This window comes from Ixodes scapularis, unplaced genomic scaffold (genome assembly GCF_016920785.2).
Source record: "Ixodes scapularis isolate PalLabHiFi unplaced genomic scaffold, ASM1692078v2 ptg000323l_1__unscaffolded, whole genome shotgun sequence".
In the NCBI taxonomy this organism is placed as follows: domain Eukaryota; kingdom Metazoa; phylum Arthropoda; class Arachnida; order Ixodida; family Ixodidae; genus Ixodes; species Ixodes scapularis.
Genome location: NW_024609965.1, coordinates 1,201,484 through 1,345,662, shown reverse-complemented (window position 1 = coordinate 1,345,662; position 144,179 = coordinate 1,201,484). Strand labels below are relative to the sequence as shown.

The 144,179-nt window shown below is 46.1% G+C and overlaps 1 protein-coding gene across 1 annotated transcript; it reads right to left on the bottom strand.

Annotated features, from left to right (window-relative positions):
* Positions 1-48,829: 48,829 nt before the first annotated feature.
* LOC120841744 (flavin-containing monooxygenase 5-like) lies at positions 48,830-118,510 on the bottom strand. The gene is made up of 7 exons (XM_040212711.1): positions 118,278-118,510; positions 100,779-101,196; positions 94,029-94,048; positions 92,995-92,999; positions 73,636-73,937; positions 72,026-72,226; positions 48,830-49,273 (listed from the first exon to the last, which is right to left on the bottom strand). Exons 1-7 carry the CDS (start codon positions 118,508-118,510, stop codon positions 48,830-48,832), a joined length of 1,623 nt encoding a protein of 540 aa, XP_040068645.1.
* Positions 118,511-144,179: the final 25,669 nt, after the last annotated feature.

Genomic DNA, 144,179 nt, shown 5'->3' with positions numbered 1-144,179 from the left:
AAAGAAGGAAGGATTTAATAATAAAGCACACTGCAGCTTGCAGTCTGACAGCGTTGTACTCCCATACGTACAGTCGTACAGCCTTGTGCCCCCATACACACAGTAAGACTCTGAAAAAAGTTAAGTTTTACCCCCGCGCACCCCCCCCCCCCCCCCCCCCGCGGCTCTTAGAAGTTCTGTGGTTTTGTTTGCGGCTCTTAAGCCAGGCCAGCCTGGCCACCCCTGTGTTAAATCATTCTTCAAAAACTATCTAGAAAGGCCGTAAAATAAAAAAAAAACAGGGATAGTTTGAAGCTTTAATCCCATATTCTGTGGGACAAAAACCAGCAGTCGGATGGCACGCACAATATGCTTTTCGTGTAAAGGCCCGTTCGCACTCTTGCGACCGAGTACGACTGAGAGAAACGAGATCTCTTAAAGGAATACTACAACGAAATTTCGGCGCTCACTTTTTGGTCTATATGTGTTCAAAAGAGCAGTATCACATGGAACATACCAATGTCTTGCCAAAAAAGTCTCGAAAAGGAATTTTAAAACGAATTAAACGATTAGCAAAGAGCACCTGGTGGATGTCGCCAGCGCCTCGTTTGTAATGCTCGTCTAGGAACCTTGACAGCTAGTGACGGAGGTTGTCCCGTCTCCGGCCACGACGAAAGAAGGGGGGAAGGAGGAACTCCCCTCTTCCCGATAATCCCTTTTGTGTGTCGCAGAAGTCGCTATTGTCCCCCAAGAAGATTATAGAAGATTAGCCCGTCACTCAAAATTCGTACAAAAGCAGCCGCTTCGGTGGCTGGAACGATTAGGCCATCCTATCGACGTCAGCCTCGCCGTAGCTTTGCTCGTCTTGAGACGACCTACGTCACGATTGCGTTGGATGTCACGTGCTCTAAGCTGGGCCTTCTCCGAGCGCTTGCCAGAGTGGGCCGTTTATAACGAAAAAAACGGCCACCAGGATCAAAATACAAACGTGCGATTGTCACTTACGGATATTTTGGATCATATTCAACCTATTTTGAACACGACGGGAATATTTCAAATTTCGTTAAAACTTCTTAAAGGGCTAAAACTTCTTAAAGGGCAACTCCGGTCCATACTTTGGATTTTGGGATTATGACTGTTTTTAGTGCAGTCAGCGTCCAGGAATTGCAAGGTGTAATTTTTTTTCTCGTTATTGTGCGTAGTTTTAAAGATATCGACGCCTCAAAGTTTTGTTTGGGGCGCGGCCAACAAAACCGAAACGAGCCGCTCGAGGCCCCGGCAACATCGGAAATCAGCCGCTATGTGAACGTGACGTCAAGATCGTTCTCGTTCAACGAGTACGCAGGCCGAGTGGCACCTATACCTCTGTTGCGCTAGCCGTCTAAAGATAGGAGCTAAGCTGATTTTGTTTCAATTCTGTATACGTGGTAGTTATCCAGCATATGTAGCAAGAGTTAGTGCGCATACCGAAAAGCTAGCGACTGGAAAACCCGTGAACTCGTTCGATGCCGTACTCGACGGCCGACGCCGTGCCTGCGCTATGCCGTACTCGCCGCTTGTATGCCCAAAAGCTGTAGCGAGTGGCAAACGAGAGAACTCGTTCGGTGCCGTACTCGGCGACTGTCGCCGTGCCTGCGGTCTTCCGTACTCGTCGCTAGGCCTAAATTGTCATCTGGGCTCTAAGGATGGAGCGGCGATGATTTACGCCGCGCTGCCAGTGCGTACAGTACTGGGGGCCCTCTCGCTTTCGCGCTGCGGGTCAATCCCAGACACGAAGGTTTCAGGCTCTCTGGCGCGGGCCGCGGCGCCCGAACACACGTGTGCTGGGTTGTACACGTCTGTTTTTTTGTTCTTTTTTGCTCGGGCGCGTAAAAGCCGAAGTCCAAAGTCCACTCGTCGAACAGCGTTCACCCACACCTTCTCCAATTTTCGGTCCGTCGGAAACTTGTGAAAAAGCACCTCCATGTTGCACAGCGGGTTGCTTGAGCAACCCACAGCGCTAAAAGTTACACTCGGCATCCTTCGAGAAACAGCTGGGCAGTCTTGGGCGCACCGAGTTGCTCTCTAAAACGAGTCTTAAAGTCCTCACAATCAAATAAACAAAAGGCTATAACGAAGCTACACGGGCTACAGATAAAAGCAACGGCTAAACACGCCAATCACAAGCCGAAGTAGCGGTGGTAGCGGCTCAAAGAAGCGCACTCCGCGCAACGCCCGGGCCGGAGGAAAAAAAGAGAACGATACTGACGTCACGGCCCAATGTTGCTTTAGCGATCGGCAACCCACTGGCCGCCCGCTAAGGAGCAGCGGCTCGCGGCGGGTCGCATTTTTGTTATCGGCATTAGTTGAGAATGCGGCGTCCTACGGATGCAATATTTTGGCTGGGGTCGTATTTTGTGTCACTACAGCGATACCAGTAATTTATTTCATTTCGAGTTTTGGCCGGAGTTGCCCTTTAAATGTTTTTAGAATGAGGGAACACCCTGGCATTGTGGCGCCATCTATGCGGTGACCTTGGTACTGCGTTTCACAAGAGCGAAGGTTCTGCGGGATTTCCGAGGTGAAATGTGCGTAATACCCATAGAAAGGCTCGTTTATAACATTGACAAAAGTTTTTCGAGCCAAGAAAGAAAGGATAATGCGCGAGAAATAAAAAAAAATATACCGGACAGCCGAGTTTACGCTGCTTTCCAATAGATTGCGCCAGTGTGTTCTCTAGTTTAAGAAGTTTTAAAGGCTTGAGGTTTAATAGGTCGCAAGACTGTGAACGGGCCTTAAGGCTCGTCACACTATAAGGTGCGGGAAAAAAATCAGGCGTGTACGTAACGTCCGAAAAAAAATATATTAGGCAAATAGACCGATCCCACCAGCCAGTTTGACTATACGCCACCGCTGCCGCAATGCATCGAGGGAACTTTAGTCCTTCTGCACGTGCGAAAACCTCGATGGAGCTCTGCGCGTGTAGAGCGTGAGACCGCACGAGCCCTCGCATGCACGGCCGTCTGCCTCCGGTGAACTAAAGTTATGGCGGCGTCACGCATGCGCCGAACGCTTATTGAGATCGGTCTATCGAACACCGCAAGAAAATAAGAACATGCTATATGCACTAACCTGGGGCTTAACTCCAACGCTCCCTGTTGGGAGGGCTAATGAGTAAAGCGCTTGAATGACTTACCGAAAATGGACAAAAACACCTGCGCCCTTCCGGCCCTTGCTGTACACTACACTGTGTTCTAATCGGTCGTTGGAGGGTACATGTAAAAATTGTCTCTAACATTTGAATAAAGATAAAATGCGGGGAGCATATCCGTCCGCAAATGCCTGCTTGTTGATTTCATGCTTTTGATGTTGGAAACGAGACTCCTCTACCGTAGTGCCTTTCGGGCGCTGTAAGTAAAAAAATAAATAAAAAATAAATGCAAAACTCTATTTTAAACTAGTACCACATGTGAAACATATTTTCACGAATGACGAATAATGAAGCAGATAATAACTACACAAACTAAACGTTTAATACAGGCGAACATGTGCCCGAAACAAAGTAATGGAAGGTTAGCGTCGATGTCGGCGAAACAGTAGGATCGCCCGCCTGGGCAAGACTGACTCCGGCTCTCCAAGGGGAACTTTATGTATACGCGTGGGTTTCTGGAACAATCGGCGTAGAATCAAGGACCGGCGCATAGAACATTCGTACCTCGAATAAGCACCAGGGTTCTAATATTTGCCAGAACGCGACCTCTCTGCGTGGGAGCCAAGCGCAATAACCGCTCGGCTGCGGGCGCGCTGCCTGCATGGCCAACTGCGCCCACGGCAACACCCCTATTTAAAAAGTGTATCGCCCCGATGCAACACAAGAAGAATTTAAAAGAACGGTAAACTAAAGGGTCATTTTGAACCCCTAAATTCCACAGTCCTATCGAGCGTATAATCGAATGTGTTGAACGACGTGAACCATATCGGGTCTCGGGCCGCGTCGCGATGATGAGTTCGTTCCGTCGGGCATCACTTCGTAGTTGAGATCTCCCAGGTGTTGAAGACCCTGCAAAGTCCATAGTAGCACTTTGAAAGCTTCTCCCTAAGGCCATGGTGTTGCATCGGTGTACACAGCCAGACTCGGTCTCCGGGCTGGAAGTGAACGTCGAGACGACGAAGGTTGTAGCGGTCAGCGTCGACACGTTGCTGGGCTTTTTTTTTTATTCAGGGGATACTACAGTCCATTGAAGGCCCATGTAGTAGTGGGGTACAACATATGCATTCACACATACAACAAAAAACAAATAACACGACATTAAAAGGTGTACAACAACCAACTAGCAAATATACAGTAAATATATGTTTAAAAAATCCGGACCGGATCTGGATCCGGACTCGCGCGAGCTCACGGACTTCTCGCTGCGGAACCACGTGGGCGTCGTCGCTTCGTCACGAGCTGGCTCATGAGGTAGCATGGCGTCAAGCATCGTGGTCCCTTTGCGATCATGCAGCAGCTGGAATGGTGTACCACCAGTGGTTTCATGAACCGCTCTGTTCTAGGCGAACGCGCAGGGACCACGATGCTTGCGAGGTGCGTCAGCGCTGCGGACCGCCCAGCGAAGTTCCGACCAAACCGCCTATAATACGCAAAAAAGACGCAAAATATACTCAAGGCCTTCATTTCAGACGGCGGTGTGTGTGCAGGTGTGGCGCGGGTGATTAGATGATCTTCCGCAAATCGAGAAACTCGATGATTAGATTATTATCACGTTCTGCCATTGCTGACTTTGCGCCTGCTGCACTAGTATTAAATTTTATGTGCCCCCGAGTTTCCCACGAGCTTTAAGTTGTTCTAAAATTGCCTGATATAGCGTTTTTCTGTTATACTCTATATGTTTCTTTATTCATTATTCAGAGAACTTCTGCAGCGCCTAGAAGGAATTATTGCAGGGGGCGAATAATAACGAAAGCAACATATCAGAATTTGCAGAAGAAATTATGCATTCCTGTAAAGCGTTCCAGCCCTTGACCGTCCTCACATAAAAAAAAAAGTGCAGTGCTCCGTCCTAGTACAGTATTCGCGTATCTTGTGCACAGGATCATTACGTTTGGAAAAAGAATTTGGTTTTAAGAGATATGATGAGCTATTAATACCGGTAGCTTCGTGATAGATGTATAAACATTTCAACTGTAAATGTTTCTGCCGAAGATCCAATGACGCCCATCCTGGAGATTGTTTTAGATTAGTTACACTAGAAAAACGGTCGTACTGACCCAGGACGAAGCGAGCGGCACGATTTTGTACTTTTTCCAAGCCTACATGGTGATTTTTTTTAAGGGTCCCACACAGCGCATGTTTTCTCTAGAAGTGGCCTTAGATAGGCAAGATATGCTAGGTCTTTTATTCTTTGTGTGGCGTTTTTTTAGGTTTCTTTGGACAAAGCCGAGTGCGCAAGCCGCCCTCATAATGACATCATCAATCTGCGAATCCCACGTGCAGTCGGATGACAAAATGACTCGGAGGTATTTTACTTTATTCTCCTTCGTTACTAGCTCATTGCTTAAATACTACTGTGTGTCAATATTTTTTTACGCGTAAAGCTAACACGAGCACTTTTCTTTACCTTAAGTTGCATCCCCCATTCACCGCATCAATGTTAAATTCGATCTAGGTCAGCCTCCAGTTGTCCAGAACCATCCTCGTTTTTATACGCGTATACACAGCGCAGTCATCTGCAAAGAATCTAATCTAGGAGCTTACATTGACATGAATATTGTTGATAAATATTAAGAATAACAATGGCCCCAGAACCGGCCCCTGTGGTGCACCAGACGTAACTTCAACAAAATGAGACGCCTCGCCGTTTAAAACTACACACTGCTGACGCGAACTCAAGTATGACTGAACCCATTTTAGTTTGGTAATATCTATGCTCAAAGAATTCAATTTGTGAAGAATGAACGAGTGCGACACTGTGTCAAACGCTTTCCTATAATCACGAAAAACACAATCATTGTGTTCACCCTCATCCACGGACATGACAAGATCATGATACAGCTCGGTTAGCTGCGTGACACAAGAATAACCTCTCCTAAATCCATGTTGTGAATCCATTAAAAAATTGCGGTAACTAAAATGCTGCATTATCTGGCTATAAAAAATGTGCTGAAGTAGTTTGCAACAAATTGGTGTTAAAGAAATTGGCGTGTAATACGTAACATATTTTTGGGTCCCCTGTGCATTGGTATTACATGAGCAACTTTCCAATAATTCCGTAATGACCCCTCAAGCAAAGACTGGTTGAAGATTATAAAAAAATATACGGGGCAATGACGTGAGCACAGCGCTTCAGAGCCCTAGGCGAAATTTGATCAGGGCCAATCGCTTTAGTTTCGACAAAATTTTTAGTAGCGTTAGGACTCCCTCGACACCAACCTCAACTGGAAGCATATCATCGTATCTGTCTGTAAGCGTTACTGGCGTTATATTGTCAGCAGACAAAACTACCCATTGAAAATATTCACCAAAATGCAAGCTTTATGACGGGCATCTGTAATTAGTTCGGTATTTACTAATAGGTCACGCATTCTGAACTGGTCATTTCCGCAACGTTTCATAAACTTCCAGAACTGTTTATTGTTATTTTTCATTCCGTCTCCGAGCCGCTGTAGGCAATCGTTTTTTGCTTTCCTCACGGTGACTTCGTACTTCCTCGTCAGTTCTTTCAGTTTCCCATTGTTTACTGCCGAATTTTTCTTCTTGTAGAGTGCGTAAACACGCTTCCGTTCTTTTTTCTTTGTTAATCGTAGAACCCTTCCGTTGATCCATGGTTTCGCTTTATTTTTTTAATTTGGATGCATCAATAAATGGTATGTATTTCTCTGTTAGCTTTATCGCTCTCTGCCTAAACAGTAACCACGTGTTGCGCACATCTGCTTCTTCAGCAATGCATTCAAACGAGAGAAAGCCACTTGAAACCTCGGAGCTAAAGCCCTTTCTAATTTCCCTTTTCATACAAAAACACCTTTTTATCTGTAGTCAACTTTAAAAGTGCAGATTGAAAACTAAGCGCCGCGTCTACAGCGTCATGGTCGCTTGTGCTCGGTATGACATCGATTCGTTTAACAATGTCGGGATGATTACAGAACAACAAGTCGAGTAGGTTGTGTCCCCGCGTAGAACAAGCACATGCTCCGTAAAACCTAGACTATCAACGATACACTTCATATCAAGAATAAGTCGAGTCATTGTTTTGCAGGCACACCCGTCATCACTCCATGTCGAGTCTGGCAGATTAAACTCCCCACCAAGTACCACACATTCATTGGTAACACCAAAAACTATTTTGTTTAGGGTGTCTATACAAGTAGGGTCAGAATTTGGGGGCGTGTAGAAAACTCCTACGGTAAAACAAAGGTTATTCGGCAGCCTCACCCGACACCATCTTGATTCTACGTTGTCAGCTATATCGAGTTGGTGACTGCAAATTTTTGTTATCTAACAGAAATACCTCTCCCCCGTGTAACGACCTATCCTTTCTGTAGACGTTAAAGCATCTAGGGAATACTTCAGGATCTAAGATATAGTTGTCAAGCCATGATTCAGTGACGAGAATAATATCGGCTTGGACAGATAGAATTATGCCTCGTTCACACTTGCGAACCGGCGACCTGATCCGCGAGAATTCTGACGCCCGGCGACGAAAGCAGGCAGATTTTCCGGCGGAGAGCAAGATCGCTCTGGGACCAAATTTCAGCGCCGGAAAAAAGTTTTCGCTCGCCGCAAGCCAATCAGAACGCAGGGGGGAAGTAGCGCTTGCTGGCGTCAGATGCCCGCTGACGAGCTGGCGACGATGGCGACGAGACGCGCGCGGGCAAGGAGGAGGTTTGGGAGCTCTCGTCAGCTCTCCTCTGTTCGGGAAACTGAGAGACGCTGGCGCCGCGCCATCCGCAGGCGGCAACAAATGTGAACGACCCGATCTTTTTTTCGGCGAGCGAATCCAGTCGGTGGTGAGTGCGTATTTCGCAAATCTGAACCAGCCATTAAACTCGATAATTCTTCTTTTTTTATTTTTTATGCTTCTACAATTCACGACCATCACAGCAATATCCTCTTCCACCGCTTTCTTTCAATTTATTTGACGTCAGTTACGTTGCACAGGCACCACCTCTTATCTTTCACTATTCCAAGCAAACATTTTCCCATTAATTACAAGTGTATCGTTCATTAATTTACTTTGGTGATACCTTCTTCCCTTCTAGCTTTTGCGTATGCCCAAAGATGGCGGCGATTTTCTCTTACTTCTATTCAGTAGTCGTTCAACAGAGATACTGTTGTACCCTTTAATTTAAAAGCGTCTTTCAAAAGCGGAGCTTTTTCGTCTGGGTAAGAAAATCGTATTATTATAGGTCGTGTTTTATTGTCCAGATGTCTTCCCAGCCTGTGTATTTTTCTATCGTTGGTACCTTCACGGCCTAGCTTCTTGTAAAAAATTTCGGTAACCACTTTCTGGTTCAAGGAAACGGGTGATTCAGTAGTGTCTTCTGCCACATCCTAAACAATGAGGTTGTTATGCCGGATCCGTTTTTTAGAGGCCGTCAACCCTTGCAGCTATTGAAGTGACGTTTCTTCTTAAATGCTGGACATAATTCTCGCATCTCTTAAGTTCAGTCTCTAATTTTGAGAGACACGCAACGTTAGTTTCAATTGTGGATAGCCTTGCTTCTGTTTGCCTGATGTGTTTGTCAAATTTATTTTTAATTTCTGATATGCTGTCGTTTAGCGTGTTCCGGTCATGAAGAATTGCTGCCAACTGAACTTCCCTGAGCAGGCCAGGGTTGAGTTTCACATCTCCGCTCGAAAGAAGAACGATGAAGCAGAGTGAATAAATAACTTGTGTGTTATTACGTTGTTAACTTGCGTTGGTTACCACACATCGCGTGAACGTTGTTGGAAACTCCGCGATGCTCCGCATCACCCCATGGTTCCCCTCGGGAAGATGGTGTAATTTTTTTAATTGCGTAGACAAAGGTGAAACGGTTAACAAAGGTCTTTATTGAGCAGCGTCTAGTACTTGAGGTGTGCACCTCGCTTTGATGAGGATGGCTTTGTGGTCGCTGAAGTGAACCGTGAGGGGATCTTGGTGCAGAGGGTGGATCTTGAAATTGGTGAAGACGTGATCAATGCATGTGCCGTGAATGGTAGTTGGCTGTTGTTTGCGGTCGTCGTATGATACGTGTTGCAGCGAGTGGTGTGATGACATGTAACCAACGCAACTCAACAGCGATGAACTGAACGCGCGCAGCGCGCTACTGCTACTTATATTCACACTTAAAGGAGAGGAGACTAGAGGAGGAGAGTTGCGCATGCGCGCGCGTTGTGACTAGAAGCGAACGCACACGAAGTGCACGCAGCTGGTAGAGTGAGAGAGAGAGCGGAGAGAGTAACGCGCAGCCGTTGGAGAGAGGGAAGGAGGAGAGTTGCGCATGCATTGTGTGAGCGCGGACTACGACGCCGACGCCGCGGGACATAGACCCGGGCAAGAGATGCTCCGCATCGAAAACAGGCGGCAACACACTTCAATAAAGTTCCCGGACGAGACAGCACTACAAGACAGACAGAATTGCTTTTCATTGAAGGAAGGAGTTTTACCCACCTGGATAGCAAACAAGAGCTGGTTTAGCCGTGGCCGGCCTCATCGTTGCCAGGCTGTCTCGCCCACTGAGTACGACGACGAAAGGGGCGGTGCAGGAAAACTTTGCCCCAGTGAGATGAGGATGGTGCTTTATACAGAGGTGTAGATAACACCGGCGGAAATGTTCCAGCGGCCGCCAAAGCACACGGGTGCTCGCTATCATCGGCGTAGTTCTTGAAGGACGTTGCGTTGAAAATGTGATGACTGTCACACGATGATTCCCCACATTCGTTGACGGGCCACACAGTCCAGGAAGCAAGGGCCTAGATAGCAAACAAGAGCTGGTTTAGCCGTGGCCGCATCTTTGCAGTGCTGTCTCGCCCACTATTAGAACCATATAAATAGTTTTACTAATTAAAAGTAATTAGGAAAGTTTAGATTATTATCCGACTTATCGCAAGACTAGCCGCCCGCATAATGTTCCCCTGGCCATATAGCTCACCTTCACAAACTGTATTAGTGCATCTTCTACGAATGTTTTATAATAAATCTGTGCGAGTTAAAGGGGAACTTATAAAATTAAAAGCGCTAAAGCGCTAACAAAGATAAGGACAAGAAGGATGGCAAGTAGGACGAGCGAACAACTGGTATATGCCTGGGCCGTTTTGTTCATCTCTTGGCCGCGGCCGCGGCTGTGGCCAAGAGAGATATTTATGTCCCGTGAACAGCTCCATGGGGAGATGAAAGTACTTAGCATCCTTTCCTAATGTCAGATAAATCTAAGTCACTTTGAAAGCAAAAGTTCAATTTTGCTCACAGAAACTAACCGCCGAGGCTTTCAAGTTGATTTCAATTAACCACCCTTTTACTTTGGGAGCGGCCGGTAAAATGACGGCCAATGAAGGTGAATATAAACAAAAAAATATAAATGAAGAGAGATAAAAGCGGTGGCATTATTGGGCAGGAGACCGAACTATACGGGGAGCCTTATCGAGCTTGTTGCCCCCACAGCCCGGTGTTTACTAACACAGAATAAAAAAGAAATTTAACTTCGCCATGCAAGGCCTGGACACGAGCGCTTCACTCTTACCAGTGCTTTGGTTGCACCAGGAGCTGCCATTCGAATCGTCACCATCGATATCGCTGATCAAAAACAAACAAGAAAATTCGGTTCGTTGTCCTTAAAGCTGAAGCGTAACGCCAGAGGCGTGACTGTTCGACCTCCTCCCCAATATTTATATATCTGCCCCAGCGATGCGACTTACGCAATCTGCTGTAGTGGATGTATTAAAGAAAGAAAAAAATATTCTGCTGTAGTCCAGACTTTCGTCAGAATGTCTTATCGTCCTATAAGTTTGACTAACGTAGACTATAAGGTGTTCATCAAAGTTGAAGCAGGAATATTGCAAAGCGTAGTAACAGAAATTGTCGGGCCCCACCAAACGCGTGGCATCAAGGGCCAAACAATTGTTACAAATATTCACGTGGCACGAAGCATTTTATAGTGTTGCGATGCATTTGGAGGGCACGTGGCGATAATGCAGCTTGATTTAGAAAAGGCGTTTGATCGCGTTGCGCATGACATTCTGTTCCGCATTTGAGACCATTTGAACGACGGATCAGTACTTTTAGATGAGCATAAATTGTCCTGCGCGGAGTGTTTTCCAAGCATTATATTTAATAAAGAAGTTAGCGAAAAGTTTTAGGTCAGTTTGTCTGTGAGGCAGGGGTGCCCTTTATCACCTCTGCTGTTCGCTATTTACTTGGAAACTTTTTGTTTAACGCTTTTGTATAATAATGAAATACGGGTTTTAAGCTCTCGTGAGGTGAAGTTGAGTTGCTTCCTTACGCAGATGACGTAGCTGTTTTCTGCGAGAACACAACAAGTGTGAGAGAAGTTGTGAGAGCGGCTGTTTCTTTCTGTAAGTTTTCGGCAAGTGTCACCAATTGAAGCAAATGTGTAGGTTTTTGGCATGGCAGCTGGGAAAGCACGCCTGTTGTTTTCGAGAACATGCAGTGGACTTGCTCAACAAAAACGTATCTCGGGGTGCCTCTCGATCTCTACTGTGACACCACGGGGTATTGGAAAGAGAAAACCGAACAAGTCCGAGAGAAAGCAGTAAAGTGAAGGGGGGGGGGGGGGGGGGGGTGTCGGGATCTGTCAATGTTTGCTCATTCCACAGTGTGTAACTTGTTTATTCAGGCTAAAATTTGGTATGTACTGCAGACGTTTTGGATGTCAAGAAACAACGTTCATAAAACTTCACAGAGTATTTCCAGTTTTTATAAGGGCTTCGGAAATGGAACCAACCAGCCGTACTAATTTGTTTTGTTTTGTGCAAAGTGGCGGGTTGGGTTTAGGCCATTTGTTTTGCGACATGTTGTGTCGAGATTTATTTTCCTGCGTGATCAGAGGCATTTTCTTTTTGAAGACTGTATTACAGGTAAGACGCTTGAGGAGTTTACCCGATTGTGTTGTTTCGTCATGTACTGTTGAATGTCCAAGGGTGCGAGGTTTTCTGTATGAAGTGGTACTATCTTTTCAGTTTCTCAGGGTGCGTTTCTCGTTAGAGTACCTAAGTGACGTCTCGCGCAAGAGGTTGTACAAAGACTTAATCAGTGTGGTGTTACCGGAACCAATGTATAGATTTTTATATTGTGTTGGCCCCGGAAAAGATATTCTTAAAAAAACTTAAAATAATGCCAGTTTGACCTTCTGGTGTTTTTCTTTTTTCAAATGCATAGCGGCACACTACCCATTAAACCCTGGCCTTAGGGAAAAGTACTTTCCGCTCCCTGGTCAGTAAATTGTCTTTTATGCCGCAAGCCTGAAACCGTAAACGGCGTATTCTTGGACTGCTGGGACGATGTATTTCCCTGGGAAATTTTACAGTGCACCCGAAAAATGGACATTTCCATAACAACCTGGCATCCGTTTCCTTCCTCTACACAACGTAGGGATCGTGCCCTATGAACATTTTATGGAGATTAGTCTACATAATATATGGCGGACAAGGATGGCTCGGCATGCGGCACGCCAATGTAGATGCGCGTTCTGTCAGAGATTATATAATTTAGAGTATTGTTTACCTCAAAGCAGCATACAAAACGCAATGTGAGCCACCTGTTCTGGGCAAACTGGTAAAACTAAGGACATTTTAAACCAATTGGGACCGCCAAGGTATGGCAGGCCTTTTTAACATTTAAGTGTTGTGTATATGATATCTTGTTTGTTGTGCCATGCAGGCAATAAAGGAACGAAAAAGTCGCTTGTAGTCTAGAGGTAATACAGCCGCGATTCGACATCGCGGCGCGAAAGTTCCGGGTCCCAATCGCGCCACAATCTTTTTGTTTTTTTTAATATAAATTGTTTTGCGCGGGTGTTACTGTGATCCTTTTTACAAATCGTTTTTGCTATGCGCGATTTGCTTTTTCTTGCTCAAAATATATTGTATGTTTCGCTAAATGCAGCGAATGTACTTTTTTGCGACGCTATTCGTTGCTTGTTTTTGCCATTGTCGCTTCTGCAGCGCCTGCATTTCTTTCAACCGTTTCTTGACCGATTGCTAAACTGTTCCACCGACATACCCACAGATCGACGGACTGACTACGACTGATTTGCGCACTTACCAAAACTCTTCATTTGTGTGTGCAAACCTAGAGACATGTCATGTATCTCGAGACGCCTTGCTCGGCAAGAGCGCACGTATGGGTAGTATGGCGTTCTGATGCTAGTCAGGAAACGCGTGTTCTGAGACCGCCTTAATCCTCTCGACGTGGTTGACGAGTCCGAACTGTAGCGCGGGTTCCGCTCCGGGTAGGGCTGCATCATGCATCTGGTCAAGCTACTTTGGCCAGTCCTGGAACCACGGACGGACCGCAGCCAGGGCATTTCTATGGAGCTGCAAATGATTGTCACGCTTTAGTTCTTCGCCACCGGCAACTTTCTCGTAACGACTGGCGACTACGTGCACATCCACGTACCCACGGCATCGCGGATCGTGATGAAAGTGACTGCAGCGCTAGCCCGTCACGTGCAAAGAGGTTTATATGGTAAGTGGCAAGATATTTATACCTTTTGTACCTCTTAAGGCTGCGGTCCCACGGCAGCCATCTTGAAGAAGGCGTTAGTTCAACCAATAGATGGCGACACGCACCCGTGGGGTGGCCGAAACATTGGTTCACAGTGGGATGGCTCGAGCACCATCACGTTCCCCTCGTGGCCTTGCTCGCGCCGCTGCCAGCTGTGCTCAGCTAGCTCAAGTAGCGTGGCCCAGCAAACGGATGTGTGCGAGAATGTCAGGCTGGGTATAAAGTTTCGCGGTTGTAACGGGCTTTCGCAATAAATCTTGCCAAGAAGGAATCAAATGTTGATTGACGTGTCAATATTCTATCAATAAATATTTCTTCTGCAGGAATGCACGCTCAGTAGACTCAATCTTTCAAGACACAAGTGGAAGCGGACGTCAAGTAAAGTGCTTCGCGCTTTACGGTAGTTACCTCACCATTTTATTGACGACTAAAATAACGTCACGAAATATTGTGTTTCACGCGGTCCGGAAGATGTTTAAAGGTTGTTACATTGTAGTTCCCAGAAAACAAACGCCGTTGGAATATTTTCGGAAGTACCGACACACATAATGTTGTAAGTACAGCTTAGGAGGAATATGATGAAAACCATCAGAAGAAATAGAAAGACGTTTATTTGCAATGAAGACGCTATGAATGAACGGCGTTTAGCGACGGCAAGTTATGAGCGTTCGGAAATTTATAAATTCATGTGATTGCTAACTATGGACATGCGGACAATGAAGACCAGTTCTGTCGGGAGATGGTGTTGCGGTGATGACCTGATATCGGACGACTCGTGGCAGACGAACAAGCAAGTTTCTTCACAGCGAACGGTAAGTGTCCACTGTCAAGCGCAACACGTGGCTACCGACGTTGTCGACGTTTCGAACGCTTACCGCTTTCGACAAAAGTCCTGGCACCTGGGCTAACTTTCTGGAAAAACTCGAAGACTTCCTTGAGCCCAACGCCATCATGAACAGTAACTGAAAACAATTCACTATTCAGTCGGTGGGTAGCGAAACGTATCCATATCTGCGGAGTCAAGCGGGTTTCACATGCAGCGATTTTGGCCCTAAAGCGGCGCGATTTCTGCCGTCGCGGCTCTCGTGCCGCTCAACCGCTGGTGCTGGCCAGAGCCCGCAACGGCAGAAATCGCGCCGCTTTAGGGCCAAAACCGCTGCATGTGAACCAGGCTTCATGGTCGATGCGTACTCTAAGCGGCTGGAAGTTTTCACGATGCCTGCAACGACGTCCAAACACGTCATTGACGTTCTACGGTCCCTTTTACCTACTTTTGCCTTACCAAAAATACTTTTCTTTGAAAACGCGCCAGATCTTGCTTCAAATAAAATAAACAAGTTTCTGAAGAAAAAAAAAAAAACCGGCATCAGGCATCACAATAGTGCACCTGCAACTAACGGGCAAGAAGAACGGATGGTGTGCGACACGAAAAAAGGCCCTTTTAAAGCTTACGGAAGGAGCAGTTCAGTGAAGAATCGCCAGATTCTTGTTCCAGCCGCACGCCGACGGTCTCATCTTACACAGTAAAAACACACGCCGAAGCAATATTCGGCGGACGAAGAGCCACGCCACTCGATCTCATGATACTATGGCCCACGAACGAAGATCGAGAGATTCCCAGATCGGGAGTAATGGCAGTTTATTCGGTCGGACAACTCGTCTACGTGAGGAATTTCAGCGGAAGTCGGGCCTTCCATGTAAAACTTGAGGAGAAAAGGCTTTATGTTGATTGACCAGAAGGTGTCATCTCTCTGAATACGTTGGATATCAATGCCTTTGAGTGTAAATATAACTAAATCACAAAACTCTCTTTGTGTATTGTGTAACTGCCCTTGTATTTGATAGTAGAAGCTATGGTGGTAATTTGGACCTTTCACACCAGGCTCCTTTTTCTTATTTTTCGCCTCATGCCCCCTTTGCGGTTTCAGTATGCTTCAAAAATCTTTTGGAACGGGGACACTTTACGTCAACGAGGCCATTTGTTCCAAGTAGTCAATCAGGGAATGCTGCTAGAAATCCGTCCTTCCTATTACCGAATAAGCCGCACTTATGCACAGTGAAGTTTTACTGTTCCACGTACAGTTATAAAGCAGTGTCCTCATTGATTCTACCATATTCGGTTGCGGGGGAAGAAAGTCTTTGGGTACACGATACTTGAAGCAAGTCTGGCACTGTACGTTGTGGTTCGACACCCACTAATGTCGTCGTCCTTATAGAGCCTCATCATTTATTTATTACCTCGTCACCTCATATTGCTCTTCATCAACAGCAAGTACAATAGGCTACCGCCATATTACAATCCAAGAATTGAAAAATTGAGTCGTTCAGTCCTTCAACAAGTTTATTATTTATATAATGTTATTACGTTACATAACCTCGAGACGAATGACGTCCATCGTCGATCTTCAAATACTTATACCTGTATATAGACGCTTTACATACGCGCCAAATTACAGCCGCCATTGCTGACCTTCTCTTGTAATACCGAGATGCCGAGCAACTGAAACGGTAGTTGACGATCCTCTACAAAGGCCGATGCTTTAGAAAAGGACACAGTTGAGTCTAATGTGGCAATAACCTGGCCTGCTCTGGTAATGATGAAGTGAAATAAACTAAATAACAGGAAACAAAAACTGAAGGTCAGTTATGGCGGCGTCCATGCACAACTGCTGCAAAGCCTCTATAAATTAGGCGCACAACGGGGGGGGGGGGGGGGTGGGGTGGAGCGGGGGGTCGGTGGCCGAGTGCATGGTTTAGCGCACACCAGCTTGGAGCACGTGGAGCGAAAGCTCGCGCTGCAGAACCCACCCCGCCCCTGCCCGTTTCGATCTGGAAGAGCATCGTACCGGCGTGCGGTCGTGTATCACTACCGCGTGGTGCACGTTAAAGACCCCAGGTTTGCGGTTGTACCGCACTGGCTAAATTGCTCATCTACAGCTGAGACACCAGACGATCACCAAGGCAGACTAACTTCCGGCTGCATAAGCATGGACACAACAATTTGCAATTAGACGCATAATAGCAAAGAACACAGCGTGCCGCCTCTTTTCTTTGGATGCCTTTTTTTTAAACCAGCGCAAGCTCGCGCGTTTTCTCTTTTGAGACGGTTAGAACGGTCGCACATAAAACCCGCGTTGCTCCTACCCGGCCGCTTCCTCCTTTCATTATGTGTAGTTGGTTATAACTAAATAGGCTATAATAATGGTGTATTATTCATATTTACTTTCAGTTTCAGTCAGGGAAAAGGAGTTTCGCGGGAACTAGAGCGTATAAATGAGCTGCGCTTAGAGTATCGGCATTCTCTTCCCCGTCGGTTTGGTGCTTGTGCAGAGCAGGCGCAACTGCCGATCGTAATGTTTCAAAAGTGCGGCATCCTCAGCCTTAGATTCGGTGTTAGGAAGCTCATGTAATGTTGCTTCGCTTTGTGAAAACTGTTTAAAGTGGAGGACGGAAAAGCGTTTCTTGTGATTTCAGATAAAGCTTCAAATAACTGGCAACCATGATTTTAAGCCACAATATGGCCAAGTGTCGCTACTCTGAAGCGTAGCTTATTTAATGACTCTATTCATGTTCTTGTTCAAGAGGCTTGTAATACCTGTAGGGGCCATGAGGTAAGTGCCGTGGGTTCCACAAGCCACTACCTTTTGACACCTGCCTCTTCCTCATTGTTCCCGCTTGTGCCAGTAAATTAGCTACGGTTCAGAGTAACGACACTTGGCCATATTGTGGTTAAAAATCATGGTTGCCAGTTATCTGAAGCATTATCTTAAATCACAGGAAACGCTTTTCCGTCCCCCACAAATGTTTAAACAACCCGCGACAGAGCATTGCAATAGTGCATCAGCTTCCTAGCACCGCATCTAATGCTGAGGAATTCGTACTTCTGGATCATGACAATCGCTAGTTGCGTTTACTCTAAACAAGACCCAAAATGGCGGCGCCCAAAACAATTTTGGGGAACGGAGTGCCGATACTTTAAAGCTCATTTATTGACTCTAGGCATGAAGTGAACTCGGATGTATTCTCTTCCTCTTCGCCTTTATTGTTTATTGATTTCAACCATATCGAATAATGAACACATTATATCACGCTACGCCTGTGTATTTATTTATTTTAGATATAATAACCTGACCCAGTACTTAACCCATTCAATTATCGATAGTAAATCTTTCAATATATTTTTTAAATGTGAAGGTAAAAAGACACGGAGATTGATGATGATGCAGACGCCAACGCCGCCCTCGGAATTTTTTCGAACATTAGAAATCAGCAGTTTGTCTGCCATCCGCCAGGTAGCGCAACAAAACACCCAAACCGTTATTAATTGTTTTTAAAATTAGCTAAGCTCTACACCTATTAAGAAACCAAAGCAAGATCATTGTGAAAATGTAATACATCGCATTGTATATCTATTCCAACCAATAAATGTTATTAGATGCCAGTAAATCTGTTTGATGTCCAAAAAAGATATGCGTCAAAAACCGGTAAGTTTGAAGGGCTCCTGGAGCGTTATGACTTCGAAAATGAAAAAAAGCCATCGTCCACCTCTTTTGCAACTATTGCAGCTCTAAATGTTATAAAAGATTTTATCATAGCTTAATTATTTCCTCAGCGGCATTTGAAGTACCATGACTCGAAGCACAAAAAAGTGCTACGTTTGATATAAAATATCTAAACAAAACAATTTTACGCAACATTAAATTTTTTTTTGCATATTACCAATTATAAGCACTACATCTGTAGCTAATTTTATTACCCTAGCGCTGGTCATTAAAAACATATTTGAGCTGCAAAATGTCAATTTTAGGGCACTATTTGGAGGGATGAAAAAAACAAAGTAGTGCAAATACCAAAAAAGTGTATCGTTAGATTCTGCTCCGACATCATCTTAACAAAACTGCTATATTGGAACCGTGTTACCTTTGATGGATCGTTCATAAAACATGAACTAGCGGAGCAAGTGAGGGTCCGCGCCATCATATTCCCAACGCTACAAATGCGCATGTACAGTAAAAACCAACACATACATAATACCAGATGAAAAAGGATTGCATTGCCTTTCGAATGACATCAATCCCACAAAACAGTACCTAAAAGGAGATGAGTAATGACCTGCCAAAAAGTACCTAAACTGCCACATGCAGTGGGACCGTGGCCTTAAGCGGGGTATATTAAGGTCGTTGAATTCCTAGTTTATCTGATGCCATGCCAGGCATCTTGATAGAGGACTATGTGTTCAGTGGTCTTAAGATTGCCGAAAAACACGTAGTGTAAGTGCATAAGTGATGATAGCCATATTAACCGAAGTGGAAAGCGTTATACCTTTCATACTTGCAAACCCTGCAATATTTCCGCAATAATTCTTAATTCCTGGAAAATAATCATACATTTGATGATCGCACAGTTCTAGAAACAAATAGTAATATTTTTGCCCTTAAGCACCAATACGAATGTGTAATATTTCTCATTAAAAAGAAGAAAAAAAGTGGACAATAGACAGTTTCTAAGTTGTACTTTATTATGCGTAAAATCTAGCGCATCACGTATCTGGGCGGCGAGCTCGTGATATGAGCCGCCCATTATGTGCACGGGATACGAGATAAAAAGAAAGACAAGGCAGTTTTGCTCTGAGCCCGACTGAGAATGACGTCGTTCCCTTCACCCGCGGGTTCCAGCTTTGGACTACGCAATGACCCACGCGAGGTAGCCCAAGCACGTAAATCCTCATCATGAACGAGGCGGCCACGACCGACCCAGGTCTCCTAGATACAACATTTTGTTGACGAGGATAGGATTGAGGTTTGATCGTCGGGAAGAAAAGACTCCCCACCGTGGTTGGGTGGTGGCCCACACCGGCCCGTATCGGCAACAGTACCTTCAACCTCAGTTTTCAAGCTATAGCTTTGCATCGCTGTTTTGTTTTCAACCTTTAGTCGCAAGGTCTACTAGTCATTTGTTGCGCCTTGCTTCCGATGTTCGAACTTTCAGGCAAAATGGCGGCAGCTTGGTCTATGGCTTCACCGCCATTTATCTCGCCGCTGGAAACCTCAGTTAAAACTTGGCTGACTTGAAAAGCATCATTTTTGAATTATCTCGACGTGATCGAGGCTGACGAGTTCACTACAAAAAGAAAACGCGCAATTCTTTTGCGTAGGCTCGGCCAAGAAAGTCAGCGTGTAGTTTCCGCTGTCAACAAGGCAGGTCCCGCCCTGAGTGCGACTGTTACAGACTTTGATCTTCTTTTAACATATTTAGATTGACACTTCGGTGCATCTACGAATGTTTTTGTCGAGATAATGAAGTATATGAGAAGACACCAAGCTTCGGGTGAGAGCGTTTTGTCGTTCTGGGTGCATTAAGGCACCTTGTATCTTTTTGCGATTTTGGGGAGTTGCTGAATAACGGCATAGCGGAAATGTTTTTGGCCTGAATTCAGTCGACGGAGGTGCATGAGGCTGCAGGAGCTAACGCACCTAGCCTCGACCGTGCAGTTTTCATAGCGAGTCAATTAGAAAATACCTCTCATGATTGTGACCTATACTGTCGTCTTTACTTTGACATGCGCACCGAACGCCTCACTGGCCGCTACAGCCTTTGAGAAAATTTCTGCTTCCCCAAGACAAGGTGGTGAGAGGCGGCATTTTTCCTCCTCGTCTGCCTCTGATGGTTCCTTGCTTCGTGGACATGAGTCACGAGTGCTCACCCGTACGTATGAGCGGCGATCACTGCGTGAGGTCCCTCTGGGTGCACGCGCCTTTCTGCACTAGGTTGGACTATGTTCCTTCTGCGTTCCCCGGCCCCATCCTCGAGAGCAGTGCTTGCTTCTACGATGGCATGTTTTTCATGTGGAAAACTTGGAGATTTCGCCAATTTGTATTGGAGTTGTCCGCCGTCTTCCGGCAGTGATCGTCGTCAGCTGTTCGTCCCATCGCGTCGAGGCATGTTCACGGCATCGTGCTCTACTCGGACGAAGACAATTTTGATGAACTACGACCGAGTGTCTACACCGTACGTGGAGTCACCCGATACACTTCTGGAACAACAGTTCACCTGCAGACGTCGAAACTTCATCGCCAACGTTCAGGTGAATGGCCTCCCGATCGCATTGCTTATTGATACCGGATCAGTGGTGTCCATTTTTTCTGACGCCCATTTTAACCGCATCAACGGAGATGAACAAATTCAACTGATGAAGCTAACGCGCACTTTGGTGCACTACATTCAAGGGTCAATTTCGGTTTTGGGCTGGTTACCCTCACAAGGGTGACGAGGGTTACCCTCACGAGGGTTGCAAGTGTTGCAAGTGTTGCCTTCACGAGGGTCACATGGGTTACCCACATGAGGGTCATGAGGGTTACCCTCGCGAGGGCTACCAGGGTTATCCTCAGATGGTCACGAGGGTTACCTTTGCGAGGGTCACCCCCGTGACGTTACACGTGACGTGACGTGTGAAGTCATCATAGGAAGCAAGTGACGTATGACGTCTTATAGGAAACACGTGAAGTATGACGTATAAAGTGCCGTAAACTCACGCGCATCTAATTTTGCCAATATTTCTTCTAAATTAAGCCGGAAAAAGTTTCCGCGAAATTTTACGAAAAAAAAAAAAAATCCCGCTAGTGTGGTCATACTGACGTCACGAAGGTAGAAATTTCCCGCTAAATGTAGCGGAGAAGGAAGAGGGGCATACTCTCCCTTCTGAACCATATTCTCCTCCTCCTCAAGAGCTGCGCTCTAATTGGACGTTACAGAAAGTTGTAAACGTCTTAAATTTATTTTCGTTTTTTTTTGTTTTTGTCGTTATGTATTCACATGACATGATTTTTGCTCAGGATGCATGGAACTGTTTTGGCAATGGACAATGAACTATGGCAGTGCTGGGTGAACGGAATTTTTTTTATTATTCACGTGAAAAGAGATCTTTTGGTCCGCCAATCTTGTGGTTGTGATCGGTATCTTGTTCTTTCCTCTTTCAAAGGGGTTTGTGATTTTTTTGCATTTCCTCTGTGTAGACTTATTAAGGAGGGAAAAGATTGCGTATTTGCATTTTTTCGCCTTTTCGATTTAATACCGTGAGTAAGGAGGGAGACGGGATGTCTGTGTATGTTTTTTATTATTATTTATTCGTTCTTATGTTCTAAGGAAGGAAGAATGTTGTGATTAAAATTTAGTGTATCGCGTATGTGGGAGGCGAGCTCGTGATATGAGGCGCCCATTATGTGCATGGGGTACGAGATAAAGAGAAAGACGAGGCAGTCTTGTTCTGGGACCTACTGAGAACGAGGTCGTTTTCTTCACTGGCGGGTCCCAGCTTTGGACTACGCAATGACCCACGCCAGGTAGCTCAAGCACGTAAGTCCTCATCATCAGACAAGGTGGCCACGAGGCCCAGGTGTCTTAAATACAACATACTTCCCTCAGTACTATGTTAGCAAATAAATTCCTTTACAAGTACACTCGGTATTACAAGCTAACTTTTACAGACATGTACAAGTTTCCCAAAAGAAGTAATTAAGTTAAGTTACTGAGTATTAACGTCAAAAGTAATTTGGGTAGAGTAGAAATTATTTAAACAGAAGGTATTTCAGAGAATTACTAATTACCGTAAAAAAGTAGCGAATTACTTTTGAAGTTACTTTTATGTTTTTTATGGTAAAAAAGTACAGAGGTTTTGATCTGTTAACGAAATTGTGTTAGCCAAATATGAATCGGCCTTTTCTTTTCACAGAAATGCTTTAAACTGCCCAAGAAACGAATTTCGGGCTGGGATAAATCAATTTAAATTGGGACTTTACTAATTGCACGTCGTTCAGTGGGCCAAAAGAAAAAGGTAGAAAGTCAAAAGCCTGACTTTTGAAAGAAAAATTTTGAAAACACAGCGGACAGCGCTGATTGGCCTGGCAAGAGCTACGGGCTTGACGGGCCAATCAGCCGTCTCCCTTTCATCACCTTACCTCATTCTCTGCACTTGGGTATGCGCAAGAGAGCGTCGCCTCGTGTCAAACGTGTGCCTGACCCAAGGAGCACGTAGCTTGCACAGCATTGTCAGCTTCGGGGTGAACGGGGTGCCGAAAGCAACTTTTGTCTAAATTTTGAGCGACGGGCTAATGGTCTATGGGAAGAATGGCTGCGTCCGCGTACGCAAACGAGAGTCCAAGCAAGAGTGGACTCCCCCCTTTCCGTCCTCTTGAACTGTTTCGTACATTGCGCGATTTACGAGTTGAAGTGGTAAGCTAAACAGGAAAAAGTTGAAAAATTGTTTCATTACCCTATTAATAGCCGGTTTTGCTTCAGCATGCCTAATTGTTTTGTAATTTCTTGTTTGTTTGGTCAATCATGCACTGCGAATGTGTCATTTGTGCTTTGAGGTTTAGCACTGTCTGAGCTTGATTTTTACACAGTGTTTGGGTGTTTAGAGTGTTGCGTAAAGTACATCTAAAAAGTACTTGAAGCAAAGTACAAAGTAAATAAGAGGTTATGTCCTTCAAGTAAAATGGTGAGTACACCGGGTGCAATGTACTTGAAGTAACGTCTATAAATACAATATATTTCAAGGTAAAGCACAAGCACTTTTAACATAATTTTTCATGACGCCCTTTCATTCTTTATAGAGTTTTTTTTGGTACGCATTGCTTCAGAGGTAATCGGAGGTGCATTAGTTTTTTTACTGAAAGGGCAGCAAATATTGTATATGGTCAAGCCATTGCAGGGTAGTTGTTTTACTCTCGCTGACGAGCTATCTGACGCAATCAACTTAAAAGCACGTATTTCCATAGGTCTTAGAGCTGCCGTTAGTTCACTCAGAGAAATGACCAGATGACGTCTCGAAAGAGCGCGTTTTTACACGACGATAACGCCACTTTTTGTTTTCAAATTCGGGGAATGTACATTGAAGTCGGGAGTTTTACTTTCTTCGGAAAATACCAGTGGATGTTCAGACAATTTACTTTAAGTAAAGTAAATATTTTCTAAACTATTGTACTTTATCTACCATGTACATGGAATACTTCCCAACACCTGCTCGTTTATTATTTTTTTTATATAAAAAGGTTGCGGGAGCTACTACAGGATTCGCGAACGATCTATGGATCTTTGAAGATCTGCATATTCTGAGTTTTGTGAGGAAAGGCAACGCAAAAAGGTAATCTGCGTTGCCCTTTAGCGCGCGATTCTTCGAGTACAGTACGAACTACGGGAGCACAAGATCAGTTTCAGAGCAGGCCCTGCATTTTGTCGCCTCCCTTGAGTGAGGATGCAGTGTATGCACCTCTTGTAGTGGGCAAGAGTTTCTACATTGCGGAGAAGCGGGGACCAGCCCTTTCTTCAAAAGGGTCAAGTCTCCTTGAGCTTCGGGACACAGAGAAACTCCAGTCTTTGGCGCAAATCCCGCAGTTACTGGTCCTCTCTTGCGTCGTGTCTGTTCGCTCCCCGCGCCTCGTAGCAGTGTTGTCGCAGTGGGAGGGGGGAGAGCTTGTAAGTGAAAATCAAGAGGGGGATTCTTACTCTGCAAAGCATTTTCTCCCCCCCCCCTTTTCCTACGCCACATGCTTGCCCCTTTTTGCAAATATCAGCTGGTCTTCGAACATCTTGTCTCCTATGTGCAGTAATCTTTGTTGATAGCAAAGCAACCAGTAAAATTCGAAAGTAATTTGTAAGTCTAGTAGAAGTTACTCAAAAAAGTAATTAAAGTAAACTACTAATTACGCAAATAAGAATGGAACTGAAAGTCACTAAACTACTCAGAAAAGTTGTTAAACTACAGTAACTTGAGCACAGTAGTTGAACTACGTACAAGTCTGCCTTTTTTCCATGATTTGCAGAACGACGAAAGAAGCATGTTGTGATCTAGCACAACACTAATTAATTTAAAAAAAAGTCCAGAGAATGCATATTAATATTATTATTACTATTATTATTATCATTATGCCGAGACGTGGGCGTATCCCAGGGCGAATTTTCTTTTCCAGGTCTTGAGGGTGTTTTGTTTACACGTAACACGGAAGAGGAATTGCCTTTTGTGTTAAAAAAGCTTGGAGAACAGTTAAGTTGCACATACTTTTTACATACGTTGAATGTATCGTGATATAACTCTGTAAAAACAATTTTGCGATATAGGTATTGACATTTTACAGGCCACCATTTGAAAATGCGGGTAATTTCTTAAACGAGTTAAGCGCAAGTTTAGAGAAGGCAATGTGTCTTTATAAACTTTGCATGCTAGGTGACATTAACATTGACCTTTTAAAGTCTTCAAAAACTATCGCTTGTGATTATTTAAATATATTCGCGAATTATGGCATTGAAAGTGCAATAGAAACAACTGCTTGAGATGAATAATTATCTAAAAAGTTGGTCATATCTTGTATTGACTATATAAACGTTAGAAACCGGGAGATTTTCACATTATCGGTGGTAATTAAACAAAAATTGGCAGACCATTTTTGTGTGTCATCTGGAATCAACTTTATATTATATCAGATGCAATAGAATCAGAATCAGAATCAGAATCAGAATCAGTTTATTTCGTCTATATGTACAGACGACAGGGGCATGGGCAAAAAGCCAACACATGTTGGCTTGACTGGGCCCCACCCCCATTTTCTTGGCAGAGGCGGATAAGCAAATTGTAGGAAAATGAAAACAAAATCGTTAATTATATAACAGGAAGATGAGTAAAAAAACATAACAAAAAACATGTAGACACTTGTAACTAGGAAGTAGAACACTGATAGCATGAGGCACAATGCAAAAATAAGTGAGCTACAGAAAGATATTTTTGATGGCACGAGGTGTTAGTGTTTCTATGGTGAAGTTGTTGCTCCTCAGATTGTTCAATAATGATGGGATGTTGTGTTTCAACATCTGCGTTCCATAGTTTGTTCTGCTGTATGGTACCCTTCCAGACATCCTCATTACGAGTAGAATGAAAATTGATACTTCGTGATAAACCAGCGATCTCTTGAAATAAAGGATTGTTCAGTTTAATGCCCGCTGTGTATCTTAAAAGTATTGTGTAGTCATAAAGGTTGGTAACTGGAATGATATGCAAAGTCTTAAAAGGGGCTGTGTATGAGAATCATATGGGGCATTGGCGATACTCCGTATGGCCTTTTTCTGAGAGACATGAAGATTGTTTATATTGGTTAAGGTTGTGGTTCCCCAAACCAGATGACAATAATTTAGATGTGAAGAAAACAGAGTTGTATAAAAGGCGTTTAATTTTTACTGGGAGGTCGAAGCGAAACCTGTTAAAAATGCCAACGGCTTTTGAAAGCTTGCGAATGAGACCTTCAATGTGAATATCCCATGTAAGATTTTCCTGAAAAATTACGCCTAGGGTTTTAGTACTAGGTACTAGTTCAATGATGGAGGGCCCAAGAACAAGGTTGTAGTCGAAAACCACAGACTTATTCTTCGGTTTAAAGAGCACTGCCTTAGTTTTGGAAGTGTTAATAGGAAGTGAATTTACAGAGCTCCATTTGTGAAGAGAGTTAAGAGTATGATTTGCTACTTGCGCGAGCTTTTCCTTATCTTGAGCAGAAAAAAAAATGAACTAGTGTCATCGGCATATATAACATAAGTTGCCTCCGTACTAATTTTGATAATATCATTGATGTATATATTAAAAAAGTAGAGACCCAGTATACTTCCCCGAGGAACACCGGAAACTGCACTCTAAAAAAAAGGGGGTGGAGGCGTCACACCCCTTGTCACATATACGACACCCCGAAACTTTAGTTTGATGTACAGCGCACTGACGATGTACTGACGCTACCAAATTTCACGAGCGGCTTGATAGCCGCGGTTGGACAACTCGTTAAAATAGTTAATGTAAGTGTGACTGATTGCAAAAAAAGTTATCGGTGTTTTCTAGGCTCAACTGCAAAACCTGTGTGTTTTCTCCCTGTAGACTTTAATATGTACTTTAGCTGTTTAATATGTTAGATTGCCCCGTCATCAACCCTCTTGCAAAAGTTGGGGCAGCCAGTTCGACGTCAGCGCGCTGTACGTCCAACTGAGTTTCGGGGTGTCGTATATGTGACAAGGTGTGTAACGTCTACACCCCCTTTTTTTTAGAGTGTAATGACTGTAAACCTGAACGCTGATTGTCGATGACAACACACTGTTGGCAAAATTCTAAATATGAAGCCACAACGTCAAAAGTAACCCCACGAAAGCCGTAAAACTCAAGCTTTTTAAGTAGAGTGATATGATTAATGCGGTCAAATGCCTTAGAAAAGTCCACAAATATATCAAGAGTGGTACACTTTTCTTCAAATGATTTCAAGATTATTTTTTTCTTTGTTAGCAAGGCAAGTTCAGTCGAACGCCCCTTTCGGAAGCCACGCTGCGTGGGGTTAGAATAGAGGATTGGTGTCAAAAACGAAGAAATTCTGGTGTGGATGAGTTTTTCTAGGCACTTAGAGAAGACGGGTAAAATGGAGATAGGCCTGTAATTGGATTGATCATTCTTGTCGCCACCTTTAAAATTAGCCACCACCTTGGCAATTTGCATTTGACGCGGAAAAGTACCCAAAGAATTTGCAACATTGCAAATGTGGGATAGTACCGATGCTAATAAGTTCAGAACGTATTTGACAGGCCTAATTTGAATATCGTCAATGTCTCTTGATTTACTATTTTGGATGGAATCGAATGTACGGAAAGCTTCGTATTCGTCAGTAGGGTGAAAAAAGGCACTGCTTTCATTGCGAGTTTCTAGGTAGCTTGCCGACAGAGGCATATGACTGCTATGAACACTGTTAGCGAGATAGTTGTTAAACGATTTCGCGAGTTCTTGTCCGCGCAATATTCTACCGCCAATTTTAATTTCTAGAATGCTATTGTTTTCAAAAAATCGATTTAGGAGTTGATCTACTATTGTCCATGTTTTGTCTACTCTTGACATTCTGGCTTCATTAAATAAAGAGTGCAAATAATTTTTCTTTGCCTGCCTAAGCATTTTAGACAGTCTATTTCTATGTATCCTGAACTTTTTTAAATCACCAGGCTTCCTAGTATTTATGAATTTATGGTATAATTTATTTTTCATACGAATCATCTTGAGACATTCTTGGGTTACCCATGGCTTATGAGTGTTTTTCTTTAGTTGGATTGGTTTATAGTGAAAACTACTGCTATATGCTTCCAAAAAAAGAGCTAGGAAATTGATATACGCGTCATCAGCGGAACTTGAGTTGTATACTGGGTTCCTGTTTACGTCACCAATCAAGGACCTAAAGGTTTCGGATGTGTGAGAATTTATATATCGAAATACACGAATGCCTGCAGGTGTATTACAATGAATAACATTGACGTTACTTGCGATCATGAATATTGGCAAATGATCACTTATCTGCACACCAATGACACCGCCATATGCGCTACCTAAATCGGTATTAGTTATGAATAGGTCGATAAGCGTTGATTTGACACTTGTAACATGTGTTGGCGATGTAATGACGTTGACACAGTCGTTTGAATCAAGGACACTTTTAAATGAACATTGCACGCTTGAAGCAGTAAGCATGTTGACATTAAAATCCCCACCCAGAAAAAGATTATACTTGTTTGCACTTGAAAAATCTAGAAACTTATCAAAATAACACAAAAACGTATTGTAGTTTCCACTTGGGGGCCTATACACCAAACTAAAACTATTTTGCGCACACTTCAGCGTTAGATTCTCAAAATCAGCACATATGCTTGAAAACTCAGTAACAATTTCACAGTCGAAAGTAGCTTTTACACAGATAAATATTCCTCCACCCCTTTTGCAATCATGATTTAAGAAAAACGTTTTGTATTTATTCAGTTTCAGTATACCTCCTCCTCACTTTAGTACCAGGTTTCCGTGAGCATAATTACGTCGAACGAGAATTCAAAGTCTTGGAACAATGCTCACAGTTCGTCCTCTTTATTACGCGCAGAACGCAGATTCGAATGAAAGAAAGATGTCGATTTTTCTTTAGTGGGTGTAAAAAGAGCGGTTATTTCACTTTGCGTAATATGTGCGTGAGCAGCCATGATGAAGAAACGAGACTACAAGAAAAGATATGCCAAAGTAGCTACATCATCTTGGCAAGATCGCTAGTGCTACTGATATGAACAACCCGTGACTCATGTGTTTTTTGTGCGTAGATTTTTCCTCCCCTCGTCCACGCAGATTTCCACTTGAGTTCGTTCTTTTTGGCGATTGTCATGCCAAGCAGTTTTTTTAGCTCCGGACACAAGTGTTCATTGACGTAGACAGGGGCACCCATGACCTAGATCGGCCGTTGATACCCGTTTCCTCTGCGCTTTCTCAGTTACAGCGGCCCGTCTCGAACGATACTTAAACTGTTCAATGATGAGCGGGCATGACGATGAATTGCCCGCAGGAACGCGATGACATCCGTCGATATCACACGGAAGGATTTGTTCATCAATCAAACTGCCGACTCTTTGTAGGATTGCTGCGAGACCTTCATTTTGGACCGAGGGAACACCCTTAATCTCTATGTTGCTATTTCTACAGTACTGTTCACAGGCCGTGAGCCGACGTTCACTCTGTTCGGCTTGGCTTTTCAGGGCTTTACATAGAACCACAAACACAATAGAACCACAAACACAAGTCGAAATTACAGATATACGGCACTTTTATAGATTATTTTCCGCGTACAATTTTGACAATGTAATTGAAAATTGTATCTAGCAAGATGCCTAATTAAAGCTAGTTAAACTTCTCTCCAAAGCTTCAGAACCATGAGCTCAAAAACCATTACATTAAGCCATGGCTGATGGCAGACGCGCTTCCTGCCATCAAAGGGAAAGATATGTTACGGGGCACGATGTCGTCGCTTCCAGAAAACGAAGAGCTCAGATTGCAATTCGAAATAAAAAAAAAATAGAAATAATCTCGTAAGCCCATGTATTCGTTTCAGAAAACGTCAGCATTTCCTTGTAAATTTTTCTCGTTCACACTTCAATGCTTCAATGCCTTGGGCCCTTGTAAACGAGGTTAAAGGATGCTCTATCGATGATGAGGTTCAGGGAGGCGGTCCATCGATGACAATATAGACAAAACTATTTCGGACCTGATATATTATCTACTGCTGACGGCTTCAATTGTTTCTTTGCCACGTTTTCGGGTGCGTCCCATGAAGGGATTGTCGCACCTACGAATCTCGAGCGTTTTTGCTCAGCCTCCGCCTCTTTTCCGGACATGACTAGAGATTTACGTACACCTTTATGTAGTTTTAATCCCAACAAGGTACTGGGAGCAGTTAAAATTTGTCTCAGAGACTTACGTCGAAATTTTGTAGTTCTGGAAAATGTCTGACTACATATATGTAACGGAATGTGAGCTTCGGAATAATTCCGGCAGGCTTGGAAAGGGCAATAGTTAAATCAATTTACAAAGGCGAAGTTCGTGATAATTTTGAAGGTTACAGAGTAATATGCATTCTACCGTGTTTAGCCTTATTAGTTGAAAAACATACATTGAAAACAATACCCACGTTTCTTGACAAGTTTGATTTATTGCCACCGACACAACACGGTTTTACTGGAGGCGTAATACCGATTCGGAGGAAGGGGGGGGGGGGGGGGGGGGCTGCGTGAGGTACCACGTTACACTCAACAATTGATAACAATGCATTTACCTGCGCACTTTTTTATGTTTTCAAGACATCCGACACCACCAGTCGCAAGGTACTGTTAAAAAAAAAAGATATGACTACGGTTGCAGGGGGCCTTCTTATCGTATCCTTTAAGATTTTTCGACCAGCCGGACATAGCACGTTTTGATTTGTAACACCAGCAGTGTCAATGTACCTTTGAAGACCGGAGTAAGTAAGGGCTTGATTTTGTCAACACTTTTGTTTATCCTATACGTGAAAGATCAGGCTAAGACTCTTTCAGGGTGCGATATCTATCAATACGCTGACGACACGCTGTTAGTTTCTCGGCATATAAATTTGCGAGTTGTGATCTCGTTATTGCAAACCAATGCTTCACGAGTCATCGGCTGGTTTGAAGCATAATATATTACAATTAACATCCAGAAATTTCAAGGGAATCAGTGGCTCAGCAGCCTCGCGCCCACGAGCTCGGAGCGCGTGGAGCGGAAGCTCGCGCTGCAGAACCCAGGATCCTGGGTTCAATCTCCACCCCTGCCCGTTTCGATCTGGATGAGCATCGTACCGGCGTGCGGTTGTAGCGGTTGTACCGCACTCGCTAAATTGCTCATCTACAGCTGAGATACCAGACGCTCACCGAGGCGGACTAATTTCCGGCTGTATAAACATTCACACCAAATTTGCTTTTTGCTGAAGTTTGCTTCTATTGTTTAGGATTGTATCAACCACACTACGTCATGCCTTATTGAGCGTTTTTAAAGACGCTTGATAGGCTTAATATATGGCAGGCATTTCGGGCGCAAGTGTTACTACAACTATAATGTACTATATGAAAAATTAAGGTTGGGCACTTTGCTTGATAGCAGACGTTTACATGATTTTATGTTTTTACGTGAGGTTGTGAGCGGAAGTATTAATTCATCACTTTCGTAAAGTACTGTTTTGTGTCTATGTTCCCATGCGGTCTAGTCGGTTTCAGAACCCGTGCTACCCTCTGACTTTATATGATACGTTACCCTTAACAATAACGCAACTATAAATTAACAAGCTGGATCAATCTGCTATGGAAATTTTTTAATATGAAAACTTTTTGACATACACTGGGAGTCGATATTCGGGAATAATTCTGGGTCTATCTCGGTGTCCAATGACGAACTGTGTACCACTCCCCACGTGCTGTTTGTGGGCACGACAAAATAAAGAGGATGATGATGATTTTGATGATGATGAATATGCTTAATATTATTATTATGATTATTATTGAACTCAAACTCTTTCCCTAAGGTTAATGGCCGAATACACTTGCCTCCGTTTTTCCTTCTAAGCAATGGCAGTCACCAATATATTCAAGAAATATAGACATCGTACACCCCCTCAACTTGGAGTCAGAACATGCGGCCGCGTGGCCTGGTGCCCCTCCTATGACGCTAACGTTAAAGGGGCCATAAAACAATATCGGGTTGGAATGCCATGAGACGATATCGCGTTGGAATGTTCACAACTTTACAGAGGCGTATTGCTCCTAGTTTGGAACAAGTATACTCACAGTGACCACCACTGATTGGGAAGCGTCTTGGTCATGGCAAAATTGCGAGAATGAAAGGGGACTATTTCTTTTAGTCCTGCCTTCGCCAAGCTTGGTAAAGTAACCGCGGGATCGAAACCACCCGTCTGACGACAGTCGAGCACGGCTAATGAATTGGAACTAAAACTGCATGAGCACTCCACTTTGCTTCCTAACAATCAATGCCTTAACGGACAGTCGGGTAATGGCTCGTCTCCAACCACTGCGGTGATGAGAATAGCCTGACTCTAACAGTGCCTGGAGCTCAGCACGCGTTTTCTTTTTTGTCGACTCCAGTGCGTAGCTATGATTAACATTGGCGGAATTGGATAGGTATCAGGCTACGTGGACGCTTGCTCTGGATCCGAGTTGAGAGGATGAAGGATGCTAATATTTCTTGAATTTATTTGCCGATTGCTATTGCCTATAAGGAAACACTAAAGCACGTTTGTTGAGTCATGAAAGTTAAAGAATAATTTCGGGTAGTATTTAGCGAAACTCAAAAAATCGTTTTATGGCCCCTTTAACCATAGCCACGAGCTGGAAGTCGGCAAAACAGAAAACGCGTGCTGCGCTCCAGGCATTGTTAGAGTTTGGCTATTCTCTCATAACCTCCTGTATACTCACAAAGCCTAGCAGTTTGACGGCAATGCCATAGAGTGCTCGGTCACAGATTTGGAGTGCGAGAATCTGGTAGCAGAGAGCATTTATGGTATTTGGTGCACAGCTCTTGCAGCGGCGAGGACCCAGAACATGGTTTTCAAACCCGATAATAAAAGAAGCGGTCGCGCGATGAATGCGAGGAGCACAAACGGACATTTCATCGCTCGAGAGAAGTGTGTTTCGGCGTCTCGCCGCAGCGGGGCGCTTGTTACATGCCTCTCCTCTCATCCTTTGTCCGCCGCACTACCTTTTTACTTTCGGCGGCTGCGTTTCGTTGCGATCTGCCAGGCTTTGTCAGAATAGCGGAGGCTATGATTCTCATCACCAAAGTGGTTGGTCACGAGCCACTACCCGATTTTTCGCCGGAGCATTTATGAGCCGAAGCCGATTTCTCACGCAATTCTCATGTGCTGTTCATGAGCCGCGCTCGACTGTCGTCAGGTAGGTAATTTCGATCCCAGAATTACGTCAACAAGCATTGCAAAGGCAAGTCTGAATGAAATAGTTACCTTTAAGCCTCGAAAATTTACAGCTGCCAAGAAGCTTCTGAATCAGCGGCGGTTTGTGCGAGTATACTTGTGCCAAAGTAGGACCAATGTGCCTCTGTAAAGTCATAAACGTTCCAACCCGATATCGTTTCATAACGTTTTCAAAAGGTTGAGCCCCACCGTGAATGCCGTTTCAGTTCTTTTGACGGCTCATACCTTTCTTTCTATGTATTCTATAGTCATGAAGTTAATGCCAAATAAAATAACTATTTTTCCAAATATATAATGTCTCACTATCACGAATATTTTGAGCTGTTAGTATATTATTTAGCTTTTATTAGGGCAGAGTCTCTAATATTAAAAAATTTTTTCGAGTTATAACGTCCCAACGTCCACGGTCGGTGAGATACAGCGAATGAAATAAAGTATGAAAGAAAGTGTACCGAGACCCTATTAAAAAAGACACTAAAAATTAAAATTGTATTATTTCATCGTCCTATGAAAACGAATCACGTTAACTAATAAAAATTACAGGACATTAAATTACAAAGCGTTTGTTTATATTCCAAGTTCCAGAAGTTTCATATTGATGTGTAAGAAGTGAAGTTTAGTATTAAACCTCAAAGATTTCCCAATCAGTTACGGCAAGTTGCGATTTTTATTATGAAATATCGATAACAAGACGTGTTCAAGAATAGCTTGATGTGCATTTTCCGTCCTGTGCCGCTTGGAATGCCACGTGAAAGACAGATAAAGCAACAGATTAGAGCCACTAAATGGTCTACGCTTAGAGTATCGGCACCCTGTTCCCCGATTTCCGAATTAGCGCTGCTATCTTGATGTTAGTGCAGGTCAGACGCAACTGTCGATCGTCACAATTCTAAAGCGCGTTTCACATGCAGCGATTTTGGCCCTAGAGCGGCGCGATTTCTGCCGTCGCGCCGCTCTGGCCAGCACCAGCAGTTGAGCTGCACGGGCGCCGCGGCGGCAGAAATCGCGCCACTCTAGGGCCAAATTCGCTGCAAGTGAAACACGCTTAACTTGCGACTTCCTCAGCTTTCGAGCTGTTGGCCGTGTAAATGAGGCGTTAAGCCCCATTTACACGGTCAGCATAAAGGTACATTTATTATATGTCCCTTTGCAATCGGCGAATAACCCATCGCTCTTGGGTCGCGACCACATGCGCCGCGTGGAGGATTGCGAACTGATTCGCCGCTGATTATAAAGGTCCTTCAGCTAAAGGGACCTTTATGATCTTATCAATAGAGTATTAGAGTATTTCTTTTCTTCTAAAGTCAGTTTTCGCACTGCAGGTTCTTTGAAATGTTATAACGCGCTAAAAGTGGAGGCTTCATCAGCATTAAAAGCCCCTGTCTAACTGAAGTTTCACTTCGAAGTTATGCGTAAAAGTTCATGTCCAACTCCGTCACATCTTTCTGCACATGTGACAGCGGTTATCCCCTGGGCCGGTTTGCTCATCTTGCGGCCACGGACGCGGATGCGGCCAAGAGGGGTTTTTCTGTCACGTGACCAGCTCCACGGGGACAAGGAAGTAGCTAGCGTCCCTGCCTAATGGCGGAGAAATCCGTATCGATTCCAGCACAAAAACCTAATCTCGCTCGCGGAAATTGACTGCAGGGATTTCGAACTGGAGTCTAATTGACCGCCCCGTTATACTGTAGGAGCGGCAGGTAAAGTTACGGCCAGGGAAGGTAAATAGGAGCCAAAAGAAAGAAAAAAGCAAGATAAAAGCGGTGGCAGTATATTTATACACCTCCGCCAGCTCCGGCGGCTCCCGCTTTATTCTGTGGTCGAGAGGTTAGAGCGCCGGTACTTTCGACGCGGCGTGAAAATTCCGTGTTCAAATCGCGCTAAGGACTTTTTTTTTTTTTGTATTTTGCGCGTGTCTAATTTTTTTTTAACTGTGATCCTTTTATATGAATCATCCACTTGCACTACTTTGCCTTACAGTATTTTTACTGTTAGTACCACCTGTCCAATCGAAACACCGGGAAGAAAAAAAAGATCAAGGCAAGTTAACGCGCTAATACAATCGTTTCGTAATGTTCGTTAAAAGCAAACCAAGGTAACAGCATCGGTATGGCTTTCACACTAACGGAGCCGAAACAAGCATCCTTTCCTCAGCAACTATAATTTTATGTGTTTTTTTAATATACAACGCTCTTGCCACGACTCCTTTCAATAACACGAGACGCCTAATTAGTACTAATATAAACTACAGTCGTGACAATAAAAAACAACACAAAAAAAAAAACTTCCACAAAATAATCAAAAAGAGATAGACTAGCAGTTGTGGATGCACTGATTGTGCGAAATTCTACAGGCAAGGCGGCAAGTCAAACGTCTGAGAAAGTAGTAAAACCGAAATAAAAGAGATCATACTTTTACTTCCATGGAATGTAATAAAATGTCTATTTTTATTCTTTACGTTTTGTTGTGTAAACCGTTTTGTAATATTAACACATTACTTGTTGAATTTTAGTTAGACTAGCGGACGATCACAACCGAATGCAAAAATGAAGCAGGAGTCGACATCGCAAACCATACCTCTAGACCAAACACCTAAAATGAGTTTGGATCAGCAAATGGAATAAATTACAGCAGTTGGAAAACGGAAACAACAAATTCTAGAGAAATTCAGTAGCACAGTTACCTGGCGAACGAAGAGATGGGCATGGGAAGATATTGTCAACTTTCCGCGGAGTGTACGGCAGATGCAGTAGGCGTGGGGGAAGTTGGTAAAGAAAGCCAGATACATGTATGCGCTCTTCCGTGGTCATGAACGACGAACTGGTGAGTCAGAACTACCCGCCCAATAATTTTATGGAGCTCATATGACCTTGTCTAAATTCTTAGTGTGAGTGCAGTCAAATACAAGAAAAAAAAGAGAGAGTGTTTGGCACGACTTGAACCCGTGACTTTCGCGCCGCGACGTCAAGCGCCGGCACTCTAACCTCCAAACTACAGCAGAAGGGACGAGTCATCGGCGCCGGCGGAAGAATATAAATATACTGCTGCCGCTTTTATGTCGTGCGGTTTTTTCTTTATTTCGGCTCATATTTACTCTCCCTTACCGTAACTTTACCTGCCGCTCCTACAGTCTAAAGGGGCGGTCAATTGGACTCCAGTTGAAAGTCCCTGCAGTCAGTGTCTACGAGCGAAATTAGGTTTTTGTGCTTGAAGCGATACGGATTTCTCCGCCATTAGGCAGGAACGCTAGGTACTTCCTTGTCCCCGTGGAGCTGGTCACGTGACAGAAAAATCTCTCTTGGCCCCAGCCGCAAGATGAGCAAACCGGCCCTGGAACTGTGGCTTCTTACTCCGATCCCTGGCAGCCTTGATATGCAGGCGCCTGAAGCTGAATTCAACAAGAGGCATCACTCCACACGCTCCATTTTGTTATGAGATTCCGGCGACTGAAGAAAGAAGTACCGTGCACAACGTTACGATCCGGACAGGGCATGAGTCATCGCCACAGCATGTGCCATTCTTCACAATGTGTGCTTGTACAGCACAATTCCAAAGCCTTTCCCTAGGCCCGTCGTGTCTAAGGAGTTCGACTAAGAAGATTCAAAGTCGGACAGCAGCGACAGCGACACCAACGCCAGGACCCTGAGAGACAGGTGGCTGAATCTTCGGCAGCAAAGAGTGAGGGAGGTGGCTGCCAACATTCCCCGAGCACGGCCCACACCCCAAGCACGTCCCACTCACCGGAGTCCCCCTGGGCCCGTTTGCTCGAAGCGCTAACCGCTGCCAAAGTTAGCCGCAGTACCTAGGAGAGGGATTTTGAAATCACGTGACTGGCTCGGCAGGGACGCGGGTAAACATGGCGGCGCTCCGGTGAGTGAGCGCCGCTCGCTTTAGAACTAATATGTCGTTGCAGCTGCAATATCGGCGCGTTGGTCAGCAACGGATGGTGCAAGAGGCTTTCGCTTTGCCTTACCTCACTTAAATCTCAAAGCATGAGCAATGACCTCGCCGCATTTTTTAGATATTGTTTCGATTCTGGCCATTCCTAAGCCTAAATACCCGCGATAATTGTCGGCTGATTGCCTTGACGCAGTCGGCTGGGTATTGATAGCACACAAAAGCAGACAGCGTCCCACTAGACCTTTTTTTTAATTTACCAAGCACCGACGTGCATGCTACGAGTGTAGTTACACGTGTTGCACATGCTGGCGCCTGCATAAGTAATTGTTTTAAAGCAAAAAGTGTAACACAAATTTTGCCTTGAACGCGCGTTCGTCAAAGCTTTATTATGATTATTTACTTTGAATCATTTATGAGAGCAAGGCCAGCGCGCGCGAACCGTAGAATTACACATCCAGCGTTCTCCTCGATGTTTGGGTAATTTAGAAAAAAAAAAAGGGTCGATTGAGACGCTGTCTGTTTTTGTGCGCTATCAATACCCGGCCGATCGAGTCAAGGCAATCCGCTTTCCAAAGACGCTACCATGCCGACAATTATCGCGTTCATTTAGGCTTAGGAATGGCCAGAATCAAAAGACTCTGAAAAATGCGGCGGGATCATTCCTTATGCTTTGCGATTTAAGTGATGTAAGACAAAGCGAAAGCCTCCTGCACCATTCCTTGCTGACTAACGCGCCCGATATTGCACCTACAACGACATATTATTTCCAAAACGAGCAGCGCTCACTCATCGAGCCACCGCCATGTTTCCCCACATCCCTACCGAGCCAGTCACGTGATTTCAAAATCACTCTCCTAGGTACTGCGGCTAACTTTAGCTGCGGTTAGCGCTTTGAGCAAACGGGCCCTGGAGAGCTATGAAGCAAAATGCCTGCGTCCACCCATTTTGCCCCCCTACCAGCCGCCGAAGAAACCTTATGTGGTCACCCTCCAGTCTCGGGCGCCAGCACGATAGGTGGACATTTTCCAGACGGTGCCATAAAAAAGTTAGTGCCAATTAATGTTCCCTGTACCTTTCCTTAATCTATGTCGCACCTAACTTTTAGTACCTTTTTAACTGTGTTTATCCCAGTATAATCATTAGACTAAGAACAAATTGTCACAACTATAATTAGTTTTCTTTAATGATAGATTACATTTTAAATTGACTGCGCGGAAAGCATAATACTTAAAAAAACTAATTTGGTTAATACAGACTTCAGGAACAATTTCCGAACAATATTTAGATTTTTCATTCTACCCGGCACAAGTATTTTGACTTTAAATGTCCTCGAATTCTGTTCGTAAATAGCGTTTTCAGATGGAAACATAGAAAACTCCGAAATCACATCACGCAATACAATTTTTGACTATTTTTCTCAGTTTTTTGCCACGGTTGTTGAACACTCAAAACACTGCATTTCAACGCCTGCGATATCGATTCTACACGGTTTGCGACGTCACACAGGGACAAGGACGTCTGCCAATGATATCTGCGAAATTTGGCGTGCAGTTTTGTATTTACACTGATAACAGATTTAACTATTGAGACTTCGTACGATGAAATCAAAATTATGTATGACTACATTTCGGGCTTTCTACCTGATCACCACACACACTCATTCTTGCATGGCGTCATTTTTCCTGTACCGCCACCATGGCATGAAGTTAAGGCTCACACAAATAGAAGCATATCATTTAATTTCTTGCCACCTGCACCAGATAAGCTTAAGCCTTTCAGTCTTAAAGGCTCTGTGATAGATAGAAAAAAAATATATATGGAGGTTTCAAAATGAATTCCTGCTTTTATTTTTATAACAACTGCAACATGTTTTTGGTGAGAAGATTAAATTAATGACAACCAAAATGGCCTCTGGTGAAAGCTCTTATGGGGAGGGGGGTGAAGGTTCCGGACGCAGGTGAGGTTCAGCCCGAGTGTTTTGAGGGATGCACTCTGCTGAGCACTGGCAGCAGATAGTCCCTCCACAGCCCGAAAACAGAGCGAGAGGAGGAATACTGTTTGAACAGAATGAGAGCTAAATGCAAGAACGGGTTAGTGGCTGTCCCGCAGAAGTGTTTGACATGCCACTTTTTAACCTTTCATTATATCTAGCCAGCAGCGGTAGGAATTTGAGCATAGGCTAAGGCATACTTGAATAACCATTTTGAGTCCTCTCGTTCAGTCAAAGCTTAAGTTTGAGACTTGTAGTGCGCGGGCCTTTGCTTCAAACCCCTGTCTGTCTGGGGCTGCACCCAATCGGGTCTCAAAAGTTCAACCCGCGTAGTGCTTAATGTGTATAGCAAGAGGATGAAGATCTGAAGAAACATTTAGTCTATGTAATCAATCGATTGAACAACAAATGCAACTCTCAAGCCGCAATGCTTGTGCTGCGGATTTTCTAGTGCTGCACATAACCTCCTAAAGGGAGTATTCACTGGCGGTCATAGCTGAGCTCGCTGCTGCTTTCTTACCTCCGGAGAAGAGAGAGGGGGGAAAGATGCTTTTGTACCAGTTTTGAGTGGCAAGTTAATCTTATATAATCTTGTAGAGAGAGAATAGCGACGTTTGGGGAAGCCTGGGACCTACAAAGGAGAGTCCTGGTGAAAAGAGGACTTCTCCTTCGCCTCTCCTCGAGCGGTTGCCCGAGAGCTGACGGGAAACTCTTCCCGGGCATGCGCTGCGAGCAGTTACCTCAAATATGGCGTCTAGTGAATACCTCTTATAGCAACCTGCATTTATCTTCGTCACATTAATTTGGTGTCACTAGGCATACTATATCATCCTCAAGAGAACAGGGGAACAGGTAGAAAGGTACGGACCATGGAAGGCTAGTGAAAATAATTCCTTCGTAATCCCATACAAGGTCACGAAACTCTGTGAAAACAGCAGATCAATAAGAGCAGTGTCCATGCAGGAAATCGCAAAGCGAGGTCATATGTCATCGTACAATTTGTCTCATTCTAGTAAGAACGAAAGCTACGGACTGCGATGTCCAACTGCTCATAGTATCATAGCTGCGCACGTCGAAGCAATACGCGTTTCCAAAATTGCTTGTGACTGGACCTCGGCTCCTTGCTTTGACATTCAGTCTATCGTAGGGCGAGACGAAGTATGCACCTTTTCCACAAGGGCGCAGCCATCTTGAATGTCGTCACTTCTGGTATGCGGCAGACATCGTTTTAATTTCTCCACGGCGCTTGAAGATGTCTACAAGAAACGCGTGATTGTCACACATTCCTGTATCGCCTCACCTATATTTTCTCGCATATTGCAGGTTGAAGTGTTTCAATATTTATTTCATCCCGCATACCAGACACGGAACTCACGTGACTGAGAACGACAGGAAACAGAAAACGTCTATACGAGGGACGTTGAAAAAGTATCCGGAATTCGTCCCTCAGAAACAAATGAAGCGCGGACAACGTCCTTTGGAGGGGAGGTGGAGGGAACATTGTTGTGCATGCGTGCATTTATGATGCCCGCAGAAAATGTTAAGTGCTGGCATTCAGCTTCTGAGTAAGAAAGGGCAGACAGTGCTTGTCGTTTTTTTTTGTTTTTTTTTTTGCAAAATGGACGGAAATGCTTGCACAGGGTATTGTGTCAAATTCTGTTTCAAGCTTGGCGACACTCATGCGGAAATAACTGGAAAGATTCAGCAGGCTTTCGGCGACGATGCCACAGGCATTACACAAATTAAGAAGTCAAAGATGGCCGCACATCTGTAGAGAGCGACGCACGTTGCGGAAGACGAAGAGAAATAACAGAAATAACGAGGTGATTTACCAAGCGCGGGACCGTTGCAGCACCACTCAGGAACTTGCGGCTGAGGTGAGTACCGGTTGGGGTGCATTAAATTTGGAAAAAAAGATCCGGCTCCGCGGAGAATGTCTGCGAAATTCGCGCTGAAGTTGCTGAGGATGAAGCTTCATCATGGCAATGCACCAGCTAATTTCTCGCATCTAATTTAGAGTTTCTGGGCCGGAATCAGGCTCCCTACTCTCCCGACATGTCTCTTTGTAATGTCTGGCTCTTCCCGAAGATAAAAATTCAACTGAAAGGAACCCGATTGGAGTCCCGTGAAGAATTGACGAGCACTGACTGCACCTCCTCACTGGGACGTACTGCCCCCGATTCGCATTTTATGCGGGCCTAGTTAGATTCACACATGCCCACCTAACGCCCCCCCCCCCCCCCCCACACACACACCACATGACGCTCTCAGCGCCTCATTCGTTTCTGTGGTACGAATTCAGGTCTGATACTCTTTGAACAGACCTCGTAGGTGCTGTGTTGTATCTCGGTGTAAGGACCTTTGCAGGTGGCGGCAATCTGAGCTGGAACAATGACGAAGCGGCGAAGATGCCATGCAGGCAGCTTCATGCACGTTAAGCTGTAAAAAGGAAGATTCAAGTGAACTGCCACATCCCTTCTTTCCTATTAGTGGCGGTAGGTTCTGCTATAAATCTTATATTTTGTTCTGTTCGGTAAACTCTAACTGTGCCTGCTAATACTTCCGCCCCCTTTACACATATCGACACTGTTGAGCGAACATGTCATTGGCGTATTTTCACATTTTACTTTAAAGAAAGCATTAGCGAGCATGGCACTAAATTCTACCGCCCACAAAATAGCCACAATTGAGCACTTTTCGTAGCAATAATAACTTTGATATCAGATTTCTGGTTCTCAGGAAAAAACAGGAAAACCCCGCGATTGCTTTTTCACAGTAACACTGCACCACTCTATTCAGTGCTTACAAGCTGGGCATCGTCCCAGAAATTGCAGATTGAGCTCACGGTTTTCACTGATCGCACAGCGAAATGCAAAGAAGCTCAAGTCTAAAACGACAATGAAATTGTAGACAAAAGTAATACGTGCACGAACCGTAAATAAAAAGCCTGTTGCCTGCAATCATTTTGGCAAAAAGCGAGAGCTTTGCTAAAACGACGTTTCAGGGCGCTCTTTAGAAAAGCAAAAACCAAAAGAAAAAACGAAAAAAAAAACACTTTTTAGGCGAGTGAGCGGCTCAGTTGCACCCTTTCAAAACCGCAGCATTTCTTCCAGTGCTACACGGATGCCCTTTTGTGTGGCTAGCAGCTGACTCTGGGCCTCCAGATGCATGCTGTGTGGCCAGCAGGTTTCTGGTCGTACACGCTTGCCCAGACCGAGCTCGTAAAGAACGGGGAGGCAGAGCACATAGTGGCTGGTGCACTGCCAACACAAAGCACATTATTATGGGGTTTCAATATATGTATTTTTGTGTTTTCTCCTACCATTTCCTGCAAAGGCAATGCCACTTCTGGCGTGTCCTGGCTGTCTTCTGCTGGGGGGTCCGGTATATTGGGTTAAGCTGGATTTATCATGCTGTCGATCTCCTTTGCTTTGGCCTGTGTCATTGCGCTATTTTTTGTTTTTTTTTCATGATTTAACTTGAAACTGACCATATCGTCAACGTTTATCGAGTTAGAAAAGCAGTGCATCAACTGGGCTGGTTCTTCACAGTTATGATGTGATGTACTATACAATATATCCAGTGAGAACTGTACATATGAAGGTAGAGTGGCGAGGATGAACTGTGGCATTTCTGACAACCCTAACAACACATACTGCGTTATCCGTTCAAAATTTCAACTTCACGAGAGGTTCATTAATAAACGAGCACGTAATCCGTCCCTGAGGTAGGACACTGTGGTCCCTTAGCTGCACTGGCGATTCCAAGCACTCACCGCGGTTGCAATCGATCGGCCAGGCTGTGGCGTTGGGTGAGGTGCCACTGGTACCAGTGGCCTTCCCCCACAGTCTCGCGAGGAATCTGTCTCCACGAGGGACAAGATGCGCTCTTCCTCGGCGCTTAGCGGAGGCACGGATTTAACACCTCCGCCGGTTCGCTGGATAACTACGAGTAGGTCCAGGTCTCGTCGTCACGCCGTGCGCACACGTGCATTTCAGTAAGCCTTCTATTCGGCCCGGTTTTCTGTAGACGGGCCCTCGACATTTAGTTCTCGAACAATGATGTCCCACAGGGGAGTTCGGTCTTCCTTGGAGAGTGGACTGTCAGCGGCGGCCCTTACAAGGACTGAGTTCACCAACAAGATAATCGAGGAGAAGGTAGAACTGCCCAACGGAGACACGGGCCCCGGGCCTACTTTTCATGGCAGCGTTGTTGGCGGTGGCCATTCCTCCGAGTTTGAACCGTAGTCACAAACTTCAAACTGTCCCAAACGGTTTGGTCGATCAAAACCAAACTTCCGAATCCGGATTTTGGAACATTGCCGAGAGCCCGATCTTCACAAACGGCTACAGTTAACGCATATAGTTGGTATTGTCATTCAACTAAAATACATTATTGGTGCAGACAAAATCCAGCTTATGTTTTTCTATTTCATATAAAAAAATGTTCTACGTTTCTTTGAACTTAAAAATATTACTTTTATATTTCCCTTCGCTTAGTGTTTTACCAATTTCTCTGGGGACAGTACTGGGGAGAATTGCCGTTGAAGTTTCAGCGCAGTCGTTTCTGCTGACCGACTTCACGATAAAATTGGCTTCCCAGTGGAGTTTTCCGACGGCGAAGTTGGGGCTCCTCCCACCTTCGATGTCACGATGAAGTCTTGTCATCGCTTTTTCCAGAAAAGACACATAGATTGGCTGCATAAGGCGTGGCATCGGCCGCAACCACTATAAAACTGAAAGCGATAGCTCGTTACTGGCTTGGGTTGCACTAGTTGATGCATGACTAGGCACGGCCGGACTGGAAACGCGCGCTCTCTTTCTCTTCTTATGGCCTTTGCAATCGCCCGGGAGTCAATGGCATTTTTTCTCCGTATGTAGTTCACTTGCTTGCCGCCAGGGGCGCAACCACCTCACCCCACTTCACCCCGCTCGGAGAGTCCCTTCGAGCTGCTTTGCGCTGGTGTTCGAGCTTCGTTGGTTGTTGTTTTGGCAACTTTGGTCTGGTGTACCTCGGTGGCTATCTGGTCAAACTCATTAGAGAGTTTGGGCGCGACGCCTGTGTTATGCTGTTGACTACGAGACGAGTTGATCCTCTGTGCGTCTTATTACAAGGCCAGGATAAAAGCGGACTTGATAATCGAAATCCTAGGTTCTTCGCACTTCTAAAAACATCGTTGCTTTTTTTTTTTTTTAAAAGCTGTTCTTCGCGTACAGATGTGCACGAAGTTCTGCCAACTCATTGCCTCCCTATCTTGAAGACGCGTCAGTTCTAAGTTGCCCAGAGGGAATTGACAACAGTCACTCAAAGCGCTTGGCTGGTCTAATTTGCAACATGTTCCTCAAAATACTTCTGATTAACCATGCAAAGACGGTCACGGCCAGAAACGAAAAATCAGCTGTATATGTGTACCAGCCCTCGAGGGAGCACTTTAGGCTGTATTATGCATTGTGCGAAAATTGTACAGACTACTACACCCTCGTCTATACAGATCAGCTGACCGACTTCATGTGCGGCCTATGAAATGATGATGCAGACCACGGCAAAAAACAGATCGGGCCTGCTTGCATTTCACGAAAGTGTACGGATTATTTATCATTTGAATATCCTCCACGTAGAAGGGGTCCGTCCCCTCCTGTTCTTGAGTTGCAAAAGAGGTCCTGGAGGTAAAGACGAGTATAGTTTTTCTCCGCAATCGCATTCGCTGTCTCTATTTACTACTTTTCACTCCCGAATCTCTCGGAAATGTGCGTCAAATATTTACCGTTTTGGGCTCATCAGAAGCGCATTAGATAGTGGCTCAGGGTCTAAACATAAGGATCAGGTGACAAAGGTTATAAAATCTCGGCCGAAAGTTGCGACAGCGCTGAAATACACTGTCTGACGCGCTCTGTGCAGACGGCAAGGGGTAGCCCAGGGGTTAACAAGGCGTGAGGTGACAGCGCCCCCCGCAAATTGCGAAGGGAGGTGGCGATTGCCCCAATTGCAAAGGCCGTAAGAAGAGAAAGAGAGCGCGCGCTTCCAGTGCGGCCGTGGACTAGGATAGGACCAGCTTGCTGAAGTGCTGTATTTCATTCTGGGATTGTTTGTGGAATGTATGTGGATTCATTTCATATAATTTTATTTCATCCTTGGTTTGTTTGGGATTGCAGTGTGCTCTCAGGTTGAGAAGAAAAGAAGAAGCAGATAGTTAAGGTTCATGAAGAGTAATTGCTCGGGGCAGCGTTCCAATGGCAGTACTACGCTACATGTGCGTTGACTCTCATTTGCTCTATCTCTTGTGTTACGCAGCCGACAGAAATATCATACAGATCATCCTCCGGCAAAACGGCGAAACTGATCTCCGCGGTGCCAAACAAAGGACTGGTACCGCAATACGCCGTACGTGCAAGCTCCTGAAAACAGTTCAACAACAACAAATGATTTGGCTTGGGGCATTTGGTACTAATATTGCCATCTTGTTGAACCCTTTGAAAATGAATCTAGTGAAAACGGCCCTGTCCAAATTATTTACGTAAATACGTAAAAACCAAGGCATTCAGGCTTCCGGTAAGGGTTCCAGAAATAAGATAGGAGACATCTTTTCTATCTAGTGCGGTTAGTTTTTTTTCACTTTTATTATTTAAGTGATTTTAATTTCAAAATAGACTCAAAATATGCTCAAAATAGTCAAAATGGTCTTATTTCAGGGTTTTATTAAAGACCTACAGTTCTCTTGGGGAAGGATTCAACGGCTGTACGACCTTCATTAAATCACCATAACGAACCTAAAAAAAGATAATCAATACTCTGGTGAATTTCTTGAATTCAGGTTTATGTACCGAAATGTGATCACTGATCGACGAGCGGGTGAATCCGCCTTAGAGCTCGCAGCTCGCACTTGTACCCTGTGCCACGCTGGCACTTATAATGGAGAGGAGTCTAAACAACTGTAGTTGGTAAGCGCAAGATGCATCTTCAAAATGCGAGCCACAAATATTACATTTTGCTCGCGCTGCTGAAAACTTCAGAGTAAAGCAGTAAATATACTGACTTCTCCAAGTACCGCCATAGTTTGATCGTGCCGCGGGCGCTCCTATTGGATGCCGGCCACATGTCGCCATTTCTGGCTCATGGCGCTTCCCATGGCCAGACGCGCCCGCTGCTATTGGTCTGCTGTGGCTGCCGGTGACGCGCCGCCGTTTCCAAGAACGCTTCCATTGGTCCACTGTAGATGCCGTCTCCGCGCCGCCGCGACGAACTAGATTGGCGGCGACGCTCCGCCATTTTTGGCTTAAGTGTTTCTCAGCATGCACAAGCTTGGTAGTATTTGTTTATAAATCGATCCAGTGTTTTAGTTGAGAGTTGGGGGCCTATGAATCACGGAGCACACGTAAAAATGCGCAAGTGCGAGCTCCATTCAAAGCACGAGGTTCACGCTGCAGATCCTAATATGGAAGCCGGGTTAAAGTGAACTAGAGGAGGGCTAGTGGGCTCAACGAGCGCTCACGGCTGTCGCATATCGTGTAGACGGCACGAGAGGGCGCCAGAAACGCATGGGCTGTAGTAGTCCATGCTTCGCATTGCATTTGCAGCACTACTCGCGCTGTCGTCGTCATCATCGTAGTCGATTTGGCATTGAATTTCATTGGACGTAAGTGACAGAAAACATGGGGAAAGATCTGAACAGGTGCCAGTTCGTGCTGTCAAACCGCCAAGCGAAAGCCGCACGCCTAAGGACCTCAGAACGCTGCGATCCTCCAGCCCAGGCAAGCGCAGCGCCGCCACGTACGTACATCCGGGAGCTTTCCACGCTCGCCGCTTCACAGCAATGCATGAGCGCACGTTTGCGCCTGATCTCCCTATACCTCCTCTAGTTTACATTTCCTGGGTTCAATTAATAACAGCGATACTTCGTTTTAGCTTAAATCCAGACGCAGCCGATGCTACAAGCACGAGCATGGGGCCCTGAACCAACACCACCTAGACAGAAGGCCTCCGCATGGTTTCCTCTTCCTCTATGAAACGTCATCACAGTCGGATCGCGCTCGGTCGGCTATTGGACCCGAGTCCGACCTTCGACGCGCTGATTGGCCACGAGCCGCAGCCGAACACTGACGCAGCACTCGTGCCCAATCTCTCGCCTCGATCGATCTGACTATGATGACGCGTGTGGAGGCCTTCTGTCTAGGTGGCCTGAACAGTGATTGCGCTGCACGAGTGCGTATGCTTGGAAGAAACGCTGAAAGCCATGAGCTCGCGCTTTAAGCATCGGCTGCGTCTGGACTTAAACTACAGGTAAGCATAAAAGGCAAGGCCTGCGCATGGAAGGCAATCCTATCGCCATCTCTTTGTTAAGAATCACGTTATTATTAACCAAGTGTGGGGTTGCACCTTACAGGGATTGTCCGGTCAGATGTCGTATCCAAGAAAACATTTAGACCTGATTGTCAATGGCTGTAGGAGCATCTTCCACGACGAATCTGAATTTAATGTGACTCCCTGGACGAGTGATTGTGGAACAAAAGGTTAGGATGCAAACGAGCTAGTGAAGGTTTAACATAATTTAACACAAACCCCCGAGACCGGGGAAACGGCGATTGACAACACAACACACAAAGTCTCGAACACAGCTGAATTTTATTTCACAGAAGTTAGTGTTTATGTACGGTTTCGCTGACTCCCCAAAGCAAACAAAGAAAAAAAAATGAGAACGCTCTTGACAAAAACGCATAAGAACTCAAAATATTTGGCACAGAGCCGAAATAAGTAACAAAACTAGTTGGGTTCAACCTTGATCATTTGACCCCAACACCCGAAAAAGACAATAAAAAAAAAAAACTACCCTTTTTTGGAACAAACGAACAGAACCGTAACCAAAAACCTCCATCATCAAAACCCAAACGAACATAAAACAAAAGAAAGGCGCCGCGTTTCTCCTGAGCTAAAATAAATATTATATAATAGGTCATATTGTTCAATAGATTCTACAATTACGGTCGGTCTCAGCTCCCGGTACCTATCGTCAGTAGACAGACTCACGGGAAAGTTGGGACATGCTGCAGTGTTCCAGGTGTGTGGCGCCGATTCTCGTTGCATATAAAACACGCTCTACCGTCCTGGCGTGTTTTCGACTTTCTGTCAACAAGAGAGCAGCAGCAGCAATAGCACAATAAAAATCATTTGGCAACTGATCTCACTGACTCGATCCTGCAAACGCAAAAGAAGCACAATAAAAAAAGAAAGAAAAGCTTGTCCGAGCGTCAATTAGCTTCGAAATAACGTGTGGTGCGTTAACATAAAAAGCGTGGACATAAAAAGACCCCTAGGGGTATAAAAGCCATAACGTGGCGTACCGGAGAGCGACGCACAGGATCTCTAGACTGCCACTTCAAGTATTATCTATGTATTGCCGGCCACGACTCTACCAGGGTTCTAGACCATCCAGGAGGTATACAGACATTTTCAGCGAATGTAAACTTAGGAAATGCTTTCTTAATTTTTGTTTGCTGCCACCTTTTTCGGCAATACTTTTAGTCTGCATCCTTCATCAAGTACGCAAAGAAAATTTATTTTACTCATATTTCCAGCGTCCCCTTTTTGAGAGAGATATTGCATTTTTGTGAATGAAGCGAAGACTCATTTCGCGCACGCCGTTTGGCCATGGTATTTAAACAGGAATGATTCGTGTTTGAATACCATCGCCATTCGTGTCCGTGAAGCGAAAATGTCACCTGAAACTCTCTTAATTCTTGAATCAATATTTCAGACGGCATTTTTTTTTATTTACTGGAAAATCATATCTCTGGGAGCCCTCACTTTTTGTAGAATGTTTCATGGGCTACAGAGAACCATTGCGCGTGCTCCAACAGCTCGACGCACGACTGGTATAATTGGTGTCTTCGACCACTGAGTACCTTTGAGCTTATCTCCGAACACAAAATATATTCGATGCTCTAGTTATAAACGAAGAAAGCGATAAAAATAGCTATCACGGCCTGGAATATGTTAAACCTTGAGAAGCCGCGCTTCTTTGTTTGAAAGCTCGTGCAGTTGCTATTTAGCGGATAGAGCATTCTCATTTGGGATCCCAAGACGGCATCTCGAGCTCCAGTCCATGAATGAGGGCCTTCGAGTCTGAATTGGTAGAGTACACAAGGCCCTAGTAGGGCACGGAACAGCCTGTGGTCGGTGATGAAGTACATGAGCATCCTGGGACTAGCGCCAATCTTGTCCGCCAGATCATCCATGTACTTCATACTATCCACGTGTAGAATGGCATCGTACGAGTTTCCATAACGACGTCGCAGTGCAGCTGTTTTTCTTGCAATGTCCTGGTACATGTCGGGATGCGGTGGAAGCTTGCACTTGCCAGCGAGCAGCTGTGCCACCCATCGGGCCTGCGGGGAATTACAAGCGGAGTAAGAGATTGGATGCTTTGTTCGGCGGCACGTGCAGTTGTATGCTTCAGAGCTGTCAACTGTTGAATAGAAATTCATGTAAATTAAAGATGGACATTCTCACGAGTGAACCGCTATGAGCTGAAGTTGGAACAATTTGCATGCGGGTTCTTAGCTTGCTAAAAGCTTCACAGTTTCACTGAAATATGATGTTTAAAGTATTGTCAGCTTTCTTTATGGCCAAAGTGCACGTTGTTATACTTTCACGCCGTTCTAAATATGGGAGTGAGCTGCTCTGCTTAGGTTAGCGGCAAAAAGAATCGTACCGGTATCCTTCAGGTCACGTCCCAATTGAGGTTAAATGAAATTATAGCTTCTCAAATTGCATGTTGATATAGAAGAAGAAAATATATGGTGCTATGGAGAATTGTTAATATAAGTGCTGCAATTCTTACGTGATTTCTCTTTTTACAATTTTTGGAATTCTTAGATCTTAATGATGGAATGGCCACTCCTCCGTCCGACTCAAAGGGGGCACTGAACCACTTTTAGCGATTCTGTGATAGTCGATTTATTATCATGGCCCAATATGTGTTCTCTAAGCATCCAAATATACAAGCACCTTACTCATGCGCGGCCTATTTTCCTATTAAAGTTGTCGTGTAACATTGCTTATATTAAAACTATCGCAGACGCCACAAGGCACCGTCGGACGAGCAGGAACCGTGCTCGTCCAACAACGCCCTCAGGTGTCTTCGAGAAAGAGCATGGAGGCCACCAAGTACTATTTCGCGTCGTGGTCCTCGCTGGACCATTTTGCACAGCATTCTGAGCCTAGACAGGATGCGGTTTGGTGGGCATGTCGATCGCACTTAAAACACCTCAGTGGGTTAGGAATGAAAGTCCGAACTTCACGTCTCAGGTAGCAAACCTTGATGTGTGAAGGTGGCTCAAGTGTTCGGAAGGTGCATACCGCCGCGTGCATGGCAGAGAAGAAACGCATTTCCCAGCATCTGGAAGCAGAAGCATCTGGGAGCAGGGTTCGAGTGCCTGTCTCATGGATTGGAAAGGGGTCAGTTTTTGGTTGGTATGAAGGGAAGGGAGGTAGCATGTGTCATTGGTTCAGTTTGAGATGTCGTTGATGGAGTGGAGAGGAGGTGTGTCGACCTTTGGAGAGGAGGGTTGTGTATATATAAAAGCGGAGGTGTTCAAATAAACTAGAAGCTGTGTTTGAGACTTGTTGTTTTGGCTGTTTTTTTATTTTTCCGTGTCTCCGGTTTACGATGGAAGTTCTTCACCAGCTCGCCTGTGCCCTTTCATCTGGAAGTTTCTCGCTTATTCGTACCCCGAGTGTAAAAGATAAGGAAGCCAGAATGACTTTGCTTAGTCAGTCTAGCCCTAGCTTACTCCCAAACATTGTAGGTCGAATGGTCGAGATGACAATTGTAATAGATAAGGAGCCGAGCGCGGAATTGCAGATTCATGGACTGACTCTCTCGCGATAGCCAGCTCTCACACCGACGCAGCGTCGCTCGCTGGTGATGCCGTCGACCCTCGCTGCTGGTTTTGCGACGTGCACTCTTTTTTAGAGCGCAGCTCTTAGGCGACCGTTTCCGCGTATAGCGGCGTCGCCGTCGCCGACACTGTCGGCGTAACAGCTCCTTTAAATTTAGCGGAAAATTAAATTGGGGTTGAGGTCACGTTACGTCAGTTCTCCAGGTAAATTTAGCGGGGAAACTATTTTGGTGCAGAGGTCACGTGGCGTAAATGTTTCAGCTAAATTTAGGACGGAAACTGTGGAAGGAGGGGAGGTATGGAGGAGGAGGTTAGGAGGCTATGAAGTAGGAGGTTGGGAGGATGGGAGGAGGAGGAGAAGAAGGGAGATGAGGAGGAGCGGAGACGAAGAGGTTGGAAGGAGGAAGGGAGAAGAGCAGAACAGGAGAGAAGAAAGAGGTGGAGGGAAGGAGAAGGAGGGTGGAGGTGAGGATTGAGAGAGGGGAGAGGAGGGGAAAGAAGGAGAAGAAGGAGGAAGGGAGGGGAGGAAGAGAAGTGGAGGGTACGGATCAGGAGGAGGGGCATACCCTCCCCTCCGTACCGTCCCCTCGTCCCCCTCAAGAGCTGCGCTCTAATTCCGTATTACAGAGATGTTTAAACGACTTTCATTTTTTTGTTTGTTTCTGGTACAAGTTCGCCGATTAATCATTTTTTTAATTGATTATTTTTCATCTCGTCGCCTTCATTTGTGACAATATAAAGTGGTTTGTCGTACTCTATGTGAAATTTTTTTCAGTGTTTTAGTTGCCGAACTGCCGTAACATTCTCATCTGCGAGGCCCTCGGAAATTTCTTATCTGAAATATCTAACAGGTAGTCCACAAAGATCACCTGCTTGGACGAGTTTAACGTGCAATGACGGTGGCAGTTCTGATTTGAGCAGCTTATTGCTTGGAGTCTCACACGATATTTCAAGAAACAAATGTTCTCCTGATGCGATTTCATTTAGGTTTGTAAGAGTTGTATTTTTTACAGCGGAGCTGTTAAGGGTTAGTTTCCCCAGGATCGTGTCCACCGGCAAAGAAATGATGACACCCAACTCTGTACAGCTACCGCCATCTATGACCGACGGCAGCAACCGGCTTGCCGGTTGTCTGGTTGCCGCCATCGCTCATAGATGGCGGCAACCTTTCTTCGGAGGATGAAGAGCGGTAGTGGAAGGAGCGGCGACGTGCGCAGCAGCGCGAAGGGTTCCGCAACCGCCGCGAAGCCGCTGTCGCCTCAAGTTTCACTGCGTCGAGCGCTTCAAATTTCCTTGCGAAATAAGAGCAGATCGCTCGCCTGGAAAACCACCGACGAGAAAAGACGGTTACAGCTACGCTGCTCTTCCTTCTTCACCAGAGTGGAAAGGCTGAACGTTGTTTTTTTATTCTGTTTTATATAACTAATGGCAAGGCTTTGCTCGGTGTGTGATAAGGATGTCTGCAAGAAATTACAAAATTTTTCCACGTGTTTCTTTTTTGTATAATCAGCTTTTTTTCTTTCTCCGGGCCAAAGCCGTTTCCCGTCTCCAATCGTGAGGATTTCGCCTGCGGTTCCCATGAGAGGAGAGTTCATTTGAAGGAATTCTCCGGTAAACTTTCATGTTCAGAAAAAAACTTGAGTATAGTATTGTCATGACCTTTGGAAGTATCTTCCGCAAAATATCCAAATACTCAGTTTTTCTTTGCACAAGTGATTGAATTTTAAACCGAGCTAAACCGCTCAGATTGCACCCCCAAAACGCACGACATTTTCATTGGCAACAACGAAAACTCTCAGATAACATCACGAGAAAAGAGCCACGACACCTCTTGACGACTGTCTCAGTAAAAGAACCTCGTTCTTACAAAGACAAGATTTACGGTATTGAGGGAAGCACAGTTCTTCGCCGATTTTCTTTGTACGCTCTATCAACCCTCCGATCAAAATCGGGAAAACGTAAACGCCCGAGACTGATGTTGCCAAGCCTGATGTGACGTCACGACACGGCGAGTCATGCACATATGGGAAATTTGGCGTGCAGTTGTGTAACGATGCTCATGATTGATTTTAAAAACATCGAAGCGCCTTTTAAAGAAATACCTATCATATCTAACTATATTTCAGCATCCGCTAAGTGGTTAGTGAAAAAAACTTAGTAATTTTCGGATAGAATCGGTCAATTCCTTTAATCTCACGCGGTCAGCCACCACGCCCTCCAACCATGGGGCATCTCGAGCGTACTTAAACAGAATAGATGACACCCCGAGAATAGAAAGGCTGAGGGAGAGGTACAACCAAGCAGAGGATCGTCAAAGACAGATTCTGATATCTCCCCACGACTTCAGCCCTTGGTGCATGGCGGAGAAGAGGAAGGAAACGATAGGATAAAAAAGAAAGAAAAAATGAAAGCCGTTTACAAATCGTTTACAAGCGCAGCACTTGAGGAGGTGTAGGGAAGGGTACTGAGGGGGGTCACGTCACCTGCGGGTAGTCACGTGACCTCGGAGGGGGGGGGGGGTCACGTCACCTCGGGGGGGTCACGTGACCCCCCCCGGTTACGCCGACGCCGACGCCGACGCCGCTCAGGCTGGAAACGGGCCCTTAAGAGCTGCGCTCTAAAAAAGTATGTCCTCTCAAATAGCACCTGGTTTACCCGTACAGCACCACCTTCTAAGGGAAGCGAGGGCCCAAGGGGAGTGTTGACTTCCCCGTCGAACCACAATGGGTCCAAACCAACCTCAAAGTCAGCTCAACCACCAGGATGTTGAGATTTTCTGTCAAATTACGAGTTCTGATGTAATTTCAAAGTGCTATACAGTACGAGTTCGTCCCTCACACTCTTCGATCTATCCGACGAAAGAGAGCCGGTCGGATTGCTCGGGAGATTATCAAGGCAGCCAGTCGTTCAATCAATTTAGTGTTTATTCGAATTGTGTCTATAATAAGCAGAGCATGTTTCTTCCACGAGCCAGCAACCGCCAATGTGTGCGAGCATGCGCAACGAAATTGACATCGCATTTCCCCATTCGCGTTTAAGATGACAATGAAATATATGGGCTTCGGGCCAAAGGAGAAGAGAGACAGTCTTTTCATGTTGGGAGATGAAAGCTACGTACTTGTTAGACCAATTAATCGGGTACCTTTTAGACCAGGCGCCTCTGTGGAGATGAAAAGCCTGTCTTTATTCCCCTTTTCCCTGGAGCCAACACGTTTCACTGTCAACTTAAGCGGGAATTGGAGATTAGACAGTTTTAGTATAGCGCTGCTGGCTCTTACGTACGCAATACGAATAGTATAGCGTACTCTAAAAATGACCCGCTCGGACCGATTTTAGTTGTGCGTTACGTTTCCGAGTGAACATCTCACATGATCTTGGTTAAATTTGCCAGAGAATTCCGCGTGCTAATAGCGCCATCATGCTCCTGATAATAAATATCGAAAATGAAAACGTGTCCAATCATTTTATTCCAAGTTAAACCAAGCCGTAGCGGCCTCGTCCAGCGCGCTTTTCTGCGGGGTACAGATGCTACGAGTACGAGTGCGTAGCCAAATTAAAATCACGGAGCTTCCTTCACTTGTCCCGTGGAAACGACACTTTTCATCAATGCTATCGCGAAATGAAATCCATGACCTACTGATGTTCAGTGCATAGCGAAAACTTCGCTGATTTCTTGAAGGGTCGTTCGTCCGTCGGCGATGAACTGAGCGAATAGGCTTAGCGTTGAGCAGATCGCAGCGTTGACGCACAGTGCGAGCGGTGAACACTTTCACTGTGCACACCGCGGTACGTTCCGGAAAGGATTGCCGCGCTAAACACCACGTTATTTCACCGTTCACGTAACACAAAACTTCGAGAACACCACGACGCCCTTGCTGTGCCAATCGAGGTAATCGCCATCTTGAAACTGGCGCCCTCGTTGGGCCCAAGGTTTCTCGAGAGCTTCCCTCAAAGCCCGCTAGCCCGCAACGCAACACCCCCAGCATTGCGTGCGTACGCAATACGATAGCCCTTCTATTGCGTTCTGGGCATGCGCACTCATGATCCGCAATTTTCTTGCGTACGCAAAGCTATAGCGTACGGCCCACTAAAACTGTCTATTATGACATCGATTGCGTTGCGTGTGCTCGCGCACAACATCTGTTGCTGGCTCATGGAAAGATCGTGCGCCACTTATTATAGACACTGATATGCTTGGTTCACTATCCCTTCAAGGGGGATTCACCCGGTCGTTACTGAACGGAAACTATTGCTAGACAAACCTGAGTTTCAGGAATGCCCGAGAATGTCACTTCTTTCGGAGGTTCAATATGAAGGCGTAATGAAGGTCGCATGGCACTTAGATTTTTCGCAGAAGGCACTGTAGATATTTATTAAAATCTATAAATATGATCGTTTTGACTGTTTTGTGCACATTATCGCGGAATTTTCGAAATTAATGTTTCTTGGACGGAAAAACTGGCAAAACGTATGGTAGTACGCACTACAGGTTTCTCTAACCTTAATTATAAGCCCATGGTGAGAAGGCTTCATATTGTAGTATTTGCGTGTTTGCGTAAAAACATTTGACAGAACAGATTTGTTTTCCCCAAGTTTAACGAGGTGGCGATAGCAGCATCAAGTGCCCCAAACAAGAGCATCTGTTGTTTTCTTCTCGAGCTCGCCCCGCCGGCGGCTCGCGGCACGAGTCTCCAGCCAAAACCGGGTTCGCCCCTAGGTTTGTCCATCGCCGAGATTTCTCCGTCTGTGGTTATGCTGTCGGCTGCGCTGCACAATGAATGCGACCAATGAGAGGAAACATGTATAACGCAGTGATATGGCAACATGAAAACAGCAATGTCTCACCACCGCGCGCAGCGCTTTCAATTTCAAATTGGCGACGTGTGCGACCAAAAGCGTCGCTGTGGTCGGCCTTCCACGATTGGCCGAACGCTGACTATGACGTCAGAAAAGCATTTATCATTGACAGAAATAAGAGGAACGAAAGAACTTTAATTTTGACGGTGTTGGCAGTGTTTCCTTGAGAGCGCTATGATTTCAAGCTTCCACCATGCTATTTACAAACACCGTCGAACTTGTTGTTTGCAAGGATATGACGTCACAAAGCAGAATCATAGGAGGGCGCCACTAAAACATCTCGCCGCTAATAGACCTCAGATAATGCTATGAGCTATGCCAGCCAATCTCGCGATAAGAGCATGCCTTGACCTCGTACTCTGCGGGCCCCCAGGCCAAACCGAAAAGGCATACGTTCTCAGTAAAGCACCTTGGTGTGTGTGTGTGTGCGGGGGGGGGGGGGGGATCGGTGGCTGAGGGGGCTGGCGCACACCAGCTTGGAGCACGTGGAGTCAAAGCTCGCGCTGCTGAGCCCCGGGATGCTGGGTTCGATCTCCACCCCTTCTTGTTTCAATTTGTATGAGCTAAGCCGGCTAAGCTGCCTTCATGTGCTTTTTGCTTTGGGTGGAGACATCTCGCCATTTTGTTCCACAATTTTATATTTATTTTTTGTTCAAACGTGCGTGATAGAGCATGTCCCTACACGCGTTCGTGGCGCTGACTGTGCTATGGCAGAAAAAACAAAGAAAAAACAGCGAGTGAGCAGGCGAGCTGGTGGATGTTGATCATGATGTAGAAAACCCGACACTGTGGTAAAAGCAGGGAAACTTGAGACGTTTTCTTCCCCTGTCTTTCTTCTTCGAATACATTTTAGCGCTCAAAAACAAGGACAAAGAGACGAGAAACAGACAGTACAGTGCGCTTGCTGTCTGTTTCTCGTCTCTTTGAGCGCACTGTGCGGTCTGTTTCTCGTCTGTTTGTCCTTGTTTTTTGAGCGCTAAAATGCATTCCAAGTTCCAAAACCAACTAGCCCAACAATCTACTCTACTGAAATTTATTTTTTTCTTCGACCATGTTAAATTTTCAATTTTAAAAGGGGCTCTGAATTAACTCTGGCCCAACTGAAACAATTTGCGAAGAAGAGACGAGTTTTGGGTTATTAATAGCTAAAACTTTGCTTTTCTTCGCCTGATTAAAAACAGCGCGCTGGACAGGGCGCAGGATGCTATGCTTACTTAGTCGCTTCAAACGAACCGTTGGGAGCATGATGCTGGAGCATCCACCAAAGGCACGCTCTCAAAAGTGCAAATTTCTTCATGCTGAATTCGACAGCACTTTATGAGGGTTGTAACTTCACTACAAAATAAATAATGCATAAACTGCAGTATGAGAAGTTCTAGCTAACATAAACAAACATGCCATCACGGACATGCCATGTCAAAACCGCTAAGTCGCTCTCCACTTTGCCCGCCCCTGCCGCGCGTCGTTCTTCAATCGAGGGAAGAAAGTGCAGAACTTGATAAATTAATATTCCAAAGCCCCTTGCTGTGTCGTGAATAGATTTGATTGGGTCAGGCTCTAATATTGACTGCCTCTAAAACAGAAATAATAAAAAAGGTAAATTTACGTATTTTAATTACTTAACCAAAATGTTGCCACGGCTGTTCACCCATGTAATATCCGCCGAGTAGCACGACGCACTAAAGACTGCATCAACATGACAGTGAGCCCCCAATTTTCAAAAACCTGTTGATTAAAAAATATCACCGGGTATAGCTGACATAATGTGAAAAACAGATGCTTCATTTCCCATTTCACTGCAGACCACGTTGTCCAAAAGTTCCCTGGGCAAACGACCGGCACTGTCAGAGCATACTTAGGTCGCAAATGCAACATGAACTTACGCCTAAAAAAGCACAAATAGAAAACTTAGCTACATTGTATGCCACGGAAAGTAGCATCATCTAACTTGCCAATAATTATTTTAGCCAGTCATTTCTATATATTTATCAATTGAAAAATTTACTCTTATTGCACAGATAGCTTTTATTTTCCCTGAACTGCATTTGTTACCTTCATTGAAGAATAAAAGTTTATTGTCAAAAACTGTTAGAACTATTCGGAAGCTAGACGATCGAGGGCAATCTCACCAAGCGTTTGATGCTGCTGATGCAAAAGCATGCACATGACTTTGCTTTCAAAGTGCACCGTCACTTGCGTGCTGCCTCATAGGCTAGTAGACAAATTACGTTTGCAGGGTTTTGCGGTGTTTTTGTAATGCAGGTCTCAGCGCAGCTATACGCTGTTTCCGATATCTGCATCCACAGCGAGCAAAAGAACAGGAGGCAAAGGAAACCATGGCTAATTATGGGGACATAAGATGCTCCACCTTGCACAGTCACATGCAGCGCAAATCAACTTCTGAACCGCATAAGCGCAGCGGTGTTACGAATGGAATCTCCCTCTTAAATTGGCTGGAGAAATCGGCGCCGTCACGTAACAACCTCAAGCTCTCACCGAAAGTTTTTCGTGGTGTAGATTTATCTTGCGAAACTCTAATAGATCTCAATTCCGTAAAAATAGCTTGACAATTGCAACAACAAACACGCCAACAAAGTCGATTGAGAGTTCCACACTGTAAAAAATCGACGTAAATTTTACGTGTCTTTCCCTCGCTAAAAAAAAAAAAAAGAAAGACGGGCACGCTCATTGTTTCAAAATACGAGGTTGCCCTCATTATTTATTTGCCGCGAGATCCGCGCCTTCCAGAAAGGCCGAAATCCCAAGAGTGCAAGCATGCGCAGATGAATCGGAATAGCCTTGGCGACGAAGGAGAAATTGCATGTGATAGTTTCTGTGTTACACTGAAAAAGAAAAGTAAAGTTTAGACAAAAACCTAAGGCTGAATAAATTTTTGTTGATTTTTACAAATTAATGTAGTGACATTAATATTATTATTATTATATATTGGCCTGCTTAGTTTTGTCTTCTTAAAAAACAAAAACAAAAAAAAAATACATCTCTACGCGGCGAATGATGTTAATTGGGGCGAAACTCTGGTGGTGCTGATGACACTGATTTTATTGTTCATAGATAGTACTGATGGTGCTGATTTTTTTTCTTGCTTATTGGTGGTGCTGGGTTCCCGGTCGCGTTTCGACCTCATACTTACCGCTGTATGGTCGGTGAAATGCAGAGCCAGTGGTTCTTCTAGCGGATCAGCTTGCATCCGCTAGAAGCTGTGGGAACGCATCTCCACCGCTTAAGTCAACGGTCCATGTCAGAAAGAGAATGTGTGGTATGGAACGTGGTTATGTACGCATTTGAGCATTTGACCGCAGCGCCCTCTCGTCTATAAACGTTGAGCCAATGCATGCAAAGTTTAACGCGATTATATACGCATTTGACCGTAGTGCCCTCTCCTGTATAGACGTTGAGCGGCTACATGCAACGTTTCATCCAATAAAGAAACCCCAGTTCTTGAGTTACTACCACATCTCAGAGTCCCCCACTCGTCCCGCAGTCGTGGCCGAGTGGTTAAGGCCATGAGCTAGAAATCAGGGTGTCGAACCGGAACCGAACCGAACCGAAAACCGGAACATAACCGTTATTCTTAGCCGAACCGGAACTGAACCGAACCGAAATCTTCGCCGCCATCTTAAAACTGAACCGGAACCGAACCGAACAAAATATACCGGTAACCGGTTCAAAACGGTTCAAGGTAATTTCTTTTTTCTTGCTAGTATCGCACAATGAAAATATGGGAATAAAAATTGGCTGCTGTATTTTAATTTATTAATCAAATCGTCATATACAGAATTGCGATGCATGCTAAATTGTGGGTTTTCGTGGCGTTTTTGTATTGGCACTATGATTAACCATGTGTCACGTTGTCACGTGACGTCATGGTGTCAATACATGTTGTCAAGTGATGTCACGTGAACCCGTGACGTCACGTGACTCACTGCGTTGAATAGATTTAATTTAAGGAAATCACTGAATGCATTAACCTTACTGACAGCGTGACGTAACATGACATAACGATTTTGCGCCGAGAGTCAGGTGACACCGTGACGTAAGCGATTTTCCTAACCCCGAGTCAAGTGCTCGGGTTCATGACAATCAGCATCGGCAAACATTCGGGTAACGGCTCATATGTCAATTAAATATGAAAATATTTCAGTTCTAACAATATCTGTAGCTCAGCCCAAGCTTTTGCTTTCCAAACCCTAGCGCAGTGGTTCTCGAATGGGGGTCCGCGGACCCTTTGGGGTCGGCGAAGGCATTTTAGTGGTCCGCGAAGCTCTGCCTCAGCAGTAGAGCCCGGCAATAAAAGTTTTATTTTTTCAAATTGAGAAGAAACGTTCCAATTTTCGGTAGAGTTTTCTCTTGTGTATGTCAATGAGGGAGGTCCACCTCACACAGCCCCAAGTTATATCCCTTTATTAAATCATTATCATATTTAACCTATACCTTTACCTTCCCCTGACCACGAACAAGGTCCTCCATCATCTCCGCCGACCTACAAGGGGGCCCCCAAACATCAACGGTTGAGAACCACTGCCCTAAGGCATGACTATGGTGAACACTGACGGTATCTAATTAGCGTCAGATCACGCGTCTGGTTGTTTAAATTACGAGTTGAGGAGGGAATTGACAGCTCTCTTTTTCCTTTATTTTTTCTGCATCTGCTATTAGGGTAAAACTAATGGATGTTTTCGCAGGCTATCAACGCCAGGGGTTACTTCTTAACAGTATTTATTGAAAGCAGGAAAAAATGTTGCAGGACCAATTTTACATCATTGAAGCACCAAACATTTTTTTGGTGTTGCTGAACTGCATCCGAAAGATATCCCCGTAAATAGAAGTATTGAAATGACTAAATGCGACTTATTAATATGGCGTTATATATAACTAGGGGTGTACGGAAGGAATACCTAAAAAAAAGATTTTAGTGACCTCTGAAGGCAGCGGAACGTTGGCAGTCGCTGTAAGTCTCGCATGAGTGTCGTTCTCAAGTTATTGCTTAAGTTTCGACCCCTTCTGTATTTTGCATAAAGGAGCTATCAGACAATTTATATGCATCACTAAATACGACTCAACATCACTCCCTAACTTTAATAACTGATTGAACTTGGCTGTGTTTTTTTTTCTAGGCAATGTAGGTCGCCAAAAATTAGAGAAATATAAGCATCGTTCACCCCTCAAGTCGGAACCAGAAGCGGACACGTGGCCTGGTGCCTATCTTATGCCGCCAACGTTAATCATACCGCCGCGCTGGGGTTTTAAAGGAAGAAAACGCGTGCTGGAGCTCCAGGCATTGTTTGAATTCGAATATTCCCATCCCCGCAGTGGTTAGACTCGAGCCACTACGTAAGTGTCCGCCGAGGCATTGATTGTTACGAGCCGATGTACAGTGCTCACGCGATTGTCGAGTCCGATCTACGAGCCGCGCTCGACTGTCGTCAGACGGGTGGTTTTCATTCCACTATTACGACATCAACCTTTGGGAAGGCAAGACTAAAAGAAATAGTCACGTTTTATCCTTGCAACTTCACTGCGACAAAAAAAGCTTCTGAATCAGTGGCGGCCTGTGCGAGTATACTTGGGCCAGACTAGAACCATGCAGTACACCTCGAAAACGTCATGAACATTCCAACCCCATATCGTTTTATGACACCTTTAAACTTCACAGGGTGCAAAATAAAAGCAACGAAGGGTTGCTGTTAATAAGTGACCAATAAAATTTTCGAATTAGCACACACAAACGGAGGAGGCAATCCCTCAGGAATACTTTCACCCTTTCCACTCTGGTGATAAAGGAAGACCACCGAAGCTGTACTGTGGAGGAAATGAAGTAAGGGCCGGCCGCAAGTGGCCGCAACCAGAGTGGAAAGGCTAGAGAGGTTGCCGCCATCTATGCGCGACGGCGGCAACCAGACAACCGGCAAGCCGGTTGTCTGGTTGCCGTCTTCACTTTTAGATGTCGGTAGCTGCCCAAAGTTTAGTTTAATCATTTGTTTGCTGATAGACACGATACTGGGGAAACTAGCCTTTGACAGCTCCGCTGTAAAAAGAAGTGTGTGTGTTTGTGTCTGTGTGGGTGTGTGTGCGCGCGCGCGTGCGTGTGCGTGTGGTGGGAGAGGGGGGGTTAGTTTTAAAAATATACTGTGTTCTAAAGGTTCCTTTTCCCTGCATCTTTGGCGCAGACCAAAAAGCGTGGCCCCGAAAACCACTTTGTTTGCAAAAATACTCTTGCCAAAAAGCACGTTTTTGTCGTGCCAGACGCTCGTGCCGTTCCTCACGATGATGCACTAAGAATAATAATACGTGCCGTTCAAGTCCTTGGCTTTCACTGAGTTTGAACCTCCTGCAGCGTGCATTTTGCACCATCGAATTTTATTTTCTCAGAAAGAAGAAATCACAATGACCACCAGCAGATAGGGTGATGACGTCACGTGCATACGATGCTAAAGGTGTATCCACACGACGGACCGGGCCGCGGACCGATTGGTCACGTGATGCGCGGCCCGCGGGCCGCCCGGCTGCAATGAGCATCCACACGGCGGACCAAAAGAGCAGACGACCAAGCAAACGGGCCGGTCTAACCCTCGACCTCACAGCTCCGCCAAACTCATGCAGCGAGCTGCTTTGAGGCTATTTGTAAGGAGCCAAGATAGAGGTTGAACGAAAGAGACGTTTGGCCACGGTGGCCCTCGCGTTGACTATTGAGGACGAGGAGGACTTAAGTGAACCCCAAAAGGGCATACAACTATCGTCCCACAGAGCGTGAATTGCTCCACGAGCGTGATGAAGTAAAAAGTTGCATCGTCGCACCTAGAGCCACTAAATGAGCTGCGCTTAGAGTATCGGCACTCCGTTCCCCAACATTGTTGTGGGCGCCGCCATTTTGGCTCGTATGCAGAGCAGACACAACTGCCGATCGTCCTGATTCATAAGGGAGGCTTCCTCAGCATTAGAGTTGGTGTTAGGAAGGTCATCTAAGATTGCGTTGCTCTTTCGCGAACTGTTTAAACATTTGTAGAGGGCGGAGAAGCGTTTCCTGTGATTTCAGATAAAGCTTCAGATAACTGGCAACCATGATTTTAAGACACAATATGGCGAAGTGTCGTTACTCTGAAGCGTAGCTTATTTAGTGGCACTAGTCGCACCATGCCGTCATCGTCGCACAACAAAAGGTTGGTCTTTTTCGTCTTCAACAGTTGGCGCCAAAAGAAAACGACTTTGGATTTGGATTCCAATCCAAACAACAAAAGTCAGCTTGTTGCCAGACTTAGCGCTTCAATTATACTAAAAACACCGTGGTCCGCCGCCAAGGTCCGGGCGAGAAATGTCGCTTGGCATTTCTCAGAAACGCGGGCCGCGGACCGCCGGCGGACCTCGAAAAGCGGTGACGTAAGATCACGTGATGGGCGGCCCGCGGACCGAAACAGCAATTCGGTCCGTCTTTTGGATACACCTTAAGCAGTTCAGCTTTCTGGTAAAATGTGATGTTCTAAACACTAGCGATACATGTCCTAATTGTAAAGTTGCGCAGTATTTATAGCAGTCTTGCGATGATATATGGCAGCCTAGAGAAATGTTAGAGCGCATGGCTATTCAAGCAGCATGTTGTAAAGTGAGGGCCAAAACACGTGCAGGTAAAACCTGATATAACAGTAGCCTCCAGAGGCAGTATCTTTAGGAGTGCATCCAGAACTAATTTCTGCACCACACTGGCACATGCGGAGAAGCGCACTGAACAAAGGAAACCCATCGGAATGGTGACTTCGCGAGCGCTTTGAAAGCTTTGAATGGCATAAACGACTTTATTTTTGCGAGCTAAATATTTCTTTAATTTTATGAAGTGTTAGTGTTGGGAATACTTTCTAGGTACAACATTTCGCATTCAGGAGTAATGTTCAATGCATTCGTATCCATGGGGTTGCTTTCTTTACATGACCAATTTTGAGCAATTTCGATAAACTCGCAAAAACTAAGCCTTCGAAAAAATAAGTCGCTTACATTAGTACTATTAATCTTGAAACCAATACCGAATACCGTATAATACTAAACTTCTAAAATAAAATTTTATTATAGCACAACATTGAAATTGGCCATTCTCGGATGTTTTCGCCTGTGGCCTTCATCAATGCATATGTGCTTGAAATATAAAAACTGCAACCTTGAATCTGTTCTTTTTTTCCTTTCTTTATGGTGCCTACGATTTGAGGTAATAAATGTTGTGCCCTGCAATGAATACTATTACCTGTAGCATAGCCCTGGTCATGCAAAGGAGGCACACCAACAATGTCAGACATATCAGGCTTTCGGAAATGATATTGTCCGATTTTCCTCACCCTTGTGTCAGGATGAACTTTTTACTATCTTGCCTTCCTCACATAGTGATCCTTTGAGCGAGTTAAGGGATGTTATATCATAGGGTGGCTTAGGGTAATTTTCTATTCTTTTTTTACGCAGGATGTAATGGCACGCCATCATAACAAAGGAGAGTGTACAGTAGGCAGGCTCGGGAACTTGAATAAAGTGATAAGTAGGATTTCAATTTCTGTCTTATCAATTACGCGAAGAACGCTGATCATAATGTTTGTATGCTACACATACATGCTTTCAGTTGAAAACTGCAATGCACCTCTTCTTTACGGCTTTTCTAACACAGTTTCAGAAGCCGCTGGTACGACATTTTCAGGAGGAATGTTTGGAAATAGAGCTGCCAAGGACTTTCCTTGTAAATTTCCTAACTCATTTTTAATAGTGCGTTTCCCAATGGTGGCGCCTCTGCATTATCATCATCAATTAAGTTGTCCACGGCGATTCTTAACATTTCACGAGAATGGAGCTTAATGTCATAAAATTTCACAAGTTGTAATCCAGCCGTTCAAAGAAACACTTTTGAAAAGTCAGCTTTTTAAATGAAGGCGCCAATTTTTTTTGGACAATTTTAGACTGTTCTTTCCATTCCGAACTCCCGGCATACACGGCGTCCCAGATAACTTGCATCATACTTAAAAGAAAACACCCGAGCGCTCTGCAGGAGTGAAATCAACTGTCGTTAGCAAGCGTCTTGAGAAAGTGCACGGATTTTCTTTATGTATTCATTGCAGGGCACAACATTTATTAATGCGCCTGGTTATCTAAATTACTAAGATTAATCAGCTAGCTAGGGTCAAGATGTCAATTTTAAAGTTGCAGGGCGTATTGAGAAATATCCAAATAAAGTGTTTGCAACATAATACGTTTTCGTGCTTTTTTTCGGCCTTCAGAGAACGCCCATTCGCGGCGCACCCGCGCGCCGGGATTGGGGAAGCGAGTTGTCACGCGGTATTCTTTGTATTTCGCGGGCGCACTTTGAAGGCTAGGTAGGAAAAAGGAGCATGCAAAGTGCACCTTGTTGAAAATGGTTTATTTAGGTGTTTCTTAATGCGCTCTACAACTTTCCGTTTCATACCTCGGCTTTTAAACGAAGATTTTCAAAGTGAGCTTGTTAGTAATAATTAAATAACTAGGCTTACTAAAACAATTTCGTGCACTTTCGCAAGAGACTTGCTAACAGCGTACAGTTGGTTTCACTCCCGCAGAACGCTCCGGTTTTTTTTAAAGTTTGGTGCAAGTTATCTGGAACACCACGTATATATGTACTGGTAGTGTACATTTAGTACACTAAAAGCATACATGTAGTGTACTGAATGTGCATTTATATTTTATGCTAGATGTACACCCGAGGTGCACTTATGGTATACTACATATGTACTTGGGGTGTACTAAAGATATACTATTTAGTTTCATAAAAGTGTGAAATTAGTACGATTTCAGTACATACCCTATGTTCACTATTAGTACATTCAGTATACTGATTTTGAAGGACTTTTTACCAAGGGTTCACAACCCCGCGATTTCTGTCGGCGTGGCCGGCTTTTCTACACCTAAGGTTAGTTGCAGCAGAAATGAACGTGACGCGTTGGACTTTGCTAAAATACAAAAGAAAACGACTTAAAAGACACAAATGTTCTACAGATACATCATGTAACTAGAAATTTGTAATAACTAAGCATTAAACAAAAAATGTATTAGGTATCTAAATTTATTTTCGAATACGAAGCTATCGCGGATGGAAGCTGACTAATGAATGGCAGGAACCTTTTCTGTCGATCGCGCCGACTGTACGACAAAATGCAAACTTGTTAAAAATCAGTTGCAGAGCCGCTGCAACAGTGCGACTGCGATTTTAATGGCACATTTAGTGGAAATCGCGCCGATTTCTCGCGCGAATCGCAGCATCGGATGCAGCCTTTAGAGCTCAGTCTATACCATAACGTACCGTAATCAGTAGGTCGTAGTATATACACCATTCTAATGTTCACGAAAGCATAGCCGTGCGATTTCCACAGCACGGGACGCGCATGTTCGTCGCTTCTGTAATGCTAGAGTCCCACCAGAGCGACAAACAGAGACAAACGACAGCGACAAGCCTCCAACACATGCTGCACACTCACGAGTTCACATTGGCAGGCGTTTAGTCGTTCGGTGCTCGTGAACTAAGCACAAGGGATTGAAAGCCTGCCAAAGATACCCTCGCGTGCATGATGCTCATGTTTGAGCATAGCCTCTTTTCTTCAACAAAGCCTGTCAAATTGCGAACGACACTGGATTGAGCCCAATTGTCCGTGTCGTTTGCTTCTGTATTTCGCTGTAGCGGGACTCGCGCATAAGCAAGCAAATCACGCGCATGGCGTACGCTCGAATGCCACAAATGGCTCCATCGAGACGCCCGTGTTAAAACCCCGTTTTTTCGTATTCACTGCGTGAACCAAGGAAACCGGTGATAAAGATATCCCATGAAAACCGTGAATGTCTACGGCGTCGTCATGTTCAAATTGCAAGGAGACGTAAGCTCGGCCGGCTTGGCGCAATACATGGCTTGCAATTAACGTAATTACATCATGCTTGTGCTCATCCTAACATGATCTTGATAAATGAAAGAAAGAAATTGGGTCGTACAAATGTAAGCTTCAAAAGGTACATCCTCAGCAGCAAAGCCACCTTTGAATTCCAATTGCAGCTGAGCTGTGATGCCAGTGCGGGCAATAAAAACGCTGCCCTCGTCTCTTCAGCTTGTCATACATTTATGATAAAGTATTGATGTGGTGGACTTGGTCACCGTTATAAACCCCTATTGAAAGTGTGCCTTCAGTTGGAAGCTCTTGAATTCCAACACAAAGGCAGACAGGAAATACACCGCTGATGCTGGGACCCTTATAATTTATTATTGGCATCACATGATCAGCCAACGAAGTTTTAGACTCACTTTCTGTGGTGTCAGTTCTTCCGAAATTGCGCAGTGCTTGAGAGATGTTAACAACAGGCACGTCACTTTTGAAAGAGGTCTATTGAAATATAATCTACGCGCTCATGACAGGAGATGTACTAGTCACTGGTATATAGACCTTTTTTTTAACGGCGCCGCCATCTTGAGAGTTGCGGCGCCGACGACGCCGTCTAGCGGCTTAGAAAAGGAAATACCGGCTAGTTCTGGCAGCACAGCTATCTGGGTAGGCAACGGTGTGGGTATGGGGGAACTTGGCTAGACTTGGCTATGGTGGGCTGCAATAACTTGGTTGGAGCTTGTCCGGTTGAATCCAGTTGGCTACACCCAGGCCATCACCTTGCCTCCTCGAAAGAACGAGGACGAAGACGGTGGGGTGTTTCGATTGAGTTTCCACAGCGAAGTATATATGAGTAGTTTAATGTAGTCTATGCAGGTAAGCTCTCAGCATTTGATAGCTCCATCTTGAGTGGTGTCATGTAAACTTTTTCATACCTTTCACATACCATGGGGCTTGCAGAGATAACCTAATTAGACCACCTGCACCGGGAATTAAAATCGGTCCTCATGTCGTAGACGAAGTGGTCGTGAGCCTTAACGTGACGTTGATTCTGATACGAATCTCTCGCGATTCAAAGCTCGTGATCGACTGACTTTATAAATAAGGATTCTTGGGAAAAATGCGAAGCTCGATAACATTGCAGCCACACTCGCGCTGCAGCTTCTTGTGCTCATGGCACAATTGCTGCTATTGTTCTTATGCTTTTTAAAATTATTTATCCATCGACCACGCAGTGGTAGCCGGACAACCGTAGATTTTCAGATATTACAGCACGGTAAAAAGGAGCACTCCGAACTAACTCATGCACGACTACCTTTTTTTAAGCCTCTTCGCCCATACCCTTGGCGGTTGCATACCCTGTGTCAGCGGGTAATCCAAAAATGCACCAGGTCGAGGGTACGTCAGTTACTGGCTGGTTCGAGATTATGCGAAAAAGGTCTATAAAGAGACATAAAAAGAGATTGGCCAGTGAAAATCCTATATGTCTCAAACGGACGCTACAAGCCATCTGAGTAATTCCAGCCCTGACAGCGTATGCCTTTTTCATTTGTCCTTGCTATTAGCGAAGCTCGAGGTAACCTTGTGCCGGATTTGTCGTGATAGGGCCTCTCGGGGTTAACTCGCTGCATCACCCGGGGTCACCCACTGATAGTGAAGATCAGTGGGGTCACCCATTAAAAGTGAAAAAAGGCGCATGGTGGCGAGGTATGGCGCATTGCCATGGCATCACTGCGTGATGTATCCATCGTCTCAAACCCAATCTACAGATATAAAATCTCGCATTTCTCCTGCAAAAGAAATCTTGACCGTGCCCTGTGTGAAGCAAATCGCGTGTGCCGCGCGCCGTATGGTTGACATCATTCAACGTGACTATGAACCACGGTGTAAGATAATACTCTTCAGTTGAGGACAGCGCGCTCCGCGCGCAGTGCAGGTAAAGTTCGCTTTTCACTCTCTTTCTCACTATGGTTTCAAGCGGCGCCGGCAGATGACTCGTCGACACGTGGGCACGGCAAAGACGGCTCGTGCCGTCACATGCTCCTCACGCGCAGAACTCCAGCGAGGTTGTCGCTCGTGCAGAAAGACCACGGTGTGCCGGGATGTCATGGCAACGAGATAATTTTTTTCGCACTCACAGTTTCGCCGTTTGGCCGCCGGCGACACTGTCACCCGCGGGCACGGTGGCCGCGGAATAATGCACCCTTTCGGATGCCCGTCGAACGAACACTATCTGATTCCTCGCGCCCCGCGTTCAGCCCCGCCGTGTCCTCACCTAAAGAGTATATCTTACACCATGCTATGAACCCAAAGCATAGTCCCCTATATAAGAGACTATGGCTAAAGCTATTTGCGAGGGAGATCGGTGGCTGAGTGGGCTTGCGCACAGCTAATCGCAGCACGTGGAACTGAAGCTCGCGCTGGAAAACCTAGATATCATGGGTTGAATAGACCGATCTCACCAGCCAGTTAAGGCCGGTTCAGACACTTGCGTTGGAGTGCGTTTGACTGCGTTGCGTCGAGTGCGGGAAGCTAGTCACCGGCACATCTTTGCTTCGTATGAAGCGTGGAATCCAATCCAAGGAATCACCTTGGCACGCGATATAAGCAGCAGGGATGTCCTGGTTTCTCGCTGCCGCAACGCAGTCAAACGCAGTCAAACGCAACTGTCTGAACCAGGCTTTAGACTGCGCCACCGCTGCTGCAATCCATCGAGGCAACTTGTCTTTTTGCACGTGCGATAACCTCACTGGAGCTCTTCACGTGTAGAGCACGAGAAGGCACGAGCACTCGCGTGCACGGCCGTCTGCCTCTTGTGAGCTAAAGTTCTGGCGGCTTTACGCATGCGCCCAACGCTTAGTGAGATCGGTCTATCCCCACGCCTGTTCGCTTCGAACTGGATGAGAATCGTACCGGCATGCGAACGTGTATCACTACTGCGTGATGCATGTTAAAGACCCGAGGCTAGCGGTTGAACGGCGCTGGCTAAATTGCTCATCTACAGCTGGATGACAAGTCGCGCGTTGAGGCACACTAAGTTCTAGGCTGCATGAGCATACACAAACCCCTTTTTTTTTTTCGAACGGCCACCGTGGACGCACCATCGTAATCGAACTTCGTTCATTATTTAAAAACCATCGACTCATCCAGAGCCTTACAGGTTGGTGGAGGAGAGCAGTTTCCTACCCGTCGCCGCCCCCCCCCCCCCCCCCCAAGCCTGGAGCTACGTAGTGGGCACACCACCCTAGGGTGCCTCAATGTCCCTCTGTTTAGGGTGATGCCACCCTTTGTAGTACCACATGCCGACAGCACGCGCTCACGGGAAATATACAAAGAAATCGACGAAAACAAAATGTCACCATAGCACAGTCAGCGCCACAAACGCGTGCAGGGACACGCTCTTTCACGCGCTTCTGAACAAAAAATAATAATAAACGTGTGACAAAATGGCAAGATGGCACCACCCTAAGCACAGCGCACATTAAGGCACCCTACATCACCCAGTACCCGCCCAATGACTAACGAAGGTACCACAACCGGAACCCGCTCTGCACTCACTCTGACTATCAAACACCGACAGCGAGATTCCCAGATATTCACAGGCTCTCCTGACTCAGACGTGGATGACTGGCTGAAGAACTACGAGCGTGTCAGTGAGCACAACTAATTGGACGACTCCTTCAAGATCACCAATGTGATCTTTTTTCTCAAAGACACGTCACTCCAATGGTTTGACAACCACAAAAGAAAAAAAACACATCAATTTCTGGGACGGGTTCAAAACGGCGTCTGCAGATGCTTTTTGTCAATACGACCACCGCAAAGAGAAGGATCGGAACGAACTACAACGCAGTTACCAATCAACGGCACAATCGTTACTGCCTACATCAAAGATATCCTCCGATTGTGTCGCCGAGTCGACCCCCAGATGAGTGAAGACGACAAGGGACGCCACCTATTCAAAGAGATCTCACAATACCTATTTTCCACCGTAGCCCCCAAGTCCCCACCGATTGTGGCGCAACTTCTCTTTGAATTTCGAAATTACAAGGAGCTCGACAACACTTGAATACTGAAGAGGCCGTTCGAACGCCTTCCTGGGCCCGTTTGCCCGAAGCGCTAACCGCGGCTAAAGTTAGCCGCAGTACCTAGGAGAGGGATTTTGATATCACGTGACTGGCTCGGTAGGGATGCGGGGAAACATGGCGGTGCCCCAGTGAGTGAGCGCCGCTCGCTTTGGAACTAATATGTCGTTGTAGCTGCAATATCGGGCGCGTTAGTCAGCAACGAATAATGCAGGAGGCTTTCGCTTTGCCTTACCTCACTTAAACCGCAAAGCATGGGCAATGACATCGCCGCTATTTTTAGATAGTGTTTCGATTCTGGGCATTCCCAAGCCTAAGTGAACGCGATAATTGTCGGCATGGCAACGTCTTTGGAAAGCGGATTGTTGATAGCACACAAAAGCAGACAGCGTCCCGAGAGACGTTTTTCTAAATTATCCAAGCATCGCGAGGAGAACGCTGGAAGTGTAATTCTACGGTTCACGCGCGCTGGCCTTCCTCTTATAAAAGATTTGAAGTAAAAAATCATAATAAGGCTTTAACGAACGCGCGTGCAAGGCAAAATTTGTTTTATCCTTTTTGCTTTGGAACGGTTACTACTGCAGACGCCAGCACGTGCGACGCGTGCAACTACAGTCCTATGTAGCATGCACCTCGGTGCTTGTATAATTTAGAAAAACGGTCTGTTGGGACGCCGTCTGCTTTTGTATGCTATCAACAATCCGCTTTCCAAAGACGTTGTTATGCCGACAATTATCGCGTTCATTTAGGCTTAGGAGTGCCCAGAATCGAAACACCATCTAAAAAATGCGGCGATGTCATTGCCCATGCTTTGCGGTTTAAGTGAAATAGGGCAAAGCGAAAGCCTTCTGCACCATTCGTTGCTGACTAACGCGCCCGATATTGCAACCACAACGACATATTAGTTCGAAAGCGAGCAGCGCTGACTCACAGGGGCACCGCCATGTTTCCCCGCATCCCTACCGAGCAGTCACGTGATATCAAAATCCCTCTCCTAGGTACTGCGGCTAACTTTAGCCGCGGTTAGTGCTTCGAGCAAACGGGCCCTGATGTGTCTCCTGCTTCCCACACTGACACGAACCTCTCCAACCTGATATGTACATACCTCTATTCTCTTTTATGAGTGACAAGCGACCCAAGAAATTCGCTTCGATACACTTCAAAAATTCATTAATTGATTTAGATGCTACCGCGGTCCTGGATAGCGCATTTTATTATATGATGACTCTAAGAAAACAAAGGGAGTTTAGGACAATAATAAGGTGCGTTATAATCTAACGGCGTTATAAAGATGAACCTGAACTACACATTATATCAACTATCGTCCCACTTGTTTGCTTTTAAAGGAACAGATGCAAAAACGCTTTGCACATATCTAAAGATGACTAAGAAGTTCGTCGAGGACCACGCACCTGCGGTTCAATAAGGGGGAGTGGAGATCCAGCGCCCTTCACGAGTCCAATGATGGCCAGGGTCGGGTGCTCCAAGCCAGGCGGGAAGACGTGCTTGTAAAGTTGTACCTGCTTGTCCACAACCGGCATCACGTCCTCGGAGAGCATGGGGAACTTGATCTGGTAACCTGTGGCCAGAATGACGGCGTCTAACTTTGTCACCTGTGCACGGGTGTTTATATTGTCTTAAAAAAAAGTGAAAGCCGTTTACAACTCCCAGTAACGCCGAAAGAGAGCGCAGCTCTTGATGAGGAAGTAGGAAACGTACTGAGGGTCACGTGTTCTCGGGGGGGGGGGGGGGGGCGCGGGGGAATCACGTGACGTCGCGGGAGGGGGGGGGTCCCTCCCTCTCCCCCCCCCCCGAGGTCACGGGACCCCTCCCCGGTGGAGGGGTAACGTGACGTCGCGGGGGGGGGGGGGGCGGTTCACGTGACCCCTTCCCCCTCCCGCGAGGTCACGTAACATCGGGGGAGGGGGGTCCACGTGGACGGGTCACGGGGAGGGGGATCATGTGACCTGGGGGGTTTCACATCACCTCGGGGGGTGTCATGTGACCCCCAGGGAAATTTTTGTGCTAGATTTAGCGGAGAAATTTTTCCGCTATATTTAGCGGGGAAATGTTTTCACTATATTTAGCGGGGAAACTTTTCCGCTAAGTCCAGCGGGGAAATTTTTCCGCTAGATTAAGCGGGGAAATTTTTTTGCTAGATTTAGCGGAGAAATTTCTCCACTAGATTTAGCGGGGAAATGTGTCTGCTAGATTTAGTTGGGAAATTTTTCCGCTAGATTTAGCGGGCAAATTTTTCCACTAGATTTAGCGGGGAAATTTTTCCGCTAAATTTAGCGGGGAAATTTACCCATAATGCACCGCGCGGCTACACCGAGGGCGACGGCGACGCCGCTCAAGCCGGGAACGGGCGCCAGCTGCGGTCTAAAAGCTCAGCCCACTACGCTCATGAATCTTGCATCTACTGAGTGTTAATTAAAATGATATGTATACAGTCTTTTGCCTGAGTGACTTGCATTTCTCCTTATTTTATTGAAGAATAGTTTGTCAAAACTTTGATCAAACCATTTTCTGTCTAGATAATAAAATTCAAGAACCTTTGTGTTTAGTATCTATGATTGCAGCAATGAGCAACAAATTCGCAATCGATTATTTTATATCCTTTTAGTAAAATTACCACAAAAGACAATACCAGTACGTAAATCTGTTTGGTCAGACCAAAAACGATACTAATATCAATAGTTTTTGTTCGCTTACTTCTCGATAGTTGCTCTACTCGGCTGTATGTTTTGTAGTTGATTGCTTTCATACTGCTATTGTATAATTTTCTCTTTTGACCCCAGGTACCGACTGTAAGAGGCGGACTTAGTTTGCTATTACAAATCTTTTTTTGCTTCCCACATACTCTTCCGTACAAATTATGACCTATGTTTCTTCATCAGAATCAAATAATCAAAGATATTGGCAGCATTCCTCAATGCCCTGAAGTTACAAAGCTGCCTCAACTTTGATGCTTTTCAGCGAAAACTTTCAATGCGCCCATCAGTGTCCGTTTTAACCTTACCTCCCTGTCATTCTCGAAGAGGACGCCGTCCTCCGCCAACTCGACCACGTTTCTCTTAAGGATGACAATGCCACTCAAGATCAAGGATGGCAGCACGTCGCTCAAGCTAATACGCTGGCTGTTTACGCGGTTCTTGGGCCGGAGACCATAGGCCTCGTGGCTGAAGTAGTTATGGAACCGAGCTTCCGGTTTTTTGAGGTTCATGCAAGTAGGCAACAGGCGTTTCCTGAAGTCCATCGCTCTTGTTGATAGAGCTGCGTCATGCGGCATGCCGTTTGGCCCAAGCCTCTTGGCCACCCAAGCTCCCCCCTCGATGAGAAGTAGACCTGCAGCACACGAAAAGGGTTTTTATAATAGTTAACAATAGGCGCTGTTTATTGGTTATTACGCTGACTCGCTAGGTTTTCTACCGCAGACATTAAAACACAAACGAACTCTCATGGCAAAGAACATTTGTCACGTTTACGTTAATAGTGATGGAGATCCTGTCACCTCTGCTCTACACTCCCCCTCCCCCCTCCCCCCCCCCCCTTTGCTTGGTCAAACAATTGTCGCCCCCTCTCCAGAAAGAAAGGATAGGTGTGAGATATGAAGAAAGACATTATTTTTAAATAAATAAAAAATCTGGCCTACATCAGTTATCGAAAATTTCATATGCAAAAAGGACACAAATTGTTTCAAATTCTGATCCCCAGAGTCCCTCCCAGCAAGTTTTATTTGATTCCCATTTGCGGGTTGTTGGTGAGCTAATTGCTTTAGAGTTGTAAATGGGGAAAAATAAATTTTGTCGCTACATAAAAGGAACATATAAGGAAGACGCTCAAGACACATTTGTCAACTTCTTCCCTTGGTGTTTCGTGATACTTCAGCCGCCTACATTAACACACCCCGGCATGTGTTACAATGAGTGACGTCGGCACGCGCTTTTCAGTGAACGGCGTAGAGCTTCATGAGTATTAGGGATGTCGCGAACCACCCTAGGTTCGATTTCGAAAGGTTTCGATATTTGCGAAGCGAACTGAGGTTCGATTTCGAAAAATTTCGATATTTTTGTACCGACCGAGGTTCGATTTCGAAAAATTCGCAACTTTTGTCCACAGCGGAGTTTCGAAATCGAAAATTTCGAAGCTTTCACGGTTTCTAAAATTTCGAATTCGAATATTTCGAATATTTTTTTACTTCAGGTCGATAAATTCGACGATTTCGAAATTCTTTGTAAAAAAAATCGAAAACTTCGAACGCTTCGAATTTTTATAGACATGAAGTTCGAACAATTCGAAGATTTCGAATTTCTTTTGGCATAAAGTTCGAAAAGTTCGAAAGTTTCGATTCTCTTTTAACGCTAAATTCAAAAAAAAAAAAAAAACCTTTGAAGATTTTGAATTTTTTTTAATCCAAGTTTTCAAAGTTTGAAGTCCGATTTTCAAGTTTTTCTACAGTTTCAGTTTCAAATAACGTTTTCACGACTCACTTGTTTTCACAAAATCAAGTTTAGAAAAGTTAGGGGGTGATATCTAGATTCTGCGAAGTTGGTAAGGCAATTAAATGAGACGACGAGTGTCCCGGACGTGCTAGAATATTTGCCAGTGCAGAATTGTGACCGCCAGCCCCCGGGGGGGTCTTTATCACGCAGTAGCGATCACACGAACACACTGTTTTACGAGACTCATCCAGTTCGAAACGGCCAGGGGCGAGCAGGAGATTGAGGCTCAGAGAAACCTTGAAGCGACCTGGCAAACTAGCTCGCCACCCCTTGCACGCTGGTAGTAATCCGATCCGGTGAAGTTTATAATCGTACTGGAGGTTTATTTTCTGGGACGGAGGAATCGCCTCGCAAAAAGCACGAAAGCCGACACAACTCGAGGTCGAGGAGCGTTCTACCATACAAGTGGCGTCGGAAGAGGAAAGACGGGGAGAAAGAGGGTAGCGGGGGGGGGGGGGGGGGGGGGGGCTTCAGTTTCCTTCTTCCCCTTGCAGGTATTTCGGACTGTTAAAGAAAACAATACGGGGAAAGAGGGCGTGGTCGAGCTTATTTTAATCTGAAATTATTTATGCGTATGTATAGCTACTGTCGCTCTTCACTGCATAAAAGGTTGCGTAGATGGTCATTGTTAGAAACTCGTTGTCAGAAGGCACTGCTCGTCACATGCTTAGTGGTTCGGAAGTTCAAAGCTGTCTTTTCGACCTAAACACCTGTGCCGATAGTAACAAAAGAAAAAAAAAAAAGAATAACTGCGGGAATAAAAAGCAGGAGAAAAAAAAACTATCAAGAATTCGTCGGAAGTGTTCTATTCTGGCATATTCAGAGGTTCAGAACTTCGAAACAAGTTTCTTTTACCAAAATGTGTACAGGCTAAAAGAAACACGTCCCAGGAACGTGAAGCGAAAAAAAAAAAAAAGGTTTTCTTTTAATGACGTGCTGAACTTGAAGACTACTAGAAATCTTCTGCCATGAGTTAATTTATTCCTTAACGTGAAAAAACAATAAATATATTATTTTGTATTCTGCAGATGGCAATGATATGTACTGTCTGTGGTGTTAATTTAAATACGATACCTCAAACAACTTAGACGAAAATAAATATCAAGTTTAGGTCATAATTGCATGCAGATACATGTTTGGACATTTCTTCGAAACTCACGTTGAATAACAATAATCACATCTTAAGACGGCACTTACCTACGCTATACATAGATCATTCTTAAAAAAAAGTATAACATATCTACCATAAATAGCTCCGGCTGCAGCGTGCTTCAAATCTGGCACAAACGATAATCGTCAAAAACCCGTCGTCCGTCCTCGCCCCTTCGGGGATTTATTTCTTTAAACCTAAGCATGCCAGAACATTGAAATAAATGACATTGTCTTTCGTAAGGAACGCAGCACCGCGTGTAAACGTTCCAGAAAAAAAATTACGAATGTACCCCACTACTTGAAATCAAATGAAACCGTCCGCCGGTCTTTCGAAGTTCGACGAACGTCGAACTTTTACCCTATAAGTTCGAAGTTCGTCGACCTTCGACTTTTCAGAATTCGACAGTTCGAAACTTTTCGAATTTTCTTGGTAAGTAAGTTCGAAAGTTCGAAATTTATCGAATTTTTTGGTCAGTCAAGTTCGAAAGTTCGACAAGCATCGAACCTTGCAGCGCAGTAAGTTCGAAAGTTCGAAAAAGATCGAATTTTTTAGCGTAATAAGTTCGACGGTTCGAAAAGCGTCGAACTTCTTAGCTTAACAAGTTCGAAAATTCGACCTCCGTCGAATTTTACGATATAGACAATTCGAAAAATTGAAATCTTTCGAACCTTTCGAACCGCTTGATTCGATCATCGAAACTTCGATTCGAAAAAAGTTCGCGGCATCCCTAATGAGTATACAGTGAAGAGCTGCGATAAGTTTTGGGACAGTCTAGCAGTGGGTTGATTTCGAAAATCAAAAGAAAGGTATTGTATGATGCAGATTTTGTGTATTGCAAAGAACTATGTTGGCGAGAGTTCTCAGGCAATGGAGGACTAGGAGGACCAATCTAACTCAAGATTATTGGATGCTCGTGCACCACGTAGGCCAGAAAGCACAACTTGTAGCTTGGCGAGATCTGTGCGCGAGGCCAGGGCTGACAAAGGAAAACACGAATCGAGCGTGTTCCGTCTTTGGCGAGAACAAATTATCATGTGAGTAGCGCTTACTGCTGTAGTTTTTTCTGTGTTTTATTGACTGTTCTGAATGCGAGTCGCCTTTACTTACTATGCCATATCTCACTGGGATTTTGCCTAAATAGAGATAGCAGTGATGAACCTGATGACTCCCTCCCCCTTTTTCACCGAAATTCTTTGGTCGCCGTAACCCTGGAATCTCTATGAATCCAATAATGAATCCGGGCATAAAATGAAATAATATGACCTGACCGATATCAGCAAGAGGAAGTTAAGACGGCAGCCTAAAACATTTTATCACCTTGCGAAGGTGAGTTGGAATAAAGTGGTTTGAAAATCGCTTGTACAAGAGTCCCTGAAAGAAACAGTCTCACGCGGCTTAAACTTTCAGGACTAAGTGACTTAAGAACAAAGAAACCCAAGAATCTCTTCTTGATTCCTTTGGATTCAGAGTTATATTGTGCCCTTCTGTCGCTCTGGAGGAGAGAACACTGAATGACCTTCCTGTCCTTCTAATTTTCTCAGCTACGGGAGTTGCCAGCACTCAGTACACCAGTTGGGTCTGGCGAGGCGACAAGACCTCAAGCGCTAGGTGCTTTGTTCATGTCAGCATTACAGGGGGCGGTGTGCTGCACAACATTCGAGGGGGGATCTACACTCTTTTCGGATACATTAGGCCCAAAATTACTGCTGCTAAATTTGCCAGTGCGTAATTTATAGCTAAATGTGCTGCTGGATGTAGTGCTTTCTTTTTTTTGGTTGTTTGTTTTACTTGAGGCACACGAATTATAAAATTTAAGCTCGAATTAGATCAAAATGTGCAAAATAGTGTCCGAAATGGTAACGTCGAATTAAATATCGATTACTAAAGCATGTATTTGCAGTTGAAGACAACTAAAGAAAATGATTTGTTAGAGGGTAACTGCAAAGAAAAAAAGTGTTTTTTTAAACAGCCTAATTTGGGCAAGCATGTCACAAAACAAATCTTCCGCGAAAGAACAAATTTTCTTTACCAATATTTAGGCCACAGGACGTAATTTAGTCGCGGTCGCAACTTCTCCACATTTGAAACTCCCGCTCTTTCGACGCGCGCGGAGTGGCTGCTACGCGTCACCGGTAACGTATAGCAGCCACTCCGTGACGTATAATACCAACTATGCGGCGCACGATTTAAAACGGAAGAAATCGCCGCAAACTAAAATCAGTCTGGCGCAATAAATATTGCTGCCAATTTTTTTGTTGTTGGCGTAAAAATTGTTTTGTGACATGTTTGTCCTAATTAGGCTGTTTAAAATTACACTTTTTTTCTTCGCAGTTTCCCTTTAAGATTAATCACCTGTCTGCTTATCCCATCTTAAAGACCGCGTGCCTCCGAATTCCGGTGAAATATTAAAAGTGACCGCATAAATCGGCATGGTGCCGTACCTATGGAGTAATAGAGTGTCACGTAGGGTGGCCACTCACTTAGGCTTAGCGGCTCACTCAACTGCCTGCGCACCCAGAGACTGTTGTGAAGTTCGACTCGGCTAGGGCTGTGTCGAAATTTTGTCTAATCTAGATTTGGACGTCGAACCTTAAGGTTCGAGTGGTTCACCAAATTTTCCACCTTTTAATAAAGTTCGAAGCAGTTGAAAGTTTGGACAGTGTTGCCCGGCTTCTACCCGAATATATCCAATTTTGGGAAACAAGTAATTTAGAAACTTCTTAGTGAGAGCGTTGGTAATGACCTAGGCTTAGAAAGACAGGGGACGGGACACCACATCTTTCAACTTTCAACAAACAAATGATTTATTGCCGGACGCTTCGCCTTCGGAGCTCCACTATAGGAGAGGGAAAGTTAAAAGGAGGGGGAAGGTGAAGGAGGGGGGGGGGGGCAAGACGAGGCCCCGGGAGAAAAACTGGGGGAAAGTAAAGCGCAGAGACAGCGGGAAGGAGAGGAATGAAGGAAGCATCCCGATTTCCCTCTGAGGTGCAAGGAGCGCTCGCCCGGCCCGCCAAGGCCGTCAACTCCGGTCTGAGGAATGTCACCTCTCTCTCGGACAGCGACAACGAGGCCGAGGAAATGTTCTTCGGCGTCTCTTTTATGGCGTATGCCTCCACGATCTCGCGCCCGTATAGCGGTTTTGTTGGCCTCCAGATCACGCGCGGACGGGAACTCGGGGGCACATGGAGCGCAAACCTTGAGGTGATGGACCATGGGTTGTTGGGAGTCTTCGTCGTTTTTTTCTATTTCTCTCTCATGTTCGCGCAGGCGGTCGTTGAAGCAGCGACCCCTCTGTCGGATGTACTCTGCCCCGCACGAGAAGGGCACGGAATACACCCGTCCGACCGCGCAGGGAACAATAGGGGCCTCATGCCTCTTGGCGCAGCCGATCTTGGGAGGAGGGGGAGAGTTTACCAGGCGGCACATGGCGCTCAACTTGAAGGGGCACGAAAACGCGACGTCCTTGTCGAAACGTCGAGCCACCGTTTTTAGTCGGTGGGTGCTGTTGTGGATATAGGGGATGGTTGCATACCTATGCCGGGCAAGCTTCCGAGTGGCGGCTTTTTCGACTATTAGTTTTCTGAGCGTGGAGGCCAGCAGGTCGCGCGGGTATCCGGCGTTTGTGAGGCGGCTGAGCTGTCCCTCCAGGCTAGATGAGGAGAGGTGTTGAGAGGACTTTGTGCGGGTGGAGGAGATGAGACTTTTTGCGATGAATGCTTTTACTGTCTTTGAATGGTGGCTTGTAAATGGTAGCACCGGCTTCTGCGTCCGCTGCTGGAAGCGCCAGCAAGTGCCTCCCTGGGTGGCCACGAGGCGTACGTCCAGGAACTGGGGACCCTCCGCCGAGGGGTCCTCCCTGGTGAAGCTCAGGCCATTTGCGTTATCTGTGAAGGCTTTCTGGATGGCGGCGGTGGGCGTGCCGGAGTCGTGGAGCACCAGATAGTCATCCACATATCTGAACACCTGGGTTCCTGGGACGACGCTGTCCAGTCGCTCTTTCACGGCCTGATCCACGAAGGAAAGCTAGACTTCGCTGAGCGCAGGTGCCATTCAGGACCCAATGCAGACACCAGATTTTTGTAAATATATTTTCCCGTGATGCTCCACCATGGTCGATCGAAGATATACTCTGATTAATTGCAGGAACGCGCTGAGGGGGATGCCGCAAGAGTTTTGGAATTTGACGATACCCTGTGTGGTGATGGCTTTTTCTACCGCATCCAGGAGGATGTTGAAGTCGAGGCTGTAGTACATGTCGGTGATGTCTAGGGAGAAGAAGGTGGTACTTGGGCCTGATGAGTAAAGAAGCTGGAGAGCTGGGAGGAGTTCCTGAGAGCTGCCCACGCGGAAAGGCTGGTCCAGGGGGACGGCTGCCAGGTGCTTCTGCAGGTAGAGAGCCAGAGGCTTCTGCCAGCATGCATTTTCTGATACGATGGTCTTTAGCGGGATCTCGGGCTTGTGGGTCTTGACAGTGAAAAACTCTTTTAGTTACTGGTTCGCAGGGGCCGACACTCTCGTGAGAAGCGACGAAAGGTTGTTCGACCTGCAGATGTCTTTGACTTCCGAACGGAGGGTACGGGACGGTCTTTTGTTAACGAGGACGAAGTTTTTCTTGATGGCGAGTTCAACCTTTTCACCGAAGTTAGACTCGTTCATAACCACAAACACTCCTGTCTTGTCTGCCTCCAAAAGCTCCAGGTCAGACCCCCTGAGTTCATTCACGACTTGTGGGAATTCTGGTTTGGTTGGGTGGGCTGCTCCATGCATGCACACCAAACGGGAACCAACACCGAGGAATTCTTGTCGGGCAGGCTCCGGAATTCTTGACGCGATCTGGTGTACCACTGCGAGCTGATCTACTCTTGACGGTGTGACAGAGGGAGCGAATTTGGGTCCCTTTGAGAGCAGCGTCTCGGCGTGCGGTGATAGTTTCGAGCCCGAGAGATTTAGCGGAGGCTGAAGCTTGGGACACTGGTTCGCTCGTTTTTCTGTGGATGCAGTCGTGATTACGACCTTCCAAAATGAATCCAGGAGGTCTTGTCCTGACTTGGTTAGAAATATGTACGAAGGGTGAACTGTAAAGCGGGCACCGAAGATGCCCGTCATGAGACCGGGAAGTGACCTCTGCATGACAAGGATTTCCTGCGAGAGCTCACTGCGTGCTAGCTGCATGACTTTGTAGTTGGCAGTCCAGCTGGCAGAGTTGAATCCAAATACCTGGTGGATGGCGGGGGGAGGGATGGTCTTCCTGAGGTAGAGTCCAAAGGATCGCAGGGGCAGGCGAAGCAGATACAGTCTCGAGATGAAGAGGGCGGCACGGACAAAGGGGTCTGGCTGGAAACCCGAAGGTCCGATGCGTGGCGGTTGTGGACGTGACAAACACATAGGTCTCGTAAATAATAAACTTCTTAGTGAGCGCGTTGGTAATGATGTAGGTTTAGAAAGGAACGGGACAACACATCTTTCAACTTTCAACAAACAAATGATTTATTGCCGGACGCTTCGCCTTCGGCGCTCCACTATAGGAGAGTGAAAGTTAAAAGGTGGGGGAAGGTGAAGGAGGGGGGGGGGGGGGCAAGACAAGGCCCCAGGAGAAAAACTGGGGGAAAGTAAAGTGAAGAGACAGCGGGAAGGAGAGGAAGGAAGGAAGCATCCCGATTTACCTCTCAGGGGGTCCCACAAGTGGTGAATGAACTCAGGGGGTTTGACCTGAGGCTTTTGGACGCAGACAAGACAGGAGTGTTTGTGGTTATGAGCGAGTCTAACTTCGGTGAAAAGGTTGAACTCGCCATCAAGAAAAACTTCGTCCTCCTTAACAAAAGACCGTCCGGCACCCTCCGTTCGGAAGTCAAAGACATCTGCAGGTCGAACAACCTTTCGTCGCTTCTCACGAGAGTGTCGGCCCCTGCGAACCAGTATCTAAAAGTGTTTTTCACCGCCAAGACCCACAAGCCGGAGATCCCGCTAAGGAGCATCGTATCAGAAAATGGATGCTGGCAGAAGCCTCTGGCTCTCTACCTGCAGAAGCACCTGGCAGCCGTCCCCCTGGACCAGCCTTTCCGCGTGGGCAGCTCTCAGGAACTCCTCCCAGCTCTCCAGCTTCTTCCACACATCGGGCCCAGGTACCACCTTCTTCTCCCTAGAAATCACCGACATGTACTACAGCCTCGACTTCAACATCCTCCTGGATGCGGTAGAAAAAAGCCATCACCACACAGGGTATCGTCAAATTCCAAAACTCTTCCGGCTTCCCCCTCAGCGCGTTCTTGCAATTAATCAGAGTATATCTTCGGTCGACCATGGTGGAGCATGACGGGAAAATATAATTACCAAAATCTGGTGTCTGCATCGGGTCCTGCCTGGCACCTGCGCTCAGCGAAGTCTACCTTTCCTTCGTGGATGAGGCCGTGAAGAAGAAACTGGACAGCGTCGCCCCAGGAACCCAGGTGTTCAGATATGTGGATGACTATCTGGTGCTCCACGACTCCGGCACGCCCACCGCCGCCATCGAGAAAGCCTTCACAGATAACGCAAATGGCCTGAGCTTCACCAGGGAGGACCCCTCGGCGGATTGTCTCCAATTCCTGGACGTACGCCTCGTGGCCACCCAGGGAGGCACTTGCTGGCGCTTCCAGCAGAGGACGCAGAAGCCGGTGCTACCATTTACAAGCCACCATTCAAAGACAGTAAAAGCAGGAATCGCAAAAAGTCTCATCTCCTCCACCCGCACAAAGTCCTGTCAACACCTCTCCTAATCTAGCCTGGAGGGACAGCTCAGCCGCCTCACAAACGCCGGATACCCGCGCGACCTGCTGGCCTCCACGCTCAGAAAACTAATAGTTGAAAAAGCCGCCGCTCGGAAGCCTACCCGGCAGAGGTATACAACCATCCCCCATTTCCACGACACCGCCCATCGACTAAAAACAGTGGCTCGACGTTTCGACATGGACGTTGCGTTTTCGTGCCCCTTCAAGTTTAGCGCCATGTGCCGCCTGGTAAACTCTCCCCCTCCTCCCAAGATTGGCTGGGCCAATAGGTATGCGGCCCCTTTTGTTCCCTGCGCGGTCGGACGGGTGTATTCCGTGCCCTTTTTGCCCGGGGAAGAGTACATCGGACGGACGGGTCGCTGCCTCAACGACTGCCTGCGCGAACATGAGAGAAAAATAGAAAAAAAATGAAAGCCGTTTACAATTCCCTGTAACGCCGGTTGGAGCGCAGCTCTAGAGGAGGAGGATGGAAGCGTACTGAGGGACAGGTGACTCCTTAAGGTCACGTGACCTCATCGGAGGCCGGGTGACGTCAAGGGAGTCACGTGACCTCAGAGGGTCACGTGACCTCAGGAGAATCACGTGACCTCAGGCGGCCACGTGACCTCAGGGGGTTCACGTAACTCCAGGGGCGTCACGTGACCTTAGGGTGTCATGTGACCCCACTGAGGTCACGTGCCCTTGGGGGGTCACGTGACCTTGACGATGACAATTTTATGACGTCATCAGTGACGTCACTGATGACGTCATCAGTGATGATGACGATGCCGATGCGAATGCCAATGACGTCATCAGTGATGATGACGATGCGGATGGCAATGACGTCATCAGTGACGTCACTGATGACGTCATCAGTGATGATGACGATGACGATGACGTCATCAGGTTGCATGCAACCTGGATTGCATGCAACAGGTTGCATACAACTCGTTGTATGCCATTTGCATGCAACTCCCGAAGGAACCCGAGGTCCTCCCGAAGGAACCCGAGGTCCTCCCGAGGTCCTACTGAAGAAACCCGAGGTCCTCCCGAAGGGACCCGATGTCCTCCCGAAGGACTTCGGGTTCCTTCGGGACGACCTCGGGTTCCTTCGGGAGTCCTCGGGTCCCTTCGAAAAAATTTACCCATAATGCACCGCGCGGTTACGCCGACGGCGACGGCGACGCCGACGCCGCTCAAGCCGGAAGCGGGCGTCTAAAAGCTGCGCTCTAAAACGACGAAGACTCCCAATACCCCATGGTCCATCACCTCAAGGTTTGCGCTTCATGTGCCCCCGACTTCCCGTCCGCGCGTGTTCTGGGGGCCAAGAAGAACCGCTACGGGTGCGAGATCGTGGAGGCATACGCCATAAAAGAGGCGCCGAAGAACATGTCCTCGGCCTCGTTGTTGCTGTCCGAGAGAGAGGCGACATTCCTGAGACCGCAGTTGACGGCCTTGGCGGACCGGGCGAGCGCCCCTTGCACCTGAGAGAGAAATCGGGATGCTTCCTTTCTTCCTCTCCTTCCCGCTGTCTCTGCGCTTTACTTTCCCCCAGTTTTTCTCCCGGGGCCTCGTCTTGCCCCCCCCCCCCCCCCTCCTTCACCTTCCCCCTCCTTTTAACTTTCCCTCTCCTATAGTGGAGCTCCGAAGGCGAAGCGACCGGCAATAAATGATTTGTTTGTTGAAAGTTGAAAGATGTGTTGTCCCGTCCCCTGTCTTAACGTATGTAACCCTTTCTAAACCTAGATAATTTAGAAAGTGGTGTATTTTGTATTGTATATGTTTGTCAATGTTTACAGCATATGTAAACGAAAAAGTTCGCTCTTAATACTTTCGTTAGTTAGTAATGTGGATCAATAATGCCAGTACACTCAAAAAATAAAAAAACAAAGAAAAAAAAGAAGAAAAAAAAAACAAAAACAAAGTTGACTTTACCTGATGGAGGAAACCTCCATCAGGTAAAGTCAACTTTGTTTTTCTTTTTTTTTCTTCTTTTTTTTTCTTTTTTTTTTTTAGTTTTGCGCATGAGCACACAAGTAGAAATTCAGTTGAAGCTTTGCCGAACATCACTTCGAAAGTTTTCACATGTCGACCTTGGTCGAAGTTGAACCTGGGCAAGCTCGCGAATTCCCTAGTTTGATGTTCTTTAGGCGCCTCGGGTGGAACCAGTTGAGCAAAGGAAGTAGGGAGACAGCAGAAAAGAAAGGCGAACCGACCGCTGGACTACTACCTGTTTCAATACATATTCCTCTTCTCTTAATTTATTTCCATTTCCTTTGTGCCTTTGCTGCTTTCTTCGTTTAACAGAGGAGTTGTTAAGGGCTAGTTGCCTCAGTTTTGTGTCCGTGGACAAATAAATCTAGACACAACCCTCTGGACAGCTATGCGATCTATAAGCGACGGCGGAAAATCTGTCCGGTCGTGTCTGCTCACCACTACACCACGCCACCAGCGATAGAGGCAATCAGACAACAGGCTTGAAAGTTTTCTTTTTTCTCATTGCTCATGTTTTTTGTTACTGGTTTTAATCAACTACCCACAAAGGGTGCCGTGTAGAAAATAGATGTTCTTTGGCTTGTAAGGTGATTGAAGTGGTGCTCACGCATTTGTCAGCTTCGTCTCTAGCAAGAGCCTGTAACACTTTTCTTGCAACCTGTCTCTCTATTATTATGTGAACATGGTAGAGCTCTGGTTTGCAGAGGCATGTGCGACGATGGGCAGCTAAGTGTCCTGGTCCTTGCGAGGCTCCTAAGGTTTGCTGCATGTTCGAGTGCTTTTTCGTTTATACACCTACCAATATGTCCTATATAGCAGCGCCCACAAGTTAGCGGTATTTTATAGATGATTCCCTTTTTACATGGAGCGTAGTTTGCTCGGTGCCTGCTGCTACACTCCGGCGCTCGTGAAGGGAAAGCGTTTTTCGAGAAAACACTTTGGTATTTGTAGCGTCAGCTCGCTTCAATCTATGAGAAACACACAATAAACTTGTCGGGGACGCAGCTCACACTAAAAACACAGTTGAAACACTCTCCACCCGTTTGCGCTTTAGCTGTCGCAACTCCGCCATAAAGAAAGAATGTCGATAAATCGACACGATGACAGTAACAGCTAGCTACAGCATGGCGCATCCTTCCCCGTCGGTGGCAATTAATTTATAGAACGTCATTTCATCGACAAGAGATGTTACATCGACAAATCGTTTGTTGGACAGCTTATATTTGCCTTTTTTGTAATAAGCTGCATGTTATACTCATCGCATTATCATGCTCATTAGACGCGGCAACGCGGGCTTCCATGGTACGGGCTGCTGCCTTTCCGCGGTGTCGCGCCTCTCCAGAGCCAAAAAAAAAGAGATTATTATTATATTATTGTGAGGCGGGCGCCGCAAAGCGACGTGAATGGAGACAGGTGGGTGGGTTCACGCGCGCCCCAGTGATACACGCGTGACGAAATGTCCCTTCAGCGTGCAATTCGCGTAACAAGTGTTGATGAAACGTTCGTGTCAACGCAACGTGTGTCCATGAAACGTGTGTCCATGAAAAATTGTCCACGAAACGTAATTCCACGAAATGATGGGTACCCCTCACCCGCCACATTGGCGGCTGCCAAGTCGTCCGTCGTGCTAAAGCCACACTCGTTGTAATATTATTTTAAAAGTTCGAAGCTACTAACAATTTTCGAAACGTGTTAATAAAATAAAAAAAACTATTTATTGAAGGTACACATATAACGAACGTATAAATAATTAGGCATCGCTTCGCCAGCCACTGGGTGTTGCGAATAGTAACAGTCGGACCACGAAGGGCTGCAGTGGCCGCTATTTACACATCACTATATTAGTCTATGACGTAGCGTGCCACAATTTACAACATAGGTGCGTGAAGGTAGTGTAAGCATCGCATGAAAATTTCAAAGAACGAGCTGTCTTAAGTAAAGAGTAAACAAACGATAACTGTATTGTTTCTCTTCTACGTACGGCACCGTCTGGTAACCGCGCGCCTTCTGACTGTCGAAACCTGCGACAGATGACGGCAGCGGTCTCGCAGCTTGTGCAGCCTTTCCTCAAGCGGCTGTGGCCTTTGAACTTTTGATAAGCTGCTTCCAACACCTCTAGCAGCTCTAGTAAGTCGTAGCAGGATACGTGAACAAGCCGATTTATGGGGTCACCTTAAAAGCTTCACCCGGATTCAGGGGCAAGTGGACACATTGAATGAATAGCGGCTGTGTAGTAATCTGAAGTAATATTTATTTAAAAAAAAACTAAGTAAAAATTATAAACGTGCAATGACGCAATGGAGGCATAAAAGACGAATGGAGCTCGAGTTCCGTCATGAATTTCTTCCATTACCCCAGGGGTCGGTCTATATAGACCCTCTTAAAAAATCTATCAAACCAGATTGGTAGTCCCCATTTTGGGGGCAGCAATGGGTGTGATATGACCCGAATCCTCGCCAAACGCTGACTTAGCACTCGTTTTCGATACAAGCCGAGCCGTGTTCACGCCGACTCCTCAAGCACCCCTGGTGTCCAATTCACTCAGAGTACGTGTCCAAACAATGGCAGACTCGTATAATGGGCGCAGCTGCTGGTAGATGGCGCCCACTTTCGAAAAGGGTGTAATCCTGCGACGGCTTGAGCGCTGCCAATCCCTTTGTTCCCGCCGCGTTCCGCCTGTCAGTGAACCCGGCACCGACCCCCAATATAAACACTGGCAAGCCTCGCAGCAGCAGCAGAAATTGTGCGTTAACCCAAAATACCACCGACCAGCACCAACAAAATGGCGTTAGGGACATTTGACAACGACAAACTTGAGACGCAGCCGAACACTCTTGTTCAATCATACACGTGTTGATATAGTAGATACACAGCGTCACCAGCATGCTGTTAGGGGCAGACCAGTGGCGGGTCTAAAAGAGGGGGGGGGGGGGGGGCGGCCCTAGGGGGCTCCTTCCAAGACATATCAGCCCCCTCCCCCCTCCGACCCAGGCTCCCCCGGCGATGCTGCGCGGACTACGCAAACCAGAACCTGGCGCGAAATGTTAATGAATTAAAAAAGGTTGTATCCGAGCAGAGGAAATTCGAACTTTCAAAGTTCCAAATTTTAATACTTACAGTTGAACCTCTGAAATGTTTGTATATTAGTGGCATTTCCTACGGTGAAGCGCAGCTAGATCCTCTTGGCAATTACGTGACGTAAAAAAAAAAAGAAATAACGAGCCTGTTTCCATATGTTAAAGGGACCATGAAATGACCTTTTTACTTTTTCCAGATAAATTTTACATTAAACCGTCAATGTTCACTGAATGCCGAACAGGCATCCGTTTTCGTCTCGGTTTATTAACTTCTACACAAAAAATTATTGAAATATCGACTTTTTCATTCTCTCCAACTGACCGCAAAACAAGCCGTGACGTAGTCCGTTTCCGGAACCGGAAGTTCTCTCGGCAGTAGGAGAATGGGAGTGTTAGCGGCAACGAGTTGGGGTACGCCGGTAGGTTTTACTGCGCTGATGTCACCGACGTATTTCCTGAATCGGCGCCTCTCATCGCCGCATCGCAGCTGAGCGAAATTCAATAAGATATGTTGCGCTACAGCGACAGCATGGGACTAGTCCCATACGCCGGTATGCCTGTTGGGAAGTGCAGCGAGTCTTCCGGTGAAGACTCCAGAAGTCAACCACCCTGTCATTGTTGGCAGAAGGGCCGGCCCGTGTCAGTCGTTTGCAAAGCGACGTAGATGGCGTTTCTCGCGGCCTCGGAGATGCAGGAGCGAGCCGACGTTAAAAAAGATACGTTTGAACTACGAGTGTCAGCAAGAGCCACGTAAATACCTGTTTACACTCGGAGCGGACGCGCGCGCTTGATGGAAGTGCTGTATTCGCGCTGTTTGTAAGCGATTCGGGACCGTTCTTTTACGATTGCAACTCGATACTGACGCGACACTCGGCAAAGAAAGGTTGGACCGGGGTTGTATGTATACCTCCCACGAACTGTTATAGCTCGACAGTGTCTGAGAGTCTGTCAGAAGTCTGTCAGAATAAAAATGGCATACCAATAACAAAATGTACGTACCGTGTTACGAAGGTAATCCATACGGCGTTTATTTCAGCTCTATATCAGACAAAACAAGAAGATAGAATCGACGAGAGTCCCTTTTCGACGAGTGTTCGTCAACACTGCCTCGGAAAACAAGGGGAAGAGATTGACCTCACCTCTTAATCTAGAATTGAGGTCAGTGATCAAACTATAATACGGGAAGGGTCCACAAGGGTCGCGCGGGCATATTCCATTTAGCACGCCAGCCGGTCCTAGGCAGACGGTCTTGCGACGAAGCAACGCAGCGCCGAGTCGGAATGCCTGCAGCTCGCTTCGTCGGAGTCGGTGGATCCAGCGTTCTTGTTCGTCGTGGTCTGTTTTAAGTACTGTTTTCTTGCTGCTTGAAGTCGGCACGCGCGGGAAGAACACGTAGAAAAATAAACGTTCAGTCAGTCAGAGTTTTGAGAGGAAGGAAAACAAAGAAAATAAACGTTTTTCGGTCGCCGCCACCCAAGTAACTGTCGGCCCTGCCCTACTGCGCACGCGCAGTAGTTGCTTCGTTTACCACACGATAGATGGCGCTTGGCTCTCAGCATGATCAAATTTGGCAATTTTCGCCACACATCTCTAATTATGCTACAAAATGTGGATCTGAATATTATTTAACAAACCTTTTAGGAAACATTCGCCGGCTATTTATTGTTTACGATCGCGGTGCTGGTGAGGTAGGCTCTTACCCAATAGGCGACCTGGATTTGGCTGACGTGCTCCATTTCCGCGGATGCATCGTAGTGAACAGGCAAAGGAAGGAAGGCGCAAAAGAGTCCAGTTTTCTTTTAAAAGTTCTATAGCAAATAATTTTTTTTGGCTCCCTATTTTTGTGTTTTTGTGTTTCTTTTCACACCTTTTACGACGTGCGGTGGATGAAACTCGATTTTAAAATCATATCATGGTCCCTTTAACTTTCACCGTGGTCCTCGGATGCTTCGGCCGACCTGAGGGAATAAACGTCGTGGTCCTCCAATAGAAGAAAGATTGTCGAAAATAAGCAGATTTGTGCACGACGAAAATATGAAACTCTTTTGCGGTCATCAGGGTGATTGGTCTTTGAGGGTGATTACTTTCGTTCGAGCACCCTGTGCAGGCACGCTGCCTTCGAGATTAACACCTCTGAGAAAGAAAGGCTCCGAATTACCAACTTCGAAAACCTTTTGTGGCCATTCCCAGGAATTCATGCAGAGAGTCAAAAAGAGAGGAGCTAGGTTTATTGTGAACAATCTCAACATTATTGGCTGTCGCTCCGATTTATTCAGGACCACGCGTGGAGACATAAAATTTATGTTTGGCTTAGACAACGGTGGTGAAGCCTACACCCTATGGCCACACTGATTGACAACGAGCCGTTGAGTTTGATTCCCGGGATTTGTAATTGCCGACCAAGAGTGTCTTGCCCTTTCCACCCCAAGGTACATCACATGCAGCGCAGCGCAACCGGAAAGCCTTTTTATATTGTCCTAAATTTATTTTGTGCTTGTTTTTCTGGTTATATGCTAAAACAACCGAGAAAGCCTAAAAGTGTAGTTATGAAATTATTTTATAAAATATTCGAAATTATTTCTTGGGCCTTATTGTACCAGCATTCTGGTGTAGAGCTTTTTGGCTAATGTTTCGTCGCATAATAGCACACACACAAATTTCCTGTGGCAATCTCAAAATCTGGAATTTATTTTAAGGATCCGAAAGAGATGTTGTTTAATTGAACTCCACAACGAGGATCAGAGATTCCGTCGCACATGAGTAACGTTCCGTCTTTTTTGGTTAATACATAAAAACTCGAAAATTTACTTCCAAACTGGTTTTACCAAAATAAAAATAAAGATAAAAAAAACAGAAAATTTCCGAATTGGATTAGCCCTGGAACAACTGAAACCCCATATTCATGGGTAGAAAACCGGTAATTACAGCTTTAATTTCATTTTGAACAGAAACACCGCCCACACTGAACTGTCCACGAGACTGGTTCTTCCTTCGGACTCCTCTTCATCTGTCTTTCTCTTATCGGTACGGGATTCACGCATATGCTCCATTGCAAGTAAAGGAATCCTATGTCCTTTCTTCTTCAACATAAATCCTGATAATCGAGTCAGCGTGGTCTACCTCCAGGGCGATGTCTAGTCATCTAGAGCTTTCATTGCTTCGAGCGCGTCTGCACGCGCTGGTGCATCCTAGCTAGTAGGTTTGGTATGGTTTTGTGTTTTTAGTGTTTTATTTTTCTTTGATTTCGTGGATGCGTACTCGTGCGCCACTTTTTCCCGCAGATAAGGTGTACTTCGGTGACAACGTTTGGTGTTGGTCGAAACAACTGGGTCTAACGGAGATTATGTTGAAGAATATAAAGCATTTGATTCCTTAACCTTCGCGGAACATTCGTGTGGCTCGAATAATCGGAAGACACCCCTTACAGACGAGGAAAAGAAACAAAGTGTAGGTATCCAGAGCAAAAACCGAGCTCGTGGGATGTTCATCAAAGGCAGTGCTTTGTGTCAACAAAAACCTGTAGATGACGATTTCCTTCCTTCAAAGGGGTTTTCTTATTCAAGGACTGATTTTGATAAAACCAACTTGGGGGTTAATGTTTGTGGTTTACTGAGATTTAACAAAAAAAACTAAACCTAACTCTTAGTCATGCGAAGTGGGCACATAGTTAAATTTAGATTTCGTTACATCCCCCTGTGAGAATCGGCCCCGGCATCACCAGGAATGGATGCGGGAACAGGACCGAGTTAGTTTTCTTTTGTTTGCATGTTTGCGTTTGCACGTGTGCCCTGTGTGTTGGTGAACTGGCGACGCTCGTGCGGGCTGGGGCAGGGGACATTTTAGAGAAAGAAGAAAAGAGGACAGCACGTGGTGGGACCTTTTGTAGACATTCGGAAATTAGCTTGGCTTGTAAATAGACGTGTTTTTTTTTTTCTTCCTCCTATCCGCGCAGTCCTGTCTGGTTTTCTCTTCCGTCAGCGACCATCAGCTGCCTCCGTCGTCGGGACTCGGGTCCCGGCGCAATCTCCAAAAAAGAACATCTTTACTGGTGCAGTCGGCGGACAGCGACTTGACACGGCTTTAGTGGAGCCTTCTAAAGAAAAGACTGGACCACCGAGCTCTTTGAATACTGGACCGCCGACCTACTTTATGGTGACAGAGCTACCTCGGACCAGATGCCGTCCCACTCCAGCGAGGAACGCCTGAGTCTACAGCTCGCACATCATTTTCGTGTCTGACTATTCTGAGCAGCGGGCTGCGTCTGTGATCCAGCGGCAGTCGTTGACCTTACGGTAAGGTGATTCTTTGACGTGTGCCCGCCATGGATACAGGCAGTGCAGAGCGGCGGATGCCGGTTCTAACCCCCGAGCAGAATAGGGGTCGGAATAGGAATGTTGACGGGCCAGGTGAATCGTCACTTTCGAGTGGATTAGGGGCAAACTCGCAGACACAAGGGGAGGGGAACGAAGGAATCCGATCAGACAGCTTAATTGAATAGGAGATAGAACTATTGAGGGAGAAAGAACGGCTAATACGTCTCGAGCTAGAGCTAGAACATCTACGCTCAGGGAACCGAACGCGAGCCAGTGGAGGCGGCATGGAGTTCAACCTCCGAGATGAAGTTTTAGGCTTTTCAAGATTGATGAAAGGAGTACTGACTTCTATGCTGTCGTCCGACATATTAGTGCCGAGCTGGTTTGATGGCGCAGAAAACGTCTTCGAGACATATGAAGTCCCTGAGCGGCTCAGAGGATATCTTGTGCGACCTTATTTCACGGAGAGCATGCGTGCACTAGTGAATAGGGTGAACACGGGTGAAAGAAGTGGGTATGGTGCGGTCAAAGAACGGGTCTTGTTAGAGCTCGGACTGTCGCGAGCTGAGGTCTGGAGGCCCTTTATTGAAACCACCACTTCTCTCAAGGAAAAACGCGAGAGCCTAAGGCAGGGCATCGTACCTGAAAATTATCGGGTGAAGTGTTTTAAATGCAAGGAATTGGGGCACTACTCCCGCGAATGTCCCCGGATGAAGACACCAGACGAAGGACTTCTGTTTCAAAACAAAAGAGTAGACGCCAAGAAAGTCAAAGTGGAGGAAGGTTGCAGCCAGGAGCCCGACAAGGTGACGACCGTGGTGGGCAAGACCGACGGTAACAACTTGGACCACCAAGGTCAGAAGAGGTGGGACCCATCGATCTGTGAGGCGCCTCAGATTCTGTTACAGGCCGACGACAGGCAGCGGTCGTCTAAAAACAATCGCGGCTGCGTGCCTGTGCAGGCGGACGTTGAAGACAGAAATGAGCTGAACGTATCGCGTGCCTGGAGGGCGTCCCTGCGAGCCGAGGATGACCACGACGAGCAGGTGAACGTCGACGACGAAAGGCCGTGCTCTTGGCCTGAGCTGCAGGCGTCCCGGCGATCTCAGGACGACCCATGGGTGAACTTCGACAACATCGAGGCCGGTCCCGACATCTTACCTGGGTTGCACAAGTTCCTACAAGCCAATAACGACCACGTTGAGAACCAGGGGCCGGTTACAAAGAACCGAGGGTATCTTCCGAGAGGCGGAAATGCCGACAAGCCGAAGATGACGACGGCGAGAAGGTGGATGACGACGAAGGACTAAACTTATCGCCTGGGCGGCAGGCGTTTCGGCGAGCCGAGGACGACGATGGCGAGAACGTGGATGACGTCGAAGGACCGTACTTATTGCCTGGGCGGCAGGCGTTTCTTCGATCGGAGGCTGATCACGACGAGAACGTGAACGCCGACGACGAGAAAGAACCGAATATCTTGCTTTGGCGGCAGACACTCTGGCAAGCTGATAGTGACCACGGCAGGGAAGTGGGTGTCGACAAGAAGTCGGACATCTTGTTAGGGTGGCTGACGTCACAGCAGGCCGGTGAAGTTGTCAGGGAAAGCAGGGACAGCGACGAGGACACCGTCTTCGAGATGAATATGTCTCAGAATATAGCTAGGGACGCCGATGAAGACTCGACCACCTGCCAGCCGGCCACGTATGAGAGAGCTGGGAGTGCAGAAGACGTCGACAACGGCGACCGCCCGCGAGGCCCATTCCTGATTCGTATATCAGGACAGAGTATAAACTATCGTCGCTGTTGCGCGGAAAAATTCCGGAACCAGCTATACACCGTCCGATTAAAGCCCCGCCGAAATCTGGGTGGCTTGAGTAACCTGTCGGCAAAGGACCGAGGCTAGGAGGCTAGATGCTGCCCTAGTCTCGGTTCAAGATTTGTCACTGCTTTGGAGGCTTGGCGGGCACAGTAAGAATCACTTTACTATCATGTGATTGGCATATTGGTGTACATTTTGTTATAGTTTCAATTCTTGCGGGTTGAGTCACGAACTCTGCGCAAGGCGTGCCTGATAGGCGTACGCGTTGGAGTTTAGTTATATATTATTTTTGACATTTCGGGTCTAAAAAATATACTTAGTCGGGAGGTGTGAGAATCGGCCGCGCCATCACCATGAATGGACGCGGGAACAGGACCGAGTTCGTTTTCTTTTGTTTGCATGTTTACGTTTGCACGTGTGCCCCTGTGTGCTGGTGAACTGGTGACGCTCGTGCGGGCTGGGGCAGGGGACATTTTAGAGAAAGAAGAAAAGAGGACAGCACGTAGTGGGACCTTTTGTAGACATTCGAAATTAGCTTGGCTTGTAAATAGACGTGTTTTTTTTCTCTTTCTCCTATCCGCGGAGTCCTGTCTGGTTTTCTCTTCCGTCAGCTACCATCAGCTGCCTCCGTCGTCGGGTCCCGGCGCAATCTCCAAAAAAGAACATCTTTACTCCCCTCCCCCCCCCCCCCCCCCCGCCCCTACAAGCGGGAGATATCGCAATCATGCCTGGAATTCCAACACTTCATACCGCCGATAAGAAAATACCTCTCTCTACTATTTATGCGTGAGTTGAAACAAACATCCAACACGCTATGAGGTGTGCAGCGAATGTTCTCTCTCTTCCCCCACCCCGCCTCCCTTTTTACTTTAATCCTCTCCCCCTCCCCCCCCCCCCCCCCCTTTCTCCGGGGGCTCCTCTGGATCCGCCCCTGGGCAAGACACGGCTGAACAGTTAGAATCTGGCCGACGTTTTGAGGTGCGAATGCAGTTGTCGTTGTGATGCGCAATTTTGAAACTTATAGTCAAAATATAAAGTCCCCAATAGGCTTGTTGTGCAAAGACTTAGCCATAAGTGAAGCATAATACATGATTATAAAATGGCAACGTACATGGTTTGAGGTTGTTGATTTTTTTTTGAGCGCGTATGAGAAGTTGGAGTGCGATAACTTCGTCCCAAGAATATAACTAAGAAATTTTTTTTTTATCAGAATGGTTAGACAGTCAAGAGTTATTGATGCTGGTATTATTTAAACGTAAGTGGGATCTGCTTCGATAACCTCGCTCTAGGTACAGAGTACTTCAATAAATCTAAATTTTGGTTTTTCTAGCAGCCGAAATATTTTAAATATCCGATATGCCGAAATATTCCAAATTCGAATACTATGAATTCGAAAATCGAAGCATGGTATTCTAGAAGTCGAATTCATTTGAAATTCGACGCTCGAATATTTTCACAAGCTTACTTCTGCAAATATGAGGCGACAAACACAGGGTAGTGTTTATCTCGCTATTATGCTTACGTCTCCAACCTTTAGCATTATTAGAGCATTAAACGATTATGGGTTACAGTGTTTAGGAAACATCATTGTCCTCTGTGCCCGTACTTATTGTTATAAAATATGTAACACATCGAAATCGGGAATGTCTTCAAGTGTTTTACAAGGATTTCAAGAGGCATGCAGAACGAGGTACACAATAAAATCACCTAACCATATCGCTATTCCTACCTCGCACATGTTCCTTGACATGTGCTAGTTAGAAGTACAATTTTGTGATTAAAGCATACACCTTTCCAAAAGAAAACACTCTTAGGCCGCCGCCATGTTGCTGATGCTGATGCGGCTGGTGCGACTCTAACGCCCTCTATCAGCTAGAAATTTTCTGCTACTCTCTTGGATTGTGCAAATCCGCACAGCGCGATTCTCTGCCTATGTATTGCGGTTTTGCATTTATTTATTTATTTATTTATTCATTCCCTCAGGGCCCGAAGGCATTATAGAGGGGAGTGGACACACACATCTAATTGCACACAAAAACAAACAGTAATTAGGCAGGTAAGCATAAAAATCCAAAAACAGAACATTGTTAAAACAAAACACTGTCAACCAAAATCCAAAAAATATTCGCAAAGTGCAGCTTTGAATCCGGCACTCTCGGCTATGCTGGCAACAGGTGCGGGAAGGCGATTCCAGTCCAGTGATGTCATGGGTATGAAAGACTGATGAAAGCTTGAGGTGCGACACTGAGGGATGCCAACTTTATTTTGATGGTCGAAACGTGATGAGACGTATGATGGTTCTGTTAACAGATGCTGACGAAGATTTGCATTGTGGTGGTAAATTTTGTGAAATAAACATAGACGAGATATTTTTCTACGTAGGGAGAGGTCAGACAAGTTTAGGGTAGTTTTCATTGCTGTTACGCTAGATGTGCGATGATAGTTATGTAGTATGAATCGAACAGAACGGTTTTGAGCAGCTTCTAATGATAATGCAAGCGTTACACCGGGGTCCCAGATAGCGGAAGAATACTCAAGTTTGCTTCGGACCAATGATTTGTAAAGAAGTAGTTTTAAGGACAGTGGGGCAAGAGAGAAGTTCCTTTTTAGAAAGCCCAACATGCGGTTAGCGTTTCTCATGGAACATTCATACTCAATATGAATGTTCCATGAGAGGTTGTTAGTGATATGAACACCAAGATATTTAAATGAGGACACGGATTCCAGCTCAACAGTTCTTATATGGTACGAGGGACAGGTGTTATTTTGACGTGATACTCTCATGGATTTGCACTTGTTAATATTGAGTTCTATTTGCCATTTATCACACCAACGAGAAATACTGTCGAGGTCAGACTGGAGTGCAAGAACGTCAAAATCGTTAGTTACTTCAGAATAGATAACACAATCGTCTGCGAAGAGACCAACTGAGGATGAGATATGCGAAGGCAGGTCATTAATATATATTAAAAACAAAAGAGGGCCGAGTACTGATCCTTGGGGGACACCAGAAGTCACAGGAGAGGGGTGCGAGTTAATGCCATTAATATGAACAAATTGAGAACGGTTAGTTAAAAAGGCGTTGATCCAAGTCAAAACATGAGAGTCAATGTTCAGTTTACTGAGTTTATACAAAAGGAGCCTATGTGAAACCTTGTCAAATGCCTTAGAGAGATCTAAAAAAATGCAGTCAACCTGAGATGAACGATCGAGGCAAGCGTGAAGGTTATGCGTAAGTGTTAATAGCTGATTTTCGCACGAGAAAAGTTTTCGAAAGCCATGTTGAGCAGGAGAAAAAAATGTATGGGAATTAAGAAAATTAACGAGATGCGAATAGATTATGTGCTCTAAAATTTTGCAAGGGACACTTGTTAAGGAAATTGGGCGATAATTACTTGGGCTGGATTTGTCACCACCTTTATGGATAGGAATCACCTTCCCCACCCTCCAGTCCTCGGGAAGGCTTCCGAGTTCGAGTGATTGCCGAAATAGCTTTGTTAAGATAATAGAGGAATAGATAGTAGTGTTTTTGAGAAACTTAGAGTTAATATTATCAATTCCACAGGATGACGATAGTTTAAGATTGGCGATGACTTTCACTATACCGGCACATTCTATATCAATGGAATTCATAGCACAAATATTGTATTCATAAACATCCGGATAGGAATTAGTGGTTAAATTCGAAAATGATTTTGTGAATAATTCGTTTAGCACAGCTGCACACTCATTCGCTGCTATCGTCTCATCATCCTCGTTGTTCAGCACTACGTCAAGCCTCTCAGAAGGGTTTACGACGTTCCAAAATTGTTGAGGGTTGTTGCGCAACATAGTGGGTAGAGTACATTCGAAAAAACTGCGCTTGGCTTCGGCAATAGACGTCTTATACACGTCGACATATTCTGGCCCCTCTTGAAAGTTTCCACTTAATTTTTCTGATTCATGCTGCGTAGCCTTTTTGTGTTATCTTCCACTTTGAGAAATTGGACTGGTAAGTGCCTGGTCGTTCAAGCGTTTCTGCTCGACATTCAAGGGAAATGAAGGAGAAGAAAGACGTCGAATGGCCCCCGATACAATTTTGCGAAGATTGACAACTATTCTCCCCCTCCCAGAGATAATCTGCGTGGAATCCTCCTCAGTCATTTTAAGAAATAGGTGTTCGGGTTGGGGTGGGAAACGGGTCAGTCGCGTTCGTTCCTTTGCCTTGGAGGTGGGGTGAAAGAAAAAAGCTCTCCCCAAAACGTGCCCCAAAAAGGATTCAACTTGGATTCCGTCCTATCGTCAAGATGTGACTGTCGTCAACTATGACTGTGTTATTCGAAATCTTTTTCAAATAAAGATTTTTTTTTTTTAGATGACGCTGCATTGTGTGTTAAGCACACTATATTGTTCGAATGTGAACACTTGCTAAATTGTACATCCGTGCCCTGTCCATTGGCAAGCACGTTATTTGTGAGCGTAAAAAATGCATGCCTTTTGACTATCTTCTGTTATCAATTATTTTCGACAGCTAAGCTCTTTGTCGTTTGAACCGCGGCTAATCAAACGGCGTTGTGTTCGTCCCTTTTTTTTATCGTTCCCCATCTCACGGTCTCCAGATGTCAACCAGCATTTCAGTCACATTTGTTCTGTCGCACGCGTGCCCATCAAAAATAGTTTAGTTTTTTTTGTTACTTATTTTGTTATTTTAAATGTGGCACAATATTTTCTACGTGTCGTCGGGAAAATGCATACATTATGAAACAGAAAATACAGCGGGAAAAGACCGGAACTTAGTCGCCAGCAGTGTTTCAAACTGAGCCCACGCAGGTTCTGCCTATCGAAATCATAGTCCACTCGATTAGGGTTAGCAGGGACGCCGGTGAGAGTCTAGCCTCAAACCCAATGACTGGGCTCGGAAACGGTTTGTGTCCCATGGAGTCGAGTGTTTCTTGGAAAATTCTATACAGGCGTTTTTGTTTTTCTTTTTTTACTTTGATGCGTGTGTTTTTTCAAGTTTCACAGATTTGTTTAAAAATGCCCTGAAAGCTACAATTATGCAGTTGGTGCAGGTGAGTTATACGTCCAGGGGCACATAGTATAGGGGGCTGAACCTAACGATCAGTCGGCGAATTAAGTAAGATTTGTTAATTAACATTTTAATTAGTAAAATAGGTATATTGTTTTAATTAGAAACTCGCTGAGCATCATGAAAACCACGAAACCCAGAAATGAGTAATTTCCAAAAAAAACTTGATCGCGTGAGAAGTGCAGTGGAGCGCTAAAGCTGCCACTGGTGCAGCAGGAGCATGGCTACCGGTGCGATGAGGGGCCCGCGCGGTTGTTTCCGTCTCTTATGATAGCCACAGCCTTGCACCTTGTGCACGACTGGTTCTTGAAACACGAAAGAATAAAGCACATAGGCACGACCCACGCTATCTGTTTTATTCTTTCGTGTTTCGAGTCATCTGTGCCAATCTGCTCTGTCTTCCTCTACGACGGTACATTTAGCGCACTGGTATACGCTTGCCACGCCCTCAAAGTATGTCTAAGAATTAGTGGTTTAGAGGATTGGGATGACGCTTAGCAGGTTTCTAATTGGAATCATATCTAAATTTTCATGAATATAAAGGTTAATTGACAAACGTTTTGTTTGGTAAATAACCAGGAGGAAGCCAGGATGACTTTGACTATACTTCGACTCACCCTACGATAGACTAAAGGCCAAAGCTACAGGCCGCCAGGTCCAATCGCGTTGCACGCTAAACTAGGACATGCTCAACATTGATTAGGGATGGACGAATACTGCTTTTAATCAAAATGCGCTTCATCATTTCTATAGCTTTGATATTGCAAAGAGCCTGCGTGTTGTGGTTTTCTTTGCAATGTTAAATTGATGAGTCACTCACTAAGGTTCATCGAAGCGAAATACCAGGCAATTTCTAAGTGGCTCGTCATTGGATCTGATGGTTTGTAGCTTTTGCCTTTAGTCTATCATAGAGTGAGTCGAAGTATAGTAAGTCTTGCCCTAGCTTTTTTAGGAACACGCGAGGTCGCATATTCAAGTCGATAAACATATTAGATAAGCAAGTAAACGCCGCATAGCCGATTCATCCCCTGATTTTTTTTGGCCAGCTCTTACGCCGGTGTATCGCTGCTTGCTGCTGCCGCCGTCGGCGCTAGCTACTGCTTTCTCGACGTGCGTTCTTTTGTTTTTCTTTTTTGTTTCTGGCACAAGTTTACGTCCCTTATATTTTTAGTTCATTCCGTTTTTTTTTTTTTCTGCCTGATCCTCTTTCATTCTTCTCAATACTACTCCGGTGTCTTGCATGTCCCCTTTAGGCTGGAGTCACCCCATGCTCGCGTCCTGTTTTCTTCAACGCGATCCCTAATTAAGGCCGATATTTTGTTCCACATCAAAAACTGACTCGAAAAGCACCAATATGTAGGAAAAATTAATTCTGGACAAAACGTTTCCAAACTCGGAAGAAAATTAACAAAAAAAAAAAATACAGAACTTTAGTTATAGACCTACGTGCTCGGGTCTATAACTAGGCGGGTAAGGATGTTAGACTCACCTCTGCAGCCACACGGGAGACGTCGACAGCAGCGTCAATGCCCGAGTTGCCGATCCCCACGACGGCGACCCTCCGGTCCTTGAACTGTTCTGCGTCCTTGAGGCTGTGGGTGTGCACGATCTTGCCCTTGAACTTCTCCATGCCCTTGAACGTGGGCACGTTGGGAAACCCGTTGTGCCCCGAGGCCACCAGCACTGCGTCGAAGGTCTCTCGGTGATGGACGCCGCCGTTTAAATCCTTGACGACGACGTCCCAGCGACCGGTGGAGTCGTAGTCCTCGGCTTGAGTCACCCGCAGGACTTCGTGACGAAGGCGTATTTTACTCGTGATACCAAAATGGTCCGCGTAGCTCCTGATGTACTCCAGCACCTTGGTGTGTTGCATATAGTTGGGAGTCTCTTTGTGAGGCGGGAAGTCGCTATGGAATACGTAAAGCAGCAGTTATAGCGTTTCTTGTGCAATGCGTTATATGGGCAGTCCTGTACACTTTACTAAAAAAAGGGAATCAATTATGATCATAAATACTTTCGTTTTGATAGTATTCATTTAGCTTGTTCGATTATTTGAGAAAAACCTAATTGAGCGTTATTAAAAAAATAACCGTGATTTCTTCAATTATTTCATTTCAAGAAATCTGCAGTTACAAAGGCAATTTTTTTTAGTGTCCATTATTAGGTTAGAATAACAAGATTACAAAGTACTCGTCTTCTCCATCCACCATTTTCGGTTGACCATCCTCCATTGGGAAACTTGGTTCAAGGTTACCTCGGAAGGAAACTTGGTCAAACAAATTCTGCCATTAGGAAGAAGAGGGGAGAAGCCTCTTCATACGATCTTGGATGCAAAAAATAAGCGAGAATGGGTAAAATAGGATGCTTAGGTATTTTAACCCAGGACAGAGTAGCCCGATAAAACAAACTTACATCACTTTCCAGTTACTTCAGATCATTCGTCCCCAAACAACAATTCGCTCAAGCGGACTCCTACGTAACTGGTTACAAGTGACGAAATTGCTTCTATTCCCTACTGTGTATCGGTCGTTTTGAAAGAGAATAATTACATATTTTCCAGAGTAATTCTCTGAATTAATTTTCTTACTTATTTCCGCATGTTATCAGTTTCAGCCGTTATATTTTTTGTTTTTATTCACTGAGGGAAAAAAAGCAAGAAGTTTAAACACTGACATATTATGTTTAGTGAGGAAATATATTCTGATGGAATCACACTGTCACCAGCACTAAAAAAATGCAAAGCCTGGCATTCTTAAAACCTTCAAAACCTTTCTTCCCGTCGTGTAACGCCTGGATTTGATTTTTTTTTTCGTAGCTTGTTTGTTTGAATTCGTTAGCCTGCTCGCCCACAAGAAGAGGGGAGACATACTAATAAAGAACAAGCTTTTCGGTGCAAACAATATTGGGCAAAGTTCCGAGGTCAAAGTGATCAAGTTTTAACCAAAAGCCAAATGAACACGTTCAAAGTGCATTAGAGATGGTGTAGGGGATCCGGGAGCGCCTTTTCTTTTTGTTCCGTTACTCTTGCTTTGCTTTTGAAGACGCGGAGAAAATGACACCAAACGATGGCGAGCTTTCCAAAAGCTCAAGATAATTAAGAACGCAATCGTCGGTTATAGTAACTATGATAGCTTGTAACAAAAGGGAACGCTCCGTCTTCTGCCAAAATGAAGTTCATCATAGAAATCAACTGAAAAGAAGAGAAAAAACTGGCTTGCTGTTCGAAATATATTTAACACTTAGCACTTTTTAGAGATACGAATACTTTTTTGTGCTAATTGAAAATTAATTTTTTTGAAAACTCCAGGTTTTCTTTTCCCTCTCGCCCTTTTCGTGCGTCAGCTTTTTGACCTAAATGATTATGGTCATTATTTTTATAATAGCAAGCAGTATTTCAGAAATAAATTTCGCATCTGTATTTCTGTATCGCGATACATTTTTGTTCACTTGTATCTCGATTCCTGTATCAAAATACATTTGGAATGTTTCTATGTATAGCGATACATCCAGGATAAAATGTATTTCGTTACATTTCTTCAGAAAGACTCCCCCCCCCCCTTCCCCCCCATACACCGAGAAAAAAAGTCCAAAGGCATATGTATTATTTCTTTTTTTATTTCTAAAGACACCACGGTCAAGGAGGTGCTGGGCCATTGTTACTATGCTGACCAAGGTTCCTTCCGATTCTCAAAACTATTTTTTTATGCGTCCTCTTCTCACTTCTGAGAAATGTTGCATAGTCGGGGATTTAAACCAGGGGGCGTGCCAGGAGTGGACTCAGAGCATCTTCTGCCAAAGGTCCTTAGGTAGGGATTTCTTGAGTCCTTGTTTGCTATCATCCAATGCCCACTGTTAACCGTCTCTTGTCTCAGCATACACAGTACACACACCCAGCAAAGCTGAGCCACAGTCCTGTGCAGCACGAGCCTGGTGGTGGTTGATTTGAAAGAGTAGCATGACTCACGTAGGGAAGCTCAACAGATATTCGAATGCTTCTGCGGCTGCGCCCGTAATATTGCACGGCTCAAGGGTAGGTCATCAGCCGACATGACGGTGACCCGCTGCTCTGGTGATCCGAAACCCAGGAAGGAGGCCAGACATGGCCTCGCTGTGCTGACCCAGACTTCGTAGACCTGCGACTCCTCCTGAGCGCGCTGTTTCTCGGGGAGCTCGTACCCGTGCCGGCAATATCATGTCGCTATCCACAAGGTCTTCGTTTGGATGATGCTAGGCAAAACTTGAGCACTGCAATCCTTGCGTCTGCGGCGGAGGGTCGGCACAAACGACCTCCACCACTGGGATGCCACCGTATCATTTTTTCAACCGAAACGGTAGAAAAGACACGTGTTCCAGGATGCTTCAGGTGGTCCACTATTCCCAAAAATTCCAAATGACACGGCCTGCACGATCTTCAACGAGGTAACCTACAAGGAATGTACGTATTGTCCTTTGATGCAGCAGTGTTTTAAAGTTTCATGTTCAAGGCCACACCCACAGATAAAGAATACCAGTTCATTCTACCGTGACGACATGTGATCAATGTTGACAGAGGAGTCCTTATTGGACAGGGTTTGGTGACGTTTTGATGGGATTTAGGGTGACATAAAATTTATTTAGAGGTTGAAGTCTTTTCGCACCCCTCATCAGACAGAGAGGATGCCAGGGAAGGACCAGGGTCAGTCCTTCATGGAACATTTTTTTTTTAACCCATTGAAGATTTTTCGTCATCAGAAACCACTACCTTTAAGGCAATGTGGCAAGCCTAATGGAAAGTAATTTCGGTATCAAAAACTCCCACTTCAAACTTCAAGCTTCACCTCAGTTGGTGGCTCGAAGAAATTTGAAAAGTGTATTGCAGTAATAGTATTTCTGTACTTGTATTTCTGCTCTCCCTAAAATGTATTCCTGTATTTGTATTCCCAAAAACATTTTGACTCTATTTAAAATATATTCCCGTTACGTATCGCGACACATTTTTACAGATCTATTTTAGTATCAGTCTTTTAGCTACTATTTTAATGTATCCTAGTTTTTGCATTTCCAGATACATTTTTGAGCGCTTCGGCTCCACCCTGGTATCTTGCCATGCCTGCCCAATTCCTTATATTCTCATATCTGGATTACTTTATTGTCCCATATTTTGACTTGGAAAATAAGTTTCCATCAACCCCCTATATGACAATCTTATATATAAAGCTACTTGCAGTTTCTTAGCTTTCTCCAAATCATACGTTTTATTTGTCGTCGGTATGACAGAAACTTTTCTCCTTCTTCTAATCTTTCCGTGTTAGGCCTAAGACTTCTTTCTGAGCGTCGTGGTATCGAGCGCCTAAAGTCTCTGTATTTCATGGTTAACTCATCACGTTTTGACTCGTTACATAACTACATAAAGTTTCTCGAGCCAACTGCAACTAGGAGCCACCATGAATTAAACATTTTACCTTTTCATCCTCGTACTGATATGTTTAAATACAGTTTTTTTTCCTCACACAATTGAACGCTGGAATTTATTACCAGGAAACATCCGATCACTACAACCATATGAATTTCTGTGTGCCGCTGACAGTGGTCCACAGTGATGTCCGGACCGTCTGTGTTTACCTCCCACTCCTGCCATAGCCCCAGTGGGGCTGCAGTATGTATAAATAAATAAAATAAAACAAAATACACTTCTACTGATCTCCGAAATTACAGTAGAGATGTATATTTTGTGAATAGGTATATCTGAAACATCGCCCTATTTAGGTATCTCACCGATTCTTTTGGGCTAGGTTTGCACTTCTTCATATCGACAAATACCAAGTGGCAAAGACAATACTTGTGTTAGAAGACGAACGCAGGTGAGCTAGTTAGCAAGCATTCTGATATACATTATTCGAGGGGGCAAAGTTACATCCCTTTGGAGGGCTTCGTTGACGAGGGATCCAGCCCGGGACTACGGGCTCGCTCCCTAATACAGAAGCCCACGCCTGTTCATAAAGGAATCCGCGCAGCAAACCGGAGTCTGTCTCGCCCCTGCACTCGATCCTGCTGTTTCGACGACATCAAGGCCTGCGACGCTAGTCCTTTTCTATTTTGTTTTGGGCACAATCTCGCCCCATTAAGCGTTTGGTTTCTCGAGCTAATTCACAGCCTCATTATTTGTCATGTGTGAAATTTTGGCGCAGGTGCGGGTATTGTATTCTATGCCCGTGAAGCGTATTCCTCCGAAGATACCCCGGTAAAGTGATGTGCGTATCACCGGAAGGCTACCCTTCGCCGAAGATACAGCACCAGTCAGAAGGTACAGCACCAACCACCTTCCAGCACTTCAGGGTGACCTTGCTGGCAGGTCTGAAATGGCAGAGCTACCTGTTACACGTCGATGATGTCATGGTATTTTTGCGAGATTTTGACGAACACCTGAGACGACTTCGTGCCATGCATCGAGCCATCAAGACCGCCGGCCTGTCACTCAAGCCAACAAAGTGTCGATTCGCCTATGATGAACTAAGTTCCTTGGCGACATCGTGAACAACAAAGGTGTTCTCCTTGACCCCGTGAAAACCCGCTCCGTAGCTGCAATTAAGCCACCGTTTGACAAGAAGGCCGTGAGATTTCTCGAACTTTGTGCCTATCACGGTCGGTTTGTTCTGGAATTCGCCAAGCTATTCGCACCACTGAAGCACCTCATGAAGAACTTCGTAAAGTCTGTGTGGACAGAAGAACCCCAGTGGTCATTCGATGAGCTCAAACAAGGTCTCCAGACGCCCCCGATTATTGGCCATTTTGACCAGTTCGCTGAAGCAGAGATGCACATGGGCGCCAGCAGCCCTGGGCATGGCGCGGTACTCGTTGAAAGGCAGGACCATGCAGAGCGATTCATCGCAAAAGCAAGTCGGACGTTGTTTATCACGGAGGGAAACTACTACACGGCTGAAGCGCCTTGCTGTCGTCTGGACAATAACAAAGCTTCGCCCATATTTGTATGGAAGTCCTTTTCGCGTTGTCACGGAACACCACTCGCTCTGCTGGATCGCGAACCTGAAGGACCCCTCCCGACGCCTCTCCCGGCGAAGCCTACGACTGCAGGAATTCGACATGGCCGAGGTGTACAAGTCCGGCCAGAAGCACAATGATGCCGTCTGCCTGTAAGGAGCCCCCGTCGAGGCCGATCCTACCAGCACCGAAGACGAATACGAGAAGAGTTTTCTTGGCGCTCTAGATGTCAGCAACGTGGCTAGACTCCGACGAGCGACCATGAACTGCGAGCGCTCATCGAGCACCTAGAGGAACAAACGAGTACGATTCACCGTGCTTTCTTACGAATCCTGCCTGCCTTCTCCATACAGCAAGGGGTTCTGTACAAAGAGAGCTTAGTCAAGAAAAACACAGCGTGGCTGTTGGTTATTTCTATCAGCCTTCGAGAAGAAATATTTCAAGCCTGCCATGACGATCCGACGGCTGGTAACATTGGCTGCAGCAGGAAGCTCGCTAGGAATCGGGAAAAATACTACTGGCCGAGGCTACCGAAGTCAGTTCAGCTCTGCGCTCAATCATGCCATGAGTGTCAGGGGCGCAAGGAACCAGCGACGAGGCCGTCAGGACTTCTACGTCCGATTGCTCCCCCGTCCACGCCGTTCCAGCAGATAATCGGAAGGTGACCAGGATGCTTGACGCCATGCTACATCGGGATCCAGTCAGCAATGTATGTGACGATACCCAATTGGTTGCGCAACGAGCAGAAGTCCGAAGCTTGCCCGAGTCCGGCTCAAAGTTCAGCAACGTGTCGACGCTGGCCGCTAGAGCCTTAGTCTTCGGGGCGTTCTCTTCCAGCCCGGATACCCGGTGCGAATGTGGACACCAATATGACGTCGTGGTCTCATCGATAAACTTTGAAAGCGCTACTTCGGACCATACAAAGTCTTTTGACGCCTGAAAGATCTCAACTGCGAAGTGGTGCCCGACGGAACGCACCCATCATCGCGACGCCGACCGCGACCCGAGGTGGTTCACGCCGTTCGATTCATGCGATTCTACGCCCGATAGGACTGTGGACTTTATCTGTCCCAACTGTCTCTTTAATATATAGTTCTTTTAATTGCTTTGTTCTGTTTTGTGTTGCGTCAGGGCGATGCATTTCTTAAGGGGGAGAGTAAAGGTACTGGGGGCAGCTGGCCAAGTAGGCAGCGCGGCCGTGGCCGCGCGGTTATGGCCCCGCAGGGGCAACTGGGCTTGCAGGTGTCTCGTGAGCGGCGCAACCAACATGCCAAAAGAAAACGTAAAATACAAAAAAAAAAACAGCGGTTATTGTGTTTGGCTTTCACGCAAAGTGCCGAAGTTCAATGCCTGGCTGCAGATGCACATCTTTGTTGTTTCTGTAAATGTCGCGTTCTCAGAAATTCTAGACCCCTGTAGCTTTTTCGAATTTAAAATGTTCTACGGCCTAACCTTTTAGGCCAATTGTTCCAGAAGGCCACGCGTGTACTTAAGGGGCTCCGCGAGGCGAGCCGGAGTAGTCTCGCTCCAGCGCTCAATCCTGCTGCTTCGCCGACATCGACGGCTGTGACGCTAACCTTCTTCTATTTTGTTTTGGGCACAAGTTCACCCAAGTTTTGTTTCTCCAGTTATTATCTGCTTCATATTTTGTCATTCGTGACAACATTCAACCCACAAAATCGTACTGAGACGGAGCTCGAGCAATCATTTTGATTCACGTGTGCCTGAATAAAAAAAAACATTACTGCATGTGCATTTTATTATATGGTAGTTGTTTTTCTTCTCCCTGGGATCCAGCAAGACACGGTGACGAGGGCCCAGATTGCCAGCCACAGCCAGGGTATCCCAGACTAAGGATGCCCTCCGCCGGGCGGGCGCCCTGACATCTGCCCCTGATGCTTGCTAAATAATGTTTTATTCCTCATCATCGTCTACATGTTGATCCCCCGCCCGCACTTTAATCTCCGCTTCTACATCCGGCTCTCTCCATCTGCGCTTTCCGTAGATTTCGCCAGCTGCAGCAGATAGGTTGTCGACCACTTGTTTAAATCAAGCAGAACATAACCTTGTTGCTAGAACGTACATTCGCTCTTGCTATTACTATGCCCACTCAACTTCATAGCGAAAAAGCTATCAAACCTTAAGTTCGTTAACTGGCTAAATTTTCCGTAATGACAATCGCTTGTCTTCTATGTGACAAACGTTCGCGTCTCTTCTCAAACCTTAGCTTCGATATTGTCTGGATTTGTTTGCGTTGGGGCACAGTATGTGAGGTGTTTTGAGAAAATTGATATCAAAATAAGGCAGGGGTCTGCGAATATTCGAGTTTTTATTGAAATCAAGGTATGATTAACCGAATAATTCGTTTAGACTTTGTAATTCTTTGTATTGGAAATTCCAAATAATTCAAATCATAAATATCTGTGTTGCTGGGTCAAAATTTATTGGTTTATTCATGCTTTTCATAATGTAAAATATTCCTCACGCGCAAGTTTAAAATCTAGGTCAAGCCTGCATTCAGAAGCCTCGAGAACTCTAATAACATTCATTGTATCCTACATGCATGATTTGAAATGAGAAGCCTTATAAAAATTTGCGATCATACACTTATAAAAGGATAAGGGAAACACATTAGAAATAAAATTTATTATGTCTAGTGTTATAACGCGGACATATGAATTAATGATAAAAATAGGTATCTCAAAATATGTCTTGTGAGGAAGAGTCTCATATTGAGAACACTCTCATATTGGGCATATGTGAAACAATATTTCAGGTATGTTTTATAGATAAAAATGCATGTTCAAAAAACGTGTGTCTCTTGAGAGAGGCAACTCAACACTCAACAAAAACACATAACGTGCACGTACGTCGTCATTTTGAATTATACAATCTTGAGTCCCTTGCCGTAATCTCTGTGCGCCTAAACCTACTTTCTGTCCTTCCCTCCATAATATAGGAGTTTATTTTCAAAGCACAGATAGCAGCGATAAGTGAACCGGCCTCTTTCAGTAATCTGTCGGTCCCCGCAGCGTCGAGGAGCTATACTTCGCTCCACCTTACGTCCGGCCGCAGCGGGTGCTACGAACTATTAGAGCCAAACGAAGGCCGTGGGAGGATCCCGTGACCTTCGAGAGGAAGCGCCGTGACCAACGACATAGAGGGGCTTAGAGTGATAAACCGGTTCACAACCCTATTGAAAAAACCAGCTTAAGCTAGTTCCAGCTTCAAGCTTGGTTAGTGCTCCAGCATGTTCAGTTTGGCATGCTGGTCATGCTGGTCCCACCGTCGAGCTCGGTTATTGCTCCAGCATGCCCAGTTTGGCATGCTGGTCATGCTGGTTAATCTGGTCCCAGCTTCAAGCTGGGTTATTGCCTCAGCATTCCCAGTTTGGCATGCTGGTCATGCTGGTGGACTTCCCAACCAGTTTAAATTAATACACAGGTTAAACAAGCCAAGTTCTTGAGAAAAGCCAACTCGGCATCCAATTTATTATTTTCGCACTTGAGGCCTGCTCGAAAGAGCTCAGACGCTACACATCCTCGGCGCTGACACAGTGCATTCCCGACACACAGGCACTAGTTTTTGGTGCAAAAGAAACAATTTTATTAAAACTATATTGCTTATCTCTCAACACAAAAAATACTAGACACACGCTCAAAACAGTCAAGAACAATGAGAATACTAGTCGGATGAGAGAAGCGAACCTGGGTTCCGCCAGTGAGGTGGGCGAAGCGGCCTGTTGCGTAGTCGGCAGAGGCGTGGAAATCCTGTGGCTCGGATTGCATTGGCGATACTCCTCGGCACCACCCTCATTCACAAGCACGCACACGTTCGAAGAAACGAAACGACGACTCTGTCGGGGCGTCCAACTTGTTTCCGCGCTGAACAGACTGCCGCTCGCAGTCTGCTCAAATCCCGCTTCTCTTGCACCGCCGTTCAAATAGTCTCCAAACATCGCGCACACAGCCGTCCCTTCGAAAATCTGCCCAAGATAGCCAAATGTTCCTCAAATTCTCCGTTCCTGCCACTTTCTCACTCTCCCTTGTCTCGCACACAAAGAGCTCCCAGCGCGCCTGAAGCGCCCGGTAGTCTACCGAGAACGTGAGGATAAATGAAAGGACGTGGCCTCGTTCCCGCCACAACCCACCTTGGCCCGTGCGCTCCCAGCAATGCCAGTTCGACAAACTCTAGCTGACCTTGGTGTGCTCGCTTCTAGCAAGACCAGCATGACCAGCTCGAACCACCTTGGGCCAGATTCAGAACCAGCTAGAACCAGCTTGTCAAGCTTGAACCACCTTAAGTACCAGCTTGCCCATATGCAGTGCCGGCTTGAACCAGCTGGACCAGCTCGAACCAGCTTGACAAGCTTGAACCAGCTTCAGTACCAGCACAAACCAGCTCAAATACCAGCTTGCCCACCTGCAGTGCCAGATTGGACCAGCTTAACCAGCTCGAATTAGCTTGATTACCACGGAGACCAGCTCGAACCAGCTTAAAAAGACCAGCAAAACCAGCTGGACCAGCTTGATTTTCTTTCTGGTTTATTTAATAGGAAAGGCAAAAGGAACCCCCCTTGGCTGCCGCCATGTTGTACAATTTTTGACTACTCCACTCGTGACTGCAAACAGTCCTGACGCTTTTACGTGAAACTGAGCCGAGATTTGTTCTGCGATGGCGGTAAAAACATAAAAAAAAAACTTTCGTTTAAATCTTGTTAGCCCCAGAAATCAGTGTCTAGCTCCGATAAAAACCCCAAATACAGCACCGCGGCTGACGACACCCAGTGGAGGCTTTGCGAGTGTTGCGTTGTCGTTCGTCCTTTCCCCAGTCTCATGGGCATGTATAAAATTATGTTAAACATTCACCAGCTCGTTTGCGCCATAACATGAGTGTCAACGATGGCAGAAACCACCAACGACACCGGCAGGGCCTTTTAGGCGTTTTGCACCGACATTTGCCCCATTCCAGTAAATTGGAATGAATTTACATAGAGCGTTGCCCCACCGACGCAAGGAAACAGATGAATAATCGTCGCAACAAACTATCTCACGCGGTACGCAGAAACGAAAGCCTTTCCTTCAGGTACTGCTGTTGAAGTCACCAAGGCTCTCATCGAGTCCCTCGTCCTCCGGCACCGCGCTCCCGAAGTTCTGATGACAGATCGCGGATCATCGTTCATGGCACAGCTGACCCAAGAGATCCTTCGGCTCAGTCACATTAGCCACCGTCGTACCACTACGGAATACCCACAGACCAACGGGCTGACGATGCGGCCCAACAGGAAAATCACCGACATGATCTCTATGCACGTGGACGTAGAGCACAAGACGTGGGACGAGGTTTTCCCTACGTCGCGTTCGCCTACAACACGGCGGTTCAAGAGACAACTGGATTTACACCTTTCCAGCTGGTACATGGTCGGAAGGTCACGACCATGCTCGACGCGATGCTGCCCAATGAGCCAGCTGACGATGAGAGCAACGGGCATAAAAGTCTGCCAGCTCGCCAGGCTCCGGATTAAAGCCCCACAACGTGTCGCCATTGACCATTACATCCTTCGTCGTTGGGACATCCACTTCCAGCCCGGAGACCGGGTGTGGGTGTGGACGCTCGTAGATCGCCGCGGCCTCAGTGAGAAACTGTTCATACGATACTTTGGATCATACAAGGTACTTCGTCGCCTTGGGGAGGTGAACAACGAGATGATGCGCTACGGAACAAGAAGAGCATCACGCGGCCCACCACGACCTGATGCCGTCCACGTCGTGCGCCTCAAGCCGTACTACGCACGATAGGAGTCTGAACTCTGATCCCGAGCAACACTTGATAGGACTGTGTTTTGCCAGTCTCCGTATTTTTCTATTATGTTACTTGCCTTGCTTCGTTTTTCACCTTTCACGTGGCATCGAGGCGATGCTCGTTTAAAAGGGGAGAAGAATGCCACACGCGTCGGCGAGCGAGTGCGTCCCTGACCGAGTGATTAAGGTGCTTGACATTTGCGCGGAGGCCCAGGGCTCGATTCCTGAGATTTCTAAGAACATTAAAATGAACGAATAAATAACAGACGCGTATCTTTTATTTATTCTTTCAGTTTAATGTTCTGGTAAATTAGAGAACTATGATGCTTGTTCCAGGTCCGAATGTTGTAGTCACCGAACCTTCTACGCTGATTGTTCCAGAAGCACCCGGTAGTCAGTCTCGCCCAAAGTTTGATTCTGCTGTTTCGCCGCCATCAGCGCCTGCGTCGGTAGCCCTTTTCTATTTTGTTTTGGGCACAGTAGTTCCCTCATTAAACATTCAGTCTGCTTCAGTTTTTTTCACTTCATGATTTGTGATTGGTGGAAATATTGCCGAACACTGACTGCTAAGTGGCGCAAGGCGGCGCCCGACTCAAACGGTTTATATTTGCCCGTTTATGCTGCACGTCGTGTATCCATACGTCGATGGGTGGGCACATCCTTGAGCTGTGTCTTAACTTCGCCGTAAAAATCTGGTAATTTAAAGCGTTTTTATTCGTGCTAGCCTTTCAGCGTTATTTGTGCGCTGAAAGCATTATTAAGCCACTCATCGCAGGATTTCGCCTACGCGTGTCGCCCCTAATGTAGTTAATTTTCTGCTGCATTTAGCGAAAAATCGACTTCACATCTCTGCCGAAAAACCCAGTATAACTTTTCGATATCTGGATTACAGAACTAGAACACTATCTGGATTCTATCTGGATTTCGTTTATGTCTGAAATTATTCCTTTGTCTGCAATCTGGGTTTCAGGTTTCCAGAAACACTTCCAGTTAGATTTCCAGTTTCATAATCCACATAGTGAAAAGTTATACCGGGTTTTTTGGTAGGGTCCCCCAATAAATTAAGCAGAATCAAGTTCATCGCTAAATTTAGCGGAATATTGACCTCACGTCTCCTATGCACTATTTCATGCTCCCTGCTAGAATTGGTAGAATCATGTTATTCCCTTAATGTAGCAGAATATTAACTTCAGGTGATCTACGCACCAACTCCTGTTCCCCTATAAATTTAGCGGAATCAGGTTCCCCTTTGAATTTAGCGAAAAATAGACTTTACGGGATCTATGCACCAATTCAAAGTCGCCACTAAGTTTTGCGAAATCAGGTGCGCCACTATACCTGGCTGAAAATTGACTTCCCGTGGCCTATGCATCAAGTCAGGTTCCTCATGTAAATTTAGCAGAACATTGACCGATTCACCCTACTGATTAAACCGGCGAAAAAATTGTGCTGGTCTTGCTGAAAATTAGGCTGGTCAAGCTGCTTAGGCTGGTAATTTAGTGAAGTAAAGCTTTTAATTTAGCTGGCCATACTGATCCAGCTGGCAGTGAAGCTGGTGGAGCTGGTAGTCATGGTGGTGAAGCTGGAAGTCAAACTGGCGAAGCTGGAAGTCAATTCGGCGCATTCGGTAAACAAGATGGTGAAGCTGGAGTGCAGTTGGTCAAACTATTAATCGTGGTTGCCAATCTGGTTTTGGTGGAACTGCTCACGCCAAGGTCGGCTTGCGCTGGTCGAACTGGCCGTGCTGGGAGCACGCGCGCCAAGTTCTGCTTCGGCTGGGACGACGCCACTTCCTGTGCTTTATTCTCTCGTGCTCTGCGAGCTGCGTCTGTGTGCAAGGAAAGAGAGAGAGAGAAAATGCTAGGAACGAAAAATTTGAGACACGTTTGGCTCGCTCGTACCGATTTCCGAGGGGACGGCAGTGAGTGCGTAGTACGTAGACTACTTGGATTGCGGTGCGAGCAAGGCGGAGTTCGAGGAAGCATCAAGCGGCAGTCTGTTGAGCGCGGGAAGAGGTCGGACGTACCGACTGAGGCACCGCTTCGTGTCTTTGAACGTCTGTGCGCTCATGGGGTAGGGTACGTGGTGCCGCGGATTATGACCAATGCCATCAAATTTTACGGATTTCCACACCTCTGCCGAATGAGCAAGAGGCCGCTTCGCCCCGATTACTGGCGGGAGCCAGGTTCGCTTCTCTCATCCGTGTAGTATTTTCCATTATTATTGTCTGGTGTTGGCGTGTGTCTTCTATTTTTTGTGTTGAGAGATAAACAAGCTTGTTTTAATAATTTTGTATTGCACCGAGAACACCGTCTATGCGTCTGTTAGTACAGTGTCAGCGCCGTAGATGTGTAGCATCTGAGCTCGCGGAGCAGGCCGCGAGTACAAAAATAATAAATTGGATGCCGAGTTTGCTTTCCTGGTGAATTTGGCTTGTTTTTCCTGGGTATTATTTTAAGCTGGTTAAACTGGTGGGAAAGTCCACCAGCTTAACCAACAAGCCAAACTTATCATTCTTCGACAAGAACCCAGCTTGAAGCTGGTACTCAGGGCCTGACCAGACTGGTGGAAGCTGATAAAACCTGTTTGACTAGTGACGTCTAACCTCTGGTTAGCTCAGTTGGTAGCACGCTTCACTAGAAATAGAGAGGTCCCGGGTTCGATACTCAGACCGGGCCGATTTTTTCAGTCTCGCACCAGTCACCTAGCAGTGCTTAGAGATTTGTGTTTGTCCTTTGTCCCTCTTGTTCCCCTTCTCCAGGGATTATTTTCGTCATTCTTGTCCAGCTCGTTTGCACCTTTGCATTCACTTGAATTATAACTATTCGTGAATTCTAGCCAAGCTATCTGCATCTTAATCACCCTTTTTGTGCGTCTGCTTTCTGCGAGCACCTAGGAAATGGGAATGATCTGTGTTTTTATTTCCCTGTTTTGCTACAACAGGACACATTATATCTAAGACTCAAATGTTTATTCTTAAAAAAAGTGTAGCTAACGTAGGTAGAAATTTTGTGCTTGAGGAGGGAGCGAGACTCATGAGTGGGGCTTAGCTTTCTGCCCTTCGCTGCCGATGCCCCAGCGGACGTCTATCAGAGTACGCTGGAGTACACTACTGCCGGTCTGTTCTCTGCATCTTGAACTGTATCAAGAAAGGTACGCGGACGCAAACGCCCGTTAACATTGCCTAGTTTTAGCCGAAGCTTTAATTAATTGTTTTCGGGAGTCCTACCTGATGTTTTTATTTTCTTATAACTTATATTTATATCAAACTTTTATTATCTTGTTTACCAACAGCCCAACAAAGGCTCGACCTGTTCAAGCCAAAGGAAGAACATTGCATCCAAACTTTATACAATATTCGTTAAATAAATAATAATAATAATACTAATAGGAATGATAGTAATGATATTAATAATACATCGACCCCTTATTTACTTTTACCTGGACAGCGTACTGGTTTCTCCAGTCTCCTTTATCAGGGACGTTGGAGAGTATATTGACAGCTCACTTTCTTTCAGCAATCATGTCTTCGTTAGAGTAAAGTCAGCGTTGAGGACGTCAGGGATGATTTCAAGAATTCGTCTTTCACCTCCCTGTTCCGTGCTACTCTTATTGAAGTCTCTAGTTCGATCGTGACTGGAGTTTGCCTGTCCTCTGGCATTCATTGATTCTGTCGCAAGAACTAGGTATTGAAAAGGAGAAAAAACGAATGGTGAGAATTTTATATCACGGCTACATTGGAAGGAGATATCTTTATCACGGCTACTATGGCAGGAGATATTTGTATCACTATGAAGCATTGCTTCCTAAATTTTCCCTGCATAAATTGGCTGTGAAAAGGCTTTACAGAAATGTTCTCTTCCTTCACAATGTTTTTCATGGCAGGGTAAATTCGGAGGCTTTCGTACAAGCTATTGAAGATATTTATATCACCATGAAGCCATTGCTTCGTAAATTTTCGCTGTATAAATTGGCCGTGAGAAGGCATTACATAGGTTTTCTATTCCTTCATAATGCTGTTCATGGCAGGGTAAATTCGTAGGCTTTCGTACTAACTATTGAGTTTCAGGTTCCCAGTCACCCGAGCCGAAACTTTTCAACGTTTTATCCACCTTGCTTGTACGCTGTGATTTCATTATCAAGGGCGCAAATTGCTTATGATTCACTCAAATTGAACTCGACATCCTTTCATCCACTCATGAGTTTATGTTAAATGTACGTGACTGGATGACTGCGAACTAATCAATAATAAATTTTTGAATTAATATAATGTTACATGATCTTATTCATTTAACTTTTTGTTTCCTGTATTTTTAGTGCACCACACTGTAAACCGAGGTTGATTTTTGTGGGCACGAACATTTTTATTATTATTTATTGTCCACTCGGAATTATACCCTGTTTTCTCAAGACCGTATTCTACCGTCTGGGAATATTTGCCGTCATATTAAGATGCACGAAAAATAAATTTTTATTCAAAGTTTGGACAGTTGTACCGAAATCGCAAGCCTTCAACAGTTTCGCGATTTTGACAATATCAGGCACCGCTGCAACGACGAAGGTGTGCTCTTGCTCGAGGGTAAAGAGCACTTCCATCGCTTTGCTGGAGGAGCAAAATGCACTGCATCCAGCATTCGCGACGAACAATATTGCAGTACTCTCAACTAGTGCCTGAGTTGAAAGGGTGTACAGCGTTGGGCAGTCAACATCTTCCCGAAGGAATGAAGCAAGATGTCTAAAGGGGTTTTCGAGAGCAGCTCTTGCTAAATATACACAGGGTGAATCACTGAGACTGGTGGCAACAAGAAATGCCTGAATAACCCGTTTCACTTTGTTCTTTACATGAGGACAGTAATGCTGGAAGTATCGCCACGAAAGCAACGGATTGCATTTTGGGGTAACGGTGACTTACTTTTTAAAGAAGGGCAATTGTAAATGTAGGTACTTACAATCTAGCCTCGAGTAATCGTAAATGCAATGCCTTACTTTTTTTGTACCGAGTACAATTCCGCTTTCCACGGCTTTTTTATTTTTTATGTGAAAAAAGTTTTGTTTTTTTCAGCACCCTTCGAAAACTTCGGATTCATAACACGCAATGGATGCGCAAGAGCAATAAGTGGATCAACAAACTTCCGATTGTCTCTCAAGGAGTAATGAGCGCAGGGCACTAAGATTGTAAGCTCTACGCACAATTAATCTGCAAGAGGAAATTTACCAAGAAAGTGTTATGATGTGCCACTCTCCTTTCTTACCGCGCGCATGCTCGGTTCAGAAGGTGAGGAGCTCACTGCATGCGCCGCAGTCTTCAGAATGTGTTTCGTCTTGTGAACATTGTGAGTAAATTTTAGAGTTCGTGTTAAATTGAACATTTCACTTTTGGTTACAATTCAACACCTGCTCGATTCCAACTTAGTTTAAATTAACCTTTCGACTTTTCGCATACCTCTAGAACAAGCATGAGAAGGGAATTTGTGAAGGAAGAATAATTTTTATACTAATGCAACGGAACATTTTCAGGTCATTTTTGTATTTTGTAGGTCGCAACAGTCTCTTACTATGATTTGATCACCTTGAGCGAAAGCTGAGGCTGAAAGTAAGCGTCGGTTATCAACGTGAAAAGCTGTTTCAACCGACATACTGGGTGGTAAAATTCGGACCTCAGAGCCCCAGCTCCAAGTCAAGAAACGTCTACGGAATCTGTCCACACAGAGCCCGATCTCTTTACGTACAACTGGCTTTTAACTCGAAATATGGAGACTAAGTTATCTTAAAATTAAAAATAGAAAAAAAAGAGGGGGGGGGGGAGGGATTTATGAAAAATAATTATGCTTGCAATTATTATATTGCTTCCAAACGTAATCCAATTATTCTCGCGATTACTACATTTGAAACTTTATCAAATCATTACGAAACTGGATCACAAGGTAATATCGATTTCAAAAACTTTGACTACTGGTAATGAATACCGTACAGACCCGCACGTCACCAAATTGGAATATTTGATCTTGAGAGACAATCAGTGGGAGCTACTTCTGACCATGGACTTCCAACAAGAACATCAAATATGATATCCAGCGTATACTAACGTGCTATCATGACGCATTTGGGGTATTTGTGGTTTCGGGTAATTTTCTCAATATTTATATAAATTTTTTGGTTAGCTCAGAAGTATATTGTGCAAAACACGCAATTGCTTCTCTAGCGCGTACCTGAATGCGCTCATTTCCTTGCTGGTATTGAAGACTGTAGACCGCATGATGGACGGCACGCCCTCCTCACTATGGTCGCGGTAGGCCCAGAGGCCGCCCAGGCAGGAAGACATCTCGTAGACGATTGGCTGGAACCCCTCGTCAAGCATCTGCCGGGCAGAAAGGATGCCACTCGGTCCGCCTCCCACGATGCAAACCCTCAGACGGCTGTCCTTATCGCCACGTGGGCGCATGGTGCTTGCGTGACTGGTAATTCGGTCGATGCCGTTCGATCGAAAAACTGCTCAAGGACACCTACATAAAAAAGACACGGGGGGGGGGGGGGGGGGTTAAAGCAATAAGCAGCTCCCCCTAAAAATCAGCCTCTACACGAATTCATTTTTCCTAAAAAATATGGCGTTGAAACTCTGTTGTCGTATAGGTCTCGCGACGTTATATGACATGATTTTCTCCTATATTTAGAGGGGAAAGTCAAGTGGAATATAAGTCACGGGATGGGCGATTTGCCTGCGTATTTAACGGGAAAACCATAAACTCTCAGGTAGGTCACGCAACATTATTTTCTCAGCGAGATTTCTCCTGAATTGCATGGACGAACGGAAAGGACGGATAATATTATTTTTTTATTCGGAGAAGTTTCGTTTAATAGTATTCCATGACTTCATAAATATCCCCGTGGGCCATCCTGGCATTTATCACGACAGGAAAACAAGGGGCGGGGGAAGGGGGGGGGGGGGGACAAAATAACAAAAATGGCTTGCGTTTGGTGTCCAACTTGTCAAAATAAACACCAGAGTGGCCCATCACTACCTTTGATGATTTCCCAAAGGTTGGGTTGAGTGCATAGCATATTCTTTCTCATTTTTTACTTTGATTCAGGCAAATTCGTCCTTAGATATTCATTCGGCAAATGTATTATCTACATAGAAAGCATCTGCGCAAAAGAAATTACATCGTAATGAAAAAAAAAATATATGATCTGTTTTTAAACGTTGAGCGCATTGTCAAAGCTTGCCTGTGGAATAATTCTGTTTATGTAATCGCCCTGCCGACTTAAGATGTAGGTTTAATTACTTCCGAAAAACGCGCTAAAACAAGGCAACTGTTCATTATATGATTATTACTATGTGGCGCGCCCTTTGGAAATTAAAGAAAATAATACAAAAAATATCCTTTTTTTAATATTAAATTAATCTTTAATGGCGAATAAATTGTGCCTTTACAAAAGGCTTATTCGATTCACTGAGTAAAGATTGCTACAGCACATCCAACTACCAATACCTGGAGTTATTTTTGAAGTTTCTAATACCTCCACCCGCCCGCTAAATAACGAATTGTTTATTTTTTTATTTTTTTTAGATTAACACACATAAATTGTGTATTTCTTTGTTATGTGGCTGTTATATATCAGTTATCGATTGGGGAGGCAGAACGAAGCAACATAAACTCAAATTGTTTGTGAGCGTAACTATAAGAAGTAGTATTTAAGCCACAATACGGATTACTCAAATGCTATGTCTTTACTTGCGTGACATACTTATATAATATAGTAAACTGGAAGTATATAAATAATAAACTAACAGTGCATAGCAATCACTTCGGTCGTCTAGAATTTAGTTTATATGTATTTAAGTGAGAAAACCCCAATCAAACCAAAAACGACGTCCCGACACCGAGTGTTTCTTAGTTTTATATAAAAAAGACAGCTGAAAAGCGGCAATGAAAGTTGTCGACCACCGAAAACTAAGCTTACCAAATGAAAGCTGTGTTGCGTGCAAACAGCTTTCCCTCCCTAGCAGGACGGCTGAATCGCACGTTAGAAACAACTGGTGTCAGGCGTCACATGACCGTATGTTCCGCTCAATGTTATCGATCTTATTATCTACATGTGCACAGTGCACCTGGCCCTCATATTACAATAGTGCTAGTAAACAACTTTTATTTCCATCTCGACCTCTCTTCCTCCGTCTTTCTCTCTCTTTTTAAAACTTTGCGGTTGCATTAAAGGGCACAAAACCACATTTTGTGATACTGTAAAACCCTTTATTTTCGCGGCCCGCATTTATTTATTTATTTGCAATACCCTAAGGGGTGTGAGGTGTTAGAGAGGGAATGGGTATTACAATGATTGTGGAAATACTTCGCGAAATGTGGTGGAGCCCTTGATGGCGGCAGTGTCGCCGGGTAGGCCATTCCAGTCCGCCAAGTAGGGGCGAAGAATCGACTTTGCGCAATAGGCAGAGACGAAACATTTTCCGTCGGGTAGCAAGTAGGGGAAGCCAAAGATCCGATTTTATTCATGAAACACTACAAAAACGTGAGTGGTCAGATTGAATGAACCTGGCAGTACGGTTTCGGAAAGCCTCACTACTGTCTCTTAGTGAAGGAAGGTGAGGGTGCCGAATGGAGGATGCATACCCTAGTTTCGATCGCACTAAGGAAATTTAAAGGAGTCGTTTTAGGTTACTTGGGACAGGTCAGAAGTTCCGACGGAGGTAACCTAGGCTTCGGTTAGCAGCAGACACCACTGCAGTAATGTGACTGTCCCGAGAGAGGATTTTAGCTAAAAGAACACCAATATACTTGTACGCGTCAGTTTGTTGGTAGAGGAACAGTATTGAGAGTAAGAGGAGAATAAGTTTTTAAGGTGGAACGAGAGAAGCGCATGTGTTTACATTTGTTAGCATTAAAGAAGATTTGCGAGTTACTGCACCATTTATTAATAGAGTCAAGGTCATATTGTAGCGCTGCAGAATCACAGCGAGATTTTATTTTATAATAAACAACACAGTCACCGGCAAATAAGCGCATTGTTGAAGAATCCCGATGTGGAAGATCGTTGATGCGAGTAAGGACGAGTAGTGGAGCAAGCACTGTTCCTTGGGACACACCTGAGGTAACAGGGGCCAATACAGATGAAGAGTCATTAGTATAAACAAAGTGCTTTCGTTGTGAAAGGAATGATTTAATCCATGAGAGTACGGTGGCGTCAAGGTTTAACGACGAAAATTTTAGTAGCAGTTGGTTATGCGGTACTTTGGCAAAAACTTTAGCAAACTCAAGAAATACAGCATCGGTTGGAAAACCGGAGTTGAGGTTAGAAAAACGTCACGGGTTAAGAAGAGAAGCTGTCTTTCAAAAGAAAAGTTTCTACGGTAGCTGTGCTGTGCGTTGTTAAAAAAAGAAATGTAATCGAGGTAAATGAATAGATTCTTATAGATTCTTATGGTACAGTATTTTTGAAGGCACAGAAGGTAGAGAGATAGGCCTACAGTTTAAGGGAGATAATTTATTACCGCTCTTTGACCGCACTTACCTTTCCGATCATCCAACCGTCAGGAATAAGGACTGCTGAAAAGGGTTGGTTAATAGACTCGACGAACACACTGTGCGCTGCTGTATTTTAGAGTTGATGTCGTGGATGCCGCAGGATGAAGACACTTTCACGGACTCAATAATTTTAACAATACCATCAAAGTCAACACATATTGGATTCACAAAAGGGAGGTCTTAAGTAATGGTTGTTAACAACACTAAAGGACTTGGGATGGTGTTCTCAGCGGAGAACATATCATTTAAAACTGAGGTACACTGACTCGCCTCTTTTTTGTTTTAGTAGGGAGCGTGTAGTATGGTTAACAACTTGTCAAAATTGGCGAGGATTATTGAGTCGCAGGAATGGATGAGTTTCCTGGTAGAAAATACGCTTCCGCTCCACAAGCTTGAGGTTCTACTCACTTGCGCCTTCATTATACCTGTCCCAAGATGCAGTTGTGTTTTTCATTTTTGGCTGTCCGAAAACGGTGATTCTTCTTATTATTCAGTATTTTCAGCGAGCGTGAGTACTAGGGTTCAGAAGATAGGGAAGTTATGGTTGTGCTTGGGACATGTATTTCAATAATTTATAATAATTTGTTCTTAAATTTACACCAGTTTTCGTTTCCAACCCTACGATCAAATATATCTAAGGCTGAGAAGCATTTTGAGGGAGCCATATATAGCCTTATTGTTTTAAAGGGACAATGAATACAATTTTATTTAATTTTTTTAAAGGGTGTTTTTATGCTTCTTGGGAACATAGCATGCTGCCCAATTTTTTGTAGACAATTGTGACGCGTATTTCTGTGCCTACGAAAGAAGTAAAGAAACCGAAACTGAACAATCTCCATCCTCGTTTCTGGGCCTCCGAAAACGGAGGTGACGTAGGGAGTGACGTCAAGTGTGAATAGTCGGTATCGGTAGTATTTAGGAGATCGAGACTCTTGTTACCGCGGTGGGTTATAGCAGCGCGCTGGCGCGGTCGTTTCGTCGAATCTGTCAACATAGACGGCAATGCCGCTCTCGCGAGCGAGTTCGAGCTTCCGTTGAGTAACCCAACACAAACGAAACGGGAGTACGTGTGTGGCGGCCTCCGCCATCACCCGAGGGAGACTGCCCAGCCGATAACGAGCGGCCCGCATGCCGAAGTGCCCATAGTTGCTCGGTGGCCGTTTCGCGTCAAGCGTAGCAAAGAAAAAAACAGTTATGCTGCTTTATTTACGGTTTAGTAATCACTTCCGGTCCGATTTATACTTTTCATGGCTATTCAAGCGGAAATTAGAACAGTATTCCTAAAAACCGAGAATCAAAACGTGACCGAGGGCGCGCCTCTCGTTTCAACCAATCGCTGCTCTTGTGACGTCGCGCTTCTTGGCCTCGCATTGGTCACGTGAGCTCCGCTTCTCCTGACTTCTCCCGCAACTCTCGGGGCGTCGCTCCAGTCGATTCCGGTACGATCATTACCGCGACTGTTTAATTGATTTGCGCGGCATACAAACGCCGGTTTCAGCTGAAATTTGGGCAACGTGGCCTGAGACGTGCCTGGAACCCAGTTAAATCGCCAAAAAAATTTCCGAAATGGCCTTCATTGTCTCTTTAACAAGTCTGACACGTGCGAGCACTTCAAGTGCTTGTGATCACTAACGCCTTCAAATCCAGACAGCGAGGAGATACACTCAGCTTGATTCGTTAATACGAAGTCTAATATTTTTGAGCGCATGTCATTTACAAGAGTGGAAAAAGAAACCACCTGAGACAGATTAAAATCTAAACAAAGTTTAAGAAACAGACGACAGTCACTGGTACCATGTATACAATCTTGACCGGACTAATCACATTTAATATCGAGGGAAATCAAAATCGCCAACTAAAAGAACAGGATGGTCAGGAAGCTGGACACATAAAGCGGACTGTTCGTCATGCAAAGGACGCACAAAGTTAGATAACGCATCGGGTGGCCTGCAACAGGCGCCAAGCAAGACTGATTTAAAACCGCATTTCATTGCGATCCAGATTGCGTCGATAGTGCTGGCGATAAGGAGAAGGAAACTTTAGATACTTTCATGCGCACATATTAAAACACCACCCCACGATGGTCGCATCGATCTCGCCTAAATATGATAAAGTTAGGGTGATTCGGCAATATTTCATTGCTGTCTATACCGGGATAAAGCCAAGTCTCGGAGATTAGTACACATTTAGCATCACAGGAGGAAGTAAGAGAACAAACGTCCTCTCGTTTAGGCATTAGGTTGTGCTCATTACGTATAAAACACGACTTGGGGAACTAACAACGGCAACAACACCAATTGAAAAGCTAACATCGGCAAAGAGTCGGCTCCCACTCCATATACGGTCCTATGGTACGTTGACGATTATTTGATCTTTCTTGGCGCCGAGAACAGCAATTTTCCAACCACTGTAGCCGGCGTTCTATCAACTCTTAAAAACAGCTTGGAACCATTGGAAATTACTCATAAGCTTCCGGAAGAAAGATAAATCTGATTCCTAATCCTCAGGCTCAATTTCCACCACACTCCTATATGGTGGAAATATGAGCCAAGGGGTAAAAAGCAATTCTTCCGTTCAGTTCGGCACATTATAAGCTGGTAAAACGAGGAATTTTAAAATTATGCCTAAACAACTCTCTACGAAAATCCTGCGAGCACTCTATTTCAGTAAGCTTTGATGCGCAAATTTCAAGACTAACAACCACCGGATATTCCACCTCGTTATTAACATCGATTGCAGAGAATCTTGAGAACAAAAAATAAGGGGACATCTGTCTCACCAAGAGCCAGAGATGGAACCACGAGACCTGTCGTTCTTCCCTACTTCCACAGGTTCTCCCATGCCATCAAGAAAATCGCTAACAAGATCATCATCAACGTCGTCTTCTCTGCACCCAATAAGCTTGCCAACATGCGCAAACAAGTCAACTAGCCTAATTCCCACCGAACAGTAAGCTGTACCAAACAACATCAGAACAGCTTTATCGAGTGCGCCGAGGAAGTGGTGTACTCATTTCCCATTTCGTGCGGGAAAGTGTACATAGGGCAGACCGGACGATGCCTTAAAGATAGGTTCCATGAACACAAACAACCACAGCACGAGAGCTAATTCTGGCCATCTAGGCATACACTGCCGTGATTGTGGGTGCGACGTTCTCCTGTCATCGTGTTCAATTTTAGGTAGGAATGGTAACCAATTAACTATAGAAATTATCGAAGCCGAACATATCGCCAGGAATTATAAAAAACTGTATTAGTACACCATCTTTACACCTGACAGAAAAATAGAAAAAAAAATGTTAGGCGTCTAGGAGATCAATGCGCGTGATTCGGGAAATTCTTTAGTGCAAGTGGTAGAAGAAGAGAAAGTATATATCAAAGCAAGTTGTAAGTCAGCGCGGTTTGTTTGAATTTCACTTTATTTTAAGTGTATAAGGAGTGAGTGTTATTTGCTCTAGTGCGCTGTAGTGTGTGAAAATAACTATGGGGGAGCATTTATTACGGAATCCGAAAGTGCGTTGTTGCTGAAGGTCTTAGTGCCCATGCCCGATTTGTGAAACCGAAGTTTAAAGAGGTGAAGCGAAAGGAAAGGAAAATTAGCAGAATTCACCCCGTCAACTCGCCGCCAGAAAAAGCGGTCATGTGTGTTGATCATATCAAGCGCTTGGGGGTTGGAAAAGCACAGAACACGCGCCGAGTTCCAGATATTGTTATGGTTCGGGTATTGCCATTGCAGCGACTGGACACGGGTCACTACCCGAATGCTTGTCGACCTACTGATTATCACGAGCACAAATCGAGCGCTCACGCAATGCTCAAGTACAATCTATAAGCCGAGTTTAAATACATTAACTGGGCGACATGGGGACCGCCAAGCTATGTCGTCAAATTTTACGAACGAGAGATTGCAAAAAAAAAACGCTCGTTTTTATCCTTGAAATTACACCGCAACTAAGAGGTTTCTTAGTCAATGGCGTTGACTATGATTATTCTCGGGTTCCACTGGTGCCTGTAAACTCGTGTAAAGTGGAAAAAAAAACAAAAACACTCCAGCTGAATATCGTCGTACCACCCCTTTAACATCATATGTGGCAGCCGACCTACAACAACCTCTGCATCAAATATAAATGTGGCTGAGTCCTTTGCCACACGAGACCTTCGAGGCCACAGTTGACGTTAACTCATTTTGCACTACATATGGAGACTGGAGTGGGGGTTGGGAAGAAGGGTGGAAAGGGGAGGGGGGCAAGGGAGATTGCAGCGACTGCATTTAGTCCGCACTCCACGCCAATGCGCGATTTGCCCCATCGGTTTCGTTTTTCGGCAGCCTCGTGCCGAGTTTACTTTCTACCCATACTTATTTGTCCATAATGTCGCGAAGTCACTTTTTTCTAGATTTTTGGTACATCAGTGGAGGCTACATCTGCATCCGGCTGACTGAAGGCTCCAGCTGCTGTTTTCAAATTGTCAGCAACTTTTTTTTTCTTATTTCGTGCTTTTCCTTGTGGTGTGTCATTTCTGTATTGAATACATCTAGAGTAAATGAGATGACAACCCATTAAAAAAATAGTTTAATTAAACTGAAAATAAGTTACGTTCCATAATCAGGGATGTACAAATATACATAACCAAAAAAAGGTTTCGACAGATGGCACGATTTCCTGTGTTGTCTGCATAGTTTGGTTGGCTCGTAGCTTGAACAGAAATGAATTGACCCTATTCGTTCCTGCAAACATATCCACACTTGAAGGATATCAAACATACGGAGGATTCAAGTGCCAAATATTTTTGTTACATTTCATGAAAAACATATTATCGCTCGGGTCTACAATATTGATGTAGAATAATTTTCAGGAAATAAAGCTACAATAGAAAAGCTCTTCTCGACATTTGGGGCCCTAAACTCGTCAAACACAAAGTTGAGGCCGAAGTTGACGGAGCGCACTGATTGGACGATCGTGACGATGACTTCGCATTTCTTTCGCCGACATCCAATCGGCGCGCACCGCGAATTTTCGGCTCCAACTTCGTGTTTGACGAGTTTAGGGCCCTTGGTTTGCTCATCGCTTAAAGGGTGTGTTGACCTAATCCCATCCTGTCTAAAAATTAAAACTGATATCCAGCTTTACGCACGTTGAGGGGTAAAGAGCGGAATATTTTTGTTGCATTTTGTCAAAAACATATATCCTCTCCAGTTTACGAGGATTGGTGCATGATACTTAAACGAAAATAAAAATGTAATACAAAGCTCTTTTGACATGCCTTATAACAAGCCTAAAAAGACGCAGTCACTTCCGAAGCTAAGTGGAGTATGCTTGGCCCTTTGTCTGTGAAGACAGGCTCGTGAAATCCGAACATTACGTAGAAACTAGAAAACGACGTTATTCTTGACGATTCATATTAAGCCGGAGTCGGTATGCATCATTACATGGTGAAGAATGCTGATCATTGCAAATATATTTGTGTTGCTGGCCTTTGGCGTAGAAGTATTTGCGTCATCCCCAGCTGAGTACCGCCAGAACTGAGTTTTCGGTTGCTCGCAAACGCACCTCTCAATGGACTTGGTGTATAGTAATTTGTATATTAAAGGCACGTTTACACTCCAACGTACCGTCGACGGGCGCAGCGTACAGAGACAATGATTGGTTGCAGGTATCGAGTTCCTGGTGGCCGGCCAATGAAACGCGCGCGTCCTCCGCTAAAGCTGTGTTCGCTGCGCTCATTGTCGGTGTATAACCGAGCCTTAAAGGGATGGTGAAGCGAACATTTAAGTGTCTATTTTAAGCGGCCCACTATCTTTCCATGAGTCAGCAGCCGCCGGTGTGGGCGAGCACACGCGAGGAAATCAAGGTCATCATATCCCCGATTCACCATTAATAAGCTCGATGGGGGATACGACGCCAATTGTATTGCGTATGCACGCGCACAGCCGCCGCGGCTGACTCATGGAAAGATAGGTTGTGGACACAAAAATGTTCGCTTCACAATCCCTTGAAGCACGAAATCAGCCAACGCTACGATAGACGGAGAAAATCAAGCACCGTAAAAAGTGCATAGTCAAGGCGCTCGTCTTCGTTGTTCTTTTCCTATCAGTAGAGAAATTAATCGCGCTCTAAAACAAAACTACTCCGCATTCACTATGTGTGATTCGTTCAGCCATTGAGAGAAAACCCCCAAATAAATTAGGTTTCGTGTGGAGGGGTGTGCACGTTGTTGAATACAAAATGTAATTCAATGCCCTTACTCATTACTCGCTGAAAACGTTACTCTACTTCGTGTCACTTTAAGTATGAAGACAGGCGAAGCTACGAGCTGATTTGGCCAATCAAGCTGCGTGATAGGTGTACCAAATCGGTGTTCATCTTGTCGCTGCGCCGGTCCTATGAGGTGTTTATATACTGAGGTCCTATCTAAAATGGGCCTCACTAATCGGCGCCTGCTAGTAGAAATCTAAACATTTAGTCAAAAATGAATCTTATGGGTCGGCTCCATCTTGTAAAATTAAAAAGCGTAGCACCCATTCTGTAAAAAATAGGGCTAAAAAAATTGCGAGGGTCGAAGGCGGACGGCCACGCAGACGATCGAGTCGAGGGGCGGGGCGCTTTTGGCGAACGTATTGATAGATGGCGTCGATAGCAGCGTCGGAACATGTAGCCCACCAGCAAAGGGAAGCAGACGACACACAGACGAACTGCATCGTCAGCATGAGTGCCGATGACGCCGTCGTGATGCACGTGCGTTGTATTTTTTGTTACTTCAAGTCTTGCTTTGAATGTCCGTGTTTTTTTAATTAAAATGTACGTTACAAGAAGGTTATGATCATTCGAATAAACCACGGTAGCGCCATTTATAGATATGGTGGGCGTAGCGCCATCTATTAATAGGTACGCCAAATGCGACCCGCCACTCAACTCGGCTGTCTGTCTCGCCGTCCGCAGTCGACACTTGCAAGTTTGCTGGCCCTATTTGTTACCGAAAGGGATCTACGTTTTGTAATTTTACATGATAAAAGCGAACTTTGAAATATGCCTATGATGACAAGTTTAGATTGCTATGTGCAGGCGCCGATTTTTTGGACCCGTTTTAGACCGAGCCTGGGGATTATAAACACCTTATATTATCACTAAAACAGGAAAAAAGAAGCATAGTCAATAGCGCTTTTTACGCTGCTTGATTGGTCCCATTGCCTCGTAGCATAAGGTGCGCCTGAATTTGAGTTAAAACAAAAACAAAATAAATACATTACTTATTACTGAGTTTGAAAAAGATCGTGTAACAATAGCTAAAAAGTAAAGGATTCGTACAGAATCTCGAGCTGGTAAACTCTTTGGAAATCTGGGTATAATGCCCAGCGCTGCCCGTTCTTACCCGAATGGGTATTGTGCCGGCAGGTGGTCGTGTATCAACGCTGGGTGATGTACGTTAATACCCCAGGCTAGTGGTTGTACTGCACTGACTCAATTTCCTTTCCACAAAGTAGACGGCAGCCGTCTACTAGTTCTGACGAACTTGTGGGACTCGACTTCCCTTTCTGCACCACGTGGTAGATACCACATCGTAGCTGAATGTTGAGGACAGCTACGGCCGGGTCCGTTTGAAGGCTGCCGTGGGATCCGAGGAGAGGAATCACTTCGAAACACAGATACCCAAGAAGCGGGTTTATCGGCTCCTGTGCCACCGCGTTATGCCCGTCAGCTAAACTAATAGATAAAAGGAGCGGAAAAGTGACGGCGCTGTCGTATTAGCACAGATTCTTCTCGAGGGGTCCCCCGCTGCCGTACTAGACAGATTCGTAGGACGAGGGGGAAGCGCAAAATAAAGAAGCTCACAACGACAGCTTCCCCCAAAACGAGAGTCGCGGCCGCCGTTCGCGCGCCGCTTATCTAGCCAGTGGAAAGTGGACGCGCCCGGGTTAAGTGGTGCGACTCATCCCACAGATGGGCCGCGTCCACAATCATTTCCGAAGGGTGCGGCGGATCCACGTTCACCCAAAAGGGCGAGGTGGGAGACGCCCTCTTCGAGAAATGCGCCCTTGCCCCCGAATCCGGGATGACGTCACCATAACGCTCCCACAGCCTGCGTATGCTAGGCCTAGACAGGGAAAGAAGGGGAACACGTATTCCCACAAACTTCACCCGTACTAAACAAAGGACAACACTTTACGACATATATGCTGACTTCCCACACCATGCCAGGTTGTCACGAATGACAATTGAAGAGGCAATGAAAACTGACGAAAACTAAACGCTTAATGGGGCGAACTTGTCCCCAAAACAAAACAGAAAAAAACTATGGTCGCAGACATCAATGGTGGCGAAAGAGCAGGATCCAACGCTGGGGCGAGACTGACACTGCTTGTCATGCGGAGTCTCCTTTGTACCCGTTTCAGTGTCTGGAACATTCAGCGTAGAACGCACGGCGCGTGAAACGTTCGGAACTCGATCAGACAACAATTTTCTTGAACTTACGAAAGCGTCAAGTTGCAAGAATAAATGATCGAATATTCTGCTGACTGGAATCGAACCTAGACCTTTCGCGTGGCAGTCAAGCAGGTTAACCATTCGGTCACGCACGCGCTCGCTTGGCGACGCGCGTGGAACTACTCCCTCCGTAAGGAGAACATCGTCCTGATGCAGCTTGACGGGAAATGAATCAGAGAAACAGAAGGAAATAATAGCAAACTACGGAGGCTCGTGAAACAGAGTCCTATCGAGCGTAGTACAAAAAGTGAAAGCCGTTTACCACTCCCTGTAACGCCGAATTGGAGCGCAGCTCTTGAGGAGGAGGAGGGGAGGGTACTGAGGGCCACGTGTTCTCGGGCGGGGGGGGGTCACGTGACCTCGGGGGTCACGTGCCCCCTCAGAGGTCACGTAACCTCGGGAGGGGGTCACGTGACTCCCCAGGTCACGTGACCCCCGGGTCACGTGACCAAAATTTTTCCGTTAGATTTAGCGGGGAAATTTTTTCCGCTAGATTTAGCGGGGAAAGTTTTCCGCTAGATTTAGCGGGGAAATTTTTTCCGCTAGATTTAGCGGGGAAATTTTTTCCGCTAGATTTAGTGGGGAAATTTTCCCGCTAGTTTTAGCGGGGAAATTTTTTCCGCTACATTTAGCGGGGAAATTTTTTCCGCTAGGATTTAGCGGGGAAAGTTTTCCGCTAGATTTAGCGGGAAAATTTTTTCCGCTAGATTTGACGGGGAAATTTTCCCGCTAAATTTAGCGGGGAAATTTTTCCGCTAGATTTAGCGGGGAAATTTTTTCCGCTAGATTTAGCGGGGAAAGTTTTCCGCTAGATTTAGCGGGAAAATTTTTTCCGCTAGATTTGACGGGGAAATTTTTCCGCTAGATTTAGCGGGGAAATTTTTTCCGCTAGATTTAGCGGGGAAATGTTTCCGCTAGATTTAGCGGGGAAATTTTTTCCGCTAGATTTAGCGGGGAAATTTACCCATAATGCACCGCGCGGTTACGCCGACGGCGACGGCGACGCCGACGGCGACGGCGACGGCGACGGCGACGCCGCTCAAGCAGGGAACGGGCCCCTAAGAGCTGCGCTCTAAAAGACGGAGTTCAGAAACCTATCGCTGGCGGCTTGAGGTGCACGACGTGGACGACTTCCGATCGTGGAGGGCAGCGCGATAAATTACGTGTTCCGTCAGGCATCACCTCGTAGTTCAGATACCCAAATGGACGAAGCATTTTGTAGGGTCCGGAGTAGCATTTCAGGAGTCTGTCGCTGAGACGACGTCGTCGTACCGGGGTCCAGACACACGCACGGTCTCCCGGCTTGAAGCGAGCGTCAATCCGACGAAGGTTGTTCCGCGTAGCGTCGGTATGTTGTTGATCCTGAATTCGGAGTCGGACGAGCTGGCGAACATCTTCAGCTCGTTGAGCAACAACCTGGGCGTCTTGGCTCCCATCGTCAGCTGGTTCATGCAGCAGCATTGCGTCAAGCATGGTCGTTAGTTTTCGGCCATGCACACGCTGAAACGGTGTTACTCATGTGGTTTCTTGCACTGCCGCGTTTTAAGTAAACGTGATATAGGGTAACACTTCGTACCACGTCTTGTGCTCTATGTCGACAAACATGAAAATCATGTCGGTGATAGTTTTGTTTACCCTTTATGTTAGTCCTTTTGTCTTCAGGGGGTACGCAGTTGTTCGACGGCGGCTGTTGCTACTGAGACGTAGGAGTTCTCGCGTTAGTTGAGCCATAAACCATGATCCATGGTCTTGAATGTGCACTTAGGGAGCGCCGTGCCGGAGGAAGATGAGCTCGATGAAGGACTTCGTTACTTTCACAACAGCCCCAGAAGGAAGGAATTTTGTTTCGGCGTACCGCGTGAGATAATCTGCGGCGACGATTGTCCAGCTGTTTCCCGACGTTGACGGCGAATAAGGGCCAAGTAGATCCATTACTATCTGCCGGAAAGGTGCAGTTAGCAGAGGAATTGGCTGCAGGAGACCGGCCGGCCTCCTAGGAGGTTTCTTGCGTCGCTGGCACTCGTGGCATAATCGTGTGTCTATGTGGACGGGTTTGGGGAGCTTGGGCACCTTTCGCGAATACGGGCCAGTGTTCGGCTCTAACCAAGGTGTCCGGACTTCGAGTCGTCGTGGAAGGCTGAAAATATCTCCTTTCAAAGGTCGGTCGGGATTACCAGCAGCCATGGCGTGTTGTTTTCCCCGAAGTTCCCTTCGTAGAGTACCCCTTGTCGAATGACGAAGGTCGGCAGGGTTCGTGAGAAATCACGTGGCATGGTATACGCGCGTCCATCCAAGTGCTCTTTTACTGAGCGCAGCTCAGGATCGTCTCGTTGACATCGTGCCATGTCGTCGGTGTTCACTGCGCTTAGGAAGCACTCGTCGTCACCGTCGTCACTGCTGACAGTAAGTGACACGAAAGAGGCTCTGGCCAGGCAGTCGGCGTCGCTATGATTGTGGCCTGACTTAAAAGCCACAGACATGGTGAACTCTTGCGGTGGGAAACTCCATCGAGCGAAGCGTCCTGACTAATCCTTGAGGTTCTCAAGCCAGCAGAGTGGTGGTCCGTGACTAGGCGAAACGGGCTCCTTTACAAGTACGGACGAAACTTCGTGATTGGCCAGACGACCGTAAGGCATTCTTTCTTAATCGTGGAGTAATTTATCTCCTAATTTATCTCCGCCTAGTAAAGTGTCCGACTTACGTAGGCAATGACGCGGTTGGTGCCTTCTTGCACTTGAACCATCACCGCGCCCAGTCCTGTGTTACTTGCGTCCGTATGAATCTTGGTTTCCGCATCCTTATGGAAATGTCCAAAAACGGGAGGCGTATGGAGTTGCCGCTTCAGGTCGTCGAATGCCTGCGGCTGCTCCTCGGCCCATTCGAACTTCTCGGCGTCCTTCGTGAGGTTTGTGAGCGGTACGGAAATTCTTGCCAAATTACGAACGAACCGCCGATATTAGGCACATAATTCAAGGATTATTTGGGCGTCCTTTTTGTTTGTCGGCGCTGGAAATGCTGAAACGGCTCAAGTCTTCTCTAGGTCTGGGCGAACGTTTTTGTTACTAATCATATGACCTAGGAACTTCAGTTTGCCATAGGCGAACCGACACTTTGATAGCTCGAGGTGAGTCCGGCGGTCCGTATGACTTAGAGAACAGCTCGGTCTCGTCGCAAGTGCTCGTCAAAGTAGCCGGAAACACTACGACGTGGTCGGGGTAGACGAGACAGCTCTGCCACTACAGTCGTGCCAGTACTGTGTGCATGACACGCTGGAAAGTTGCTGGCGCCGCGCATAGTCCGAAGGGCATCTCATTGAACTCGTACAGTCCATCCGGCCTGACGAAAGCTATCTTCCCTTAATCCCGTTCGTCGACTTCGATCTCCGAGTAGCCGCTCTTCAGGTCCTTCGATGAAAAGTATCGCGAATGGCGCAGCCGGTTTAAGGTGTCGTCAATGCGCGGGAGTGGATAAACGTATTTCTTCATGACCACGTATTGCTGCCGGTAGTTCACACAAAACCTAAGAGATCCGTTTTTATAACCAGTACCTCCGGACGGGCACATGAACGGCTTGAAGGTTGGATTTTGTCATCGCTCAGTATCTTTTGAACTTGCTTCTGGATGAACTCCTTTTCTTCGACGGAGACTCGGTATGGCAATCGATGCAGAGGGAAGGCGTCGGCGTCGGTTACGATGGGATGCTTCGCAACGGCAGTTTGGCACACCTTTGACGACGTCGAGAAGCAGTCGCTCAATTCGTTGAGAATGTCACTCAGCTGCCGTCGTTTTCGGCCATAAAGCTTAGGGTCAATGTGGAGTCACGCTGGAGACGGAAAGCCTTGCTAATGCCGCGATGATTCTTCAGTAACCACGGTGATTTTTGGCGGAGTTCCGAAGTTCTTACTCAGGGCCCAGAGCTGCACCTTTCGTGAGGTGTTGCGTTTCCTGTCAGAGGTTCGTCACGATCACCTCAGTCCGCCCATCTTAAAGTTTAACTACTACTCTTGCGACGCGTATTCCTCTTCTAACGGAGCAATTTAACGTTGACTTCCAGAACAACTTCGCCGCAGGTAGCTCCATTGATCAGGAAGAGTTGTTGGGAACCGTTGCAGAGGCGTCCTTGCTATGCGAGGCGTCGGTAGAGCAGAAGCGCTCCGGCGTTTTTGGAGGCTCTTTACCTTGGTCTCCGTTGGCAACGCAAACTCCATGCGTTGACGCCCTTAGTTTTCTTGGCGACGTGGGCGGGGACGAGCTTTGTCGGCGGGACCGACGAAGGGGCGATGCCGGACGTCGTGGGGATGGTGAGCGGGATGCACGGGAGCAACCCGGCACTGACGATGGTGGACGGCGCAGGTACACTTCAATGTTTCTTGGTCATTTAACCAGGCGGGGCCGAGGGTCGTTCGGCGCATACCCTCTCAGCGCCATCTTGCGGAAGCTGCCCTGTATGTAAACGTGGCCGACCTCCCCGCAGTGGTAGCATATAGGGCTTTGGTCAGCCGCTAGCCACACGTCAATCTTCCGAAATGCACGGGGCTCCTGGCGGGCGTAGTGGACCTTGGTCGTCGTGGCGTCGATCGTACTGTGGCGCAGGAGACTGATGTCGGGGCGGAGCGAGGAGGAGGCGGTGGCCGTCAAGCCATTGCGCATAAGTTAGCGTGGGTTCCACAAGTACTGCCACGCTGATGGGAGCCTCTGGTTGGATGGCTCTCTGGACTTCTTCTCGCACAAACTCGGCGATGAAGATTGAGGTGGAGCGATCCGCGGCGGGTAGGGTTTTCGGGAACTCTTCCCGGACGATGTCGCGGAAAATTTCTCGAAGGTTATCGGCGCTGGTGTCGCTTTGGTGGAATCGGTAAGATGCCGAAATCGAAGCAACAGGCGTTCTGGGAAGTCGGTTGACGTGGCTGGCTCCGATCGACAGGGCATGCTCGATTTTAGTTGCTTGGGCAACGGATTCATCGACAGTACTTGGAGGGTTGCGAACAAGGCCGCCGAAGATGTCAATCTTCACGCCTCTCATCAGGACGCGCAGCTCTTCTTCTCGGTGAACTGAGGGTCGGCGCGGCTGCTAAGGCGGAAGACGTCTTCAACTAAGCTGGTTAGCGTTTCGTTGGGGCCTTTAGTTCTTATTTTCAGGAGGTCTTGAGCTCGCTGTCGCTGTTGGTGGTTCGTGACTGTCTCCTTCAGGCCGGTAATACAGGTGTCCCACGACGCAGGTGAAGTCTCGTGGCTCTCGAGCCACTGCCTCGCTGTACACTCGAAGGAGAAGTAGAAGTTTTGGAGGCGCTGCTCAGTGGTCTACACATTATAGCGGCTAAATTTTTATAGTGCAAAAGCCAGTCCCCCAAATCCTCGAGAGCCTCACCATGGAAAGTCGTTGGGGATCGCTGGGAGACGGGCAGGTAGAGGACGGCCGCGGCTCTCGGTGTCTGTGACGACTGGCGGTTTATCGGCAGCCTCGGTGGCTGCTTGGTCTTGACTGGCAGAAGTCGGAATTCCGGGTGTAGGCCTTGGGTGCGGTGGCTTAATCGGGTCTTCGTAGTGCCTTGGTTGAGTCTTCCTGGCGTTAGAGTTGGAATAACACTGCGGGGCTTCAAAGGGGTACACTGCAGGGAGATGCGTTACCCCACACTTCCACCAAAATCTCACGAATGACAATTGATGGGGCAATGAAAACTGAAGCAAACAAAACGTTTATTAGGGCGCACTCGCGTCCAAAACAAAACAGACAATACCTGGCGTCGCAGGCGTCGATGGCGTCGAAACAGCAGGATCGAACACTGGGTCGAAAGTGATTCCGCTCTTCATGCGGAGTACCTTACGTACATGCTTGGGTTTCTGGAACATTCGGCGTAGAACATTCTGAACTCGATCAGACGACAATGAAATTGAACTCGCAACAAAGCCAAGTTGAAAGAGTAAATAAAAGAGCATTGTGCTGACTGTAATCGTACATAAACCTTGCGCCCGACAGTCAATCGCGGTAACCATTCGGTAAATCACGCACTCGCTAGGAGACACGCGTCGCAATGTATTGATAGGAATTGTCACCTGGGGAATTAGGTAGCTTCGGCCGTAAGTATGGGTCCTACATATTGTATAAGCATAGAAGTGACAAAAAAAGTGAAAGCCGTTTACCACTCCCTGTAACGCCGAATTGGAGCGCAGCTCTTGAGGAGGAGGAGGGGAGGGTACTGAGGGCCACGTGTTCTCGGGGGGGGGGTCACGTGACCTCGGGGGTCACGTGCCCCCTCAGAGGTCACGTGACCTCGGGAGGGGGTCACGTGACTCCCCAGGTCACGTGACTCCCCAGGTCACGTGACCCCCGGGTCACGTGACCAAAATTTTTCCGCTAGATTTAGCGGGGAAATTTTTTCCGCTAGATTTAGCGGGGAAAGTTTTCCGCTAGATTTAGCGGGGAAATTTTTTCCGCTAGATTTAGCGGGGAAATTTTTTCCGCTAGATTTAGCGGGGAAATTTTCCCGCTAGATTTAGCGGGGAAATTTTTTCCGCTAGATTTAGCGGGGAAATTTTTTCCGCTAGATTTAGCGGGGAAATTTTTTCCGCTACATTTAGCCGGGAAATTTTTTCCGCTAGGGTTTAGCGGGGAAAGTTTTCCGCTAGATTTAGCGGGAAAATTTTTTCCGCTAGATTTGACGGGGAAATTTTTCCGCTAGATTTAGCGGGGAAATTTTTTCCGCTAGATTTAGCGGGGAAATGTTTCCGCTAGATTTAGCGGGGAAATTTTTTCCGCTAGATTTAGCGGGGAAATTTACCCATAATGCACCGCGCGGTTACGCCGACGGCGACGGCGACGGCGACGCCGCTCAAGCCGGGAACGGGCCCCTAAGAGCTGCGCTCTAAAACAACCGCATCTCCACGTGGTGAATGATGTTGATTGGGGCGAAGCTCTGGTGGTGCTTTTCTGCGTAGATGCTGAGCCGCAGCATGCCGAGTCTTTCGTTCATTTTCATCCATGTCACGCTGCGGTCAAATGCTCAAATGCGTATATAACCACTTTCCAAACCAGAGATTCTCTTTCTGACATGGATGAAAACGAACGAAAGGCTCGGCATGCTGCGGCACACTGTCTCCACAGACAAGCAGCACAAGAGCTTCGCCCCAATCAACATCATTCACCACGTGGAGATGCGGTTGGTTTTCCTTGCCCTACACGAGCACGAGAGCACGTGCTCACGTGCTCGTGAGCACGAGCACCAGACGGCGGACATCGGACGGACATACGGACATGGCTAGCCCCTAAGGAGCTTCGTCCCTAAAATTGTATGAACTCATTTTGATCTACTAGCTGGCTGGTCCTTAGACTCAAAATATCTCAGTACAGCTGCGGTGTCCACTTCAGCCACCACTCGATCAGTCCCCGCCTCGACAAATCTATAACACGACGCAAGGTACGAAGTAACTATTGCGTTAGAGTTGGACAATCGGGAGGCAAGGTCATACCCTTTACTGTTCCGGCGCCGACCATCCGCGAGCTCACTGCCCGGGCTCTTCCCTGTGCCGTCCTCTTCTTTTTCTCACTTAGACGTTGCGGGCTCAGGTCTGGCCCCCTCCTGGCCACGTTCAACTCACTTCCGTTCTTCAAACGTGCGGCTTTGGGGGTTTTGAAGATGGGGATTCTTCAGGGCCGACGGAGAAGAAGTCGCCGGGCTCGGACACGGTCACGTTCTTGACAGCCGCTGGAGCAGCGACGGCGAAGGGCGGGCCGCAGACGGACGTCGACGCGGGCTGTGCGCGACGGCTGCGGGCATTGGACGGCGTTGGTGGCGGTGCCGCGTCCTCCAGTAGGATGAATGAGGCTCCGGTCCTCGGGTGCCAGCAGCTCCGGCCGGTCTCGTTGAAGCAGCTGAATTGCCACCTCCACGCCAGCAGCGGGAGGCAGTCTTCAGCCGCTTCTGTTGCACGCCTTTCTCCGTGTGTGTCTCCGGGTGTACGAGCGAGACCCCGCACAGCGAACCGCTATCCTCAGACCCAGGGAGCGGGCCAGAGTTGACAGCGTATGCCCTCGGGAGGACGGCAGTGTGGTGTCGGCGGGCTTCCCTTCCTCTGGCCTCCGTTGTCGTTTCCGTCATGGAGAGGCGAAGAGAACTGCACCCTGGTCCTCGGACGCAAACCTCGTGGCTACCGCGCGGCCGGGGGGCCTACTCTAAGCTGATCTCCCCGCCGCAGACAGGGTTAACCCCTTCCGCGGAAGGTTTAACGCGGCTGGGGCAGATGAACCTGCTCCGGCCGGGTTTGGTAGGGGCTCTGCCGATACCGTCCGGCTCGACTACCGTGCCTCCTCCTGGGTGACTGCCTGAAAGGTCGGGTGCCCTGCGAGACGGACTACCAGAATTCAAGATGGTCGCATTGGCTGACTGAGGAGGCCGTGGCGTCCACGCTCTGCCCAGATAGGTTTCCCCTTTGGGGACACTTTCTTGAGCGGTGCCACGTCGGGCGCCTCACACCGGTCGTTCCAGGTGGGCACTCTCTGTGATAGAACACCGTTAAAGCCGTGCAGAATAATTGCACTCCGCGCAACACGTTTTTGCGAAGGCCTAGTTATTGTAAACATCCTCATAAACCGGCTGACCACAGCGCCTAGTTCGCGCTCGGGGCCAGGCGCAAGGGGTGGCTAGAGTGGCACGCTCTTCATCTCCTGGTCGCGAAGGAAATAACCCTTTAAATTGGCGACGTAACCACGTCCAGACTGCTCGTTTATACTGAGCCGAGTGATTCCGCACCGTTTTGCCGTTACCTCGTAGGACCCTCCCCACTTCGGATCCAGCGAGGCAGGGAAACGGCATGCCGCGCTGCTCAATGGGCGGGTTCTACGTAAGACTCCATACCCGACGTTGAATTCTAGATGACGACTCTTACCACCACGCGCCGCCTGCTAGCGCCTTGCGGAATCCACATCTTGCCACGGGGCCAATGATGTTGCGGACGGCCAGCTGCCACGAAAAGTGACTCACCAACGGCTGCATCAAACCCGAAAGCTTTTCGCCTCTCGGCTTAGCTTTCTGGCAAGCCGGGCATCTCCAAGTGCACCGGAATAAGTTCTTGCTTATCTCCTTCCAGGTCCCTGCGCGACCAAACTTACTAAATTGCCGCCACTGTCATTACTAGTCGGAGAGGAGTCGTTCAAGCATCAGACAAACCTCTTTCGTAGCCTCTTGAGAATCAAAAGCTTAAAAGGAGAGTCACCCCTCTGCCATTCTTCGACCGTTGGGTTTACGCGAAGCAACAAACCGCCTTGGCTCAGCAGATACGAATTCCAGTGCCCATCAACTCACCCGCCAGCGTTCTCGTTGTAAACTGGAACCTTCGCAACCTTTCTCACACCCGCTGCAGAATTTGCCCGCCATCGCTCCCGGTGTCAACAGCTATTAGAGCAATTTCTCAACACTCCCTGACAAACCCGTCCGCCCGTGCTCCCGGCATGAACTGCCATTCCCGAAATCTTTCTGACACCAGCTGACAAAAATCCATCTGCTCCCTGGGCCTCGACAAGCTCTTTCTTGCTCATTGCTTCACCCCAAGTAAGGTCACACTGCTCACTCGTGGAAAGGCATAAAACTGCTACGATACCCGATCTGGGAGTTTTCGATTCGTCCCGTCCACAAGCAGCCGGGCTCCAACGTGTCCTCGGGTGGCTGGAGGGAGGGGGGGGGGGGGGGGGGGGGGGACTGTGTACAGAGCTTGACAGTGTTAGCGCGAACAAGCCATTGCCAGTTTTTGTGTTTTTCTCATAAAACCAAAAGTTTGTCATCAAAGATAGCGTTGTTATAGAAAGAGCTCAGTTAGGACACTAATATCAGGGGTAAAATTGTGTGCCCACTAATGCTCTTTCCTAATAAAATGCGAAAAGGCAAAGATGTCGCGTTCGCGCTAACAGTGCCGCGAAGGGTACGTATCCAGGTCGTGTAGGAAGTCGCACATTGATTTTCTCTCCTAGTCTTCTGATGTATCGACATCAGGACGTTCAACCTCTTTCGGGGCACAGACGTAGGCCCAGCATTCCCGACACTCGCGAAAGCGTCTCGGAAAATAGTCGTCATGGTGCGGATGAGTTCACCAATTTCTCCCACGGCCGCCATCGGAGCTGGAGTCAAAGGCTCTGACACCGTTCGGCGTCCCATGACTTCACTCACCACAACACGTCATGGTGTCAGACCCCGCTGACCCTCGCTTGGACACAGCATTCTTATTCGCTGTCACGTTTAACTTTGCATCGACGGGCAACGTTGGTTCCCACCTCATTTAGGGGCGCCATTCCTTCTAAATATCCGAGGAACGCGTCGAGTATGATTTCCAAAAAAATATCAAAAGCGAGGACCAGCTGATCGAGCCCTACATCCGAGCTCCAAATATGGGTGACCACTCCACCGACCAATCTCGCCCCGCCTCGACCGGGCCGAAAGAGATCACACAATTCAAGGTCCAAAGGATATACTATCTCACAGTTGTACGATTTATTGGCAACGTTTATTCCTTTATCGTTCCGTTGCCGACCATCCGCGAGCACGCTGCCCGACGTCTGCCGCGTGCCGTCCTCTTGTTCTCACGTGGCTCTCGCGGGCCCACGTCTGGCACCCTCGTGAAAACGATTCCCACAAGCTGAAATGACGGAGACGGCAGGATTGGTGTCAATAGTGTCCCAAAGCGATACCCGTTTTAGGGCACCAGTGATACGCTTGCTTAAAGCGATCGCAAAACGAAAGGGTTCCTTCTTGGCGAAAAAGCGTTCAACCCAAACTTCACAAGTTTCGTTTGGAAAGCAGTGACCGGAAAAACAAAAGCGTTTTAGTGGGATTGTTGAGTTCCGCTTATCCGCTCCTTCTGATCGACCGGAGCGCCGGAATAGATTTTACAGTGGTCGTGACTTTTTGCTATCCCCTCTCTCTCTCTCTCACTCTCTCTCTCTCTCTCTCTCTCATTTTTTGGGGTTAAATGGTTGCACGTTGCACCTACAAAGAGTTAAATGGGACCTTGTCTTTGAGCTAATTCTGACCGCCTTCGCGTTCAAAATGTTTTCACTGAAGAGCTACGAAATGCCGTGACACAAATTAAGAAAAATTATGTCTTAACGGGTTAAGCGAACGAAGCTTGTTGTGTTTTCTGTTGAAGATTTATCAGGAAGATGGGAAAGGTGCACTAATATAGGATGTTCGTTTTTATAGCGAAATCATGAACTGTCTCATGAAGCGAGTTTACGCCATCAGTTTAAGCGCGAAAATGGTTCCTGATTTCCGCAATTTCACCTTCGGTTTCATTAGCTGGCGCGTGACGACGGGGCTCCCATTGGCCGCTGCGCCATGGCCTGCAAGATCCGGAAACGCGCGCGCACTGGTACAATGCAGACGACAAAGGGAGCGGACGAGCGGCATGTATGCTTTAGCATTCACGGCTGAAAAGAAATGCTTGGGTGTACCTCGAGTTCTTTTAGGGGCGAAGCTCCTTAGGGTCTAGCTTTTTCCGGCGTCCGTGTTCACATCGATTGCCATCCCATCTGTATTAAAAAAAGAAAAAAAATGTTTGCGTTGTCGACAGGATTGGAACCTGTGCGGGGAGACCCCAATAAATTTCTAGTCGATCGCCTTAACCACTCGGCCACGACTGCGTGACGAGTAGGGGGCTCTGAGATGTGGTAGTAACTCAAGAGCTGGGGATGTCATGGATGAAACTCTGCATGTAGCCGCTCAACGTCTATACAAAAGACGGCGTTGCGGTCAAATGCGTATATAATCGCGTTAAACTTTGCATTCATTGGCTCAACGTTTGTAGATGAGAGCGCGCTGCGGTCAAATGCTCAAATGCGTATATAACCCCGTTCCATACCACACATTCTCTTTCTGACACGGACGAAAACGAACGAAAAGCTCGGCAAGTTGCGGCTCAGCGTCTACGCAGACAGCAAGCTGCTCCGGAGAGGATAAAAAAAAATCCGCACTACATATGACCAAGATCAGTATCATCAGCACCACCAGAGCTTCGCCCCAATCAACATCATTCACCGCGTGAAGATGCGGCCATCTTTGTTTTTAATTTACACTTGTGTAAATGAATCCGGAAAATTTATGCTAACATGTTTTTTTGCAAGTGAGATGTACGGCCACAAGGTCATAATATAGCTAGATAAATGTCGCACTACGAGAAATAAACAAAGTGTAGTTAATTCCGAGGTAGCACGCCAGAGGAATTCGCAACTTGGGCAAAGGTCTGGCAAACGTAAGGGCCCAACTTTGGCGCTGTTAGGTTTTCGCACCATGGCACTCATCAGTGCCAAAGTACAGTGACTAATTATAGCCCTAGGTGGGCGATCCTGGGGCATGCCAAAGTTTGGCTCTTCTCTGGTACACCAGAGGAGTGCCAAAGTTGGTGCCATACTTGAGCCATAACTGCCATAGTAAATCCTAATCTGGGTATTCGGGGCATGCCAAGGTTGGGCATTTCTCTGGTCCGTCAGAGGAGCGGAAAAAGTTGGTGCCATACTTCAGCCATAACTGCCAAAGCAACGGCTAATTTCGGTGTTTGGGACGTGAAAAAAGTTTGGCTTTTCTCTAGTCCGCCACAGGAGCGCCGAAGTAGTAATATACTAGAGCCATAACTGCAAGAGCAACGCCTAATTTGCGTAGTTTGGACGTGCCAAAGATTGACTTTTCTCTGGTCCGCGACAGGAGTGCCAAAGTAGTGCCATACTTGAGCCATAACTGCCAGAGCAACGTCCAATTTGGGTATTTCGGACATGCCAAATTTTGGCGTTGCTCTGGTCCACCAGAGGAACGCCAAAGTTAGGGCCATACTTGAGCCATAACTGCCATAGTAAATCCTAATTTGGGAATTCGGGGCGTGCTAAGGTTTGGCGTTTCTCTGGTCCGCCCAAGGAGCGCCAAAGTTGGTGTCATAATTCAGCCATAAAAGCCAGAGCAACGCCTAATTTGGATATTTCGGACACGCCGAGTTTGGCTTTTCTCTGGTCCGCAACAGTTGTGACGAAGTAAGTGCCAGACTTGAGCCACACTGCAAATGCAGCGTCTAATTTGGGTATTTCGGACATGCCAAGTTTGGCTTGTTGCGCCACAGTTCTGCCAATGTACGTGCCAGATTGACCCATAACTGCCGTAGTAAATATTAATTTGGCGTTTCGGGGCATGCCGAAGTTTGGCTCTTCTCTGGCCACCCACTGACGTGCCAAATAAGTGCCAAAAGTGGCAAAGAAAGCCGAGAGGCCTGCCCAAGTTTCGAATATCTCTGGTCTGTCACAGATGTGCTCTTTCGCGCGTCCCAGAAGAGAATTAAATTAAATAAGCGTTGGAAACACGATGGTAAAATATCATCACCTCCGTTCCCGAGCAGCACAGCAATACTTTACAGTATCGTGCCAGTGCCGGCCGAAAGTCTGTTCCAATATCGCTCAAATGTCGAGTTTTGCACCACCGTTTGATATCCGGCAGGTATTGCCGTACAGCTGTTTTGCCGCAGCCCAGCGTTCGCGCAATATTGTGTGAATACTCTACGATGAGTCTGCTCCGTATTGGCCGAACGTTGTGCAAGTCTGTGTACGTTGCATATCATTTGTTGCATATTCAATCACATATACGGACAAACAAAAATTTTTCGATCGCTCACAGAAGTTTATTAAACCACTTACATTACACACAGTGTATTCTCGACATATTTACAAAGGTCACACTTCTCTGTAAAACGAAAAGCAAATTATAAAATAGAATTAACACTGTCCTCGGGCCAAGCAAACCTCATCACACGAAAAACCGGGGAGATTGAGAGGAAAGCAGGACTACTATCAGAAGCATGCTTGCAGTGTACTTACTAATAAAAGAGCGATATCATATAATCATTGATAGATACATAATCCAACTCAGGCACCCCACAAACTCCCTCGAGAAAGGAGGTTGCGCACATTCAACTGACGTCTCGTCGTCGGCGAAGAGCACTTTTTGTCGAAGCTTGTCTAACAAACACATCACAAGAATTCCACGAACTCCGGTAAAACAAAATGGCTGCTACCGAAAAATTGGCATGGACGTATTCTGACCGTTTACGACGAAAAAACACGGCCGCGTCTGC

What these genes read in the sequence shown, in the direction of transcription:
- LOC120841744 (XM_040212711.1), bottom strand. Translation starts at nt 118,510, where the DNA reads ATGCGCCCACGTGGCGATAAGGACAGCCGTCTGAGGGTTTGCATCGTG. An exon ending in AAGGAAATGAGCGCATTCAG is followed by an intron (nt 101,197 to 118,277) that starts GTACGCGCTAGA and finishes CGTATTCCATAG; the next exon opens with CGACTTCCCGCCTCACAAAG. An exon ending in TCCCCCTTATTGAACCGCAG is followed by an intron (nt 49,274 to 72,025) that starts GTGCGTGGTCCT and finishes AATTCCCCGCAG; the next exon opens with GCCCGATGGGTGGCACAGCT.